At 47.4% G+C, this 106,430-nt stretch overlaps 3 protein-coding genes, 1 non-coding gene and 1 pseudogene across 8 annotated transcripts; 2 read left to right on the top strand and 3 right to left on the bottom strand.

Moving 5' to 3' along the window:
- Positions 1–10,621: 10,621 nt before the first annotated feature.
- Def8 (differentially expressed in FDCP 8 homolog) lies at positions 10,622–33,066 on the top strand. Of its 2 annotated transcripts, none has more exons than XM_045155032.1 (13): positions 10,622–10,681; positions 14,405–14,631; positions 16,966–17,099; positions 18,130–18,227; positions 21,465–21,614; positions 24,631–24,772; positions 25,284–25,448; positions 26,370–26,497; positions 27,881–27,994; positions 30,135–30,215; positions 30,429–30,569; positions 30,716–30,825; positions 31,390–33,066. In XM_045155032.1, the coding sequence occupies exons 3-13, from the start codon at positions 16,976–16,978 to the stop codon at positions 31,490–31,492; spliced, it is 1,356 nt and encodes a 451-aa protein (XP_045010967.1). In that variant the 5' UTR covers positions 10,622–10,681; positions 14,405–14,631; positions 16,966–16,975; the 3' UTR covers positions 31,493–33,066. The 2 variants fall into 2 exon arrangements, with proteins under 2 accessions (XP_045010967.1, XP_045010960.1); XM_045155025.1 differs by having other exon boundaries at positions 14,405–14,610.
- A 7,905-nt stretch (positions 33,067–40,971) lies between these two features.
- On the top strand, positions 40,972–89,128 carry LOC101596156 (AFG3-like protein 1). 2 transcript variants are annotated; one of them, XM_045130162.1, is made up of 17 exons: positions 40,972–41,115; positions 52,564–52,651; positions 53,956–54,024; positions 55,520–55,614; positions 59,325–59,474; positions 62,145–62,213; positions 63,547–63,671; positions 64,824–65,094; positions 70,494–70,631; positions 70,854–71,007; positions 76,217–76,324; positions 77,210–77,335; positions 82,543–82,653; positions 85,657–85,772; positions 86,078–86,278; positions 86,357–86,551; positions 86,697–89,128. In XM_045130162.1, the coding sequence occupies exons 1-17, from the start codon at positions 40,978–40,980 to the stop codon at positions 86,913–86,915; spliced, it is 2,373 nt and encodes a 790-aa protein (XP_044986097.1). In that variant the 5' UTR covers positions 40,972–40,977; the 3' UTR covers positions 86,916–89,128. The 2 variants fall into 2 exon arrangements, with proteins under 2 accessions (XP_044986097.1, XP_044986103.1); XM_045130168.1 differs by lacking the exon at positions 53,956–54,024.
- LOC101614127 lies at positions 67,836–68,221 on the bottom strand (annotated as a pseudogene).
- A 705-nt stretch (positions 89,129–89,833) lies between the features above and the next one.
- Positions 89,834–104,263, bottom strand: Dbndd1 (dysbindin domain containing 1). Of its 3 annotated transcripts, XR_006632725.1 has the most exons (5): positions 104,157–104,263; positions 93,454–93,603; positions 92,994–93,134; positions 90,765–91,341; positions 89,834–90,192 (listed from the first exon to the last, which is right to left on the bottom strand). XR_006632725.1 is itself a non-coding variant. In XM_012950211.2 (4 exons), the coding sequence occupies exons 1-4, from the start codon at positions 104,185–104,187 to the stop codon at positions 91,184–91,186; spliced, it is 480 nt and encodes a 159-aa protein (XP_012805665.2). In that variant the 5' UTR covers positions 104,188–104,263; the 3' UTR covers positions 89,834–91,183. The 3 variants fall into 3 exon arrangements, 2 of the variants coding, with proteins under 2 accessions (XP_012805665.2, XP_044986114.1); XM_012950211.2 differs by having other exon boundaries at positions 89,834–91,341; XM_045130179.1 differs by lacking the exon at positions 104,157–104,263 and adding an exon at positions 103,631–103,772 and having other exon boundaries at positions 89,834–91,341.
- LOC123458214 lies at positions 94,929–95,036 on the bottom strand. Its single transcript, XR_006635511.1, has one exon. It is a non-coding gene; the product is annotated as a U6 spliceosomal RNA (small nuclear RNA).
- Positions 104,264–106,430: the final 2,167 nt, after the last annotated feature.

Consider the following 106,430-nt stretch of genomic DNA (forward strand, 5'->3'; position numbering starts at 1 on the left):
ATAAATAAATAAAATATTTTTAAAAATAGCCGGGCATGCTTTTTTTTTTAATATTTTTTGTTCATTATTTATTTATTTATTTGAGAGCGACAGACACAGAGAGAAAGACAGAGGGAGAGAGAGAGAATGGGCGCGCCAGGGCTTCCAGCCCTTGCAAACGAACTCCAGACACGTGCGCCCCCTTGTGCATCTGGCTAACATGGGACCTGGGGAACCGAGCCTCGAACCGGGGTCCTTAGGCTTCACAGGCAAGCGCTTAACCGCTAAGCCATCTCTCCAGCCCTGGGCATGCTTTTAATGCCAGCACTCAGGAGACAGAGGTAGGAGGCCACCCTGAAACTACATAATGAATTCCAGGTCAGCCTTGGCTAGAGTGAGGCCCTACCTCAAAAACAAAAACAAGCTGGGTGTGGTGGCGCACACCTTTAATCCCAGCACTCTGGAGGCAGATAGACTCTCCAGATGTTATGGTAGCCAAATGCAAAAAGGTGAGGCAAGTGCAAGGTCGAACATGCCCACTAGGTGGCGCAAGCGTCTGGAGTGGAGTGTAATTTCAGTGGATGAGGCACTGGGGGCCAATTTTCTCCCTCTCTCTCTCTCTCTCTCTCTCTCTCTCTCTCTGTCTTGCTTAAAAAAATATTAAAAAAATAAAAGTAAAATCTTCTGGGCTGGAGAGATGGCTTAGCGATTAAGGCATTTGCCTGCAAAGCCAAAGGATCCCGGTTTGCCTCTCCAGGACCCACGTTAGCCATTTGCACAAGGGGCACATGCATCTGGAGTTGGTTTGCAGTGGCTGGAGGCCCTGGCACGCCGTTCTCTCTATCCCTCTCTCTCTTAAATAAATAAATAAATTATTTTAAGTAAAATCTTCCAAAAGGGTAGCTGGGGAATGTAGCTCAGTCTGGTAGGTTGTTTTCCTAGCATATATGAAGCCCTTGGTTTGAGCCCTAGCACAGCATGATGCTGCACGCCTATAATCTCAGCACTTGAGAGATGGAGGCAAGAGAGTCAAAAGTTCAAGGTCATTCTTTGCTACATAGTGAATTCAAGACCAGCCCTGGACTACATAAGACTCTGTCTTAAAAAAACAAGGCCAGGGCCAGGTGTAGTGGCACATGCCTTTAACAGGAGGTGGAAGTGGGAGGATCACCGTGAGTTCAAGACCAACCTGAGAAAACAAAGTGAATTCCAGGACAGCCTGGGCTAGAGCGAAACCCTACCTCAAAAAAAAGGGGGGGGGGTGCAGGGCTGGAGACATGGCTTAGGAGTTAAGGTGTTTGCCTCAAAGCCAAATGACCTGGGTTCAACTCCCAGAACTCACGTAAGCCAGGTGCACAAGGAGGCGCACGTGTCTCAAGTTAAGGTGCAGTGGCTGGAGGCCCTGCCTGTTCTCTCTCTCTCTATCTGCCTCTTTTTCTCTCTGTCTCTCAAGTAAATAAATAAATTAATTTAAAAAAAAAAGCCTAGTTGTGCTGGCACGTGCCTTTAATCCCAGCACTCAGGAGACAGAGGTAGGAGGATCAACTGTGAGTTTGAGGGTTAGGCTGGGACTACAGCGTGAGTTCCAGATCAGCCTGGGCTACAGCGAGAACCTACCTCAAAACAAACCAAAAACAACAACCCAAAAAATAACTTGAGACTCTATAGTCATTGTCCCGAATCTGCAGTCACCAAAGTCACATCACCCCTAGATGAGATCACCCCTGAGCAAGAGCAATCCTCTCATGGGAACTGGATTGTCCCCTCAAGCAGCAATCCTACCTTGACAAACCAGCACTGAGACAATAATCAACAAGACCAGACCATGCATACCTCCACCTCTACCCCAAGTTTCCCTCTAAAGCTCATGTCAGTGCTCTGAAATGGGCCAACATAGCTGTGTGGATTAGTATGTTTTCTGCCTTGAAATCCTTTTCTATTTTTTGAAATTTTTCTTTCTTTTTTTTATTGTGTGTATATATCATTGAGGCATTTTCCCAGCTCTTGTTTGTTTGTTTTTTTTCAAGGTGGGGTCTCACTCTAGCCAAGGCTGACCTGGCTGGAATTTACTGTGTAGTCTCAGTCTGGCTTCGAATTCCCAGCGATCCTGCTACCTCTGCCTCCCCAGTGCTGGGACTAAAGGTGTGCGCCACCATGCCCAGGCCTTGTTTTGAGACAGGGTTTCACATGTTAGGCCAGGCTGGCCTAGGACTTGTGTGACAATCCACCTGACTCAACCTCCTATGGAAAGATTACGGGTGTGAGCCCCCATACCCAGCAGGAAGGAATTTATTTTTATTTTTTTCCCAAATTTTTATTAACAACTTCCATGATTATAAAAAGCATCTCATGGTAATACTCTCCTTTCCCCCTCCCCACTTTCCCCTTTGAAACTCCATTTTCCATCATATCCCCTCCCCTTCTTAATCAGTGTCTCTTTTACTTTAGATGTCATGATCTTTTCCTCCTCTTATGATGATCTTGTGTAGGTAGTGTCAGGTACTGTGAGGTCATGGCTATCCAGGCCATTTTGTGTCTGGAAGAGCACGTTGTAAGCAATCCTACCCTTCCTTTGGCTCTTACATTCTTTCCGCCATCTCTTTCGCATCAGACCCTGAGCCTTGGAAGGTGTGGTAGAGATATTGCAGGACTGAGCATTGCCGTCACTTCTTTCCAGCACCATGATACCTTCTGAATTGTCCCAAGGTCACTGCCATCTGAAGAGAGAAGATTCTCTGCTAAAAGTGAGAGTAGCATTAATATAAGGGTGTGAATATTAAGAGAAGTGCTTACTGGGCAGTTTGATAAGCATAATATATACATTTAGCCAGACAGCAGCAGACGTTACACCCCTAGGGCTCATGATTACCTCTGTTTTAAGTTTTCAGTATCAGGGATGTATTCCCTCCCATGGAGCGGGCCTCCAGTCCAATTAGAGGGCAGTTTGTTTCCACCATGATAGACATGCTACTATTGCACCCGTTGGCTCATTTGGCCTGGCTGGCCAAATATAAGGCTTGCAGTGAGGAAATTATTTTTATTTATTTAAGAAAGAAGAATTAGGTATGATGGGCTTACCAGAGATCCCTGCCACTGCAAATGAACACCAGACAACATGTTCCACTTTGTGCATCTGGTTTAGGTACTGGTAAAATGAACCCATGTTATCAGTCTTTGCAAGCAAGGGCCTTGAACTATTGAGCCATCTCTCCAGCCCCAGAATTCCTTCATTTCTTCCTTCCCTCCTTCCTTTCTTTTTTTTTCTTTTCTTTTTGAGGCAAGCCCAACAGACTGGTCTTTTTTTTTTTTAATTTCTTTTCAAAAAAAAATTTTTTTTTAATGAGAGAGAGAAAGTGAGATAGAGAGAGGGAGAGAGAGAATTGGAGTGCTGGGGCCTTAGCCCTTGCAATCAAATTCCAGACATGTGTGCCACCTTGTGCGCATGTGCAACCTTACAGTCTTGTGTTACCTTGTACGTCTGGATTATGTGGGATCTGAAGAGTTGAACATGGGGCCTTAGGTTTTATAGGCAAATGCCTTAACTACTAAGCCATGTCTCCAGCCCCAGAATTTCTAGAAGAGCCTCAGCCTCGCTCCACCCGAGGCTACTGAAGCTGTGGACGCTTAATAAGGTCCTCAGTAGTGCTACAGCACTCAATAGTTCAATTAAGGAAGCTAAGTAAATAAATAAATAGCGAAAAGCACAAAGGACTTATTTGATGTGGCCACAATGGGAAGAGGAGCAAGGAGGTCATATGATTCCCCAAGTTTTTCTAGGATCCTAATAAGATCCTAAACCTTCCAGGTTTCAGATTTAAAAGTGATGCTGGGGACGGTGGTGGTGGTGCACACCTTTAATCCCAGCACAAGGGAGGCAGAGGTAGGAGGATCACTGTGAGTTCAAAGCCAGCCAGCGACTATATAGTGAATTCCAGGTCAGCCTAGGCTAGAGTGAGATACAACCTCGAAAAACAAAAACAACAAACAAGCAAAGGGATTAAAGGTGTGCATTACTACACAAACCTAGTTAGGGTGTTGTCCCTCCACTGGCCCTCATTAATGTCTGGTTCCAGTGTCTCTCTTGGGAGGTGTCTGAAATTGAAATCTCTTTCCAAAAGCCAAGCTCCCTCTCTGGCTGGCACCAGGGTCCCAGCCTTTTACTTCTCCCAGTATGAGATTCCTAGAGAAACTCCAGTTTCTTGGGGTGCATCATGTCAGTAGTCTGATAGACAAAAGGAGGGATATAAGTGTCTCTAGAATGTACCAGTCCTACCAGGATGGTGACACTGGGGCCAACTGAGCCTTTAGTGACTGATTTTGAGGTTCACTGCTCACTGCCCACCCCTCAGGCCCACACACAACAGTGAGGTTTACACTGCTGGGAATGTGAGGCTGGGCTGGAGCAGGAACCAGGCACCATCCAGCCTCCTCAGCTACCTCCATTCCAAGTCCTTCTCCTGGGTGGAGGGGACCTTACCCAACCTTTTCCTACCAACCCCCTTTTTTAGCTGGTGGCCACAGACTGTTCCCCATGGAAGACCTCCCATATCCCTGTCTTTTATTTATTTTATTTTTATTTTTAAAAAATATTTTGTTCATTTTTATTTATTTATTTCAGAGTGATAGAGAGAGAAAGAAGCAGATAGAGAGCGAGAGAGAGAGAGAATGGGTGCGCCAGAGCTTCCAGCCACTGCAAATGAACTCCAGATGCCTGCGCCTCCTTGTGCATCTGGCTAACATGGGTCCTGGAGAATCGAGCCTCAAACCGGGGTCCTTAGGCTTCACAGGCAAGCACTTAACCGCTAAGCCATCTCTCCAGCCCCCCTATCTTTTATTTTTGAAGAGGGGTCTTAGTCTAGCCCAGGCTGATCTTCATTTATAGTCCAGGGCAGTCCTTGTCTTTAAACAAAACAAAACAAAACAAAACAAAACAAAACAAAACAGAATGAAAGAAAGAAAGAAAGAAAGAAAGAAAGAAAGAAAGAAAGAAAGAAAGAAAGAAGGAAAGAAAGAAAACAAACTACTTGTGGTGGCTTACACCTTTAATCCCAGACTCAGGAGACTGATGAAGAAGGGCCATTTGAGTTCAAAGGCAGCCTGGGCTAAAGTGAGGTCCTGAGAAAGACCCTGCCTCAAAAGACAAAAACAAAACAAATACAAAACCAAACAATAAAAACTTAGGAATATGGGGTAGAGAGCTGGCTCAGCAGTTAAGGCACTTTCCTGAAAATCTAAGGACCCAGGTTTTATTCCTGAGTACCCACATAAAGCCAGATGCAAAAGATGGCACAGAGTTCATTTGCAATGGCTAGAGGACTTGGCATGCCTGTTTTCTCTCTCTTAAATAAATAAACAAATAAAATTTATTTATTTATTTATTTATTTATTTATTTATTTATTTATTTATTTATTTATGTGAGAGCGACAGACACAGAGAGAAAGACAGATAGAGGGAGAGAGAGAGAATGGGTGAGCCAGGCCTTCCAGCCTCTGCAAACGAACTCCAGACACGTGCTCCCCCTGGCTAACGTGGGACCTGGGGAACCGAGCCTCGAACCAGGGTCCTTAGGCTTCACAGGCAAGCGCTTAACCGCTAAACCATCTCTCCAGCCCTAAAATATTTTTTAAAACTTAGGAATATAAAATGGCACAATAACTGTGTAAGAAATTTAACAAAGGGCTGGAGAGGTGGCTTAGTAGTTAAGGCATTTGCCTGCAAAGCCAAAGGTTCCTGGTTTGATTCTCCAGTACCCACGTAAGCCAGATGCACAAGGGGGTACATGTGTCTGGAGTTCGTTTGCAGTGGCTGGATGCCCTGGCATGCCCATTCTCTCTCTCTCTTTTAAATAAATAAATAAAAAATATTTTAAAAAATTAACAAAAAGTAAGTTTCATTGAAGTCAAACACCAGTGTAGGGCTGGATAAATGGCTTAGTGATTAAGGTGCTGGCTGCGAAGCCTAAGAACCCAGGCTTGATTCCCCAGAACCTACATAAACCAGATGCACATGGTGGTGCATGTATCTAAAGTTCATTTGCAGTGCCCATTCTCTCTCTGTCTCTGTCTCTCTCTCATTCTTTCTCCCTCAAGTAAATAAATAAATAAAACTTTTTTTTTTTTTTTTTTGGTTTTTCGATTTTTCGAGGTAGGGTCTCACTCTGGCTCAGGCTGACCTGGAATTTACTATGTAATCTCAGGGTGGCCTCGAACTCTTGGCGATCCTCCTACCTCTGCCTCCCGAGTGCTGGGATTAAAGGCGTGCGCCACCACGCCCGGCTAAATAAAACATTTTAAAACACTTAAAAGATGGGCTGGAGAGATGGCTTAGCAGTTAAGGCACGTGCCTGCAAAGTCTAAGGACTCATGTTCAAGTCTTCAGATCCCATGTAAGCCACACGTACAAGATGACACAAGCGTGCAAGGTCGCACATGCACACATGATGGCACATGCATCTGGAGTTTAATTACAGTGGCTGGATGCCCTGGCACGCCAGTTCTCTCTCCCTATCTCTCTCTCTCTCCATATATATATATATATTGTCTCAAAAAAAGTTAAAAAGAAAAAAACCCAAAAAACACAAGTTTATCACATCACCCATCCATATTTCTGCTGAGCATGTGCCAGGAGAAATGAAAGCATAATTCCACACAGAACCTTGTACACAAACATAGCAGGTATATTTGTAATAGCAAACATTGGCTGGGCGTGGTGGCACACGCCTTTAATCCCAGCACTCGGAGGCAGAGGTAGGAGGATCGCTGTGAGTTCCAGGCCACCCTGAGACTACATAGGAGTTTCAGGTCAGCCTGAGCTACACTGAGACTCTATCTTGAGAAACCAACAAACAAAAGCTCTATTTGTCATAGCAAACATTGGAAATGTTCCAGATGTTCATCAGTAGATGATTGGTACAGCTATCCCAAGAATAAAGCCATAAAGAGAACTAATTCCTGCCACCTGCTACGATACAGACTAGTTTTAAAATAATTATATGAAGTGAAAAAAGATAAACAAAGAACTATATGCTCTACAGATCTATTTCTACAAAATTCTAGAGGCAGAAATAAGGAGGGGCATTCAAACATGGCATGAGGAAACATTTGAAGACAATGGGCAGCTTTCCAATCTTAATAGTAGTTTTCTCAGGTGTGCACATATGTCAGTGTTTATGAAATTGTATACATTATTCATTATATGTCAATTATATCTCAACAAAACTGCTAAGAAAAAAAAAAACTTTCTTATACCACACTCAAAGCCAATGTGTTCATAGTGACATGGCAATTGGGGTAAGGAAATTTAAGTCAACAGTCCCTGCCCCAAAGTTATGTCTTGTTCTGTATATACTTTTTTTAAAGAATATTTATTTATATGCTTATGAGAGAAAGAGAGAGAGATACAGAGAGTGAGAATGGGCAATGAATTCCAGATGCATGTGCTACCTTGTACATCTGACTTACATGGGTCCTGGGGAATTGAACCTGGGTCCTTATGCTTCACAGTCAAGCACCATAACCACTAAGCAATCTCTCTAGCCCTGTGTATACTTTTGTACTGTTATGTTGTACCATGCAGTCTTTTATCCTAATACTGTGGTATTATTATTATTATTATTATTATTATGAGAGAGACAGCAGATGTACAGAAGAGAATTGGTGCTCCAGGGCCTTCCACTCCTACAACAAACTCCGGATGTGTGTGACACCTTGTGTGCATGTGCGACCTTGTGAGTGTGAACCATCATGTGTGTCTGGCTTATGCGGGACCTGGAGAGTTGAACATGGGTCCTTAGGTTTCACAGGCAAGCACCTTAACTGATAAGTCATCTCTCCAGCCCACTGTGGTCCTTTTTTTTTTTTTAAGATTTATTTTTATTTATTTATTTGAGACAGAGAGAGAGAGAGAGAATGGGTGTGCTCTATCACTGCAAACGAACTCCAGACACATGCCCACCATGTGCATCTGGCTTATGTGGGACCTAGAGAATTGAACCTGGGTCCTTAGGCTTCACGGGCATGCACCTTAACCACTAAGCCATCTCTCCAGCCCCACTGTGGTCTTTTTAATTGGATCAAGGCCATGATTTGTATTGCAGCTTCTCACCTGTACTGAAAATCATCCATTTCCATAGCACAGCTGCAGGCATCTGTCTGCTAATTAACCAGGTTTCCTGTCTTCTCTAAAACTTGCTGATCACATACTGAAGGTCTGTGGCACTAGGCCAGAGCTCAGAACTCTACAGTTTAACAATAATGAGAGTAGTTAAGGTATATAAGTTCTGAACCACCAAGGATCAAGTTCTAGGCTTTGGAAGAGATCTCCCTGGGCCCATGCTGGCATGAAAATCAACCTTCATCCTGATTCTCCACTCAGTCTCTGGTGCAGGTTTTGTGAGCCTCTATCTCCTGTAATAATGGCTGGACCACAGCTCTCTCCCCTGGTACCCTCTTACTTCATCTTGGACAGAACTTCCAAGCTCTTTGAATTCCTTGAAACCCCTGCACTCTGGTTTCTCTTCTTCCTCTTTCTCTCCTTCTTTCTTTCTTTCTCTCCTTCTTTCTCTCTCTCTCTCTCTTTCTTTCTTTCTCTCCTTCTCTCTCTCTCTCTCTCTCTCTTTCATTCTTTCTCTCCTTCTGTCTCTCTCTCTCTCTTTCTTTCTTTCTCTCCTTCTTTCTCTCTCTCTCTCTCTTTCTTTCTCTCTCTCTCTCTTTCTTTCTCTCCTTCTTTCTCTCTCTCTCTCTCTTTCTTTCTTTCTCTCTCTCTCTCTCTCTCTCTCTCTTTCTTTCTTTCTCTCCTTCTTTCTCTCTCTCTCTTTCTTTCTCTCCTTCTTTCTCTCTCTCTCTCTCTCTCTTTCTTTCTCTCCTTCTTTCTCTCTCTCTCTCTCTCTCTTTCTTTCTTTCTCTCTCTCTCTCTCTCTCTTTCTTTCTTTCTCTCCTTCTTTCTCTCTCTCTCTTTCTTTCTTTCTTTCTCTCTCTCTCTCTCTCTCTCTCTCTTTCTTTCTCTCTCTCTCTCTTTCTTTCTTTCTTTCTTTCTTTCTTTCTTTCTTTCTTTCTTTCTTTCTCTCTTTCTCTCTTTCTCTCTTTCTCTCTTTCTTTCTTTCTTTAGGCAGTATCTCATGTAGCCCAGGGTGGCCTAGAGCTCTCAAGTAGGAAAAGCTGGCCTTGAGGTTGCAATCCTCCTGCTTCCGCCTCCCAAGGGCTGGGACTCCAGGCCTGTACCAGCACTCCTGGCTTCACACCTTACTGCTCTCAAGCAGCCCTTGGTGTTTCTCTCCTTCTTACTCTTTAGGTCTTGGGTCAAACATCCAGTACCCCTCCCCTAATCTCAGACACTTTATCAGCACGTGTATTCCCTCCTTGGTAGCCGTCACACAGCTGATGGATTTGCCTCTTTTGCTTGCCTGTCTGGCCCTTGGGTGCTGCCACCTTGTCGGTTTTCTCTGTACTGTGTCCTGCATTCAGAGACAGCGTGGCATATAATTGCTTCTTGATAAATACGTTGTTAAATGAATGGAGAAATGGCTGTGACACATAGTAATTAAGAGGTGGGCCTGGGTCCATCCTTATCTCTTCTTGGAGGTGAGGGACAGGTCCCAGTGTTGGTATAGACACTGATTCAGATCAATAAGTGGCTACTAGCCATGGCTATGGAGTGGGCCACCTGCTGAGTGGACCCTCTTCCACTCAAGCTGTCCTCAACTGGGGACTCAGCTGTCCCTTAGCCCATGTAACTAGCACCCTCAGGCCCAGACACCTATCTAGGCTTCGGAACAGTGAAGGAAGGTAACAAGAACGCTCACCTGCAGCTCTTAGCTTTGAGGGTGAGGGACAGGAGGTACAACGTATGAGGAAGGGGCCATCAGACAGCGAGGGGCATGAGGAGGGCAAGGCCGTGAATCCCAGAGATCTCCAACGACAGGTGAGAACGAAGACGCCTGGGGAAGTGTTTGGACGTCACTCGAAGGAGTGTTTCAAGGGAGGCTCAGTGGGCGAGGCTTCCAGAGGAGGCGCTGGTATGTTGTGGGTGAGCGGGGAGGTTGGCCAGGGAGGTGAGGTCTGGGGCAGATTTCTTTCTCTAGGATCGATCTACGTTCTGGGCTCAGGATGGACGTGGGACTCAGTGGGGAGCTGAGATTAGGGAGGCTGCCATAGTTGTGGGGGAAGGAGGCTGGCGCTGGGCACTGATGGTACGTGGTCCGGTCAGAAAAGGCATCAGAGGGGTGTGGTCAGGGACGCACTAAGGTTTGGCCCCCAGGGTGCGAACGGTGTACCCGCCCTCAGAGCGAGGCGGGAGAGGTCGTCTCCGGTGCAAGTTACTGAGCTTGGGATGCCCATGGTGATGCCCATGATGGAGCCTCAGATGTGCCCATGGTGTTGCCCAGGGGACAGCTGGATGTCAGTGCCGGAATTGTGAGGATGGTGGTGAGGGGGGTCACCAACTACTGGGGAGCCATCCGCCCGAACACAAAGATCGCAAAGGTGGGGACGTCGCACAAACCCGACAAGAATAAGGGACCTGGGGGCAGAGCCGGAGCTCCAGGGGCCAGAGGCAGCCGGGCTGCGTTGAAGGTGCCATGAGCCTCCGCGCCGGAGGCGGCAGCAGCGGGCGGCGGGCGGCGGGCTGCGGGCGGGGCTCGGCGTGGCGGCGGCGGGCGGGGTGCCGTGGGGCCGGCCGGCGGGCTGCCAGGTAGCCCCGGGCCAGGTGAGCGGCCTGGGCGCGCGGCGGGAGGGTCGGGCCGGGGCGCGGGCCCCGGGGTGCGGGTGTCCGGGCGCAAGGACCCCGGACCCCCAGCTCCCGGCTGCCGCCTGCTGGCTCTCTGCCGAGCGCCGGGCCTCGGGGAGCGCGGCGGGCCCGCACTGCGCGCGGTACGGGGACTTAGCATCCCCAGGTGGGGAGCCCCTTCTTCCAGGGTGGGCTAGGTGGGGAGCCCAAGGACCCGCTGCATGTCGGAGCCACCGGGTTCGCGTCTATGGAATGGGTGCGGGTGGACGCCGACACCTGTCCCCCCTTCCCCCAGGGAGGACGGGCACGACCCCAGAGTGAATTTGGGAGTGGGGGGGGGGTCCTCTCTGAGCTCGATTCCGTGGGCTGCTCCTCTGACCGGCCTTGCTGCAGGTACGGGCACACAGGATGTACTTTGTCCCCCTTCCAGGGTCAACTCTCAGGCCCTGCGGTGGCAGCTGGACCGGCAGCTGCCCTTTGGTAGCAGAAAACCCCGGGCGGCACGTAGGAGGAGGGCTCGGGGTGTCAGGAATACGCCCTGAGCCTCTGCCCTGGGTCCCTCGGTTCCCCCCGGGACTTTACTCTGATTTTTTTTTCCGTCGGTTGCCTCCCGCTCAAGGGAGGACAATGCAGGGCGACGACCGAGCGGAGGTGTTTTGTCTGTCCTTCCAATCGCCCCTTTCTGAGGCCAAGCTTGGATTCTGGGTGCAGAGCTCTGCTGGGAGGGGACGGGATGTAGATGGGCAGGCCCCGGCTGGTGCTCCCTGAAGATAAGATGTCACCGTCAGCTGACCGGGAGATAGGATTCCCTAACCGGGCTGCAGAAAAATAACTTGGTGGTCAGGTCAAATGGCTCCATGACTTTCTCATTCCTTGCTTTTGGCACTGGTCTATCTATCTTCCTGGCCTCCTTCTACTCATATTCCTTTTATTTTTTTCAAGGTAGGGTCTCACTCTAGCCCAGGCTGACCTGAAATTCACTATGGAGTCTCAGGGTGGCCTCCGACTCACGATGATCCTCCTATCTCTGCCCCCCAAGTGTTGGGATTAAGTCACACACCACTACACTAGGCTTCTTCTGGCCATATTCTAAAACACTGGAAGTTTTCTAGGAAAAGCATCTGGGAATGGCTTCTGTACCCCCCTCACACACACCAGTCCTTTGTGATCTGACTGGTCATGACATGATATCAGTGACTGCTCAGTAGCAACTTGGGTTGTGGGTGTTACCAACCTACACACTTGACCTTCCTGTCCACCTCAGGAGGTATGAGTTCTCCCTGACTTCCAGACCACACAGTTCATCACTGAGAGAACCAGATTTAAGTCAGAGTTACTGGATCTTAAAACCATCAGTAATGATGACAGTAATAAGTTGTAACAGTAATAAGCTGGTATTTATTGGGTGCTTATGATATACTGGCCTAGGCTCTCAGAACTTTTATAACGAATTTAATCTTTATAGTAACTATCTGAGTTATTATAGAAATGAAAGTAGACTGACCACTGACTCTCGAGCATGAACTCTCAGGCAGAAGTTGATTGTTTTTGTTTGTTTGTTTGAGGTAGAGTTGGTCTTGCTCTAGCCCAGGCTGACCTGGAATTAATTATGTAGTCTCAGGGTGGCCTTGAATTCTCAGTGATCCTTGTACCTCTGTCTCCCCAGTACTGGGATTAAGGGTGTATACCACCATGCCAGACTCAGGCATAAATTTGTTTGGTTTTTTATTCTTTTTATTGACAACTTCTATAATTGTAGACAATAACCCACAGTAATTCCCTCCCTCCCCCACTTTCCCCTTTGAAACTCCACTCTCCATAATATCCCCTCTCTCAATCAGTCTCTCTTTTATTTTGACATCATCATCATCATCTCCTCCTATTATGGTGGTCTTGTGTAGGAGGTATCAGGCACTGTGAGGTCATGGATATTCAGGCCCTTTTGTGTCTGGAGGAGCACGTTGTAAGGAGTCCTACCCTTCCTTTGGCTCTTACATTCTTTCCGTCAGGCAGAAGTTTTAACTGAAAGGAAAAGGGTTGAAGAAAAAGGAACAGTACTGATTTTGAGAAGTGCAAGTGCCAACAGAAAAATGCGTTTTATTGGATTCTTGGAGGAAACTGGTGTTTGTTAATTATAATAATATTGTGGGGAAGCCGGGCGTCATGGCGCATACCTTTAATCTCAGCACTCAGGAGGCAGAAGTAGAAAGATTGCTGTGAGTTCAAGGCCACCCTGAGACTATATAGTGAATTCCAGGTCAGCCTGAGCTAGAGTAAGACCCTACCTTAAAATAAATAAATAAATAAATAAATTAATTAATTAAAGGAATATTGTGGGGGTTTTGTTGTTTCAATTTTTTTTTTGCTTATTTTATTTATTTATTTGAGAGTGACAGAGAAAGAGGTAGCTAGAGAGAGAATTGGCATACCAGGGCCTCCAGCCACTGCAAACGAACTCCAGATGCATGTGCCACCTTGTGCATCTGGCTTACATGGGTCCTGGGGAATCCAGCCTTGAACCAGGGTCCTCAGGCTTCACAGGCGAGCACTTAACCGCTAAACCATCTCTCTAGCCTGTTTTTTTTTTTTTTTTTCACTGCCATCTCAGGGTGACCTCGAACTCTCGGCAGTTCTCCTACCTCAGACTCCCAAGTGCTGGGATTAAAGGTGTGCATCACCACCCCCAGCTTGTTTATTTTTTGAAGCAGAGGCTCACTCTACAACCCATGCTGATTTGGAACTCATTCTGTAGTCTAGGCTGGCCTCAAACTCACAGCAGTGATCCTCCTACCTCAGCCTCCCAAATGCTGGGATTATAGGCATAAGCCACCTTGCCTGATTGAGAATATCTTTTTTCTTTTTTTTTTTTTTTTTTTAAGATAGGGTCTCACTCTAGCCCAGGCTAACCTGGAATTCACTATGTAATCTCAGAGTGGCCTCAAACTCAATACAATCCTACCTCTGCCTCATAAAGGCATGTGCCATCATGCTAGTTCTGAGAACATCATTTTAAAAAAAATCTTCCTCATGATTAAGGGGATTTTCTGATATAAGATGCATTTGTTCCTGGAGATCTTCTGGCCAGATCCTATACTTGGTGGAGTTTTCTTTCTATAAAGAGATGAAGAACAGGCACAGCTCACTGATTGCTAACAAGAGGGGAGGAACTGAGTGAGTAATAGACTTTATGGATTAAGAGTGTGATAGAGCTGGACGTGGTGGTGCACGCACTCGGGAGGCAGAGGTAGGAGGATCGCTGTGAGTTCGAGACCAGCCTGAGACTACATAGTGGATTCCAGGTCAGCCTGAGCTAGGGTGAGACCCTACCTCAAAAAACCTTAAAAAAAAAAAAGTGTGAGAGAACATACGTCTCTTGTTACTAGGAAGAGTGGCCCTACTATTGTTTATACATGGTACTGTTATAATCGCCTTTTGAGACATGAGAAATTGGAAGCAGAGAAAGGTTTAGGCATTTATTTACACAAAGTCACTCTGAAGAACTGGCACACAATTGGGCCTGTCCATCTTCCCACCACCACATGACTGGGGTGCTCTGTCAGATCTGTTTGGGCCGTAAGAAACAGAATACTCCCTCCTCACGACTGTGGTGTAAATAGAGGTTTATTTCTGCCTCACTTGGATGATAAAATCAGCTGAGGCCTTGTCACTTGGCCATCCTCATGTATAGCTTCTGTGTCACAGCTCGAGGTGGCTGCTTCAGCTCCAGCCGGTCCACCTGCATTCCAGACCCGGGAGGAAGGAGGGGCTCAAGAACAATTCCTGGAAGTCTAGAGAGATCTGCTCCTGTTCTATTGGTCGCAACACAGTCACATGGCCACACTGAGGTGCAGGGAAGACTGGGAAGTCATGTGACAAGCAAAACATGAGTCCTCACTCAGGATGAAGGGGTGAGTGAACCCTGGAAACAGGTTAGTTTCTCCTGTGCTCTGGCTGCTCTCTAGGACACTTGGGTGCCTATGGCTGTAGGTGGCCTTCTGTGTGACCTACCCAAACACATCAGCCCATAGCACCTGTGGCCCCTCTTGGGGCCTCCCGCTTGGCCCTGCTAGCAACTGCTGGCTCCTGCTGTACTGGAGCTCTGGCCTCCTGCCACCCTCTCTGAACAGAGGTAGAGTCAGCAGGACAGGGCTCACAGTCAGCCGGTGTGCCTGAACCTGGAGGGACCGCTGGTGCAGGTCCACACAGTGTGGACGGGGCAGATCCAGACCCTCGGGTCTTAATTCTTAATTCTTCTTCTTCTTATTATTATTAGTTTGGTTTTTCAAGATAGGGTCTCACTCTGTCCCAGGCTGACCTGGAATTCACTATGTAGTCTCAGGGTGGCCTTCAACTCCTCCTATCTCAAACCTCCCCAATGCTGAGATTAAAGGTGTGCGCCACCACACCTGGCCGTTATTATCATTAAACAACATTACTTATGGATACGTCATGTGTTGGTACCTTCTCTTCCCTCATCCCTGCCCCCTTTCTGCTGGGAACTCTTCTCAGTGGGGTTGCAGGAATTCCCTACGGGGTTGTGGGTTATGCATTGTGGGAGCAGCAGTCAGTTATTGGGGGGACAGGGAATGTCTCTGGGCATGATATCTTAACCTGTGGCTCTTACAATCTTTCCTCCACCTCTTCTGCAAAATTCCCTGAGCCATGGTGGGTGTGTTTTAAGTCTCTGAGGAACCTCTGGATCTCTGCTTTAGTAGGCGTTGAGTGTCCTCAGGGTCTGTCTCCTTCACCCTGGTGCAGATTATCAGGTTCAGCATGGAAGTAGCACCCTTGTTCATCTCCCCACTTCCTCTATAATTTCAGCTAGGGGTTGGCTGAAATGCAAGGGGTAGTTTATCTCCACGGGTCTTGCTACCTTTCTGAGTACCCTCTGGAGCAGGGGATCTGGGAGTTGGGACCCAGGGGCCCCTCAATCAGGAAGCAAGCTCACAGGGTCCAGGCAGTCCCAAGCTAGCAGCAGGGGAGCTGGTACCAGGAAACTGGGCCTTTTTTTAAAAAAAAAATTTTACTTTTTGAGGCAGGATCTCTGGCCTAGGCTGATCTGGAACTCACTAAGTATTCATAGGGTCCTCAAACTCAGTAATCCTCCTACTTCTGTCTCCTGACTGCTGGGATTAGAGGTGCGAAGCCTCTCACCTGGTTTCATTAGTTCTTATTTTTTTCTTTCAGGCAAAGGCGCAAAGGAGGTGTTCTAGGCTGTCTTATTTCTGATAGTAATAAGCATGGAGAACACAAAGTCACTGTGGAGACTTTCAGGCCCCTGCAACACATTCCACTAATGCTTGATTTCCTATTGTAATAGTAAACCTTGTCCAGAGGTTATTTTGCACCCAGAGTCTATGAACTAATGTCACCCTCACAATGATCTACCTCTGGATGAGGGAACGGAGACAGAGGGGAGGCTGGGGAATGTGACTCAACTAGATAAGTGGGGGAGTGGCATTCCAACTGCTTCTGTTCTGGTCAAACACGGTCCTTTTCTTGTAGCCAGGCACCACCATGTTCCTAAAGTGGGTTATTGATCCCTGATTTCTGACAGGTGGGTGGGAAGCTAGGCATTTCCCACCTGAAACATGGGAGTCCAGAGCATGAAGCCACAGGAATGATTCAGGTCATGTGGTTTTGAAGCACTGCTGGAACCCAGGCCTGAGACGCCAGGAAGATCCTAGAACCTGGATGCATTGCTGGAGCTTGGGAAGGGTGCCTGTGTCACCCTGCAGGTAGCAGGGAAAAGACTGGCCTTGGCCCCAGTGTGTTCACCAGTGGGCACTCTAACTGGAGCTATACTTTTGGAGTGTTCTGTTGGGAAGATACACCTTGGGTCAGGAGGCCAGGAAAGAGGACCCAGTTCCAGAATGTGTCTTACAGGAGTCATCTGGTAGCCATGGCCCAGCTGGACTGGGGTCGAGTAGGCCATTTGAGGCCTACCCAGTAGCCCTAGCTCTGGAGCCCTAGAGCACCTGTGCCTAAAAGAGCCTCCCCCCCACCCCCCAATGCAGAGGTGGGATCTTGGAGTCCAGATCTGGCTGGTACCTTTGGATAAACTTGTATCCCTGAGCCAGCTTGCATCCCCGTTTGCTCCTCTTAAAGAACACAGAGGGACAGTGGAGGTGGCTTGGGGAAAAGCCTGTGGGCTGTCTTCTAGACTCTGGGAAGTGAAAGAGGCAGGGCGTCAGGGAAAGGGGATGGGCCACGGTGACCCTGGGGCCCGAGCGCTCACGCCAGCCATGCCTGGGCCCCTGCAGGTGGGATGCTATGGAATATGATGAGAGGCTGGCTCGGTTCCGGCAGGCCCACCTCAACCCCTTCAACAAACAGCTGGCGTCAAGGCAACATGAGCAGAGACCCAGTGAGGAGACCCAGGAAGTTACTTGTGAAGGTGAGCACTGGTGTGGGCAAAAGCTATGTGCATCAGCTGATGCCTCACATCAGCCCCCACCACCCTCTGTCCCTGCTTCCCTTCCTGGAACCCTGGCTTTCCCATGGGACCAGCACTGTGCTAACAGCCTCCCCCCCCCAATAGCATAATCCCTTTCTACCTGCTCCATGGAATGAGCACTCTAGAGAGCAGGGGTCTGAGTGTAAAGAGCCATGGCTGCGGCCCAGGGATCGTCACACAGTAGATACTCCGTGAATACAGAGCAGAAGCAGAACCGAGATCTGGGGGACAGAAGCTCGTGCCTACAGTGTCCCAGGCATAGGTTCCACCCTCGGGAGATTAGTAGGTAGAAAACCTAGGAGTTGCAGATAGGGTAGGTGGAGGGCGCTTGGGGCCTGGGGTTGCTGAGGTGGTCCACATAGTGGTTCATGAATTGTGTGGTGTAGCCAGTCAGTGGGTTTTCTTTAGCCCACCTACTGATACACAAAGCACCTGTCTAGAAATTGAGTGAGTTGTTTCTTTTTCTGTTTTCTTTCTTTTTTTTTTTTTTTGAGGCAGTTTCTCAGTCTAGACCAGCCTCACTCACAGGGATCCTCCTACCTCAGCTTCTCAATGCTGAGATTGAAGGCGTGCACTACCATGCCCGGCTCCATTCATCTTTTTGTTGTTGTTTGTTTTGTTTTTTGAGGTAGGGTTTCACTGTAGTGTAGACTGACCTGGAATTCACTATGTAGTCTCAGGGTGGCCTCGAACTATCTTCGATCCTACTACCTCTGCCTGCCAGTGCTGGGATTAAAGGCGTGCGCCACCACGCCCGGCTCTCCATTCATCTTTTTTATTGGTGTTTTCTTGTTTGCAATAGAAGACAGGCTCCTTTACAAATGTCAGCCAGAAGCACAGAACTGAGCAGGGCCCAACTCTTCCGCGCCCCTCACCCCCCATTCCTGTTTATCTCCAACTCCCCTGTGAGCACCTCAGCTGCCTTCCTCTGCCCTTTCTCTCTGCCACCCTGGGTGCCTTCTTATTCCAGACACTCTGCCTGAGCTGCCCCCTGGAGAGCCTGAGTTCCTCTGTTCTGAGCACGTGATGGATCTTGGCCTGTCTGAGGATCACTTTTCCCGCCCTGTGGTAAAGTTTGGGGTGCTGGAGGGAAGGGGTCTGAACCCTGAGGTTTAATTTCATCGTGTACTTGCATATGGTGGGCCACGTGTTCACACACTGTTTTATGAGCTGGGCTGTAGCTTCCTTGTAACAAGCCACAACCATCAGGTTCAGTAGCCCCAACCTCAGCTAAGTCTCCTAGGCCTCAAATCTGAGACCTACATGTCATCTGAGCCCAGCCTCAAAGAGAGTGTAGAGACAGCCTGGCATTGGGGTAAGGAGCTGGGGCTCATGCGCTCCCTGTAGCCCCAGGTTCTTATGCAGCAAATGGGTGAATTGATTTCCTTTGAGGTTCCTGGGGTCTTGTATAAATGCTATGGGGTAGCACAGTGTTTGCTTTATATTTTGTTCCATAGAAGGCTGTTTTAAAGGGAGAAAGGAGGAACCTCGTAATTAAAAAAAAAAAAAGTTTTAGGGTGTCCAGGCATGGTGGAGCACAGCTTGAATCCCAGCACTTGGGAGACAGAGGTATGTGTAGATCTTGGTGAGTTTGAGGCCATGCTGAGACTATATATAGTGAATTCCAGATCAGCCTGGGCTAGAGCAGGACCCTTCCTCGAAAACTAACAAAACAAACAAACAAAAAAGGAAGCTGGGCTTGTTGGCGCATGCCTTTAATCCCAGCACTTGGGAGGCAGAGGTAGGAGGATTGCCATGAGTTCAAGGCCACCCTGAGACTATATAGTGAATTCTATCTAGGTCAACCTGAGCTAGAGTAAGACGCTACCTTGAAAAAACAAAGGAAAAAAAAAAAAAAGCTTTAGGGAGCCAGGATATTGCACACACCTTTAATTCTAGTAGATTAGGCAGAGGCAGAGGTAGGAGGCTCGCTGTGAGTTCGAGGCCAGCCTGCGACTACATAGTGAACTTCTGGTCAGCCTGGACTAGAGTGAGACCCAAACTAAAAAAAAAAAAAAAAGTTTTAGGGGCTAGGGAAATGACTCATTGGGTAAGTGTTTGCTGCACAAACATGAGGTCCTGATTCACCCTAAGTTCACTTCTCAACACCCATGTATACGGCCAGGTATGGCCTGTGCGTACCTGTAATGCCAGTTGTATAGGAAAGGTAGACCTGAGAATCCCTGGTGTTTGCTGGTCAGCCAGTCTGACTGAAAATGGCAGCTTCGCATTTAGTGAGCAACTTTGACTCAGGGAAACATGGGGGTGAGCCATAGAGGACACCTCATGTTGTCTGGCCTGTACTTTGTGCATTGGGCACGTGCAGCTGCACATACATGTACACACACCTGGGTGGCGCTCACATCTGCACATATACCCGCTCTACATACATACACAGGCCAAAAAAAAAGTGGTGACATAGGGCTGTAATCCCAGTACTTGGGAGGCTTACATAGGAAGATTGCCTCTCAAGTTGCTGGGATACAGGCCTGCCTCATCAGGCCTATTGTTTTTGTATCTTTATTACAACATCTGTAGCACATCCTTTTTGCCACAGAATGAACCCCAAGGAGGAGGGCAAGGTGTCGTCACCTCGTTGCCTGGGTCTTTTAGAACCTAGCCTATGGAAGGAGGAGTGTCTCCTGAGGATGGCACCAGCCTACCTTCCTTGGCTGTAAGGCCTGAGCCCGTCTTCCCCAGTGGGAACAGGTGTCCTGAGTCTGGGGCTTGGCTAGGCTCTGGGTCGGTGTGGGGGCAAGGCACCCAGAAGCGCTGACTCTGAGGCGAGTGTGTCTCTAGGCTACTTTACTGGCATCTGCCTGGGTTTAGCCATTAAGCCAGAAGCCACTTCCTTGTCTGTCTGTCAGTCTTTCTTCCTTCTTTTCTTTTCTTTTCTTTTTTCTTTTCTTTTCTTTTCTTTTCTTTTCTTTTCTTTTCTTTTCTTTTCTTTCTTTCTTTCTTCCTTCTTTCTTTTCTTTTCCTTTCTTTCTTTCTTTCTTTCTTTCTTTCTTTCTTTCTTTCTTTCTTTCTTTCTTCCTTCTTTCTTTTCTTTTCCTTTCTTTCTTTCTTTCTTTCTTTCTTTCTTTCTTTCTTCTTTCTCCTTTTTCTCCTTTCTCTCCGTTTGCTCCATTCTTTCCTTTTTCCTTCTTTTGGGTGTCAGGTTTGAGGCAGGATCTTAATCTAGCCCAAACTGACCTGGAACTCACTCTGTAGCCGGGGCTGATCCTCCTACTTCAAAGCCTCCCCAGCCCTAGGATTAAAGACACGAGCCACCATGCCTGACAGCTTCCTGTTTTTGTGATGGCAAGTGTAATTTACTCCAAGCGGAAGCTCTTTAAAAGTAAAACAGTACAGCTAAGAAAGCAGTTTCTAAAAGAAGGAAGTGTGCGATGCTGGGGGCCTCTGACATGTTGAGCAAACAGTCTACCATTGAGCTACACACCCATGCTTCAGAAATTGATTTTTTTTTTCCAAGACAGTGTCTCACATCATAGACTGGCTTTGAATTCACTCTGTAGCTGAGTTCTTGAATTCTTGACGCTCCTGCTGCACTTTCCTACTGCTGGGGTATCACAGTCAGGTTCTCATTGCTGGTAGAAATCACCCAACCAAGAGCAGCTTGTGGAAAAAAGGTTTATTTTGGCTTACAGGCTCGAGGGGGACGCTCCATGATGGCAGGGAAAACAATGGCATGAGCAGAGGGTGGCCATCACCCCCTGGCCAACCTAAGGCGGACAATAGCAACAGGAGAGTGTGCCAAACACTGGCATGGGGAAACTGGCTATAACACCCATAAGCCCGCCCCCAACAATACACTCCCTCCAGGAGACGTTAATTCCCAAATCTCCATCAGCTGGGAACCTAGCATTCAGAACACCTAAGTTTATGGGGGGACACCTGAATCAAACCACTACATGGGGTTATAAGTATGTGCTACCACAGTTCACTTATGTGGTGCTGAGGATCCAACTCAGGGCTCTGTACATCCTAGGCACTTGGCCTCTGAGCTGCATCCTCACCCCGGGGCTTCCATGCACTGTAGGCAAGCAGTGTGCCACTGAGCCACACCTCCAGCCCAGAAGCTGATGTCTGCAGAGGCCTGGGGGTAGATCAGTACACCTAGGGGCAGGCAGCATGGCTGGATCCCCGTATGTTGCTAGCTCTCCCGGGCCTCGAGCAAGTCCTCGCCTAGGTGAGGGGCTGAGGTCTGCTATGCATCTAACTTCCTGTGAGGACAGGGCTACTACCCTCCATGGGGAGAGCCTGCCAGCTGGCTTTCTGACCGCTGCCCTCCACCCTGGGCAGGGTCTTTTCCTGGCCTCTGATGTTCAGCAGCTGCGCCAGGCGATCGAGGAATGCAAGCAGGTGATCCTGGAGCTGCCCGAGCAGTCGGAGAAGCAAAAGGATGCCGTGGTGAGGCTCATCCACCTTCGGCTGAAGCTGCAGGAGCTTAAGGTGGGTACCGGTGTGGCCCACCTCTGCCCTGCCGTGGAGGGGCCTGCAGCATGGCTGGAACCGTGGGAAGCAGGCAAACAGGGCAGCCTGTGGCCCCTTCCAGAAGGTGGGTCTCCTCTGCACTCTGAGGGGCTGAGGCAGAAAGGGACTCAGAAAGGGAAGGTGAAAGATGGTGCCCTCGTCCTATGTGCAAGCTGCTTAGTTCCCTGTTAGTCCACACTCTCTTGGTTGCAGGGAACAGAAACTCAACCCGAAGCAGCTTAAAGCAAAAAGAAGAAAGCATTTTCTTCATACTGGTTAGAAGATCCTCTATCAATGTCAAGAATTTTGTACTCTTTTGCTCTGCTCTGTGTTGTTTGGGGCTTTCTGTGAGGTGGCAGAGATGACCCCAACAACTGCTGCCTTTCTTTCCACAAGTTTACATTTCTCAGTGGGAGCCGCAAGTCATTCCTGGGTCTGCCTGCTCCACTCCTGACTGGTTGGCCAGACCTGGGTCCCAGGCTCAGGAAATACAGTGGTTGGCCTGTCCTAGATCACGTGATCATGCCTGACACAGTCACAACAGCCTTTGGCTAGTTTTTGTTTGGGTTCTTGGAGATAGGATCCCATTCTAGCCCAGGCTGACCTGGTACTCACTCTGTAGTCCTGCGCTGGCCTCAAACACATAGCAGTCCTCCCTACCTCTGCCTCCCGAGTGCTGGGATTAAAGGCATGTGCCACCATGCCCCGCTGGTTATTGGCTAGTTTTGTGCCACTGAAGATAGTGGGTGGGGTCCCTCCTTGAGCCATAAGACATAGGAGGAGTGATACCTGAAGGTGTCAACAGGAAAAAGTGGAGCCTAACTTCCAAAACCCCAAAAGTCCCAAGTCTTTTTTTTTTTTTTTAACTTTGGCTGCCACTGTGGTCTTTGTACTGACACTGAACCCCTGATGATTTAGCGTGGATGTTCATTAGGAAATAGGTAAGGCTGTGGTAACAAACATGTCCCAAGATACAGGGGGTTAAAGGAAAGAGGTGTGTAATTATCCTCACAAAAGAAATTCCCATAGGTGGTTCAGGGTTCATATGATGGCCAGTAACATTTGAACTTTTTTTTTTTTTAGTTTTTATTTATTTATTTGAGAGCGACAGACAGAGAAAGAGGCAGAGAGAGAGAGAGAATGAGCACGCCACTGCAAACGAACTCCAGATGCATGCACCCCCTTGTGCATCTGGCTAATGTGGGTCCTGGGGAATCGAGCCTCGAACCGGTGTCCTTAGGCTTCACAGGCAAGCGCTTAACCGCTAAACCATCTCTCCAGCCCCATTTGGACCTTTTTATTTTTTTTTAAGATTAAAACAAATTGAGGGCTGCAGAGATGGCTTAGCAATTAAGGTGCTTGCCTGCAAAGGCAAAGGTCCTCGGTTCAAGTCTCCAGTGCCCATGTAAGCCAGATGCACAAGGGGGTGCATGCATCTGGAATTTGTTTGCACTGGCTGAAAGCCCTGGCATGCCCATTCTTTCTCCCACTCTGACTCTCTCAAATAAATAAATAAAAATAAAATATTTTAAAAAATTATATTTGTTTATTTATTTTGTTTTTTTGAGGTAGAATTTCACTCTTGCCCAGGCTGACTTGGAATTTACTATGTAGTCTCGGTGGCCTCTAACTCACAGTGATCCTCCTACTTCAGCCTCCCAAGTGCTGGGATTAAAGGTAGGTGTCCCCAGACCTGGTTCTGATTTATTTATTTGCAAGGAGAGAAAAGGAATATATGGGTGCACCAGTACCTTTAGCCACTGCGAACAAACCCCAGATGCATGCAGCACTATGTGCATCTGGCTATTTGTGGGTACTGGGGAATTGAACTCAGGATCTTAGGCATTGTAGGCAAACGCCTTAAATGCTGAGCTATCTGTCCAGCCCTGAAAAATATTTTTAATGGGCTGGAGAGATAGCTTAGTGGTTAAGGCATTTGCCTGCAAAGCCAGAGGACCCAGGTTCAAATCCCCAGGACCTATGTAAGCCAGATGCACAAGGTGGTGCATGCATCTGGAATTCATTTGCAGCAGCTGGATGTCTTGGTGCACCCATTCTCTTGCTCCCTCACCCTCTCTCTCTCTTTTTTTCTCTCTCAAATAAATAAATAAAAATACTAAAATATTTTTATTGCCAGGTGTGTCACTGTGCATCTTTAATCCCAGCACTTGGCTACCTGGGGACTACAGAGCAAGTTCCAAATTAGCCTGGGCCTACCTTGGAAAATAAGACAAAAAAGTTTATTTATTTAAGAGAGAGGTACCTGGGTATGGTGGTGCACACCTTTAATCCCAGCACTCAGGAGACAGAGGTAGGAGGATTACTGCGTGTTTGAGGTCATCCAGAGACTACATAGTGAATTCCAGGTCAGCCTGGACTAGAGCAAGATTCTACCTTCATAAACCAGAGAGAGAGAGAGAGAGAGAAAGACAGAGACAGAGAAAGAGACAGAGAGAGACAGAAAAAGAGTCAGAGAGAGAAAGAGTCAGAGAGAGAGAGAGAGAGACAGAGAGAGAGAGAATGAGTATGGGCACAGCAGGGCCTCCTGCTAATGCAGGTGAACTCCAGATGCATGTACTACTTTGCACTTTTGGCTTTATGTAGGTACTTGGGAATCAAACCCCGGGTCATTAGGCTTTGCAAGCAAGTGCCTTTGACCATCTTGCCAACCTGAGTCATTATTTTTGTCCCTCACAGAAGTCCAAAGTGGTCTCACACTATATCTTCTTGGCCTATAACCACCCAGCAGGAGGGAAGGGCCGTTCACAGGTTCTTGGATCTATGTCACACCTTGCTGCCAAGGGTTATGAGAAAGGTTATATGCGGTGGGCACTTGTCTATCGACCTGTTGCTAAAGACAGAAGGGAAACATGCACTGGGCTACACCTCGTAATCTCTGTTACAAGTGTTGTCTGCACATATTAAGGAGTTTGAATGAAAGGAAGGAACTATAGCCCAGCTCACTTGTGACTCTTCCATGTCCCTTCCTTTGCAGGATCCCAATGAAGAGGAGCCCAACATCCGGGTCCTCCTGGAGCACCGCTTCTACAAGGAGAAGAGCAAGAGCGTCAAGCAAACCTGTGACAAGTGCAATACCATCATCTGGGGCCTCATCCAGACCTGGTACACCTGCACAGGTGGGCCAAGAGCAGGACCCACACCTGTACACTCAGCTACTGAGATCTGAGACGGGATTTCTGAGAAGGAAGATGGGAGATGGAAGAGAGGAAAGTTGACAACATATGTTTTTAGGGGGGATGGGTTGATTTTGTTTTGTTGAGATGGGTCTCACCCTAGCTAGTCCCAGGCTAACCTGGAGCTCGCTGTGAAGCTCCAAGCTGGCCTCAAATTCACAGCGATCCTCCTACCTCAGCCTCTTGGCTGCTGGGATTAAAAACATGTGCCACCACACCCAACTTCCGTTTAGGCTTGGTGGGGGCAAATGGTTATATGTTAAGTGTGGAGTAAGAGGCAAGGCTTGGGGCACAGGGACATGAGGATCTTTCAGGTGTTTGGAGAAGGTCTTGGGTTGAAGTGGACACTGGCAAGAGCTGATGGAGCCCTGGAGCAGTCAAGCTGAAGATGGTCCTGGGTTACGGGGACTCCTTTGCAGAACTTTTGAGAGGTGTGGCTGTTTCCCCATCACAGGCTGTTATTACCGTTGTCACAGCAAGTGCCTGAACCTCATCTCCAAGCCCTGTGTGAGCTCCAAAGTCAGCCACCAGGCTGAGTATGAGCTGAGCATCTGTCCTGAGACTGGGCTGGACAGCCAGGACTACCGTTGTGCTGAGTGCCGCGCGCCCATCTCTTTGCGTGAGTGAAACATGGGTCCTCTTCTCAGCGGGGAAGAACTGGAGTGGAGCTGTTCCAGGGAGGGCGCTGGAAGGTGTAGGGCAGGGCTGTTCCTGTCCTTGGTCTTTGGGAGGTAACAAGGGGCAGGTTAATTGACATCTCCTTAGTTTTCCCGGTAACAGATTCTGGGTCTCCGTGACTTGCCCAGGTCACTTGAGCATCCACCTCTGAGCTCTGCTGCTGTGTGGCTGTGTGTTATTGCGGCTGCACAGGAAGTCCACATAGACAAAGGCTAGAAAAAGATCATACCAGTCAGTGCTAAGGATGTGACTTAGTGGTAGAATGCTTGCCTAGCATGTATCAGGTCTTGGGCTCCATCCCAAGCCTTCAGAGAGGAAAAAGCACATACACAATGGTCATATGCATTCTGGAAATGGAATTTCTGTTTTAGGTTTTATTTTTATTTATGCATTTATTAGAGACACAGAGAGAGAATGCGTGTGTGAGAATGGGCACGCCAGGGCCTCTAGTCACTGCAGACAAATTCCAGATGCATGTGCCACCACGTGCATCTGGCTTGCGTGGGACCTGGGTCCTTAGGTTTCGCAGGCATGTGCCTTAACCGCCAAGCCATCTCTCCAGTCCCTGGAAATGGAATTTTAACCAATATTAATTTTGGGAGTACCTTCAGCAGTTCTATTGCCACTCCTGTTCTATTTTGCTGAGGAAACAGGTTGTGAGAGAAGCTGTGAGGGCCTGAGGCCTCCTGGCTGAGAAGCGGGTGGGTCGGGTCTAGAGGGTGGGGCTGCTGGCCCAGCTTGCCCTCCTTTGTGTGGTCTTGGGGAGGGAGGATGGGCCACATGGTGCGGTTCCTTGGGCAGCTGAGGCACGCTGAAACACCTAGTAGCCTTCCTGACCTTGTGACAACCTGACCCCCCACAGGAGGTGTGCCCAGTGAGGCTCGGCAGTGTGACTATACCGGCCAGTACTACTGTAGCCACTGCCACTGGAATGACTTGGCTGTCATTCCCGCCCGAGTTGTGCACAACTGGGACTTTGAGCCACGCAAGGTAAGCGCGGTTCCCTTAGTGCCGCTGGGACACACCACCAGACCCAAGGCAGCTGGTGGGAAGAAAGGGTTTATTTCTGCTTATATTCTCGAGGGGAAGTTGCCCCATGTCAGGAAAAGGATGGTACAGCAGAAGGCTGGCCACCATTTCTTGCCACAGTAGCTGGCAAAAAGCAGCAAGAGAGCAATCTGAGGGCTGGAGAGATGGCTTAGTGGTGAGGCACTTGACTACAAAGCCAGAGGACCCAGGTTCGATTCCCCAGGATCCATGTGACCCAGATGCACAAGGTGGTGCATGCATCTGGAGTTCATTTTCAGTGGCTGGAGGCCAGGACATGCCCATTCTCTCTGCCTTTTCCTGATCTCTTAAAAATAAACAAAGAAAGCCGGGCGTGGTGGAGCACGCCTTTAATTCCAGCACTCGGGAGGCAGAGGTAGGGAGTTTGAGGCCACCCTGAGACTACATAGTTAATTCCAGGTTAGTCTGGGCCAGAGTGAAACTCTACTTCGAAAAACAAAACAAAAAAATAAAATAAAATAAAAATAAACAAAGAGCTGGGCTTGGTGGAGCATGCCTTTAATCTCAGCACTCCTGAGGCTGAGGTATCAGGATAGTTGTGAGTTCAAGGCCACCCTGAGACTACATAGTGAATCCCAGGTCAGCCTACGCTAGAGTGAGCCTGTATCTCATAAAATTTAAAATAAATAAATAAAAATAAGAGAGTGGGCTGGAGATGTGGCTTAGCAGTTAAGGCGCTTGCCTCTAGAGCCAAAGGACCTATGTTCAATTCCCCAGATGCACAAGGTGGTGCATGTGTCTGGAATTCATTTGCAGTGGCTTGAAGGCCTTGGCATGCCCATTCTCTTTCTTTCTCTCTCTACCTCTTTCTCTCTCTGTCTAATGAAATAAATAAATAAAATAAGATATTTAAAAATAAGAGAGTGAAGCCAGGCATGGTGGTGCATGCCTTTAATCCCAGCACTGGGGAGGCAGAGGAGGAGGACTGCTGTGAGTTCGAGGCCACCCTGAGAGACTACATAGTGAATTCCAGGTCAGCCTGAGCTAGAGTGAGACCCTACTTTGAAAAACCAAAAATAATAAATAAAATAAGACAGTGATCCGAACTCTGGGGGAATTGGCTGTAATACTCCAAAGCCTGCCCCCAGCATCATATCTACCCCAGCAAGGCTTCACCTCCCAAATTGCCACCAGCTGGGGACCAAGCATTCAGAGCACATTGGTTTACAGGGGACACCTGACTCAAACTGTAATAGTGGGGTTTTGGAGATGAGGACAGTCTGGGAGGGGAGAGTTGATGAGCAAGGAGAAGGTCTTGACCCACAGGCTCTGGTCTGTAAGCTGATCACTCAGCCATTCCCACAGGTGTCTCGCTGTAGCATGCGCTACCTGGCATTGATGGTGTCTCGACCTGTGCTCCGGCTCCGAGAGATCAACCCCTTGCTGTTCAACTATGTGGAGGAGCTGGTGGAGATCCGGGTGAGGCTGGGGCCCAGGTGAAGGGGTGGGGTGGAACTGTCTTGTGGCAGGGTCCAAATTGAGGAGGTGTGCCACCTTCACAGGTCCACTTGACTATCCTTTGAAGTAAAAAGGTTATAGTCATGTCCAGTAGCAATGCTGCTGGGCATAGAGGGAATGTTAGATTCTGTAGTAGCCTAATTAAAATAGTGGAACCTGGGAGTAAGGTGGAGAGGTGGCACAGGGGTTAAAGTTGTTTGCAAAGCCTGCTGGTCCGAGTTTTATTTCCAAGTCTTCATATAAAGTGAGATGCACAAAGCGGTGCACGTGTCTAGAGTTCATTTGTAGCAGCAAGAGGTGCTGGTGTACTCTTTTTCTCCCTTAAATAAGTAAATAAATAAAAATTTATTTTATTTTATTTATTTTTTTTTGGGGGTTTTCGAGGTAGGGTCTCACTCTAGCCCAGGCTGACCTGGAATTCACTATGGAGTCTCAGGGTGGCCTCGAACTCATGGCAATACTCCTACCTCTGCCTCCCGAGTGCTGGGATTAAAGGCGTGCACCACCACGTCCGGCTAAAAATTTATTTTTTAAAACATGGAATGGAGGGCTGGAGAGCTGGCCTGGCGGTTAAGTGCTTGCCTGTGAAGCCTAAGGACTCTGGTTCGAGGCTTAGTTCCCCAGGACCCACATTAGCCAGATGTACAAGTGGGTGCATGCATCTGGAGTTTGTTTGCAGTGGCTGGAAGCCCTGGTGTGCCCATTCTCTCTCTCTCTCTCTCTCTCTCTCCCCCCCTCCCTCCCTCTTTCTCTCTGCTGCTCTCAAATAAGTAAACAAAAATAAACAAAAAAACATGGCATGGAGCCAGGCGTGGTGGCGCACACCTTTAATCCCAGCACTCGGGTGGCAGAGGTGGGTCGCCGTGAGTTCAAGGCCACCCTGAGACTACAGAGTGAATTCCACGTCAGCCTGGGCTTAGAGTGAGACCCTACCTTGAAAAAAAAAAAAGAGGAAAAAAAAAGTGAGTGAGAGAAATTAATATATATGGCTGGAGATGTAGCTCAGTTAGTTACATGCTTGCTTAGCATGTACCGAGCCTTACTTTTAATATCCAGCAGGTATCCATGGAGGTACATACCTATAATCTCAAAATAATATTAATGATAATAACAACAGAATCTCATTAAGCTGGCCTCACACTCACTGTGTAGCCAAGACTAGCCTTGAATCCCTGGCACTCCTGCCTCTACTTCCTAGGCATTAAGTTTACAAGCGTGTGCTGCTGTACTTGACGAATAATATATTCTCTTCAGCCCAATATAGAGAAAAAAGTGTAATATACAGTCAACATTCAAAATCATTGGGATATTTTACATTCTTTTTTTGCTTTTTTTTTTTTTTTTTTTTTCAAGTTAGAGTCTCGTTCTAGCCCAGGCTGACCTGGAATTCACTTTGTAGTCTCAAGCTGGCCTCCAACTCACAACAGTCCTCCTAGCTCTGCCTCCCGAGTGCTGGGGATTAAAGATGGCACCATCACGCCCAGCCTACGTTCTCTTTCTTTTTTGTACCATGACTTTGAATTCCAGTAGGTCCTCTACATTCAACCACTTTCTCTGTTCAAACCAGACACTTTCAACAGCTATATGTGGCTGGGGGCTACTTTTATGCAGGAGAATCAGGGCTGAGGCCAGAAGGTGCGATAGTCCAAGGTGGAGCTAATTATGTCTCTGGCAAAGTGATGGGAAGGGTTTAAATTCCATGTTATGGGGGAGAAGGCTGGATGAATTGCCTAGGGCCAGGATAGGGTTATGGCCCTGTGCTGCCCTGGGGCTGCTGGATAGGTGTGTTGCTTGCCTGTGGAACTAGGCTGAGTGACATGAATGGAGGATCCCCAGAATCATGGCAAATGACCCACACAAGATCCTGTGCAGCCCAGAAGCTGTAATTTGCACTTGAGCTTGGTTAGAGCACCCAGGTCAGGGACATCAGAGGGCTCCTTCACTAGTCCCTACTGCCCTTGATGTTACCTAGGGCATAAAGAAATGCCGCCTGTGAGCATGACCCCTGTGAAGCCAGTTTAGGACCAGCCCCTAAGCCTCGCAGAAGTGGCTTTGGTTCCAGCCCCTTTCTCACGATCCTGCTTGTTTCCCACGCCCACAGAAGCTGCGCCAGGACATCCTGCTCATGAAGCCTTACTTCATCACTTGCAAGGAGGCCATGGAGGCACGACTACTGCTGCAGGTCAGATTGCCAGAGGGCCTGGCACCAGAGAGCCAGGAGGATGGGCTACCTCATGCTTAGACCTTTCCGGATAGCTTGGGTCATCCACACACACACCCTCTGAAACTTGGGGTTTCCATGAGTGCCCTGGGTCGTGACAGTGGGAGCGGCTGTGGGTGGGGTGTAGGGGTCCTTTGCTCTGCACTTGGGGTCACAGGTGCTGGGACTTGACAGCTCCAGGACAGACAGCATTTTGTGGAGAACGATGAGATGTACTCCATCCAGGACCTCTTGGATGTGCACCTGGGTCGCCTCGGCTGTTCACTCACTGAGATCCACACGCTCTTCGCCAAGCACATCAAGCTGGATTGTGAGGTGGGCCTGCCTGTACCCTTTGTGATCGTGACTTGAACCACAGGAGACCCCCCTATCCTGAGGTCAAGGATTGACTAGTGGATCCCTAGCCTGAGCTGGCACTTGCATACCCACCTGCCAATCTCCACACTTTCACTTCCTCACAGCGGTGCCAAGCCAAGGGCTTTGTGTGTGAACTCTGCAAAGAAGGTGATGTGCTATTCCCCTTTGACAGCCACACGTCTGTGTGCACGGACTGCTCAGCTGTCTTCCACAGGTGGGTGTGCCTTGGACCCCACCCTTAAACTAGGTTTTGATGCTCCTCTCTGCCTTTTAAGTGGAGCTCCTCCCCTTGTCTTCAGTGCAGCTGATCTTGTAGAAGCTGGCACTGTTTCCATGAGAAGGAGGGAGACAGACATCTGGCCCTGATTGCCTGTTTGCGGAAGGCTAATGGGAGGGAGCTAGCCTCGAGAGCTTGTGAGGGTCCAGTGGTAGAATTACTTTTTTATTTTAGAGAAGGTGAGAGACACACAGAGAGAGAATTGGTGCACCAGTAGTAGGATTATTTTTTTTTTAGAGAACATGAGAGCAACAGAGAGAGAGAGAATTGGTGTACCAGGGCTTCAGCCATTGAAATCAAACTCCAGATGCTTGTGCCACCTAGTGGGCATGTGTGACCTTGCACTTGCCTCACCTTTGTGCATCTGGCTTGTGTGGGATCTAGAGAGTCAAACATGGGTCCATAGACTTCACAGGCAGGCGCCTCAACCGCTAAGCCATCTCTCCAGCCCCCAGTGGTAGAATTTTACATGCAGAACTCAGCCTGTCTTTCTGACCTTAGGGACTGCTATTACGACAACTCGACCACCTGCCCTAAGTGCGCTCGGCTCAACTTGAGGAAGCAGTCACTCTTCCAGGAACCTGGTCCAGACGTCGATGCCTAGAGCCCTGGGGGAGAGCACCAGGCACTGCATCTGCTCATCTAGCTCCCATTCTCCTGACATTGCCAAAGTCAGGTGGTGTTCATCCTGCCCTGGAGACCCCTGGATACATCCTCTGGGTCTCTTCATCCCTGCTGGGCCAGAAGGAGGTAAACTGTGCCCAGAAGGACCTTCATTCTCCAGGTGCTTGCTGGGACTTGGAGCAGATTCTATAGCTGGCTGTTACCTGGGTGTGCTGCTATGAGGGGTCAAGATTTGGCCTCTGCCCCACTGCAGGACTCCTTGGGCAAGCCTTGGCATGACTCTCCATGGGACTGGAACAGGAACTCTCCCTTGGCACAGACTCAGAGTAGAGGCTTCAGAGGAGTGGCCAGTGGGACTGGTGTATGCCTGTGGCCTAAACTTTCTCTCTGCCACGGATGGGTTGAGTTCTACCTAGAGGCTCCCCTCCCTCCTAGCACCTTGTCTCTTTAGGGGCTTTAGGTTGTGGTGACTGGAGCTGTCCCCAGTGGTGTTTCATAGACCTACCCCTGCCTCCTGAAGGTAGTCTTCATTGTCCTTAGTCTGTCAGTCTTATGTATTTCTGTCCTTTTTGTCTAGTAGGAAGGGAAGAGGGCTTGATATAGCTGCTCCTGCTGTAGTCTTGCCCACCTTCTCCTGGTGCTCTGAGCCAGACAGCTGGGCACCCAGCCCAGGAAGGGAGGCCCAGCCTCCAGGTGTGTAGTAGAGACTTTGCCTATGGGAGAAGTTCTAGGTTAAGCAAGTGGGTAGGCTGCAGTTGGCTTGTATGGCATTTTTAGGACCAAATTTGTCCCTTGAGGTCTGTCCTGCTTAGAGATGGCCAGCCAATGACTTTTGGTCTGGGCTTATTTGCTTGAGGAAGTCCTGTAGCTCACGTAGGAAGACCCAGGCTTGAAAGGAGGTAAAGAACCTGTAAGTCTCGGTTAGCTGTGCTCCATTTTAGTTGTTGCACCTCATAGGTCCTGGGGTTGAGGGTATGTCTGCAGGGGGAGGAGATCTCAGGATATGCTTCCTATCTTTCAGCCTTGGGGAGGAGTCACTTGCAGCTGTCCCTCTTCTCCTTCCTATGTATTGGTCTTATTGACATACAGCCAGTGGTAAAGAGGTATTGCAGCTTAGATATCCCTCACCTTTGACAAAGTCCAGGAAGGGACACCTCAGCCAGTAGGCCAACACAGCTTAGTTCGATGGCCCATTTGAGGAGTAGATGAGCATAATACCACCACCTCCTCCAAACCATTACGTGGCTTTAGGCAAGGCGTTTGCTGCCTTTTATGTCTCAACTTCTCCATCTGGAAAATGGGGAGAGTAGCATTGACCTCAGTGTAGAAGTCCTTAAGGACTGTGAAGTGGGTCAGTAGCAAGTGCCTGTCCTGGTTACTCATTGGGATTTAAGAGGGCGGTTAAAGGCCAAATTCCATTTCCCTATACCCCTAAGTCTGTGCATTTCTCACCATTGTTATCACGTTTCTGTCATGTGGCTGTTGGCTCTTCCTAAATCTTCTGTGTAATCAGCATCCTATTATAGCAGCTATAAATCACATGTCTAAAGAAAATGTTATTAGTCTGGCATTTGTTAGGCAAAGGGTTGGGCCCCTTTTATAGCCCACTGTAAACCTTCTTCCCCACACTTCCATATGCTCCTTCTGGATGGCACAGGCTCTTGTAGAATCATGGGTGAAGCCCTTCTTTAAGTCCACTGCATGGTTAGAAGAGCCTAGCTGGGAGCCCATTCACACAGCCAGCACCTTACAGAAATGTCCCCAGAGAGATCCTCCAGCATGAGACCAGGAAGGCCCAGTGCTATCGTCTCTGTCTCATTAAATATGTGCTGTCTAGACTCGTGTGGTGAATCTGGGACAAACACATTAGCTGATACGCAAGCCAATTCCAAGTTTAGGAAAACCTAGCCTTCTCCATCCCATGGGCTAGAATATGATCTGGTTTGGGGTGTTTTGCATGACACCCTTTCCCTGGGGAGACACAGACACACATGTTCACTCCAGACAGGGCACAAACAACAGAACAAAGGCTAACTGCAGCAAAACCAATTTTAGTGAACCGATGGGTTTAATAGGGTGACTTACAGAAGAGAGTGTGGATTACTTATAGGAACATGGAGACCCCAAAGTAGCCATAACATGGAGCCTAGCATGGATGAAACATCCCCTTAGCTGTTTAGATGGAGTCTCCTATGTCAGGGTTTCCCCCACAGATACTCCTCCTCCGATACTTACAGAGCATGGAGACCCCAAAAGCAACATCCAGAAGTTTCATCCTAGCCAGGCATGGTGGCTCACACCTTTAATCCCAGTACTAGGGAGGCAGAGGTAAGGGGACTGCTGTGAGTTCGATGGCAGCCTGAGACTACATAGTAAATTCCATGTCAGCCTGGTCTACAGCAAGACCCTACCTCAAAAGAACACGCGAAATGGCAAGAACAAAACAGAGGTCTCATTCCATGAGCTGGAGAGATGGCTCAGCGCTGAAGACATTTGCCTGCAAAACTTGTGGACACAGTCCAGAGTCCACAGTATCTATGAATAGCCAGATGCAGAAGATGGCACATGCATTTGGAGTTTGTTTGCAGTGGCTGGAGGCTCTGGCATGCCCATTGCCTCTCTCTGCTTCTTTCTCACAAAGTAAAAACTAATAATATAATAAGCTGGAAAACAAGCCTCACCCCAGCATAGATGACAACCTCCCCATAGCTGCTTAGGTAGCTTGCTGCCCCTTGATCTACTAACCTCTATATACTCTCTCTGCCCTGAGACCTCATGCATACAGCCGGCACAGGGGGTTCCTGAGATCTCAGGTCAGGGATCTGACAACCTTCCCTACACGCTTCCTTCTATGTGGGAATGCCAGGCCAATCTCTCAAGTCTTATGAGTTGGCCCAGCTGCATTTTTGTTTGTTTGTTTTGTTTTGTTTTGTTTTTTTGACCTAGAGTCCTGCTCTAGCCCAGGCTGACCTGGAATTCACTATTATCAGGGTGGCTTCCAACACACAGTGATCCTCCTACCTCTGCCTCCCAAGTGCTGGGATTAAAACACCCATCTCAGTTCATTTAAAAAAAATATTTTCAGGGGCTGGAGAGATGGCTTAACAGTTAAGGCACTTGTCTGCAAAGCCTAAGGACCCAGGTTCAATTCCCTAGTACCCATGTAAGCCAGATGCATAAAGTGGCACATATGTCTAGAGTTCATTTGCAGTGGCTGGTGGCCCTGGCATGCCCGTTTTCTCTCTCTCTCTCAAAATAAATAAAATTTTAGGTTTATTTGCAGCTGGGTGTGATGGTGCACTCCTTTAATCCCAGCACTTGGGAGCAGAGGTAGGATTGCCATGAGTTTAAGGCCACCCTGAGACTATATAGTGAATTCCAAGTCAGCCTGGGGAGACCCTACCTCAAAAAAAAAAAAAAAAAAAAAAAAACAAAGCAAACAAAATAGCCAGGTGTGGTGGCACTCACCTTTTTATCTCAGCACTCAGGAGGCAGAGGTAGGATTGCCGAGAGTTCGAGGCCACTCTGAGACTACATAGTGAATTCCAGGTCAGCCTGGCCAGAGTGAGACCCTGCCTCCAGCCACTGCAAAAGGACTCTAGGCATATGTGCTGCTTTGTACATCTGGCTTCATATGAGTACTAAGAACTCAAACCCGGGCTGTCAGGTTTTGCAAGCAAGTACCTTTAACCAGAGCCATCTCCTCAGCCTTGTTCAGCTGGCAATAGTCCTTTACTGCTTTCAGTCTAGAGGCATTTGCCGTACAGTAGGATGAAGTAACACTTATTCCTTGGGAGAAGCATTTATGATATGTTAGACAGACTAAGGGCTATGCCTGCTGGAGAGATAGTTCAGTGGTTAAAGGAACTTGCTTGCAAAGTCTGCCAGCCCAGGACCCATGTAAAGCCGGATGAGCGTTTGTTAGCAGCAGCAGCTAGACACTGGTGCACCCCAGACACACACATGAAAATAATAAAAACTTTACAAAACAGGAAATTGCCTGATTTCTTCTAGTCTTTATTTAGAAGAGATGGGGTGCCTGGCATGCAGAACATGCTAAGTAATAGGACTTCTGTCTCTTTGGAGGCTTCTCATTGAAAGGATTGCATCATTTACTTAAGCAGTGGCCAGTCATGCAATTATGGCTGATTTAGCAAGAGTTCCAGTCCAGCTCCTGGGAAAGTCATCTATCTTCACAAGCCAGAAACCAAAGTGCCTTTGATGCAGTTTACGGCTATCCCCTTAGATTTGAATAGTAGTTTTGTTTTGAGGTAGTCTCACTCTAGCCCAGGCTAATTTGGAACTCACAATGTAGTATCAGGCTGGTCTCAAACTCACAGCAATCCTCCTACGTGGCCTTTGTTTTTGTTTGGGTGTTGATGCAGTAGACATGTGTGTGCGCTCATGTGGTGCCCTTGTGCTTGCCTGTCATGGAGTGTGCTCCCTTGTGGCTGGAGTGGAATGTCAGGTGTCCATCACTCTCCCACCTGTATGTGTGTGTGTATATATATATAGTGGGCTGGAGAGACGACTTAGCATTTAAGGAACCTGCCTGCAAAGCCCAAGAACCCAAATTTGGTTCCCCAGGACCCACATAAGCCAGATGCACAAGGGGGCACACACATCTAGAGTTGGTTTGCAGTGGCTGGAGGTCCTTGTGTACCCATTCTCTCTCTACCTGGTGATTTCTCTCTCCCCCATTGAACTGCATGAAGAATGACGTCCTCCAGCTTTCTGCCAGCTGGTCTACATGGAGGAGGTTATCAGCTCAGTTCCAGCAGGATTTTTCAGTGGCCTGGCAGCCCAAGTAAGTGGAGTCTTCAGCAATAGGTCTTAAAATGGTGGGGATTCTTTAAGAGATGTTAGGGTCTAGGAGGAGTCTGGAGCAGAGTCACAAGCATGTGGAAGATAGGAAACACACACCCATGTGGAAGGCACAGCATAGTTCATGAGGTTCACTTAAAAGAAGTGGAGGGGCCGGGTGTGGTGGCACACACCTTTAATCCCAGCACTCAGGAGGCAGAGGTAGGAGGCTCACTGTGAGTTCGAGGCCACCCTGAGACTATATAGTGAATTCCAGGTCAGCCTGGGCTAAAGTGAGACCCTACCTCAAAAAAAAAAAAAAAAGTGGAGGTCCAGGAAGAGGCTGGAGCACAGCCACATGAAAGATAGAACCTAAGAACTTATGTAGGAAGATTTAGAACAAAATCACACTTGTGTGGAAAGCCCAGCATCTGCCCTGAGCCTCTCCATGGAAAAAAGTTAGGAGTGGCAATGGTTTGACAATAGGAGAGGGTTCCAAGGGAGTGAGAAATGGGTTGTAAAGGGCTGGAAGGATGGCTTAGTGGTAGGAGTTTGCCTGCAAAAGCCAAAGGACTCAGGTTCGATTCCCCAGGACCCACATAAGCCAGATGCACAAGGGGGCTCACACGTCTGGAATTCGTTAGCAGTGGCTAGAGGCCCTAGCACACCTATTCTCTCTCTTGCTCACTCTCCCTCTTTCTCTCTTTCAAATAAATAAACAGTTTGTTGTTTTTTTTTTTTTTTTTTTTTTTTTTTTTTTGGTTTTATGAGGTAGGGTCTCACTCTGGTCCAGGCTTACCTGGAATTCACTGTGTATTCTCAGGATGGTCTTGAACTCATGGTGATCCTCCTACCTCTGCCTCCCAAGTGCTGGGATTAAAGACGTGTGCCACCATGCCTGGCTATAAATGTAATTTAAAAAAAAAAAATAGAAGAAATGGGTAGTAAAGAGAGTTACACCCATGGTTGCCCCTAGTTTAGAGAAATTACACAGGAAGCAGGCCCAGAGTTTTGAGGAGATACCCACATGGTAGATACTACATGGTAATGGAAATGTAGACTCAGAAACCCCAAGAAAATCATACACGTAATTAAAGTGAGATGTTACCCCAAAGCATAACGCAGAGGCAAGCAGAAAACTACCTAGGCCAAGAACCAGTGCTCTGCTTTCTTCCCCCATCCACCCAGGTTGGGGGAAGCCAGACTTGCATGTATGTAGGCAGAGATCACAGTGTGTGGGGAAACAGCACAGACAAGCCTTTTTTTTTTTTTCTTTCCGAGAGAGGGTTTTGCTGTAGCCCAGGCTGACCTGAAATTCACTATGTAGTCTCAGAGTATCCTTGAACTCATGGTGATCCTCCTACTTCTGCCTCCCAAGTGAGGGGATTAGAGATGTGCGCCATTATGTGTGGCTGCAGACAAGCTTCTGTATATAATTGAAAATGGATTATTTCATTAGATTGATGTAAGTAAGCAGAAGGCTCCATTGGTTTGTAGATTCAAGGGGCAGCCCATCTAGGTAGTAAGCTAGACTATGGACAGCAGGAGGTGCTACATCTGTTGTGGATGAATCTGGATCAGGCAAGAATTCCATTCATGTCCAGCGAGGGTGGCATTTTCTCATTCCCTTTGGGCTTTGTCCCTAACTGACACTGCCTAATAGAAGCTAGTTTTCTTCTCTCTCTCTCTCTCAAATAAAAAATAAATAAATAGGGCTGGATAGATGGCTTAGCTGTTAAGGCATTTGCCCGCAAAGCCAAAGGACCCTGGTTCAATTCCCCAGGACCCATGTTAGCTACATGTACAAGGGGGCACATGCGTCTGGAATTTGTCTGCTATGACACTGAGCCCCTGGCGCGCCCATTCTCTCTCCCTCTTTCTCTGTCAAATAAATAAATATAAATAGATAAAAGGGCTGGAGGAATGGCTTAGTGGTTAAAGTACTTGCCTGCAAAGCCAAAGGACCCAGGTTCAATTCCCCAGGACCCACATAAGTCAGATACGGAAGGTGGCACATGTGTCTGGAGTTTCTTTGCAGTGACTGGAGGCCCATTCTCTTTCTCTCTCTCTTTGTTTCTCTCTCTCTCTCAAATAAAAAAATAAAAATAAGCCAGGTGTGGTGGTGCACACCTTTAATTCCAGCACTCACGAGGCAGAGGTAGAAGGATCGCTGTGAGTTCTAGGGCACCCTGAGAATCCATAGTGAATTCCAGGTCAGCCTGGGCTCGAGTGAGACCCTACCTCGAAAAACCAAAAAATAAAAATAAATAAAAAATAAGAAGGTATCTTTCTCTCGAGTCTCCTTCAGTATTTGCCATAGTAACAAAAATGACTATATTCTTCCTGTTTTTTTTTTCCCCACAAAAGGTAGCATACTTTATATAAGTATTTTTTTTAAAGTTCTTCTAAGGTAATGGATATAAAAGTTGAAGCTACAACTTGGCCCATAGACTGCAATGAGTCATGGAAATATTCTCCTACATTAGAAGCACTCAAGTTTACTACATGACACTGTGTACTGTCTAGGACCAGCAATGTTCTGTTGTTAGATTGTTTTGGGCACAGTAGTATTTTTCAGTGGCAGGGCAAAATGTTGACCCACTCATAAAAGATGCCTCTGGTGGTCCAAGCTTTTTTCTTTGAGCACCAAATCACAGGCAAACTGGGCTTTGAGTCTCTCTTCAAAGACTTGGGGGTTTCCAAGAAAGTGGTACAACAGTAAGGGCTTCAACTTAAAATCCCTACTGTGGTGGTGTGTGGCATATATATATATATATTTTTTTTTTTTTTTTTTTTGAGGTAGGGTCTCACCCTTGCCCAGGCTGACCTGGAATTCACTATGTAGTCTCAGGGTGGCCCCCAACTCATGGTGATCATCCTACCTTTGCCTCCCAAGTGCTGGGATTAAAGACATGTGGCACAACGCCAGGCCACACACCTGGCTTTTAATTTATTTGCAAGTGGAAAGGTGGGGGGAAGGGAGAGGGAGACAACACACACATACAGAGAGAATGGGTGCGGCAGGGCCTCCAGCCTCTACAAATGAACTCCATAATAAACATGCACCACTTGAAGCATTTGGCTTTATGTGGGTACTGGGGAATCAAACTCCAGTCCTTAGGCTTTGCAGGCAAGTGCCTTAACCACCGAGTCATCTTTCCAGTCCTATTTCTGAGTATTTTACATTCATTTTATTTATCTATTTTCAAACACAGAGATAGACCTATTTACAAGCAAAGAGAGCCAGGCTGTCAGGCTTGACAAATGCCTTTAAAGGGCTGAGCCATCTCCCAGACCCAAACATTCCTTAAATCTTACAAACCACCTATTACTTGGACTAATAAACCTTGCCATTTGAGTGATTTCTCCTTGTGCACACTGTGAGTTACCAAACTTTTAAGTCTTATCCCAAACAATGCTAACACTCAAGGAAACATTTTCCTGGCTTGATCTTTGGATCATGTTCTTAATAATCGTTCCATATTTTCAATTAGGCACTTTGATGTCGAGTCAAGCGAGAGGATCTCAAAGGAGTAGCTATTTGGCAACTTGCTTTGATTTTTTTTTTTCTTATTATCTTGAATTATCACTGTAGACACAACATGGCCTAAGGCCTTTGGATTTGACTGTGCTTTTCACCCACCTGGAACCATCTTATCCCTTGTGATGTCGAGGGCAATTGCCTTCCACTTCCTTTTGGCAGTGTTGCATGTTTGGGGCCTTCTCCCACGCAAGTCTGCCTCTTCAATGGAATCAAGTCACAGGCAGCCTCAGAGCTAGCAGAAGGTTGCAATCAGCTGATTACCCCATGCTACTCCGCAGAACTTGTGCCTACGACCTATAGAGACAGAGAAGTCACCACAGGCTTGCCCAGTCCCGCTGTCCAGAAGCAGGCTAGCTCATCCAAACAGGCAGGCTGCCCACGAGCCTCTCTGGTCTCAATTCCTGGCCAGCACAGCTGCAGGCCATGAAAAATGGCGTGGTTTTTGTGTGGTATCTTTCTTTTCTAAAATATTTAAATCTATTTGTTTGAGAGAGACAGAGGGAGAAGGGAAAAGAGAGATAATGCACCATCTTGTGCATCTGTCCTGGGGAATCGAACCTAGGTCCTTTGGCTTTGCAGGTATGGGCCTTAACCGCTAAGAGAGCTGTCCAGCTCTTGTTGTGTGATTTTTAAGCAAGTCCATGGAGAGGAACAATGCACCAAGACGTAGAGCATACAGTGTGTGTGTGTGTTTTCTCCCAAGATACGTCCAAGTAAGTCTAAGTCCGCTGCAGACTGTCGAGGGACGGCTGTACTGGGTGGACACCCGAGGGTGGGGTGAGGTTCGCTCCATGATTTCACTTCTGTGAGCCGCTTCCCACGCAAGACCCTCCCAGACATAGGTGTCAAGGAAGACGCCCAACTCAAAACGTGTCTAAAGGTGCTGGGGTACACGCTTGTGCCTAGGCAGGGTCTGCTGCGGAGCGGGTAACACGCGGCGGTCTCCCGGGCTCGTGCTCAGTACCTTAGGACCTCGCGGGGCCGGGAAGCGGACGCCTCAGGAGAAGGCGGGAGCCGGCGCCGCGGCCTGCTGCGCCTGCGCGCACCCGGGGCGGGGCGCACTGTGACTCGCCCGCTGCGCGTGCGCGCGCTCGGCGGTGCGAGGCCGGGGGTGGGGGATGTCACAGCGGCTGGTGGCGGCTGCTGGCAGTCGAGCGGTGGTCTGGCCGCTTTCCGTGTTGTGGCGATGCGGCGGCGTCCCAGGAAGCGGCCGGACGGCCGGAATCAGCGCGAGGACCCTTGGTGCCACCCGGCAGGTGAGCGGGGAGCCGCTTCCCGCGAGTTAAGGGTGGCGGCTGGACGGGGGGCAGGAGGGGGGAGGTGCGTCGACGCCGCGGTGACGCCATCTGTGCGCGCCGGCGCGGAGCTGAGCGGAGGGGCGGCCACTTCCTGATGGCAGCCGCCGAGTCCTACCGCTGGTGCCCCTGCCTGGTGGACCTTGTGCCGGCCTCGCCACGCCTTGGCCCTGTAGATCCGAGATGCTCGCTGTCTCCCCGACGTAACTCCCGAAACCGGTTACTTTCTTGCTCGGATCTTGCGCCCAGGGTTCTTCTGCTTTACCTGGCAGAGTTGCCCTTCAAGCCAGCTAGGAGAATGGGTGTGAAAGAGTTTTGTAAATGGTGTTTTTAAATTTTTTTCTTTCTTTATTTGTTTGAGAGTGACAGACAGGGAGAAAAGGAGGGAGGGAGGGAGAGAGAGAATGGGTGCGCCAGGGCCTCCAGCCACTGCAGACGAAATCCAGATACACGTGCCACCTTGTACATCTGGCTTATGTGGGTCCTGGGGAATTGAACCGAGCGCCTTTGGCTTTGCAGGCAGGCGCCTTAACTGTAAGCCATCTCTCCAGCCCATAGTCTACTTCCCTATGCTAGGATGGAGTTGTGCACCACCATGCCCAGTTTAAGTGATGCTGCAGATCAAACTTAGGACTTTTTGCATGCTGGGTTAGCACATTGCCAGTTGAGTCATCTCTCCAGGCATCCTCTTTATTAACTCGTGTGAACACATCTACAGTGGTTTGAGTTAGGTGTCCTTCATAATCTCATGTTTTATTTTTATTTTTTTTTGTTTGTTTTTGATTTTTGAGGTAGTCTCACTCTAGCTGAGGCTGACCTGGAATTCATTATGTAGTCGCAGGGTGGACTTGAACTCACTGCCATCCTCCTACCTCTGTCTCCTGAGTGCTGAGATTAAAGGCGTGTGCTACTGTGCCCAGCTTATGTGTTTTAAATTATTTATTTATTTATTTGTGAGAGAGAAAACACATGGGCATGCCAGGGCCTCCTGCCACTGCAAATGAACTGCAGATACATGGGCCACTTTGTGTGTTTGGCTTTACAAGCAAGCATCTTTAACTACTGAACCATCTCTTTAGTCCCAACTCATGTGTTTTGAATGTTCGATTTCCTCAGCTGGTGGCATTTTGGGACTTGGAGCCTTCCTGGAGGAAGTGTGTTGTTGGGGATGGGCTTATGGGTGTTACAGCCAGCTTCCCTTTGCTAGTGTTTGGCACACTCTCTTGCTGCTGTTGTCCACCTGATGTTGGCCAAGTGGTGATGTTTTCCCCTGTCATTGTAGAGCTTCCCCTTGAGTCTGTAAACCAAAATAAACCCTCTCCTCCTATCACCTGCTTTTGGTTGGGTGCTTTGTGCCAACAACAAGAAGAAAGTAACTTTAACACTGTCCTAGTGAACTGGGCACCATGCACTACTTCTCTCATTACAAGTTCCTTTGGTAATAGTTGTCCTTCCCTATGTTCTTCAGTCCCTCATATTGTTTGTTTGTTTATTTATTTGAGGTAGGGTCTTGCTCTAGCCCAGGCTGACCTGGAATTCATTATGTAGTTGTAGTTGAGAATATATATTCTATATGTATATATATATATTTTTTTTTTGAGGTAGGGTTTCACTCTAGCCCAGGCTGACCTGGAATTCATTATGTAGTTGTAGTTGAGAATATATATATATATATATATATATATATATATATATATATATTTTTTTTTTTTTTTTTTTTTTTTTTTTTCAAGGTAGGGTTTCACTCTAACCCAGGCTGACCTGGAATTCACTATGGAGTCTCAGGGTGGCCTCGAACTCACAGCAATCCTCCTACCTCTGCCTCCCAAGTGCTGGGATTAAAGTCATGTGCCACTACACCCATCTTTTTTTTTTTTTTTTTTTTTTTGAGGTAGGTCCTCACTCTAGTCCAGGCTAACCTGGAATTGAATTCACTATGTAGTCTCTGGGTGGCCTTGAACTCACACAATCCTCCTACCTCTGCCTCCTGAGTGCTGGGATTAAAGGGGTGTGCCCCACACCCAGTTTAAATATTTTAAAATTTATTTAACAGAGAGAGAGAAAGAAAGAGGCAGATAGCGATCATGGGCATGCCAGGGCCTCTAGCCACTGCACACGAGCTCCAGATGCATGCACCACCTGTGCATCTGTCTTATGTGGGTTCCTGGGAAATTGAACGTACTGGGTTCTTAAGCATCACAGGCAAGTGCCTTAACCTCTAAGCCATCTCTCCAGCCCTATACTATATTTATTTGCAAGCAGAAAGAGGGGAGGGGACAGGCCAGGGCCTGTAGCCACTGCAAACAAAGTCCAAACACTTGGGCCACTTTTTGTGCATCTACCTTTACGTAGGAACTGGGGAACTGAACCTGGATTATTAGGCTTTGCAGGCAGGTGCCTTAACCACTGGGCTATCTCCCCAGCTCCCAGTCCCTCATATTCTTGCGGTCTTCAGTCAGTGTCCGTAATGGCACACATGAACCATCCATCAGTGATTGATTACCCTTGTATTGCCTCAGGTTATACAGCTTTTGCCTAAGGAGGGACGGGTAGTTATTTAGTTTCTCTACTCCCATGGCACTCAGGCTGATTCCATCTGCCTCCATGTCCCACAGCCTCATGAGCTAGGCTGTGTTACTCCTTTGAAAGTCTCTTCCCAGTTCATGTAGTGAGGATGCAGAGTACTTTTTTTTTTTTCCCCAAGGCAGTGTCTTGCTCTAGCCCAGGCTGACCTGGAATTCACTATGTAGTCTCTGATTGGCCTCGAATTTATAGACTGCAATCCTCCTACCTCTGCCTCCTCAGTGATGGGATTAAAGGTGTGCATCATCATGTCTGGCTCAGAGTACTTATTGCCAGACTTTCCTGTCCATCACAGAGAAGTCCACACAGCTAATGCTACAGCTTCCTTATGATCCCATACTTGGTAGTTTTAGGGATTGTAGTGTATCCTCTAGTCCACCACACACCTTAGAGGGCATCCCTATACTTGCCGGGAGGACCCCATTCATCAAGAGGCATGCCACCCCATATTATGTAGAGGAAGAGGCCACCATAGGATTTCCCCTAAGGATACTCTCCTTTTGTAATGCTTGGCCTCAGTTGCACGTCTTGTTACCCATTGCTCGGAGTTATAGCTGCCACTGACTACAGCAAGGAAGCACACCATCCCATACCACATAGGGAGAGGTAGCCATTTTGGGATTGCTCCTACAGATGTTTCAGTCCAGGAAATCAGTCTCAGTTGTGTGTCTTATCACCCACAGTAGGGGCCATACAGCCCCTCTTCTCCCACTCACCTTTGGTTCTGTCATTCCCTGTTTAGGATTGTGTGATTTTTTTTTTTTTTAATGGGGAGATGTCTACCCACCCCAGATAAGGCACTGATGACAGACCAGAGAGACAGTTCCATCCAAGACTAGCTTGGGGAGACAGTGAGCTTATTGGAGTTACTTACAGGCATACAAGGTTACTTACCAGAGCACAAGTGTGTCAAAAGCAGTGCATCACCACAAAGTCCACTCCAGTGTGAGGACAATAAAAACTGCATCCCTGGGTGTACTGTACAGCCTAGTCTGCTCAGAAGAGTCCTCTCCCAATGCCTCCTCCCTCCTCCAGGAGGGAGTTTCAATTTGGGAAAATACACATTAGTTTTGTTTCTAGCACTGTCAGTTGAGTCACTTGAGACTATGTTGCATTTCAATGTTGAAGAGCCTGTTAGTGGTCATTTTGTCAGTCATATAGTGAGTGTATACAGATGGTAATGCACAGGCTAACTCCTGAATCACTGAACTGCTGTGGATCTTTTTTTTTTTTTTTTTTTTTTTAATGAGAGAGAGGGGGCGGGAGGGAGGGCAGGCAGGCACCCCAGGGCCTCCAGCACTGCAACCAAACTTCAGACGCATGTGCCACCTGTGTGTATGTACGAGCTTATGCATGCATCACCTTGTATGTCTGGCTTGCATGGGATCTGGGGAGTTGAACACGGGTCCTTAGGCTTCACAGGCAAGTGACTTAACCACTAAGCCATCTCTCCAACTTGACCTCTGGCTTTCTGAAGGAAGGAAGTTGGATGGTCTTTGAGTTTGTTGTGTGACTTTTCTGCGACATGAGAATAAACATCTGTTTACCCCAGATAGGACACCAATGACAGTGGCCAAAGAAACAATTCTACCATAGCCTAGCTTGGTGAATAGTGAGTTTGAGTTACTTATAGGAACATGGGAGATTCAAAGGGAGTTCATTTGTGTTACTTTCAGGAGCATAGGCTCCCTACCCAACTTGCAGCCCGCTCCTCTGGAGAGAGTCTCCCCTCATAGCAACTGTCAACTGCTTTCATTTTTCATTTTCTCTCTCTCTCTCTTTTTTTTTTTGAGGTAGGGTCTCTAGCCCAGCCTGACCTGGAACTCACTATATAGTCCCAGGCTGGCCTTGAGCTCACAGCGGTCCTCCTACCTCTGTCTCCTGAGTGCTGGGATTAAAGGCGTTCAACACCCTGCCCGGCGTTGACTGCTTTCATAATATTTGGGTGTCACCTTGTGAATCTTGCCTTTTAAATTTCCTTAGCATTTAAGTCTTGGGAATCTTCATCTTGGAAGAAATGTTTCAGTTTGGAGGAAGCAGCTCAGAATAGAATTCTCAGTTATTTGTCTTTATCTATGAGACACATTTATTTTTAAAATATTTTTATTTTTATTTATTTATTTTGTTTGTCGAGGCTATCACTCTAGCCCAGGCTAACCTGGAATTTACTATGTAGTCACAGAACTCATGGTGACCCACCTACCTCTGCCTCCCAAGTTCTGGGATTAAAAGGTATGAGCCACTATGCCTGGCTTCTTAAAATGTTTTTATTGTTTATTTGCAAGGTGAGAGAGGGAGGGAGGGAATATGAACATGAATCAGAATGGGTATGCCAGCGCCTCCTGCCACTGAAATTGAACTCCAGATACATGCACCATCTTGTGCATCTGGCTTTATGTGCTTACTGGCCAGCCGAACCCAGGGTGTCAGATTTTGCAAGCAAGTACCTTTAATCACTGTGCCATCTCTCCAGCCCCTAGACATGTTTATTGTTGACATTCTGTTAGCCAGGAGAAGATAGTCACTTTGGCTGATCTCCTTTGAGAGCTTTTTGGCTTATGGGATGAGGGGATCATTCAAAGGATGGTAGGCAATAGCACTGTGCTTTCTGTAGTTGAGGGTTTTTTTTTTTTTTTTCCAGGTAAGGTCTCACTCTGGCCCAGGCTGACCTGGAATTAACTAGGTAATTAACTATGTAGTCTCAGGGTGGCCTTGAATTCACAGCAATCCTCCTACCTCTGCCTCCTGAGTGTTGGAATTAAAGGCGTGCACCACCACACCCAGCCACTAGTTGAGATTTTAGCACTCAGCTCTCAAGTCTATGTTGCTGTCTTCCTTGTGTTTGGTTTTACTTTACAAGCTGCCTGTAACATGTTTTTAATTTTTATTTATTTATTTATTTGAGAGAGAGACAGAGACAGAATGGATGCACCAGGGCCTCCAGCCACTGCAAACTCCAAATGCATGTGCTACCTTGTGCATCTGGCTTACGTGGGTCCTGGGTCATCGAACCTGCCTTTGGCTTTGCAGGCAAGTGCCTTAACCGCTAAGCCGTCCCTCCAGCCCAGCACTCATGTGTTTAGAATTTACATGACATAAGAAAGAGTGAAATAAAAAACAGGTACGTGCATGTTAAGTGGCTAAATGAAGTATGAAGGAAACAGGCAAACAAAGGGAGTGAAGGAGAGAAATGCGATGTGGCATGTTTTCAAGTAGGCTAGTCAGATCCTTGTAGGAATAGAGGGGTAGAGGCAGCCTTGCCAGGTAGGCAGCGTAGATATACTGCCTTGGACCGGTACAGTGGTACAGCTATCAGAGTAAAGATTTAGTGATCTGGGCATAGTGGCACATGCTTTTAATCTCAGTACTCAGGAGGCAGAAGAAGTAGGAGGATCATTGAATTTGAGGCCACCTTGAAACTACATAGTGAATTCCAGGTCAGCCTGGGCTAGAGTGAGACCCTACCTTGAAATTTGCCCCCCCCCCAAAAAAAAAGTAAAACAGCACAGCCAGCAAGGGGGAGGGCTTTGTAAGGCCTTTGGGTGCCAAGTTGTGTGTCAGCAAGACACACATAGGGTCACCTGACACATGATCTGATGGGAAGGAGACCTTGATGTTCCAAATCAGGGCTTGGCTTTGTACATGTATTACCCAGTGGAACAAGCTTCTCTGCTGTGATCTACAGACTGATCAGTAACCAGGTTTCACAAAGGGAGGCTTCCCCAGTGAGAGCCTCGTCTGATCTGATGCTCCCAACCAAACCACAGAAGGACTAAATCATGGATCATGATAACAGCATTGGATATTTTAATGTTTGAGTTACTAAGGAGTTGCACTTTATACCTCTGAGGGCTGCGATGCCACTGGTGCCAGCACTGCCACCTTCCTGGAGTGCTCCTGCAGAGTTCTCATCACACACTGCAGTAACCAATTGTCTTTTTTTTTTTTTTAAAGGGGTAGAGATGCTAGAGAGATGGCTTAATGGTTAAGGCAGTTGCCCCAAAGCCAAAGGACCTAGGTTCGATTCCCCAGGACCCACCTAAAGCCAGATGCACAAGGGGGTATATACATCTGGAATTCATTTGCAGTGGCTAGAGGTCCTTATGTGCCCATTCTCTATCTGCCTTTGCCCTTCTCTCTCCCTTTCTCAAGTAATTAAATAAATAAAATATTTTTAAAAAAAATTAGCAGGGATGGTTCAACATACGCAAATCTATAAATGTAATACATTACATAAATGGGTTGAAGGACAAAAATCACATGATCATCTCATTAGATGCAGAGAAAGCATTTGACAAAATCCAACATCCCTTCATGATAAAAGTCCTACAGAGACTGGGAATAGAAGGAACATATCTCAATATAATAAAGGCTATTTATGACAAGCCTACAGCCAACATATTACTAAATGGGGAAAAACTGGAAGCTTTTCCACTAAAATCAGGAACAAGACAAGGGTGTCCACTGTCCCCACTTCTATTTAATATAGTTTTGGAAGTCTTAGCCATAGCAATAAGGCAAGAGACACACATAAAAGGGATACAAATTGGAAAGGAAGAAATCAAGTTATCATTATTTGCAGATGACATGATTCTATACATAAAGGACCCTAAAGACTCTACTTGCAAGCTGTTAGAGCTGATCAAAACCTACAGCAATGTAGCAGGATACAAAATAAATACACAGAAATCAGTAGCCTTTGTATATGCTAACAACAAACACACAGAGGATGAAATCAGAGAATCACTCCCATTCACAATTGCATCAAAAAAAATAAAATACCTTGGAATAAACCTAACCAAGGAAGTAAAGAATCTATACAATGAGAACTTTAAAACACTCAAGCGAGAAATTGCAGAAGACACTAGAAAGTGGAGAAACATCCCTTGTTCCTGGCTTGGAAGAATCAATATCGTGAAAATGGCAATCTTACCAAAAGCAATCTACACATTTAATGCAATCCCTATCAAAATTCCAAAGGCTTTCTTCATGGAAATAGAAAAAACAATCCAAAAATTCATTTGGAATCACAAAAAACCTCGAATATCTAAAATAATACTGAGCAACAAAAAAGAGGCTGGTGGTATCACCATACCTGATTTTAACCTATACTACAGAGCCACAGTAACAAAAACAGCATGGTACTGGCACAAAAACAGACATGTAGATCAGTGGAACAGAATAGAGGACCCAGATGTAAGCCCAAGTAGCTATAGCCACCTGATATTCGATAAAAATGCCAAAAATACTCATTGGAGAAGAGACAGCCTCTTCAGCAAATGGTGTTTTGAAAACTGGATAAATATCTGCAGAAGGATGAAAATAGATTCTTCTCTCTCGCCATGCACAAGAATTAAGTCCAAATGGATTAAAGACCTTAACATCAGACCGGAAACTTTGAAACTGCTAGAGGAAAAAGTAGGGGAAACCCTTCAACATATTGGTCTTGGCAAAGACTTTCTGAATACAACCCCAATTGCTCAGGCAATAAAACCACAGATTAACCACTGGGACCTAATGAAATTACAAAGATTTTGCACCGCAAAGGACACAGTGAAAAAAGCAAAGAGGCAACCTACAGAATGGGAAAAAATCTTCGCCAGCTATATATCTGATAGAGGATTAATATCTAGGATATACAAAGAACTCAAAAAGTTAACTAATAAGGAATCAAACAAGCCAATCAAAAAATGGGCTAAGGAGCTAAATAGAGAGTTCTCAAAGGAAGAAATACGAATGGCATATAAGCACCTAAAAAAATGTTCTACGTCACTAGTCATCAGGGAAATGCAGATTAAAACTACATTGAGATTCCATCTCACTCCTGTCAGATTGGCCACCATCATGAAAACAAATGATCATAAATGTTGGCGGGGATGTGGAAAAAAAGGAACCCTTCTGCACTGCTGGTGGGAATGCAATCTGGTCCAGCCATTGTGGAAAACAGTGTGGAGGTTCCTAAAGCAGCTAGAGATTGATCTACCATATGACCCAGCTATAGCACTCCTAGGCATATATCCAAAGGACTCATCTCATTTCCTTAGAAGTACATGCTCAACCATGTTTATTGCTGCTCAATTTATAATAGCTGGGAAATGGAACCAGCCTAGATGTCCCTCAACAGATGAGTGGATAATGAAGATGTGGTGGTACATTTATACAATGGAGTTCTACTCAGTGGTAAAGAAAAATGAAGTTATGAAATTTGCAGAAAAATGGATGGACCTGGAAAGTATTATACTAAGTCAGGTAACCCAGGCCCAGAAAGCCAAGCGCCACATGTTCTCTCTCATATGGGGATCCTAGCTACAGATGACTGGGCTTCTGCGTGAGAATGAAAATACTTAGTAGCAGAGGCCAGTAAGTTGAAAAGGAGACATAAAGGGTGGAGAAAGGAAGGGAGGAGGATACTTAATAGGTTGATATTGTATATTTGTAATTACAATGTTTGTAATGGGGAGGTAATATGATTGAGAATGGAATTTCAAACGGGAAAGTGTGGGGGTGGGGAGGGAAGGAATTACCATGGGATATATTTTATAATCATGGAAAATGTTAATAAAAATTAAAAAAAAAAATTAGGCTTGCTAGGTGTGGTGGCACACACCTTTAATCCCAGCACTCGGGAGGCAGAGGTAGGAGGATTGCTGTGAGTTCGAGGCCACCTTGAGACTTTATAGTGAATTCCAGGTTAGCCTGGGCTAGAGTGAGACACTACCTTGCAAAACAAAAAACAAATAAATAAAAAAATTAGGCTGGCATGGTAGTGTGCACCTTTAATCTCAGCACTTGGGAGACCAAGGTAGGAGGGTTGCCATGAGTTCGAGGCCACCCTGAGTCTATATAGTGAATTCCAGGTTAGCCTGGGCTAGAGTGAGACACTACCTTGAATCCCCCTCCCAAAATTTGTTTATTTATTTGCAAGCAGAGCTAGCTAGCTAGTTAGCTAAATAGATAGAATGAGAATGAATGGATACGGGTGTGCTAAGGCCTCTAGCTGCTGCAAATGAATTCCAGATGCATGCACCACCTTGTGCATGTGGCTTTGCATGGGTACTGAGGAATTCAACCCAGGTCATTAGGCTTTTCAGGCAAGCTCCATAACTACCAAGCCATCTCCCCTATCACCAGTTGTCTTTAGTACTTATTTATGTGTGTGTGTGTGTGTGTGTGTGTGTGTGTGTGTGTGTGTATGTGTTATATGGTGTATGCATGTGTGTGCATGCATGCAGATGGGTATACCTGTGCAGAGGCCAAAGGTAAATGTCAGGTCTCCTCTTTCGCTCTTCTTTTTGGTCAGACTGATTGACCAACAAGACCCAGTGGTTTTCCTGTCTAGATCCCTCTCAGCAGCACTGGGGTTACAGGCATGCATGTTTATGCCAGGCTCTTTATGTGAGTGGTAGGAATAGAACTCAGGTCCTCATGTTTGTGCAGCAAGTGTTCTTAACCTGCTGAGCTATCTCCCCAGGCCCATATTTATTTATTTTGAGATTCCTGCTGAACTCATCAACCTCTTGCTTCAGCCAGTGCTGGAATCACAGGCGTGTGCCAGTACACCTGCTGGGCTATTTGTTTTACTTCCTGTCATTTTCCCTCTGCACTGAGGCTGATACCACCTCCTTCGTCAGGCTGTGGTAAGGATCTAATGTTGCTACCTGCCACTGCCCTATAATAGTCACCTTCTCATCTTTGTCTAGATTTTCTGCTGACCCACACCATGGACTCTAAATCTCCATCAAGGTAGTAGTGTCATTGTCACGTAGTCTATGTGAGGGGACAATCCCTTTGATGCTGGATGGTCTACTGTAACCAAGAGGTTTGCTGACAAAAGTCCTTTATCTTGCAGCCTTTGTTTTTGTTGGTTTGGTGTCGCTGACACTTTGTCCTGTTCTCACTTGCTGTTTGCCTTTTCCTCTGACTATGACTTCTTTCCTTCCTCCTCTGCCTCCTGAGATGGGCCACCATGCCTGGCTCTTTTTTTTTTTTTTTTTTTTGTTTGGTTGGTTTTTTGAGGTAGGGTTTCACTCTAGCTCAGGCTGACCTGGAATTCACTCTGTAGTCTCAGGGTGGCCTCAACCTCATGGCAATTCTCCTATCTCTGCCTCCCGAGTGCTGGGATTAAAGGTGTGCGCCACCACACCTGGCTTATTATTATTTTTTTTTTATGAGAGTGTGTGTGTGAGAGAGAAAGCAGATAGAAGGAGAGAGGATGGGGGTGCTAGGACCTCCAGCTGCTACAAATGAACTCCAGACACATGCTCCCCCTTACACATTTGCTTTACATGGGTCCTGGGGAATCGAACCTGGGTCTTTAGGCTTTGCAGGCAAGTGCCTTAACCATTAAGCTGTCTTTCTAGCCCCTGGCTCTTATTTTTAATTTAAAAAATTTTCTGTGTGTGTGCGTGTGTGTATAGTCATGCTACAACACGTTTTCTGTGGTGGTCAGAGGACAACCTTTGGGTTGGTCTTCTCTTTCCACTTCATTTGTGTCAGGGTGTCTCATTGTTCACAGCTTCATTTATAGTCTTCTGGGAAATTCTGTCTCTGCCTTCCATCTTACAGCAGGTGCACTAGGAGTACATAATCTGGTCACATCTTCTAGCTGTTTTATGGGGCCTAGGGATCTGAACTCAGGTACTCAGAGTTGCATGCCAAGTGCTTTATCTACTGAGCCATCTCCCCAACCTGTTTGAACCATATTTAAGTAGGTAAATAAGGACATCAAGCTTCTGCTCCATTTTCTATTCTGTTTGTTGCAGCCATCTGTGAGAATGCTGTGTTGTATTTTGGTAGTGGCTCAGCTAATCATCTCTCTTATTTCAGTGCCACCAGGGGCCTCACTTGCAACAACTGGCTATGCAGGGAAGATTGACTTCACTTTCTCAGTGGCTGTGTTCAAGACCACCCAAAGGTACTAGTATTCATTTAGTCTTCACTACCAGTATGAAGTTTACAGAAACCAGTTTAGGTGTCTCCTCTAGTGACTTAAGAAATGAACCCATTCTCCCTTTTCCAATTTCCGTATTGTGCTACATCACAACACCTCCTCAGCCATTGCCACTTTTTTTTCCCAAGGTAGGATTTTGCCCTAGTCCATGTTGACCCGGAATTTACTATCTAGTCTCAGGGTGGCCTTAAACTCACAGCGATCCTCCTACCTCTGCCTCCAGAGTGCTGGGAATAAAGTCATCCACCACCATGCCTGGCTTGCCATTTTGATATGTGAGTGATACTGGTAAAGACAAATTCAGAAGAATATTGCTTTGCAAGGTTTTATTTATTTATTTATTTATTGTTTTTTCAAGGTATGGTCTTGCTGTAGCCCAGCTGACCTGGCATTCACTATGTGGTCTCAGAGTGGTCTCAAACTCATGGCAATCCTCCTACTTCTGCTTCCCGAGTGTTGAGATTAAAGGTGTGAACCACCACACCTGACTACTTATTATTATTATTTTTTGTTTTATGAGGTAGAGTCTTCTTCTAGCCCAAGCTGACCTGTGTAGTCTCAGGTTGGCCTCAAACTTACAGTGATCCTCCTACCTCAGCTTCCTGAGTGCTGGGATTACAGTCATGTGCTACCATGCCTGGCCTCTTTTTGGTTTCTCTATTTTTGTTATTTTTATTTTATTTGAGAGAGAGAGAAAGAGGCAGATAAAGAGAATGGGTGCACCAGAGCCTTCAGCTGCTGCAAATGAACTTCAGATGCATGTACCACCTTGTGCATCTGTCTTACATGGGTCCTGGGGAATCAAACTTGGGTCCTTGAGCTTTATAGGCAATGCTTTAATCCAGGTTGGCCTTGAACTCACAGTGATCCTTCCACCTCTGCCTCCCGAGTACTGAAATTAAAGGCTTGAGCCACCAAATCTGGCTACTTGACAAATTGTTCAAAAGGTGTGGGAATAAACTTGTTTCTGTATAACTGATTGTGAGGACCCACTCTTCATGACTGGAGACTAAAGCAGATGCTGTACAGACCATAGTGATCTTGGAGTGTATTAGTTTACTTTGGAGACCTTTTGTCTCCACAGAGTAGGTGCTTCCAAGTCCTTGACCCAAGACCTAGGGCTACGTGCTGCTTTTGTTGAGTAGGAAAGACAGAAGGGAATGCTGACTCCTTGTTTTCTGTGTACTGGTTTGACTTTCTTGTTGCTTTTATGAGTGTGATTATTTTTTCTCTTAAAAATACTAGAACCTCTCCCTTTTGTCCCTAAGGGTTTGAGAAATTTTTTAAGAAGAGTGGACAAAGCGCAGACTCAGAAAATTCATCAGCTCCAAAACCAGGTACAGGGGCCAGTTGAATAAATTATTAATAATTTTTTTTTTTTGGGGGGGGGTTTTCGAGGTAGGGTCTCACTCTAATCCAGGCTAACCTGGAACTAGCTATGTAGTCTAAGGGTGGCCTTGAACTCACGGTGATCCACCTACCTCTGCCTCCCAAGTGCTGGGATTAAAGGCGTGCGCCACCACGCCCGGCACAATAATTTTTTTTATTTACTTATTTGAGAGAGAGAAGGAGGGAGGGAGGGAGTGAAGGTGGTGGGGGAGAGAGAGAGAGAAAGAAATGGGGATGCCAGGACCTCTAACCACTGCAAATGAACTCCAGACACATGTGCTACCTTGTTTATTTGGCTTTACATGGGTACTGGAGAATTGAACCTGGATCCTTTTGCTTTGCTGGCAAGCACTTTAACTGCTAAGCCATCTCTTCAGTCCCCCCACTTTTATTTAATACAGTAATGAAAGTCTTAGCTATAGCAATAAGACAAGAGACAAATAAAAGGGATACAAATTGGAAAGGAAGATGTAAAGTCACCATTATTCTCAGATGATATGATTCTATACATAAGGGACCCTAGAGATTACCAGCAAACTGTTTGAACTGATAATTTGGACAACGTAGCAGGATACAAAATTAACACACAGAGCCAAGTGTGGTGGCACACACGTTTAATCCCAGTACTCAGGAGGGAGAGGTAGGAGGATCACTGTGAGTTCAAGGCCACCCCGAGACTACATAGTGAAGTCCAGGTCAGCCTGGGCTAGAGCAAGACCCTACCTCAAAAAACAAAAACAAACAAACAAAAAAATTAACACACAGAAATCAGAAATCTTATATTCAACAACAAACATGCCAAGGTTGAAATCAGGGAAAGGTTCTATTCACAATGGCAAATAAATAAATAAATAAATAAATAGCTAGAGAGATGGCATAGCAGTTGCCTTGCAAAAGCCCAAGGACCAGAGTTTGATTCCCCAGTATCCACATAAAGCCATATGCACAGAGTGGTGCATGCTTTTGAAGTTTGCAGTGGCTAGAGGCCCTGGTACACCCATTCTTATTCTCTGTGTGTGTGTGTGTGTGTCTCAGTCTCTGTCTCAAATAGAAACATTTTTAAAAATTGGAGGAGGGGAAGCCAAGTGTGGTGATGCACATATTTAATTCCAACACTTGGTTAGGTAGAGGTAGGAAGATTGTTAGGAATTTGAGGCCAGCCTGGGACTACAAAGTGAGTTTCAGGTGAGCCTGGGCTGGAGTGAGACCCTACCTTGAAAAAAGCTTTAAAAAAAAGAAGCCTGCAAAGTGAAATTTGGAAGGTTTTAGTTGTATCTTAATGTACATTCCTGTAGTATCTCCTAGCCTCCTTTCCTTATTTCCCAAAGACACCAAGGTAAGAGAAATTTGATTGGAAAATGTTTTCTGTTCTTTAAATTCTCTTTAATTCACTTCCTCTGGAAGAATTATATATAAAGTGACATCACATTGGTTTTATCTTAGAAACTGGAGAGACGAAGAATTCTGGGCCTGGAGGAGATGGAGGCAAGAGAGGAGGGAAGCGGGATGATTTCTCCTGGTGGAAACGGATACAGAAGGTTTGTGTGCTGCATTTTAGGACCAGATGCAAACATGCTGTCACTTTTCTAAAAGATACAGTTGCTGAGACTCTCTATTGTCCCTGCTGCAAGGACAAAATTACTTAGGTTGGGTACTTTGTGAACAGCATAAATTTATTGACAAATATGGTAGTTGGAAAGGCCAAGATTGGCCTGGTGTGGTGGCACACACCTTTAATCCCAGCACTCCGGAGGCAGAGGTGGGAGGATTGCCATGAGTTTGTGGCAACCCTGACACTACATAGTGAATTCCAGGTCAGCCTGAGCCAGAGTGAGACCTTACCTAGGAAAAAGAAAAAGAAGAGGAAAAAAAGGCCAAGATCATGGTGCCAGAATGATTAGTGTTTGTGTATGGAGGGTATGATCTCCGCCGTCACAGTGTGTGCGTGTCGTGGTCTCTGCTCTCAGTGTGTGCGTGTCATGGTCTCTGCTCTCACCGTGTGCGTGTGTCGTGGTCTCTGCTCTCACCGTGTGCGTGTGTCGTGGTCTCTGCTCTCACAGTGTGTGCGTGTCGTGGTCTCTGCTCTCACAGTGTGTGCATGTGTCGTGGTCTCTGCTCTCACAGTGTGTGCGTGTCATGGTGTCTGCTCTCACAGTGTGTGCGTGTCATGGTCTCTGCTCTCACAGTGTGCATGTGTCGTGGTCTCTGCTCTCACCGTGTGCGTGTGTCATGGTCTCTGCTCTCACCGTGTGCGTGTGTCGTGGTCTCTGCTCTCACAGTGTGTGCGTGTCATGGTCTCTGCTCTCACCGTGTGCGTGTGTCATGGTCTCTGCTCTCACCGTGTGCGTGTGTCATGGTCTCTGCTCTCACAGTGTGCGTGTGTGTCGTGGTCTCTGCTCTCACAGTGTGTGCGTGTCATGGTGTCTGCTCTCACAGTGTGCATGTGTCGTGGTCTCTGCTCTCACAGTGTGCATGTGTCATGGTGTCTGCTCTCACAGTGTGCATGTGTCGTGGTCTCTGCTCTCAGTGTGTGCGTGTCATGGTCTCTGCTCTCACAGTGTGCGTGTGTCATGGTCTCTGCTCTCACCGTGTGCGTGTGTCATGGTCTCTGCTCTCACCGTGTGCGTGTGTCGTGGTCTCTGCTCTCACAGTGTGTGCGTGTCGTGGTCTCTGCTCTCACCGTGTGCGTGTGTCATGGTCTCTGCTCTCACCGTGTGCGTGTGTCATGGTCTCTGCTCTCACAGTGTGCGTGTGTGTCGTGGTCTCTGCTCTCACAGTGTGTGCGTGTCATGGTGTCTGCTCTCACAGTGTGCATGTGTCGTGGTCTCTGCTCTCACAGTGTGCATGTGTCGTGGTCTCTGCTCTCACAGTGTGCATGTGTCGTGGTCTCTGCTCTCACAGTGTGCATGTGTCATGGTCTCTGCTCTCACAGTGTGTGCGTGTCATGGTCTCTGCTCTCACAGTGTGTGCGTGTCATGGTCTCTGCTCTCACAGTGTGTGCGTGTCATGGTGTCTGCTCTCACAGTGTGCATGTGTCGTGGTCTCTGCTCTCACAGTGTGCATGTGTCGTGGTCTCTGCTCTCACAGTGTGCGTGTGTCGTGGTCTCTGCTCTCACAGTGTGCATGTGTCGTGGTCTCTGCTCTCACCGTGTGCGTGTGTCATGGTCTCTGCTCTCACCGTGTGCGTGTGTCATGGTCACTGCTATCACAGTGTGCGTGTGTGTTGTGGTCTCTGCTCTCACAGTGTGTGCGTGTCATGGTCTCTGCTCTCACCGTGTGCGTGTGTCATGGTCTCTGCTCTCACCGTGTGCGTGTGTCATGGTCTCTGCTCTCACCGTGTGCGTGTGTCGTGGTCTCTGCTATCACAGTGTGCGTGTGTGTTGTGGTCACTGCTCTCACCGTGTGTGTGTCGTGGGCTCTGCTCTCACCATGTCTGTGGAGTGCCTGGTCTCTGCTCTCTAGGTAATTTTCATGTTATTTTGCATGCTTATTTGGCGAGAGGGTACAGTGCTATGTCTTCATGTGGCAGGAAGGGAAAATAATCTCTTCCTCGGCATGCACCTTACCCGCTAAGCTACCTCTCCTGCCCTCCCTCTGGTCTTTTACTATTAGGGCACACATTTGATACATAAAGATGGAGCCTTCGTGACTTTTAATCACTTCCCAAAGAGTCTACATCTTAATGCCATTCCTTTGGGAATTGAATTCCGGCTTAAATTTCAAAGCAAATGCCTTTAACTGCTGATTCATCTCTCCAGCCCTCTTTGCATGAATTTTGGAAGAACATATATATTCATAGCAGTGTCTACTTGTTTCGGGCTGAACTGATGGATTATAGAGACCCAGAAATGAATTCATTAAAATGTATCAAGATTTCTCTTTGAATTATCAGAGACTGAGATCAAAGAGAACCCCTGCATGACAGCTGCACAGGCAGAGATCTTCTTTGGCTTTCTGCTTCTGGGGTATTGGGTGAGCTGTAGGTTTAGTTTTTGCAGGGTTTTTTTTTTTAGAGATTTTTTTTTTTTTTTTTTTTCCAGAGGTAGGGTCTCACTCTAGCCCAGGCTGACCTGGAATTCACTATGGAGTCTCAGGGTGGCCTTGAACTCACAGCAATCCGCCTACCTCTGCCTCCCGAGTGCTGGGATTAAAGGCGTGCACCACCACGCCCGGCTTTTTTTAGAGATTTTTATTTATTTGTTTGAGAGTGACAGAGAGAGAAAGAGGCAGATAGAGACCGAGAGAGAGAACGGGCGCACCAGGGCTTCCAGCTGCTGCAAATGAACTCCAGATGTGTGTGCCCCCTTGTGCATCTGGCTAATGTGGGTCCTGGGGAATCGAGCCTTGAACTGGGGTCCTTAGGCCTCACAGGCAAGTGCTTAACTGCTACACCATCTCTCCAGCCCAGTTTTTGCAGGTTTTTATTCCTAAGAGGAATGTTTCAGCCTCACCATGTATCAGGCCTTGACCGCATAGTTCAGAAAGAGAGGCTTTAAGCCAGGCATGGTGGCGCACGCCTTAATCCCAGCACTTAGGAGGCAGAGGTAGGAGGATTGCCATGAGTTTGAGGCCACCCCGAGACTACCGAGTGAATTCCAGGTTTCCAGGTCAGCCTGGGCTAGAGTGAGACCCTACCTCAAAAAGAGAGACAGAGAAGGGGGAGGGGAAGGCTTTGAAGCTGAACGTGGTTGTGCGTGCCTTTAATTTCAACACATGGGAGGCAAAGGTAGGAGGATTGCTGTGAGCTCAAGGCCACCCTGAGACTACGTAGTAAATTCCAGGTCACCCTGGGCTAGAGTGAGACCCTACCTTGAAAAACCAAAGGGGGGAAAAGTTTTTAAAAAGAGAGTGTTTAGATGACTTCTATTAACATCCAAAGGAAAAAATGGCCATTTTCTTTTTCTTTCTTTCTTTTTTTTTTTTTGAGGTAAGGTCTTACTGTAACCCAGGCTAACCTGGAATTCACTATGTAGTCTCAGGATGGCCTTGAACTCAACAGCAATCCTCCTACCTCTGCCTCCTGAGTGCTGGGATTAAATGCATATACCACCATGCCCAGCTAAAATTGCCATTTTCAGAAAGATATCATAGGCCTGGGGTGTAGTTCCATGGCAGAACACTTGCTTAGCATATACAAGGCCTTGGTTTTAGTCTTCTGACCAAAGGAAAAACAAAATAAGCAAACAAAACCCCAGTTTATTTCTCATTTACCAGGAAAATGAAAATGTTATCTTTTCTTCTTCCATAGGGGGAGTTTCCTTGGGATGACAAGGATTTCCGAAATCTTACCATTTTGGGATCAGGTGTTGCTGTGGGATTTTTCTATTTGTATTTTCGAGATCCCGGAAAAGAAATAACCTGGAAGCACTTTGTGCAGTATTACCTGGCTAGAGGTCTGGTAAGGAAATCACAGTCTGTCTACCCAGCGAAGAGGGTGCTGAGCCTATGGTTTGTGATCTCCTGAAGGAGCTGTGAGCTGTGGGAGGGCCAGGTCAGCCTAGTGTGTGGTGGATGTCGTGGGTGGATGAGCAGCCTGGTTTGGGGCCTGGTCCAGACACAGGAACTTCCTAGGAAACACTGCAGTAGAACACTGACCTGCTTTCTGCTGGACGGAACTTGACATTATGTCTTTTAGCCTCATTTTCTAAGACTTAGCTTGCTTGTCCAGTGATCTTTGAATTTATGTTGTCTTTTTATTTTATTTATTTGAACAAGCTAGAGAGAGAGAGAGAGAGAATGAATGAGAGAGAATGAATGGGTGCATGGGTGTGTCAAGGCCTCCAGCCATTGCAGCAAGCTCCAGATGCATGTACCACCTTGTGCATCTGGCTTACATGGGTACTGGGGAATTGAACCTGCTTCCTTAGGCTTTGCAGGCAGACGCCTTAACTGCTAAGCCATCTCTCCAGCCCTTGAATTTCATTCTCATATCTGATTCAGATCTTTTCTCTCCCCTTACTGTACTGGTCCATGCTGATCAGCCCTGGAAAATGGGGCTAGGCTTACTGCATGTGGTACCAGCAAAGCCCTCTCTCATCCTTCCTAGAATGTGGGTTTTTTTCATCTGGAGGCTGAGACTGGGTGAAGTAATGCTCAAGATTCATTGTAAATTTAAGTAGGAGCAAATTTCCTGCCCCTCAGTTGCCCTCAGAAGAGTGCTAAATGTTGTGCTGCTTAGGTATGAACTCATTTTATAGCATCTGTAGGACACTCCTGTTTCCCACCAAGGTTCATGGCCAAGGGCTTTTTGTCTGACCACAGGACACAAGCCTCTTGAGGTGCATGGCATCTGTCCTTCAGTACTGGGGCAGAGCTGCTGCAATCCTCTCCTGCCCATGGCACTTGAGAGTGTATTGTGATGCGGGTGGGACAGATGTGTTGAGCCCAAGATGCCTTCCTGTGAGTATAGTTAGTTCATGGGCAGATTCCAGAGCTTTCTTGACTTTCCTAAGTGTGTGACATGGTCTACAAAGATGCTACTGTATTGCAGTTAGGCCATTCCTCACTAATGAACATGCTCCTATTAGTCATAGAATCCTAAGGCTTTATTTGATTTCTTAATTTAAATAAATTTTTATTTATTTGAGAAAGTGACAGATGCAGACACAGGGGGAATGGGTATGGGTATGTCAAGACTCCTGCCAGATGCTTGTGTCACTTTGTGCATCTGGCTTTATGTGGGTATTAGGAAATTGAACCCCAGCCATCAGGCTTTGCAAGCAAGTACTTTCATAGCTCAGCAATCTCACCAGCTTTTCATTTAGTTTCTAAGAGAAATTGTGTTGCACTGGTTTAGGATGGATAGCAAAGAGAAGAACAGTGCTGTCATACTTAACAAATGGGTTCCACCCTCAACTTGGGATTTCTTTTCTTCCTTTTAAAATATTTTCATTTATGAGAGAGAGAGAGAGAATGGGCATGGCAGGGCTTCCAATCACTGCAAACTCCAGATGCATGCTCCACCTTGTGCATCTGGCTTACATGGGTCCTGGGGAATCAAACTGAGGTCCTTTGGCTTTGCAGGCAAGTGCCTTAACCACTAAGCCATTTCTCTGCCCATTCTTTCTTTCTTTTTTTTTTTTTTCCCTAGGGATTTTTTTTCCCCTCACTCTAGCTCTGGCTGTCCTTGAACTCACAGCTCACAGTTATCCCTCTATATCTGCTTCCCAAGTCCAAGTGCTGGAATTAAAGGTGTGCACCACTATGTTCATCCTTTTTTTTTTTTTTTTTTTTTTTGATGTAGGGTCTTGCTGTAGTCCAGGGTGATTTGGAATTCATTATGTACTCTCAGGCTGGCCTTGAACTCATAGCGATCCTCCTACTTCTGTCTCCTGAGTGTTGGGATCAAAGTCATGTGCCACCAGGCCCAGCATCTTATTTATTTACAAGGAGAACTCCAGATGCATGTGCCACTTTGTGCACCTGGCTCTACGTGAATACTGCATAATCAAACCTGGGTTGTTAGGCTTTACAGGCAAGCGCCTTAACCATTGAACAATCTCTCTAGTCCTATTGTTGTTTTTGAGACATAGTCTCACTCTGTAGCTTAGGTTAGCCTTGAACTCAAGGCTGTTTTCCTGCCTTCCAAATGCTAGAATTATAGGCATGAGCCACCATGCCCAGGCATCTTCTCCCTAATTCTCAGGGCCACATTTTAGCCTGCTGGCAGCTCATGAACCTCTGGGATTACTTTTATCCTCACTGATAACTTTTTTTTGCACCTATAGCTGGGTGGACAGAACATTTCTGAATTGGATCTTCGTCTAAAATTGTGCTGTGCTGTCAGTGTAAGACTCATTTGTATTCTTTTGGAGTTTTAGGTCAGTCTGGAGTAGGGCCACATGTACCACATTATAGAAACTTATCTTGGATTGGTCTTATTTCTTAAGATGGAAATGATTCAGATTCCAGACTAAACTATCCAAGATAGCAGGAAAACAAAACTTGGCCTGGGCTGCAGGGGATTAAGCTGTCTCTAGGATGCAGGTGAGCCTGTGGCTGTCCTGCCTATGATTGAGAGTCCTGCTTACTGCTTTAGCTGTTCTGACTGCTTTTCTCATTTTCCTAGGTGGATCGGCTAGAAGTTGTAAACAAGCAATTTGTGCGTGTTATTCCTACCCCCGGGACATCTTCAGAGGTGAGGAGTGGGTTTAAGGCCAAGTGTTCTAGATATATGTTTTTAAAGTTTTATTATTTTAAATTTTTATTTACTTATTTACTTGTTTGTGTGTGTGTGTGCGCGCGCGCGCGCGCGCGCAGGTGGGGGGGGATGAATGGGTGTATCATGGCCTCTAGCCACTGCAAACTAACTCCAGACCCATGTACCACCTTGTGCATCTGGCTTATGTGTGTACTGGGAAATGGAACCTTAGACTTTGCAGGCAAGCACCTTAATTGCTAGGCCAGCTGTCCAGCCCTGTTTGTTTATTTTATAAAAAGGTTGCACTCTTAGACCCCCTTACCCCTGCCCCTATTCTGCTGAGTTCTTCTTTGGTGGGGTTATTGGTATTCATTGTGGGAACCAAGAGGCCTCAGTCAGTCTCGGCCGGGGGGGGGGGATTTATTTATTTATTAGAGACAGGGAGGGAGATAGAGAGAGATAGGGAGAGAATGGGCATACCATGGCCTCTAACCACTGCAAATGAACTCCAGACACATGCACCACTATGTGTATCTGGCTTATGTAGGACCTGGAGAATTAAACCTGCATCCCTAGGCCTCACAGAAGCGCCTTAACTGCTACACCATATTTCCAGTCCATATATAAATATACATATGTACATATATAAATACATATGTGTGTGTGTGTATGTATGTGTGTATGTATGTGTGTATATATACACACATACATACACACACACACATACATATATACTTTTGAGGTAGGGTCTCTCGCTAGCCAAGGCTGACCTGGAATTCACTATGTATTCTCAGGATGGCCTCAAACTCACAGTGATCCTCCTACTACATCTGCCTCCCATATGCTGGCATTAAAGGTGTGCCCCACCAAGACTGGCTTCAAACCCTCTCTTTTTTAACTATGTGTAAGGCCTGGTGGGTGCTGGAATTAAGGGTTTACGCCACCACGTCCAGCTCAGGAGTCCTTATTAAAAGAACTGTAATTGTTTTGTCAAGTATAAGAACATTGTGGAAGAGCTTGGCAGTGTGAGAGGCAAGAATAAGAGGTAAAGACAAAGATGAAGAACTTGCAGTTGTTAAAGCATTGTGCACTTCCTCTAGAACTTGCACTGTTGTGTGACCAGAATTGAAGAAGCACCTGTTGTCTCCATAGTTACGTTTGGAGCTCGCCTTAGGGTAGGGTTTAGGTGTGTAGAGGTCAGAGCTAGGGGAAGGAGGTTTAGCTGGACGAGGAGTCAGAACATGAGAACACAGACTGTGGACAGCTATGCATGTAAACGCAAATCTCTGGTACACATGGTATAACCTCAACTTGCTCTTGGCTTCTGCAGAAGTACGTGTGGTTTAACATTGGCAGTGTTGACACCTTTGAGCGGAACTTGGAGTCTGCTCAGTGGGAATTGGGGGTCGAGCCCAGCAACCAAGCTGCAGTAGTCTACACTACTGAGAGTGATGGGTGAGTTCTGGGGATCGGGAAGAGGATGGGAGACTCTAGTCTAGGGTGTCTGATTATGAACACAAACAAAAAGGCATTGTTTAACATATTTTGGAGTGTGCTTCTTTTCAGTATATAGTAGGCATATACTAATATTTACAATGTTAGTAGTAAAAGAATATTTGTTAAATCTGGGTTTTTTTTTGGGGGGGGGTTAGTGCCTTTCTGTAGCCTCAGATTGACCTGGGATTCACTGTGTAGTCTTAGGGTGGCCCTGAACTCACAGCAGTCCTCCTATCTCAGTCTCCCAAGTGCTAGGATTAAAGACATGCACCACCATGTCCAGCTGGTCTGTTTTTTTTTTTTAATTTGATTTGATTTATGAGAAACAGTGAGTATGGGCATTGCCAAAGCCTCTTGCTGCTGCAAATGAACTCTAACACATGTGCCTCCAAATAGGTACTGGGGAATCAAACCTGGGCCAACAGCTTTGCAAGCAAGCTCTTTACCTGCTAAGCCATCTCCCCAGCCTATTTTTACTTTTTCGGTCTTTTGAGGTAGGGTCTTGTTCCAGCCCAGGACGACCCAGAGTTCACTATATAGTCTTAGGGTGGCCTTGAACTCACAGTGATCTTCCTACCTCTCTCTGCCTCCTGAGTGCTAGGATTAAAGGTGTGCACCACCATGCCTTTTATTTTTATTTTGGTTTTGTTTTTTTTTTTTTCTTTTTCAAGGTAGGGTCTCACTCTAGCCCAGGCTGACCTGGAATTCACTATGGAGTCTCAGGGTGGCCTCGAACTCACGGCGATCCTCCTACCTCTGCCTCCCGAGTGCTGGGATTAAAGGCGTGCGCCACCACTCCCGGCCTTTTATTTTTATTTTAAAAAAGGTATTAGGTAGTGCTGAGGCTGGGGTTCCTGAGGGAGGGCCGTGACCAAGGCTTTGCCAGGGCTTCCTGCTTACCGGCTGGAGCTGTAGCCTTTTCCTGGTGGCCGGGGAAATAGAGCACCATTGGCACTGGGCAGGTCATTTCTGCAGGCAGACTTTGGGACATTTTGAAAGAAACTGCCCCTTTTTGCAATGAAAGTCCTAGAGCAGTCTGCTGCTCCTTGACTAGCTGGTTCTTACCTGTCTCTGAGTTAATATGACAAATGTTTTTCTTGGATTTTGTAGCTCTTTCCTCCGGAGCCTGTTGCCCACCTTGCTCCTGGTTGGCATCCTCCTCTATGCTGTGCGAAGGGGCCCAATGGGGGCTGGGCGTGGTGGGCGAGCAGGAGGCCTATTCAGCGTTGGTGAGACGACAGCCAAGATCTTAAAGAACAACATTGGCGTGCGATTTGCAGATGTAGCTGGCTGTGAAGAAGCCAAGTTGGAAATTATGGAGTTTGTGAATTTCTTGAAGAACCCAAAGCAGTATCAGGACTTAGGAGCCAAAATCCCAAAGGTATGGATTGAGGAAGGAGCAGCGCCCTGGGCTGTGAGGCAAAGCTAAAATAACCAGGTGTGGTGGCACACGCCTTTAATCCCAGCACTCAGGAGGCAGAGGTAGGAGGATCACTGTGATTTTGAGATCAGTCTGGTCTACAGAATGAGTGCCAGGTCAGCCTGAGCTAGAGTCAGACGCAACCTCAAAAAAGGGTCGGGAGCATGGTGGCACTGGAGAGATGGCTTAGTGGTTATGGTGTTTGCTTGCCAAGCTTAAGGACCCAGGTTCAATTCCCCAGTGCTCACATAAGCAAGATGCACAAGGTGGCATATGTTTCTGGAGTTTGTTTGCTGTGGTCAGGAGGCCCTAACATGCCTCTTTATCTCATCTGCCTCTTTTTCTCTCTCAAATGAATAAATAAAAAAAATTTTAAAACAGCTAAATGCTGTGGTTCACAGGAGAAAAATACTTGAAAAGTTATTTTTTTCCCCTCTGAATCTGTATTACTCTTGATGAGGGCAGAGAATGGAATAGCATCTGCAGAGCAAACAGTGAAGTCCTCATGCAGTAAGTCCAGCACTTGGGAGACTCCAGCAGGAACACTGTTTTGAATTCTAGGCCACATAGTTCATGGCTAGCCTGAGCTACAGAAAACAGACTACCAGGGTTGGAGAGATGGTTTAGTGGTTAAGGGACTTGTCTGTGAAGCCCAAGGACCCAGGTTTTGGTTTCCCAGTACCTACATAAGCCAGATGCACAAGGTGGCACATGCATCTGGAGTTCTTTTGCAGTGGCTGAAGGTCCTGGTGCACTCATTTTCTCTTTACACCTTCCTCTCTCTCTTTTTGTTTGTTTTCTTGAGGTAGAGTTTCACTATAGCTCAGGCTGACCTGGAATTCACTATGTAGTCACAGGGTGGCCTCAAACTCATGGTGATCCTCCTACCTGTGCTTCCCAAGTTCTAAGATTAAAGGTAGGCTCCACCACACCTGGCTCTCTCTTTCTCTTAAAAATAGATAGGTAGGTAGATAGATATAGAAGGGCTGGAGTGGTGGCTTAGTGATTAAGGCACTTGCCTGGGAAGCCTAAGGACACATGGTCGACTATCCAGATCCCATGTAAGCCAGATGCACAGTGGTGCAAGGTTGCACACGTGTAGAGTTTGAATGCAGTAGCTGGAGGCCCTGGCGTGACCCCTCTCTCGCTCTCTCTTCCCTTTCCTCTTTCTCTGTCAAATAAATAACTAAAAAAATATATATATTTAAAAATTACCCAAAAAAGGGGGGGCTGGAGAGGTGGCTTAGCACTTAAGGCACATGTCTGCGACTCAGGTTTAATTCTGCAGGTCCCACATAAGCCGGATGCACATGGTGGTGCATGCATTTGCAGTGGTCAGAGGCTCTGGTGTGCCCATTCTCACCTTTTCTCTCTCTCCTTGTCTGAAATAAATAAAAATAAATCCTTAAAAATGGAAAACAGACCAACAAACAAACCCATCATAACAAACACATGCAATAACTGACTTTTTCTTTTTTGGTTTTTCGAAGTAGAGTCTCACTCTAGCCCAGGCTGACCCGGAATTCACTATGTAGTCTCAGGGTGGCCTGGAACTCACAACAATCCTCCTACCTCTGCCTCCTGAGTGTTGGGACTAAAAGGTGTACACCACCAAGCCCAGCTGAAAATAATTTTTTGTTTTGTTTTAGTTTTAGTTTTGTTTTTTTTGAGGTAGTGAGTTCTAGCTCAGGCTGACCTGGAATTCACCATGTACTCTCAGACTGGTCTCAAACTCATGATGATCCTCCTACTTCTGCCCCCTGAGTACTGGGATTAAAGGTGTGTGTCACTATGCCTGGCAGCAATCATTTTTTGTTAGTTGAGGCAGGATCTCATGTAACCCAAGCTAGCCTCAAATTCTGTATATGACCAAGGATGACCTTGAACTCTTATCTCCACTTGTTAAGTGTGTGTCACTGTGCCCAGATACAATTCCTTCCTTCCTTTTCTTCAGATACAATTCTTAAAATTCTTTTTGTTGTTTGTTTTTTTTTTGTTTTTTTTCCAACTATGACTTTATTTATATTACTGTGCTTAAGTTACATGGACAAGACAACCAAGCTGTTCTTCCCCGTGTCAGAAAGTTTCCGATCAAGATAATTCTGTGATGATGAGCACCAGCATGGTGACATCTTTGGGTCAAGACTGACAAAGAAGAATGGGCTCTGTTTACAGCTCATCTCCACCAAGGATACGTGGCACACAGGCCAGCACAAGCCAGGTGAACACTGAACCTCCAGCGCTGGGCACAGATCTCTTCTCTGAAGCTAGCAATTAAGTAAAATAACTGGGTTTTAAAAGAAAAGGATTTAAAATGCAGACCAAATAAGTTTGAAAACCATGCTCTTGACATATTCTCCACTCAAAATTTACATAAGATACACTTTTCACTCTTACCAGCCCCAGTTTTGTTCCTCACATAACCCACCATGTAGCTGCAGATAAGACTTCTGACTCAAAATGCAGACAGAGGGAAGAGTAACGGCACCTGCATATTCTCTCTACAAACTGCTGATGAATAGAAAATACAGGGAAAAAAAAACTTAAAAAAAAAAAAGGAAAAACGGTTCCATCTTCGATCCTCACAACCTCTTGTTCTGCAGTTCATGAATCCGATTCTGATGCTAAGGTGGACAGTGTATGCAAGTAGATTTGTTTTTGGTGAAAGAGACCTAGGAAAAGATGGATTTTTCTCTTTTTCTTCAAGAGTTATCAGATGCCACATGCTCCTCGAAGCCCTCTCTCGAACTAGAGCACGCTCCAGGATCATGGGGCCTTCCTTGTAGCGCTGGCTGTCTTCAGTGGCGAGCTCGTAGACCCATCCCAGCTTGCTATTGCAGTTCTTGGAGCTCACACCTCGAACCATGTCGCGGCCAGTGAGCATGACCCGGTCTTGAACTTCACTGTACTGCAGATTTACTACATTGTTAAAAAGAAATGCTCTACCAGTCGCACCAGTGAACCAAGTGGATATAAGCTCTGAACGGTTGGTCAGGATTGTGTCACAGTTGGTGCAAGAAAACAGATGGGTACCACCAATATGGTCAAGGAAAATTCTGCCCATTTTGATAGCTGAGTCCTAAAGACCCCGAACAGCAGCCAGATGGCGACTGTTGCTGCTCCTGCTGCTGCCACATGTTTGTTTGTTTTTTGAGGTAGGGTCTCACTCTAGACCAGGCTGACCTGTAATTCACTATGTACTCTCAGGGTGGCCTCGAAAAATCACAGTGATCCTCCTACCTTTAATTCTTTTCTTTCAATTGACAACTTTTATACTTATAATAAACCATGATAATTCCCTTGCCTCCCCCACTTTCCCCTTCACAACTCCACTCTCCATTATATCCCCTCCCTCTCTCCATTACTGTCTTATTTTGATGTCTTTTCTTCTATTGTGAGGGTATCGTGAAGGTATTGCTAGGCACTGCAAGGTCATGGGTATTGAGGCTAATTTCTGTCGGACAGTTGCATTGTAAAAAAAAATTCTTAAAATTCTGTAGAATCTTAAATCTAAAATTGTGGGCATAGGAGCCAGATGTATGCCTCTGAGATTATTACTTTAACTCGATTGTAAGAGCACATTGCATTATTCTTTTTTTAAAAAATATTTTATTATTTATTTATTTGAGAGAGTGAGACAGAGAATGAGAACAGCCACTGCAAATGAACTCCAGACGCATGTGCCACCTTGTGCATCTGGCTAACGCAGGTACTGGGGATTGAACTGAGGTCCTTAGGATTCACAGGCAAGTGCCTTTAACCAGTAAGCCATCTCCCCAGCCCAGCATTATTCTTAATTTATAGGTTAGCCCTTTCTTTGAGTTTGGTTCCACTGATCAGAAACATCTGTTAAATGTCCTGTGTGAATCACATTATCTACAAGCTTGTTTCTCTAAATTGAAGTAAGAACTAACTTAGAAGTAGTCTGAGGCAGAGGCTTTACATATACATACAAATATACATGATGAATGCATGCAGGCATACATATATGTAGTGTGTATATGTGGTTTTACATGTGCAAAAATGCAGGGGCTTATGTGTGTAGAGGTCAGAGGGCAACTTTGGGTGTGTGTCCTCACCTCCTCCTTGTTTGATACAGTCTCTGGCTCACCACTGTGTTCACCAGGCTAGCTAGTCTGCAGGATTTGGGACACTTCTCCTGTTTTTATTTCTCATCTCACGTCAGGCATGCTTGGATTGTAGACACTCGCTCTGGTGACCAGCTCCATGTGAGTTCTAGGGAGCTGAACTTAGGGACACAAGCTTGAGCAGCACATGCTTTATCTTTTTAGCCCTTTGTGTATTTTTACCACATTTTATTATACCTTCATAGTTTTTTCATATACTCAACTTGATGGCTTTTAAATTTTTTTTTCTTATTTATGTTTTTTTTTTTGAAATAGGATCTTGCTCTAGCCTTTATTTTCTGAGATATAGTCTTAAGGCTGTCCTTAAACTACCTATTAAACTTAGCATGATTTTAAACTTCTGATCATCCTGCCTCGCTTCCCAGATGCTAGGATTACAGACGTGCGCTATTATGCCCTGATTATGTGGTGCTGGGGATTAAAGTCATGGCTCCATGCATGCTAGACAAGCACTGTACCAACTGAGCTATATTCCTAACCCCAACTTCAAGCCATTTGCTTTGAGACAGTCTTACGTAGCCCAGACTGGCCTTGAACTTAGGATCCTCTGCCTCCATCTCTGGAGTACTGAGATTATAATCATGCATGGTCACCTGGTGGTGGGTATATAACTGAAGGCTACACACTAAGCAGGCAGTCTACTCATTAAGTCTCATCACCAGCCCAACAGCATTTTGAAACAATTTGGGGCTTGGGAGATGGTTCAGCACCTGCATAAGCATGAGGACCTGTGTTTGGATGTCCATGAAAGCCAGTTGCAGTAGCTTGCATATTAATCCCTGTGTTGCATGTCTGCGAGGCTGACTGAGCAAGACTCAGTGGCCAGATTCTTATAGGCAAAAGTGTGTCGCTCCGGGGTGGCCATATAAATTGGTACCACCCTTTTGGAGCAGTTTAGTGATAATCATTTAAGGGGGGGGGACCCACATTCTAACCATTTGACTCTGGGACTCCTGGAGCTGTACCTGCAGAACAAATCTGCTGAGTGGGGACATGGGACCTTTATTCTCTGTTTTGCCTGTGTGTGAGCTGTGGGGAATATGCATTACTTAAAAAAAAATAGGTTCTAAAAGTAGTGTATTTGATTCTCATTAGTGGGTTGGTGAAGGCACCTGTGTAAGGAAACAAGTCCTTACTCAGCTCTTATGGAAATTGGGTTTGTTCTCGTGTGTTATCTATCCTTTGAGAGCCAGGTTCCCCTTTTTATTGCAGGGAGCCATGCTCACTGGTCCGCCTGGTACTGGCAAGACCCTTCTTGCAAAAGCAACTGCCGGGGAGGCCAGCGTGCCTTTCATCACTGTGAATGGGTCAGAGTTCCTGGAAATGTTCGTCGGTGTTGGGCCAGCACGGGTAAGTGAATGCGTGACCAGATGCAGAATGTGCCACCATACTTCTTGACCAGGATTGGTCACCTTGTGTAGCTACAGGTTGTGTGTGGGACCCTGCCTGCAAGTCCAGTGTGCATGCCACCTGGGAGATGCTAATATACCCAAAGGAGGGCTAGGGGTGAATGGTTCCTGTAAGTGTGACAGGAATAAGTAACAAAATAGGCTCTGTGGATTCCTTTTCCAGGTTCGTGACATGTTTGCAATGGCCCGAAAAAACGCCCCTTGTATCTTATTCATTGATGAGATTGATGCCATTGGTAGGAAGCGAGGCCGCGGGCACCTGGGAGGCCAGAGTGAGCAGGAGAATACCCTGAATCAGATGCTAGTAGAGATGGATGGTGAGTGGACTCTGCAGCAGGCTGCAGGACTCAGCTTCACAGGACCAGGCTTGGTAGGAAGTCACATGATCTTTTCCAGCCTTTGGTTTCAATAAACATTGCTGGCAGACAATGCTTGATTTTTTTTTTTCTGTCTCTCTCTTTTGATAATGATTTGTTCATAGTCTTCTAGACTTTCTCTCTTATTCTTGGCTTGTTTTTGTTTTCTGGTTTTTGGAGGTAGGGTCTCACTCTAGGCCAAGCTGACCTGGAATTCATTATGTAGCTTTAGGCCGGTCTCAAGCTCCCAGTGATGCTCTTACCTCAGCCTCCCAAGTGCTGGGGATTAAAGGCATGTGCCACCACACTTGGCTGTTGTTGGTTCTTATTTTTTTATTTTCATTTTTTTGTTTTTCGAGGTAGGGTCTCACTATGGCCCAAGCTGACCTGGAATTCACTATGTAGTTTCAGAGTGGCCTCAAGCTCAAGGCAATCCTCCTACCTCTGCCTCCTGAGTGCTGGGATTAAAGGTGTGCGCCACCATGCCTGGCTCTTGTTTTTTATTTTAAAAATATTTTTATTATTTATTTACAGGCAGAGAAGGAGGAAAAGAGAGAGGAGGGAGGAGGAAATGGGCACATTAGGGCCCCTGCCACTACCACCAAATTCCAGATGCATGCACCATTCTGTGTACCTGACCTCATATGCGTACTGGGGAATCAAACCTACACCGTCAGGGCTTGCAAACAAACACCCTTAACTGCTAAGCCATGTCTCCAGCCTGTTTTTTAAAAATATATATCCTATATGATGTCAGACATAGCTTGTTTTGTTATTTATTTTTTATTTTTGTTTTTCAGGTCAAGTCTCACTCTAGCCTAGGTTGACCTGGAATTCACTATACGTTCTCAGGGTGGCCTCGAACTCATGCCGATCCTCCTACCTCTGGTATCATATAAGCCTGGCTTATATTTTTTTCATATAGCTACAAACAGTTTTCAAAAGAATATATGGTAGGCTGGAGAAATGGCTTAGTGGTTCAGGCATTTGCTGGCAAAGCCAAAGGACTCAGGTTCGATTCTCCAGTACCCATATAAAGCGAGATACACGAGGGTGGTATGTGTGTCTGAAGTTCATTTACAGTGGCTAGAGGCCCTGGTGTGCCCATTTTCTCTCCCTCCCTCTCTCTCAAGTAAATTAATTTAATTAAATAAATAAAAAGGAGAGTAGCTGGGTGTGGTGGTGCACATCTTTAATCCTAGCCCTTGGGAGGCAGGAGGTAGGAGGCTTGCCAAGTTTGAGGCCACCCTGAGATTCCAGGTCAGCCTGGGCTAGAGTGAGACCCTACCTCAAAAAAACCACACACAAAAAAAGTATAATAGTGTCAGTTCACTTGTTTCATTATAAGTTTCAGTAAGCAATTTATATCACTTGGGACTTTAAAATTTTATTTATTTATTAGAGAGAGGGAGGGTGAGAGAATGGGCACACCAGGCAGGGTCTCTAGCCACTACAAATGAACTCCAGATGCATGCACCACCATATGCATCTGGCTTACATGGGACCCGGAGAATCAAACCTGTGTCCATAGGCTTTGCAAGCATGTGCCTTAACCGCTAAGCCATCTCTCCAGCCCTGTCAGTTCACTTACTCTAGTATCTGTAGGTCCGTAAAGATCATCCAGGTATATAGAAAAAACTGCTTCTGAAGCTTCTTGTGCTTTTCCTTTAAACTCAATTTTCAGTACATATATGGCTTCAGCCAGGAGTTCAAATTCTCCTAATTCTGTTCTTGAATTACTTTTTTAAAAATTACTTTTAATTTATTAGAGAGACAGAGAGAATGGGTGTTCCAGGCCCTCCAGCCACTGCAGATGAACTCCAGATGCATGCACCACTCTGTGCATCTGGCTTACTTGGGTCCTGGGGAGTTGAACCTGGGTTCTTTGACTTTGCAGGCAAGCACCTTAACCACTAAGCCATCTCTCCAACCCTTTTTCTTTTCTTCTTCTTCTTTTTTTCTTTTCTTTTTGGTTTTTCGAGATAGGGTCTCACTCTGGTCCAGGCTTCTTCTTCTTCTTTTGAAAGAATGGCTATAAATAGATTCTTCAAATTTTCTTTTTATTTTTATTTATTTGAGAGCAACAGACAGAGATAGAGGCAGACCGAGAGAAAGAGAAAGATAGAGAATGGGTGCGCCAGGGTCTCCAGCCACTGCAAAGGAACTCCAGATGCGTGCGCTCCCTTGTGCATCTGGCTAACGTGGGTCCTGGGGAATCGAGCTTCGAACCCAGGTCCTTAGGCTTCACAGGCAAGAGCTTAACTGCTAAGCCACCTCTCCAGTCCACCCCCCCTTTTTTTTTTTATATCATTTTGAATTACAGTTCTGTGGTTCTCAGGCAAGTTTCAGTAGCATTTAAGGTCCTCCAATGAAAGTGAAAGTAATAAAAAGAAAGAAAATGCTCTGAGGGAAATACAGTCAGTAGCCAATGGATGGCCTGCTTTCAAACTTGATTTTTTTTTGTTTGTTCTTTTTTTATTCATTTATTTATTTGAGAGTGACAGACACAGAGAGTAAGACAGATAGAGGGAGAGAGAGAGAGAATGGGCACGCCAGGGCTTCCAGCCTCTGCAAACGAACTCCAGACGCGTGTGCCCCCTTGTGCATCTGGCTAACGTGGGACCTGGGGAACCGAGCCTCGAACCAGGGTCCATAGGCATCACAGGCGAGCGCTTAACCGCTAAGCCATCTCTCCAGCCCATCAAACTTGATATTTTATTTATTTATTTTTAGTATATATTTTATCTATTTATTTATTTATTTGAGGTAGGGTCTCACTTTGGTCCAGACTGACCTGGAATTCACTATGTAGTCTCAGGGTGGCCTTGAACTCACAGCGATCCTCCTACCTCTGCCTCCCGAGTGCTGGGATTAAAGGCGTGTGCCACCATGCCCGGCTTATTTATTTATTTGAGAGAGAAAGAAGCAGAGAGAGAATGAGCGTGCCAGGGCCTCCAGCCATTGCAAACAATTCCAGATGCATGTGCCCCCTTGCGCATCTGGCTTATGTGGGTCCTGGAGAATCGAACTGGGATCCTTTGGCTTTGTAGGCAGATGCCTTAACTGCTAAACCATCTCTCCAGCCCACACTTGACATTTTAATTAAAAATACTCATATAACACTCTACACCTCTGTCTGCTAGCTGAACTTTGTTACTGATGGGCTCTAGACAACAGATAAGGTCTTGCAATGTAGCTAGCCTGGCATAGACCTCTGATTCTTCCAAGTGGTGGGATTAAAGGCATATGACACTACGTCTAGCTTTATGTGGGTACTGAGGAATCAAAACCAGGTTGTAGTCAGGCGTGGAGGCACTTGGTAGGAGGATCACTGTGGGTTCAAGGCCACCCTGCAGCTACCTAGTGAATTCCAGGTCAGCCTGAGCTAGAGTGAGACCTACCTCAAAACAACAACAAAAACCAAGCAGGTCATTAGGCTTTTTAGGCAAGTGCCTTAAGCACCAAACTACCTTTTCAGCTTCTGATTGTTCTGTTTTTGATGAAGGTTGCTCTCAGGCAAACTTAGGGAGAAGTTGAGGTTTGGTCAACCTAGAATTATCTCTCTGTACAATAGCAGGTTGCTGTGCTCCTCTGCCCTCCAGCACGAGGGAAATTAGCTGGGTTGAGGGCACCTGTTTCTCTGGGGCGGCAGGCCAGGTAGATGAACTTGGCTTCTTTGGCTCTGGGCCTTTGTTCTGTTGCTCTCGGTAATTCTAGTGCCTTTGTGGGTACGTGTCCAGCCTTTTTCTGTTTTGTTTTTTGAGGTAGAGTCTCATTCTGGTCAGGCTGACCTGGAATTAACTATGTAGTCTCAGGGTGGCCTTGAACTCACAGTGATCCTCCTACCTCTGCCTCTCAAGTGCTGGGATTAAAGATGTGTGCCACCACGCCTGGTATGTCCAGGCTTTGTATTGGCTTTTGAATTTAGAAAAAATTCTTTTTTTTTTCAAGGTAGGGTCATTCAGGGTGGAATTCAGGGTGGCCTTGAATTCATAGAAATCCTACCTCTGCCTCCTGAGTGCTGGGATTAAAGGTATGCACCACCACACCCAGCAAAGTGTCCATTGGACCTTTGGCAGATTTTATGTTCATTTTGGCTTTAGGGTCATGGTGAAGATCTGGGTGTGGCAGTTTGCCAGAGAGTCACAGAATCAACCTGCAGCCATACTTAGCTATGGTCCAGCACAGTGAAAAGATGAACAGCAAAACCAGCCAAGGGGAAAGGCATAGGGTCTGGGATGACCAGGTGCAACTTCCAAAGTCCCAGAAACAACATGTCATGGCATATTGGAATGGCATTGGCCAGGAGGCTTGTGAGACAATTCAGTTCCCTGGTGTTTTAACTGGAGCTTGTCATTGAAGGCACCCTCTATCTAGTATGTACAATGTACGGAAATTCCAGTGCCCAGAAAACTGGTGTTCTGCATAAATCACATTGTTGGCACAAGTAGTGTGAGCACAGGAAACTGTTGCTAGGGGAGGATAGCTGAGAGCAACCACTCACACAGGCCTTTCAGATCAGCTGAGTCAGCACATCTGTACTAATCAAAGTTGTCTCTAGAATCCTCTGTTGTCCTTAATATCCAAAAGTAAGTCATTTGGGTTATTACTGTGCCCTCTGGAAGGGACTAAGAGACAATAGCAGTGAAAAGAGGGAAATGGGCACCTAACTGCCATCCTCAAGGGCTTCCCTTGGATGTATCCCTCTCTGTGCACTTCCTTTTGTCGTCAAGTTTTGCTCCATGGGTCTTGAAAGCCCACAAGAACTTGAGTTCAAAGGAGCTGGTGAGCTTTGGAGAGATGGCATCAGGCTGGAAGGAACCAAGAGTGGGTTAAGACAAAGAAACTCCATGTATTAGGTTTAGCTGTTACCCTGGTCTCAGGTTGTGGGGTTCCTTATTTGCTGAGAAAGGTTTGGTTTCACATCAGTGGAAATATGCCTGGGCTGAAGCAGAAGGTAGTAAGGAGAGTTTAAAACTAGAGCTCAAGCCTTTGTGTGTAGCCCTTCCTAGGAGGAGACAAGCCTGGGCAGGGCCTCGTGGCCCTTGAGAAGGATGTGTAGTACGATGAAGGGAAGCACAGCCACCATGAGGCTTGACTTGGGGTGGAGAGGGAGGTGCTGGTGCTGTCCTGTGCCTTCCTCAGATTCATCTGCCGCTTTTGTGTCTAGGGTTCAACTCCACTACCAATGTGGTCGTGTTAGCTGGCACCAACCGCCCTGATATCCTTGACCCAGCCCTGATGCGGCCTGGCCGCTTTGACCGCCAGATTTACATTGGTAAGTGCATGCTGTGTAGGTACTTTGTGTTTGGAGTTCGAAGACCATTTGCAGCGCATCTTGAGATTTTGATGCAGAGATCCATCTTCTGATAGTCCAGTTTTTGGGAACAACAGATATGATTGGGCCTGTCTGAATGTCCCTGTGGAGCGTACAAGTAGGAGTGGTGTAGCAGATCTGTGTTCTCCATATTTTCATAGTTCTATAATAATTGGATAGTTTAGATGACAAAACTTTATTCCTCCTCCTTTACTCCCTGGTGGTCAAGCTTTTTTTTTTTTTCCTCCCCCGCCCCCAAGGTAGTGTCTTGCTTTAGCCCAGGCTGACCTGGAATTCACTCAGTAGTCTCAGGGCGGCCTTGAACTCACAGTGATCCTCCTACCTCTGCCTCCTGAGTGCTGGGATTAAAGGCATAAGCCACCACGCCTGGTTGGTCAGGCATTTTTATCTTTTCAACACTCTCCCATCAGAACACATTGATCCTGTGTGGATAGTATTTTGTCTGGGGAATGCTTATTTTACTTGATATTGAGTTGCATGGCTGTGGTAGTGGGTTTAATATTAGTCAAGACTGTTGAAGTTTTTTTTTTGTTTTTTTTTTTTTGTGTGTGTGTGTGTGGTACTGGTGATTAACCCCAGGGCCTTAGGCATGCTAAGCACGCACTCTACCATGGACTTACATCCCCAGCCCAAGAGGGTATTTTACTGTACTGTTGCCTACTACAGGTGCACTTTTGGTTGGTTTGCCATCTTACCCTGGCTGCAGCCAGGAGATGAGGGCTGGGAGCTCTGCTGTTTGTCCTTACAGTTTTGTGAAATGGCTGTAGGGAAGCCTCTTTTGGAGGCCCAGAGAATACAGAGTTTGATGTCTGTTTTCATTATTAGGTCCCCCTGACATCAAAGGCAGATCCTCCATTTTCAAGGTCCACCTGCGTCCACTCAAGCTGGATGAAAGCCTCAGCAAGGATGCCCTGGCAAGGAAGCTGGCAGCTCTCACTCCAGGCTTCACTGGTGAGCATTGCTGGGCTGAGCAGTCACCATAGCTGGGCACACTCAGCTGTCTGAAGCGGCAGGTAGTTGCAGTGCTGCCCGTTTGGTCCTGGCAAGACTTCTGGTCTTTAGTCTGCTGAGACATCACAGAGGCTTCACGGATCTTAGCCTAAAGCCTATTTGTACCCATTTGAGTTTCTGAAATTCTGTTTTAATTTTGTTCAGACTTAAGTCTTTACTGAAGAGACCAAAATAATATCTGAGGAAGATAGCTGAAGGTATGAGTCATGCCACTGTAGTCTAGGCTGGAGCTTCCAGCTGGGGTGGCTCTCTGGCTTTTCTCTCTCCTTTTTACTCAAAACACAATCTCCTGTCTTAGGGTTCTTGTTTCCCTACCAGAGTGGTCTGAACCCCAGGAACAGGTTGGGACCTTTCCAAGAGGCTTTCTGGCCTACTTGCCTCTTCTGAGCATCCCTTCACAATCCACAGTGCCTCATGGTTATGACAGGAAGCTGTTTGTCAGGCTTCTGTTGCCTGCATCATTTGGTGGTGGGGCCTTCCTCATCCTGGCTCCCAGAGTATCCTGTTCAGCACTGGTACAGGCATGAGCACACTGAGTTTGCATTTGTAGCATACTGGTGAAAAGTTCTTGCTAGGCTAGCACATGAAGGGCCTTACTAATGTTCTGTCCAGAATGTGCTTGTTTGTGCCTTATTCTCTCCCCTTGTCAAATTCAGGTGAGGAAGGTGTCCATTTTCCTATCAGTTCAAGAAATTAGAATAAATTACCCAGACTTTGATGTTTCCCTGCTGAGCCTCCATGGGGACTTTTACTGGAGAACCTGCACTATCCTAGATCTCACTCTGGTCCAGCCCTGTGGGAACCTAAAGATGCTTTGTCATTTAAGGGCCTTTCCTCAAGAGAAGTGGCAGATAGCCTCAGAATGAGGAAGAGCTCTGTCCCTATCTTCTGGTACACAGAGGCATGTAGAATTCCTACAGTAAAAGAACTATTGCAAGGCTAGGCGTGGTGGCACAGGCCTTTAATCCCAGCACTTGGGATACAGAGGTAGGTAGATAGCTGTGAGTTCGAGGCCAGCCTGAGACGACATAGTGAGTTCCAGGTCAGCCTGGGCTAGAGTGAGACCCTGCCTTGAAAAAAAAAAAATCTGTCGCAGTGTCTCTCCAAAAGACACAGAAATAGCTATGAATTGTGTCATGCTGCTGGTTCCTGCTGCTGAAGCTGTCCTTTACAGTCTAAAGCAGAAAAAGAAGAGACTAGAAAAAAGGAACAGCCTGAGGAGCTGTGGCATACAGCTCAACACATACCTTGTTGGACTTGTAAGGCAAGTTAGAGAATAAGGGCAGAAAGAATATTTGAAGAAATAGCTCAAAACTTCCCAAACTGGATAAAATATATGAAAGCATATATCTGAGAAACTTGCTGAACTCAAAAATAGGAATTAACTCAGATCCACAGAAAGACACATTATAATTGAAGTGTCAAAAGCCAAAGATAAGAGACTCTTGAAAGCATCAAGAAAGAAGAGACACCTAATGTGCAGGGATCCTCAGTCAGATACCGACAAGCTTTTCATCTCTTCAGAGACTGGAGACCGGAAGGCACTGGTGAGGTGCATGATGTGTGGAGTGAATTGTCAGCTGAGAACTCTGTGCCTGGCAAAAGTGTCCATCAGGAGTAAAGGAAAATGAAAAAAGGATTATTGTTATTTTTTTTTCCAAGGTAGGGTCTCACTCTAGCCTAGACTGACCTGAAACTCACAGTGATCCTTCTATCTCTGCCTCCCAAGTGTTGGGATTAAAGGTATGTGCCACCACACCTGGCAAGGTTGTTCTTTTTCTTTTTCTTTTTTTCTTTAACATTTTATTTATTTATTGTTTATTTCAAAGAGAGAGAAGAAGAGGCAAACACTGTGGCCTGTAGCCACTATAAACGAACTCCAGACATGTGCCACCTTGTACATCTGGCTTATGTGAAACCTGGGGGATCGAACCTGGGTCCTTAGGCTTTGTAGGCAAGTGCTTTAACTGCTAAGCTATCTCTCCAGTCCATGATTTTATTTTATTTGTTTGTTTGTTTGTTTTGGTTTTTCAAGGTAGGGTCTCTAGTCCAGGCTGACCTGGAATTTACTGTGTAGTCTCAGGCTGGCCTTGAACTCACAGGGATCCTCCTATCTCTGCCTCCCAAGTGCTGGGATTAAAGACACCATGCTCTGCTTGTTTTTGTTTTTAATTGTGTGGTGTGTATGTGTGTTCAGATGTGTGTGGGTATGCATGCAAGTGTTGTGTATTTGTGTAAAGACCAGTGGTTGATATTGGGTGTCTTCTCAATGTATGTCTGCCTTATTTATTTAGACAAGTTCTAGCCTGAACCCAGGGCTCTCCAATTAACTAGTCTAGTAGCCAGCTTGCCCTAGGGCGGGTCTTCTGTCTCAGCCTTCTGCACTGGGATTACAGGCAGCCTGCCATTCATTCTCTCTCCCTCTTTCTTGCTCTCAAATAAAATATTGAAAAAAAAACAAACCAATATTATTAAGAGTGAAATGACAACCCACCGAGTAAAGATTATATATCTGACAGATAAAGGTGTAGTATGTAGAATGTGTGTGTATAACTTTTATAGTTTAGAAAAAAGAAATACTCAAAGGGCAGGTGTGGTGATACATCCCTGTAGTGCCAGTACTAGGGAGATTGAGGTAAGAGGATCACAAATTCAGGGCCAGCTTGGGCTACATAGTAAGACTTTGTCTCAAACAAAAGGAGAAGAGGGAAAGGACTTGCATATGTATTTCTACAAAGATTAGCCAACAAGCACAGAGGGAAATGCTCACCATGTTATTAGGGAAATGCAAAGTGGCCACAATGAGAGGGCTGGGGAGATGGCTCAGCTGTTAAAGGCACTTGCTTGCAAAATCTGCCTTCCCCGATTTAATTCCCCAGCACCCATGTAAAGCTAAATGCCAAGTGGAATGTTTCTGGTAAAGAGAAAGGATGTAAAAGGGCATGCCAGGGCCTCCAACCACTGCAGACAAACATGTGTGACTTTGTGCATCCAGCTTTACATGGGTACTGGGGAATCAAATGAAGGTTGCTAGGCTTTGCAAGCAAGAGCCTTAACTGCTGAGCCATCTCTCAAGCAAACAAATTAATTTAGAAAAAAACTTAAAAGAGCACTGAGGGAAATGGCTTCAGTGGTTAAAGGCAGTTGCCCAAGGTTCAGTTCCCCAGTACTCATGTAAAAGCAGATATACAAAGTGGTGCATATGTCCGGAGTTTGCAATGGCAAGAGGCCCTGGTGTGCCCATTCTCATATTCTTTCTCAATCTCCCTCCCTCCCTCCCTCCTCTTCTTTCCCCTTCTCTGCTTGTAAATAAATAAATACTTTTTTTTGTTTGTTTGTTTTTTTGAGGTAGGGTATTCACTATGTAGTCTCATTAAAAAAAAAAAAAAAACTTAGTAGAGGAAGCCGGGCATGTGGTGCATGCCTTTAATCCCAGTATTTGGGAGGCAGAGGTAGGAGGATCACCATGAGTTCGAGGCCACCCTGAGACTACATAGGGAATTACAGGTCAGCCTGAGCTAGAGTGAGACCCTACCTTGAAAAACCAAAAAACAAAACAAAACAAAACAAAAAAACCTTAAAAGAGGGACTTGAGAGATGACTCAGCAGTTGAGGTTTTTGCCTGCAAAGCTTAAGGACCTAGGTTTGACTCCCCAGTACCCACATAAAGTCAGGTGCACAAAGTGACTCAGGTATCTGGAGTTCATTTGCAGTGGCTGAAGTTCTTGGCTTACCCATTCCCTCCCTCCCTGTCTCTCCCTCCCTCCCTCTCTGCAAATAAATAAATTTTAAAAAACTTAAGGGCTGGAGAGATTGTTTAGTGGTTAAGGTGCTTGTCTGCAAAGCCTAAGGACCCATGTTCAACTTTCCAGATCCCATGTAAACCAGATGCCCAAAATTGAGGCAAGCACAAGGTTTCACATGTCCACTAGGTGGTGCAAGTGTCTGGGGTTTGATTTCAATGGCTGAGGCCCTAGCATGCCAATTCTCTTTCTCTCTAAAATAATAATAACTTAAAAGAATTCATATTGGGCATGGTGGTGCATGCCTTTAATCCTTGCACTTGGGGATGCAGAGGTAAGAGGATTGCTGTGAGTTAAGGCCAGCCTGGGCTAGAGTAAGACCCTACCTTGAAATAAAAACAAGAGCTGGAGAGATGGCTTAGCAGTTAAGGCATTTGCCTGCAAAGCCAAAGGATCCATCCAGTTTGATTCTTCAGGACCCATATAAGCCAGATGCACAAGGGGGCTCATGTATCTGGAGTTTGTTTGCAGTGGCTGGATGCCCTGACATGCCCATTCTCTCTCTTCTCTCCGCCTCTTTCTTGCTCTCAAATAAATAAAATATATTTAAAAAAAAATCCATTTAGTAGTCCAAAAGTAAAACAGAGTTAATTGATTCTATAATTTCACCCCTAGGTGTATTCCCAATAGAATTGAAAATGTGTGTTCACACACTTGCATATGCATATACATAGCCTCATTCTTTGTTATTGCCTGAAAGTAGAACCCTTCAGATTTCCAGCAATGTACAAGTAACCAGAAACATGTGTGTATACTATAGAGAACATTTTTAGCTATAAAAAGGAAGTTCTGCTGCACACTATGACATAGATGTGCCGCTCAAGGAAAGAAGCCAGATATACAACAAGCCACATGTTAGGTGAATCCATTTATATTAAATGTGCATGGAGGTAAAAGCAGACTAGCCCTTGGCTGTGGGTGAGCACAGGGTGTCTCCACGATGGTGGAACGTGACCAGTTACAAAGGTGGTGGCAGCACAGCTCGTCAAGTGTACAAGGCAGTGATCTGTGTGCTCCATAGGAATCATTCCTCAATAAAATTGTATAGCCAGAAAATATGGCTGAAATTCATTGGTGATGCAGTTTCCATTTGCCTATGTTTTCTGAAGTTGACCATGGCTTCCACTGAAGATTTTCCATTAAAGAACTAACCTGAAGCTTGGGTGTTGGTTGGAGGCTGAATGAGTTTGAGGCCAGCCTAGAACTACAGAGTGAATTCCAGGTCAGCCTGGGCTAGAGTGAGACTCTGCCTCAAAAATAAAATAAAACTAAAAAAATGAAAAGAACTGACCTGGGTGGAACTCCAGCAGCTAGGAGAACTGACTTCCCTCTTCTCCCGGTCAGGTGCTGATATTTCCAACGTGTGCAATGAAGCAGCCCTGATTGCTGCCCGCCATCTGAACCCTTCTGTCCAGGAGCGGCACTTTGAGAAAGCCATCGAGAGGGTCATTGGAGGTGAGTCCTTAGGCCCTAGGAAGGGACAAGGCGTTTTTTGTCGTATATGCAAACATGATCAGTTGTCCAAACCCGACTTCGGAGCTAGGGCTCTCTTGAAGCTTTCTCTGCTCTCTGAGCTGCATGCATTTGATAGAGAGGATCAAGAGGACCAGACTTGGATGTGGAGGGCAGGGCGAGTCTTCTTTCCTGGAGAGGAGGGGCCTGAGCTAGGGAGAAGGGTGTTTCCTGGGAAATGACTGTACTGCTGCCTGAGCTTCCTGGGTCAGTCCCACTAAACGACTGTCTTTGGCTAGCTGGCCAGGTGGTGGGCGAAGCAAAGCTGCTTGCAGTTTGAGCTAGGCAGGAACTGGAATCAGTATTGGGTTAGGGTCTTGAGCTGAGAGCCAGGAGATGCCACATGCTGTGTTGGCTGATCAGGCTCCATTGAGATGGGGACCAGGTAGGTGACAGTAGCCATCTGATCCATCCCACCAAGAGGTAAAATTTGGCAGGTGAGGGTCCATCCTTGGGCAGGCTTCTTCATTGGCTTCTTTGAAGTGTCATGGTGTGGAGGAGTACACATGGTACACTGTGGAAGGCTGCACTGGGAGCTCATGAGCTGATTATCCATGCAGTGGCTGGTCTGAACCGGTCTGCGTGTGATTTATCAGCTAGTCTTTATCCCGTACCTGCTGTAAACTGCATCATTCAGACTTTGGGACATTCCACTTTGTGCCACTGTGCTTGGGTGTTGCTTCTCATCACACCAGACAGTGGTACGGTACCCCTAACTCACATGCAGCTGCTGATGGGTTGACATGGCCTTTTAAAGTAGTGAATGTGTGAGCTGGGTGGTATGCAGGAGTTAGGGTCAGAGCTTATGCCTTGGCAGCCCTATCAAACCAAACTGCCCTCAATAAGCATGTGAAAAGAGCCAAGTTAATAGTACAGATCAGAGAAAGAACAGTTATTCAATGTGGTCACATTGGGAAAAAGAACGAAGAGGTCCAATGACCTCCCCAGCTGCAGTCCGATTTGGGATCCTGTCACAAGGTATGCTCTCTAAGTAGTTCCAGCCAAGATGTGGTCCTGGCCGTCCCATGGTCTCAGCTTCAGTTTCTGTTGCTAGGTCCTCACATCTTCCCTGAGGCAAGTTCCTCCTCTGGCTGGTACCGGGCCTCTTCTCTCTCCTCGCCTCTCCCCCCTCCCCCCTCTTCTCCTCCCCTCCCCTCCCCTTTCCTCTCCCTTCTCCTCTTTCCTCCCTCCCCTTCCTCCCCTCCCTCCCTCTCTCACTCTCTCTCTCTCCTCCTGTGTGAATGGGTAAGGGGGGTAGGTGCCCCTTCCCCAGGCAGGGTCTCTGCTGCCCTGGAATTCACTGTGGAGTCTCAATGGCCTCAAACTCACAGTGATCCTCCTACCTCTGCCTCACGAGTGCTGGGATGAAAGGTATGCACCACCATGCCCGGCTCACCAGGCCTTTTTCTTTACCCAGCATAAGATGCCTATTTGGGGTCCACTGTTTGAATATTCTTAGAGCCAAGGAAATGGCACAAGTGTATCTTAATATCTTTCTCCCCATGTGGCTCCCTCCTATAATCCCAGCTTTCTAGAGTCTGAAGTTGGAGGATCACTAAGAGTTCAAGGCCAGTGTGACCTACAGAGTGAGTTCCAGGTCAACCTGGAGTAGAATAAGACCCTGCCTCAAAAGAAAAAAAAGGGGGGGGGGCTGGAAAGATGGCTTGGTGGTTAAGCACTTGCTTGTGAAGCCTAAGGACTCTAGTTCGAGGCTCAATTCCCCAGCACTCATGTAAGCCGGATGCACAAGTGCATGCGTCTAGAGTTTGTTTACAGTGGCTGGAGGCCCTGGTGTGCCTATTCTCTCTCTCTCTCTCTCTCTCTCTCTCTCTCGCTCGCTCTCAAATAAATATAAACAAAATTTTTTTTAAAGCAGGGGCTGGAGACATGGCTTAGTGGTTAAGGCATCTGCCAGTGAAGCCTAAGAACTCAGGTTGTAATTCCCCAGAACCCATGTAAGCCAGATGCACAAGGTGGCACATGTGTCTGGAGTTTATTTGTAGTGGCTGGAGGTCCTGGTGCACTCAGTCTCTCTTTCTGCCCCCCTCTCTCTCCAATAAATAAATAAAAATATTTTAAAAAATGTGCTGGGCATGCCTTTAATCCCAGCACTTGGGAGGCAGAGGTAGGAGGATTGCCATGAGTTCTAGGACAGCCTGGGCTAGAGTGAGAACCTTCTTCAAAACAAGCAACCGGCCAGGTATGGTGGTGCACGCCTTTAATCCCAGCACTTGGGAGGCAGAAGTGGGAGGATCACCAGGAGTTTGAGGCCACCCTGAGACTACATAGTTACTTCCAGGTCAGCCTGGACCAGAGAGAGACTCTACCTCAAAAAAAACAAACAAAAAAACCAAAAAACTAACAACAATATATGCATATATATACACACACACACACACACGTGTGTGTGTGTGTGTGTGTATGTATGTATATATATGGTTAAGGAGATGACTCAGCAGTTAGAGATGCTTGCTTGCGAAGCCTTCTGGCCCTGGTTTGATCCCCCAGTATCCATGTAAAAAGTGTTGTGTGCATGTGGAGATTGTTTGCAGTGGCAAGAGGCCCTGAGGGCACATCCATACTTAGATTTTCTTTGTCTCTTGCAAATAAATAAGATAAATATGTGTGTGTGTGTGTGTATATATATATATATATATATATATGGACCAAAAACATCTTTCTTCTTGCTAGGCTGGTTATAGGGTCGGGGCATGGCAGAATAGATGAATGGTGTGCCCTCCAGATCTGGGAGGTGGGTTTCATTGTAGAGCATAGAGCAGCATGGTGCCTCGGGATCAAGTAAGGCCATTTGGTGTGAGGGCAGGGTAGGTTTCTGCTTGGGCCTTGGGAGTGATGTGTGGCAGCCTACTCAAATTGACACATGCTTCTGTAGGGGAGGAATGGTACCCTTCCCCTGCTTCTCATTCTTAACAATGTGGTTTGCAGGCCTGGAGAAAAAGACCCAGGTCTTGCAGCCCAAGGAAAAGACAACTGTGGCCTACCATGAAGCTGGACATGCAGTGGTGGGCTGGTTCTTGGAGCATGCAGATCCTTTGCTAAAGGTTGGTTTCTCAAGCTCAACATGTCTGCCTGTTGGTCTAGGTAGCCTCTGGGCATGGTGGCAGCTCATATGGACACAGCACACAGATGTGGCCACTTTAATTTTCAATGAATATATTGTCAGCCAGACTGTGTGGTCAGCTCCTCCAGTGAGATGATCAGGACACTGAGGCTATTGGGTGGGTGATGCCACTGGACCAGAGTGGGCCCAGGCCCAGAACCATCCTACCTAAGGGTAAATGGCCAGAACAGCATGTGGGAGGGGCAGTGTTTGGGGCTGACAAGGACTCTGACTCTTGTTTTGTAGGTTTCCATCATTCCCAGGGGCAAGGGACTTGGCTATGCTCAATACCTTCCCCGTGAGCAGTACCTGTACACCAGGGAGCAACTCTTTGACCGCATGTGCATGATGCTGGGAGGCAGGGTGGCTGAACAGCTGTTCTTTGGGCAGATCACCACGGGGGCCCAAGATGACCTGAAGAAGGTTACCCAGAGTGCATACGCCCAGGTAAGAAGTGGGTGTCCCAGGGTGTGGCTCTGGAGCTGTATCAGGCATGGCTCATTCTGGGCTTCTCCTCCACTTCAGATTGTGCAGTTCGGAATGAGTGAGAAGCTGGGCCAGGTGTCCTTTGACTTACCCCGACAAGGTGAGGCTCTGGTGGAGAAGCCTTACAGTGAGGCAACTGCCCAGCTCATAGACGAGGAGGTCCGACACCTCATCAGCTCTGCCTATGATCGGACTCTGGAGCTGCTCACACGGTGCCGGGAGCAGGTGGAGAAGGTGAGTGAGGCTCCCTCCACCCAGGGATGGTTCGATCATGGGTCCCAGGTTGGGTGTGGCCAGGTTTGGCTCTTGTCTGGGTCAGGGCCACTAAACATGGCTCTGTCCTGAGCACAGCATCCTGATGGGTGACCATCCTTTGCAGGTGGGCAGGCGGCTCCTGGAGAAAGAAGTGCTGGAGAAGGCTGACATGGTAGAGCTATTGGGCCCTCGGCCTTTTGCAGAAAAATCCACCTATGAGGAATTTGTAGAGGGTACTGGCAGCCTAGAGGAGGACACATCCCTTCCTGAGGGGCTGAAGGACTGGAATCAGGAACGGGAGGAAAGGGGTACTGAGCAGTGCCTGCAGGAGAGCCCTGTGTAGTCTATAGCCTGTGGATGGCCACCTGCACCCACCACTAGCTGGGAGCTGCTCAAAGCATTTGCAGAGCAGCTGCCAGAGTTAACTGGAAAACAAATTAAAACAGGTGACAACTGCAAACAGGCGTTTCAGATAAGAGCACTCAGAGTCTGCAGAGGAGGAAGCCAGGTCTTGGTCCAGCCAGCTGGGGAGATAACTGAGGGGTCAGAGGGGAGCAGAAGTCAGATTCTGGCTCCTTTGAAGCCAAGAAAGGTGTCATCTTCCTGGAGATTCTAGGTATTGTGTTTCACTTTGGGACCATTGGGAGCTGTGTCAGGCTTTCAGCAGATAGAGAATATTAATTTCCTAGTGAGCTTGCTTTATGGATTGTCTCAGAGCCAGTTACTCAAAGGAGTAGCCTGTGCTAGGCAGATAAAGTTTATTGAAGAATAATAATGGAAACTGTAAGCCAATTATGAAGGGAAGCTTAGGTTCTTAAAGTTATGGTGAGAAGCTGATCAGTCCTTAGGAAGGCTTTGGCTGAGGAGCAGCCTCAGGGCCGTCCCTGGCCCCGTGGCAGCAAGGAGGTGAGGAAACTGTTTCTTCAGTAGGACCTGGCATTTGGCTTTGGGGTTTGCCTGCCTCCACCAATCAAGGAGTACCCAATTTAATTCCATTCCCCTCCTTTCCTCAAACTCATTTTGTTGGAATCAGAGGGTAGGTCTAGGCTGAGCCCCATGGCCACATCTTAGCTTTGAGGGAGGGTCTTCAGGGTCCTGATGCCTCCTCTGGCCCAAGTGCCTGTGTATTAACCTTCTGGTATAGGGCAGCTCTTGAGCAAAGGAAGGCCATTGTGAACCCCAAACCTCGGCTGAAAGAGGGACCATTTTCTTGTTGATCCTTGCGAGTGGGGAGCTCTGTATTGTCAGACCTGAAGGCTTGAGGTACTGGAGTTCAGTGAGTGTCCTTGTTCACTGGTGGCCTCGCGGGGAACACAGGTCTCAGGTCTGAGCTAGTAGCTGTGTCAGCCACCCCTAGGCCGCTCCTGGTCCTGAGGAGGCAGCGCCTTGCTCACCTGGGTTTCATGGGTTTCCTTAGTGATGAGCCAGGAGGATGGTGGAACTTGCATTTTATTCCATGCCTGTTTGTCCTTAGTGTTTCTATGGGGTCTGGCCAACAGCCAGACATGCTGGGATTACAGTATACAGTACATTTTCCAAATTATTGTTTGCCTTAGAGCCTCAAAAATAGAAGTTTCAGCAGGGGACAGGCACTTTCAACTTTTGCTGTTTGAAAAATGTACATTATTGAATTTTCTAAATCTCCAGAGCTCAGCCTGTTTTGTGGCCTCTACCAAACTAAGGTTCACTGAGCTACTGGGTACTTTGAGAACTCTGTATTGGGTTTCTTGTGATGAGGTTTGGGGGATGCTCAGAAAAGCCCCATGATGTAACATCTGTGGCACGGCCTCTGGGCTAGCACTGTCATAGGGTTGTGAGGTCACTGTCTTGGGGCCAAGTCACAGTGGGTTGACAGGTGGTTAGTTCTCACAATCACTCCTAGGAGGCTGAATGCCCATTAGTCACAGTCACCTAAGGCCACCACAAACATCTGGGGTCCTCTGAGATGATTGGAGAGTGGGGGTCCTGTGAGTTCCAGTTTCTCAAACATTGATATATCCCATCTAACCATGCCTGGGCTGTCCCTCCCACACACCAGTCAGCATCCTCAGTGCTTGCCTCCACTCAAACTCCCACCGTGTTTGTGACCCAGGTGTGCCCCTTCCCGTGTCCTTTACAGGTTGCTGGCTAGAGAGCTATATTAGGGCTGGTTGGTAGATAGCTATTTGTTTGCTTTAAAAACATGGGGACCTGAGTTTGATCCCAGAACCCGTGTAAAAAGGCTGGGCATGGTAGCATATGCTTGTAATCCCAGTGCTTGGGGGGTAGGGGGTGCAGAGACAGATCCCAGGGATTCTAGGGCCAACCTAATTGATAAGCTCTGGGTCATTTTGAGAATGGGTCTCAAAAAAGAGAAATTAATTCTTTTTTTTTTTCCCTTTGGTTTTTTGAGATAGGGTCTTACTGTAGCCCAGGCTAACTTGGAATTCTCTATGTAGTCTCAGGGTGGTCTTGAACTCACAGCAATCCTCCTATCTCTGCCTCTCAAGTGCTGGGATTAAAGGCATGTGTCACCACGCCTGGCGAGAAAATAATTCTTGAAAAATGCTGCTTAAAGTTGTTTTCTGGCCTTCTGACTGACACACACACACGCACACGCATGGATGGGTTCAGCCTCAGCCTGTTCAGTGCTGGCTCCACAGTACCCCATCCCAAGAAAGAAGAGCAAATGACATCCTGTCTTGCTCCATCTGCCATGGAAATCTCTCAAGTGCAGGTGTTCTGGCAAGAGGTGCCTGTGGGAGGTCTGTGGTCAGAACTAGGAGCAGATAAGGTCTGGCAGGACCACCGCCTGCCCACCTCCCTCCCTCCAAGTGAAGGGAAACAGGAATGTAATGCACACAGTCCTGACTTTGGGAGATCTGGCCACCAACTTCCTGTCATGCAGGCTGGGTCCAGGCAGGGGAAGAGCTGAGAAGTCTGCCACAGCACCTGGGTCTGCAGAAAGGAGGTCACACCTGGCTGGTTTCATATTCACCTCATTTCACAGGTTGATTTAAGTGATGTTTGGGCCTCGCTGTGGCTTTTGGAAGACAGCATGTACTAGGGAATAACTGCTGCTTCAGCTTAGCCTTTGTGGGCTAAGGGATGGGCAGGATTTTCACCCTTAGTGATGTCTTTTGTATTGTGTAGGGACTGGAACTCCAGGGCCTTTGTCTCTAAAACGTAACCCAAGTAAGTAAGTGCAGCCTGGCATAGCACAGAGGTCGACCCTGGTGGCACCCAAGTGTCAGCTAGAAAGAAAGACACTGCGATCAGACCTTCAGATGGTGGTGATACTTTAATCCCATCCTGTAAATGTGCCCCATGGAAGCTGCAGCCAGAGGGTATTCACTGGGTGGGGGGAGATCCCGGTGGGCGGGTGTGGCCAGGGCACATAGCTACCAGTGAGCTTGAAAGACAGCTGCCTGTTCTGTGTCCTTTGGAAACCAGGGATGGTTTTCATTTTAGGAGACGTGGGCAGAAACTGGAGTTGCCTTTTGGGCTGACAGTGCAGACAGGCTGAGGATGCCTTCCACACGTAGCAGAAGCCCAGGCAAGTCCAGTGAGGATATCAAGAGCCTGTCTTCCTTCCCCAGAAATGCTTTTTGTAGTTGGGAAGCAGGGCACAACAGGTTGGCCTAGGAACAAAAAAGCAAGCTTAAAGTTTTATTTCAAAACCAGCCTTGATTCTGTCAGAGCAGTAGCCTGTTCTGTCTTAGAAAACATGGAAAGCAGTACTGGGAATGGTTAAGCTGAGTACCCTAACATCCCACAGCAGAGTGGGTGGCCAGGATGGCTCTGTCTCCCGTGCCTTTTTTTGGTGCTGCTTCTGGAACATATCCACAGGGTAAAAGCCTCTGGTCATTTGTGGCAGGTGGTGCAGCTAGGCAGTGGGATGTGGAGGACAGACAGTACATGTCCTTGCACAGATATGGATGGGGAGAGTGAATTCTGCCCCTCCAAGCAGTCTGGGAAGTGTCACCAAGGTTCTGAGGCAGCCTGGCGGTATTTGGTGTGCTAAGTTAGGAAGGAGATGGGCTAAGCCCTCAGCCCTTGCCTGTCACACGTGGACCAAGAGAAGCAGGCCTGAGGAGGAGACTCTGGGACCAACAGTGCCTGCCTAGGGCAGAGAAAGGGAGCAAAACTTAAGTCATGGTGGAAATTTTGGGGATGGACACTAGAGCATCCCATGAGCCACCACCAAACTCACCTCAAGCTTCTGAGCTCGTTGGCATGGGGAACAACTGAGGTTGGAGTAAGACCCCTGAGGGGTTCCTGGGCAGCTCTCATGGGCTTGGATGCTCTCATCCTGAGCCTATCTGGGAGTCTTATGACAGACAAGAAGTTTAGTCCTACAGACAAGTATCCAGAAGGCTCAGGCCACCATTGTCCACTCCTTGTTTCATCCCTGATCCAGGGCCCAGGAGCCAGCTGAATGTAAGGCTACTGGGCTGTGCTTATGATGGGGTACCCATAGGCCTGTGCTTGGGACCCTGACCTTGACCTGGTGTCAGGAGGTGGTTGGAATCTTAGGGTGGATGGAGTATGTCCCTGTAGCCAGGACTGTAGGATTTTCCAACACAGTGGTCACCTGGCCCAGTCTTTCACCAGCTCTATAACAGAGCCAAGCTAGTCCTCCTTGGGCCCCTCTATGGTGAGGAATGTATCCACAATTGTAGCTTGCCGCTCCGGGTCACCAGGGGGCTGTTTGTCACGGTTTTGTTCAGCCTTCGTTTTTGTCCAGGATGGAGAGCGTAAGCAGCTGGCCCGGGGCAGAGGGTGCAGACCTGGAGGGGACATGAGTGGAATTAAGAATTCAATAAAGTCAGGTGTGGTGGTATATGCCTTTTATAAAAAATACATTTATTTATTTGAGAGAAAGAGGCAGAGAGGGAGAGAATGGGTGCGCTAGGACCTCCAACCATTTCATACGAACTCCAGATGCATGCGCCTCCTTGCGCATCTGGCTTTTGTGGGTCCTGGAGAGTCGAACTGGGATCCTTTGGCTTTGCAGGCAAATGCCTTAACCACTAAGCCATCTCTCCAGCCCTGCCACATGCCTTTAATTCCAGCACTTGGGAGGCTGAGGTAGGAGGATCCCTGTGAGTTTGATGCTAGCCTGAGACTAATTCCAGGTCAGCCTGGGCTACAGCAAGACCCTACCTGGAGAAACCAAAAAAGAAAGGAGGGGAAAAAAAAAAAGCAAAGAGGGAATCTGGAGTGGATGTTGTGTGTCTGCCAGTGTCCTGGGATTCCTCTGGATGGATGCAGCTGCTGCCTTGGGCCCCATGCACATGGCTATGCACACATGCCTATAACATGGTGTCTGCTGTTGCAACAGAGATTCTGATGTGATGTCCCCAGGAATCACTGCAGCCGAAGATGCGCTTTGTCACCATCTACTCTTCCCCCATGTGAACCTGTCCTTGAGTGGTCATGTGGGTGTCATGGGGCCCTGCAGATCTCTGCACATCTGCTTCATCGTGAAATTTAAATACCCACCTCCCACCATTCTACCTGTCCAGCCACAGTAGTCACATGCCAAAACCATTCTGTACACACCAGACTTGGGGGCAAGGCAGAGACAGCTAAGAAGGGCTGCCCCCAGGTTCAGACGGTGGAATTGTCCTGGATGGGACCTGGGATGGTGTGAACCCGTGAGGGTGTTCCCAGGGTCCACCTTTGTGCTGCTGTAGTATCTTAGAGCCTGTAGCTTCTAGGGAAAACAGGCCACTTCCCCAGTCTCCGGGGAGCACTCAAGCAGCTGTCAGTGGGGTATTGCTTTTAATAAAGCTGGTGACTTTGATGAGGTCCTTGGTGTATGTGTGTGTACACACGTGTGTTCATGTGTGCATGTTCTAGCCTGGAGTGGGAGAGGCTGAGGCTGGGCCATACTGTCTGGTGTGGACTTTTAGCCCCTTTGCTCTTCCTGCCATACAGCCTGAAGTGTACAGCTGAAGGCCACATTGATGTCCTTTATTAATGGAGCCAGACTGAAGGATTTATTCTCACTGGGTGGTGAATCCTGTGTTCTGACCACAAGGGTTGGGAGAGACAAAGGCCAACATGTCCTGCTGACACGGTGGTCAAGAGGTGGGTTTGGATCAGGACAATGATATCCCTTCCTTGGAAACTGGAAGGCAAACCAATTAAGTGATCTGAGGGGCCTAAGCCAGGTGAATGTGGCCCACTATGCTTTTCTGCTTGGCTTAGAAGTCATGTTCAGTAAGTTCTACTTTTAAGGAATGGCAGCTTTGGCTTGTTGCTCATTTGAAAAGAATCAAGGAGAGTGGATGCGATGGGAGGGAAGTTGCTTCACATTGGGCAAATAGCAATGCAAAGGGTAAAATGGGAAATTTTCCCCCTAAGTAGGAATCTGATGGTTTCCCAGCTCACCTCCCATGTGCCTCTTCCCCCTCAAGCCAGGAGACAGCCTCACCTGCTGGGGATTCACTGGCAAGATTCTCGTCGTCAGAGTCTGCGAAGACCTCCGCTAGCTCCTGGTCAGACATGTCGGTCAGCTCAGTGAGGTCCAGGAGATCAAAGTGGACCTCCAGAGAGGAGACACTGCTCAGGGGCTCTAGGGATGCAGGAAATACAGTCACAGTAGTCTGATGGGGTTGCTGAGAGCGACAGGAACATCTTCCCATAGGTGAAGTAGCACTTTCTATAAAGCCAGCAAACCCAGAATGCAGATGGGTGGCCCTGCACATTCCAGACTACAGCCTTATCAGGTCCTCCATTTTATAGATGGGACAAATGAGGCTCAGAGAGCCACGGGTTTAAGAGCTCTGCTCAACATGTGTGTTCATGTGCAGTTGTTGCCTTTCATATGCACACCACTTGATTCCCTGAGGTAAACTGGGGTTCCCATAGGCTGCCAGGTTGTCAATACTTACGCCTCCTCTCCGTGACCTGCAGGAACCCTGGTGCTGGTATTGGGATGCCAGCCTCCTCTTCCTCTGCCACAGGTGTATGGCAACTGTCCCCCGTTCCATGGGCTGGGACACCCAGGGTAGCCTGTGGCACCTTGACCTCCTTAACAATCTCTGCAATCAAGACATGGCATCACCTTCAGACTGAGGAGACATGTCCCCTGCCCCCAGGACTGGGTTCTGGTAGAGGATGTGAGGACTTAGCAAACAAGACCTCTGAAGTTTGGGCTATGACCAGAAATCCCCAGGCTGGTCCCATGGCAGGCCCTCAGATGGGGGAGGGAGGCTGCTCTTCCCTTTCCCTGATGGGACCAAGAAGAGGATATCTTCTTTTTTTTTTTTTAAACACTTTTTATTTCTATTTATTTGAGAGCAACAGACAGAGAAAGAGGCAGAGAGTGGCCTCCAGCCACTGCAGACAAATTCCAGATGCATGCGCCCCCTTGTCCATCTGGCTAACGTGGGTCCTGGGGAATTGAGCCTCCAACTGGGGTCCTTAGGCTTCACAGGCAAGCACTTAACTGCTAAGCCATCTCTCCAGCCCAAGGATATCTTCTTACTAGACAGACCACTCTCAGCACTGCAGTGCCAGGCAGTGCCTGTGGAAAGTCTACATCAGGCCTGTCTGCTCAAAGCCCCTGTTACAGTTATTTTTGTTGCTTGGACAAATACCTAACCAGAAGCAGCTTTAAAAAGGGGTTTATTTCAGCCTTATAGAATCCAGGGGAAGTTCCATCACAGTGGAAGAAAGTGGCTCACTTCCATAGGTCCAAAGTAGAGACCCCACCACCAGTCAGCAAACATGAACAGCCAGAGCTCAAAACTAGCTCTGAACACACCTTGGGGCTGGACTTCAAGATCCTCCCCAGCAGGCTGCTGGAGATTTAAAGTGTGAAGCATGACCTTAATCAAAATTCCCTGAGGCTGTGGGGGATACACATTCACATTCAAATCATCACCAGCCAGTACTGTTTGGTCAGCCCTTTACAAATGAAAGGTTACTTTGGGTTCCTGTGACAACTGTCTTACCCTTTCTGCTGGAGTCTGTCTTCGCTCGTAAAAACCCTGGTATTTGAATTCACACACAGTTAGAAAACCAGGAAGGAAGCCACAGCCCCGCTGTCTGACCCTCATTACCAGAGGTCAGAAAATGAAGTGGGGAGGGGGACCAGTGTGGTTAAAGGTGCGTGAAAAGCCTGCTGGCCAGAATTCAATTCCTCACCCACTCTTGTAAAGCCAGATGCAATAAATGGAGCATCTATCTGGTGTTTGTGGCAAGAGGTTCTAGCTCACACAAGTAAATGTATAGTACACAGAAGACAGATGATAAGTTTATTACAGAATAACATGAGGCACTCTCAGAGGTGACAGTGCACATTGGGCAGACAGAACATTTGCTGCACGTGTAAGTAGGCTTTGGATTATTATTTAACGTCTCCAAAAATATGGAACGCATCACGAATTTGTGTGTCATCCTTGCACAAGGGCCATACTGATCTTCTCTGTAAGTGTTCCAATTTTAGTATATGTGCTGCTGAAGCGAGCACTACTTTTTTTAAAAATGAGCTGGAGAAGTGGCTCAGCAGTTAAAGGTGCTTGCTTGCAAAGCCTCAGGGTGTGCTCCAGTAGTCACATAAAGCCAGATACATGAAGTAGTGCATGCATCTAGAATTCACCTGCAATGGCAAGAGGGCCTAGCATGCTTATTTCCCTCCCCTGCTTGCAAATATATTTTGAAAACAAAAAATGAGATAGAAAGCCACAGTCTTGTCATCCATCACCACCAATCCCCTTCACAGTTGGGTGGACTGTTCTTTGAGGAGAGCCCTATGAAAACTTTTAAAAAGTGTAATTGCTTTGGCCATGCATGGTATTGCACACCTTTAATCCCAACACTCCAGCACTTGGGAGGCAGAGGCAGGAGGATAGCTGTGAGTTTGAGGCCTCTTTGTGATTACATAGTTAATTCCAGGTCAGCCTGGACCAGAATGAGACCCTGCCTTGAGAGAAAAGAAAAAAAATACAATTGCTTGCTCCCCCCCCCCACACACACCCTTTTATTTTGTTTTTTTGAGGTAGGATCTCAAGTCTAGCCCAGGCTGACCTAGAATTAACTATGTAATCTCAGGGTGGCCTCAAACTCACAGTGATCCTAGTACCTCTGCCTCCCTCTGAAGTGCTGGGATTAAAGGGGTGCACCACCACACCTGGCTGCTTTTTCTATTTTATATTAAATTTATTTATTTGAGAGAGAGAAAGAAAAAGAGGGAATGAGAATGGGTGCCCCAGGACTCCCAGCCAGTGCAAATGAACTCCAGACGCATGTGCCCCTTGTGCATCTGGTTTACGTGGGTCCTGGGGAAATGAACCGGGGTCCTTTTCTGCAGGCAAGTGTCTTAACTGCTAAGCCATCTTCTCCAGCCCTGCTTTTTCTATTTAACAATTTTTTCTGTCAGAGCAGGAGCCCCCCCAAGAATCTGCTGGGAAGAAGACTGTACCCGTTGCTCCTCTTCCCTGCCCTCCCCCATATTACCTCAGCAGCCTCCCTACACTCTGTGAGATTCCACTAATCACGTATGGTCTCTCACACCTGTGCCTGGAGGCACCATCTCTTCAGAGAATAGAGCACTTGCCTTCCCAACCTTCCACTCATCTCCCTGGTGCACCGAGACCCCTTCCTAGAAACCCCAGCTTCCCTCTGGTCTGGTAGGCCCTTTATGGGAAAGGTCTCTGACCCAAATCAGGATGCACCTGGGCCCTAAAGGCCCCGTGTGGGGACCTGAGGACCAGGACTAGTGTACAAGTCCCCACGAGTTATTTTTGGCAGCCCTGGGTGCTGAATTCTGTGAATCCACTGAGCTGCAGCTGCTGCTGTAAATGAGGATTGCTCTGAGGGGGCCACAGCCCAGGCTCCCGATGTCGACAGCTGCCTGTCTGGTCAGCCTACCCTTCCTGATGAGATGGGTCTGCAGCCTGGATGTCGCCAGGCAGGATATGTATGTCTGGAGAGTTCATAAGTACTGTCTGCCCCTCCCCAGTTGATGCAAAGGCCCTGGCAGGGGTGTGGATTTCCAGTGAGGCACAGCACAGGGGAGAGATGGAGACAAGACCAAGAGAGCAGGTGAGGATGAATGAGGTGAGGCCAAATGGCCCTCCTTTCTTTAGTTTGATTTATCTGCAAGTGTATGGCCATGCTCCTACAAACGAATGGCTTTACGTGGGTGCTGGGGGGATCAAACCCGGACCCACGGGCTTTGCAAGTAAGAGCTTTTAATTGCTGAGCCATTTCCCCAGTCCACAAATGGATCTCAGGACTATAGCTTGTATACTTTGAGCTGGGAGACTGCTGAAGGGTCCTAAACAGTGTCCACCTGCATTTTTTTTTGAAGGTACAGTATCTAGCCCAGGCTAACCTGGGATTATGTACTTTCAGAGTGGCCTTGAACTCATGGTGATCCTGAGTACTGGGATTAAAGGTGTGCGCCACCATGCCTGGCTGCACCTGTATTTTTATGGGAGGCCAGTGAGGACCCAGTCTAAGTACAAGGGAAGAATCTCCCACTTTACATGCTGGGTCCCTTCTCCTTGTGCTGAGATTGGGGTGGGCTGGGCATGTAGGGCCTAAGCCAGGCAGCAAGCTCTATCCTCATCTTGCACTGCAGAGGGGTATTCAGTAGAGATCCTGGGGTCATGTAAGGCCTTAGCCTCTGGGGCAAACTTCTACCCTTCCAGATATAATGGCTCTGTTAGAATGACTATAATAAGTATCTTTTGAGCTGCAGAGATGGCTTAGTGGTTAAGACACTTGCCTGTGAAGCCAAAGGACCCAGGTTTGATTCCTCAGGACACACACAAGCCAGATGCACAAGGTGGTGCATGTAAAATAATTATCTTTTTACATTTAGCAGTCAGTGGTGTCTTAGAGTTAGGCAATGGGATAAAGTAGCCCTTTTTTTCTTTTAGATTGTGCACGGGAATCAAACCCAAGACTGTGCACACAGGCAAGAGCACTAGTCCCCTGAAGTTTTTTTTTTTTAATTTAATTTTTATTTATTTATTTGACAGTGACAGACAGACAAAGAGGGAGAGAGAGAATGGGCGCACCAAGAGAGAAAGAGAGAATGGGCACACCAGGGCCTCCAGCCACTGCAAACAGACTCCAGATAAATGTGCCACCTTGTGCATCTAGCTTATGTGGGTCCTGGGGAATCGAACCTCGGACCAGAGTCCTTAGGCTTCACTAGCAAGCACTTAATTGCTAAGCCATCTCTTCAGCCGTCCCTGAAGTTTTGAAGTCACTATGTATTGACTCTTGATTATTTTCTAAGCCAAAACTATGGGACGTAAAATGAAGAAGAAACAATTTTTACCATTATGAACATGAGTGTAGTGGTGTCTACCTATAATCTCAGCGTTTGGAAAGTGGAGGCAGAGCTAAGTGAGACCCTGTTTCAAAACAACATGAATCTTGAGCCTGGTATAGTGGCTACAGTCTGTCTTCCCAGCAATATGGAGGTGACAGCAGGAAGGACAAGAGTTTGAGGACAGCCTGAACTACACAGCAAGACCCTATCTCAAAAACAAAAACAGCCTGAGGAAGATGGCTACGTGGTTAAAAGTGTTTGCTTGCAAAGCGTGCTGACCCAGTTCAATTTCTGAGCCATGTTTGTTCACAGTGACAAGAGATCCTGGTCCATATGTGTGGGTGCACATACGCATGTACACACAAATTTATAAAGCCTAAAGCAATGATGAATGGAGCCTAGATATGTAGGTAAAACACTTGAATAGTATGCCTGGGGTCCCAGATTCCACCTCTAGTATGACAAACAAAAATCATGAAGCTTTTAGGTGATAGAAATGAGACAAATCAGAATGCCGAAAGAGGAAGCCTAAGACCTCAGGAAGGGGCAAAACTGGTCTTTTGTGTAAAATGGTGCAATCACTGGAAAAGTCTAATGCCTTCTCCAAAATTTAAGCCCAGGAAAGAATGTAAGAGTCAAAGGAAGGGTAAGGTACTACTGCTTACGATGCTGTTTTCCAGACACAGAATGGCCTTGGTATCCATGACCTCTCAGTGTCTGACACGTACCTACACAAGACTTGAATCATGGGAGGAAAAATGACATCAAAATAGAGACTAATTGGTTTTAGGAGTGTGGTGGGTGGGAATCATGGTTTATCGTCTATACTTATAGAAGCTGTACAAGAAAAAAATTTTAAAAAAAGATTGCTGGGCGTGGTAGCACACGTCTTTAATCCCAGCACTCAGGAGGCAGGGGGAGGAGGATTGCTGTGAGTTCGAGGCCACCCTGAGACTATATAGTGAATTCCAGGTTAGCCTGAGCTAGAGTGAGACCCTACCTCAAAAGACCAAAGATTGGGCTGGAGAGATGGCTTAGCGGTTAAGCGCTTGCCTGTGAAGCCTAAGGACCCCGGTTCGAGGCTCGGTTCCCCAGGTCCCACGTGAGCCAGATGCACAAGGGGGCGCACGTGTCTGGAGTTCATTTGCAGAGGCTGGGAGCCCTGGCGCGCCCATTCTCTCTCTCCCCCTCTATCTGTCTTTCTCTCTGTGTCTGTCGCTCTCAAATAATAAATAAATAAAAAATGGACAAAAAAAAATAAAAAAAAAAAGACCAAAGATTAAGCCCAGAATTACCACAGCATCTTCCTCGTAGACCATACTCAAGAGAAAAGAAAATGTGTCCACACAAGTACTTGGACGTGAGTGTTCATAGCAGCATGACTGACAGCAACCCAAAGTGCACACCACTAAGTGGGTGTACTGAACACGGGCTAGCCATGTGATGGGGTGTCACCCAGCAGTATAAAGGAGGGTGAGCAACGACACATGCTACTCATAGATGCACTTTGAAAATACTGCAGTAAGTAAACCTAGTTGCAAAAGGCCACATATTACATGACCCCATCATATGAAATGTCCCCAGAAAATGTGAAGGGATGACGGTGCATACAAGGGAATGGGCACATAATGTTGGGAAGGTGATGAACTCCAGTATTATGTAAGAGTGGAAGTGGCACAACTTTGGGGTAATAAAAACACTGAATTATGCGCTCGCTCTCTTTCTTTCTCTCCCCCACCCCTTGCAAATAATTTTTTTGTTGTTTTTTCAAGGTAGGGTCTTGTAGCTCAGGCTGACCTGAATTCACTATGCAGTTGCAGGCTGGCCCTGAACTCAATGATCCTCCTCCCTCTTTTTCCTCAGCGCTGGGATTAAATGTGTATTCCAGCACCTAATTGTTTTTAAGGGTTGGAGACATGGTTCAGTGGTTAAAGGCACTTGCTTGCCAAGCATGATGGCCTGAGTTCGATTTCTGATTCCCCAGTACCCACATACAGCCAGATGCACAAAGTGGTGCATGCATATGAAAGTTCCTTTGCAGTTGTAAGAGGCCCTAGCATGCCCATTCGTTCTCTCCCCCATTCTGTTTGCAAGTAAATAAAAATTTAAACGCCGGGCGTGGTGGCGCACGCCTTTAATCCCAGCACTCGGTAGGCAAAGGTAGGAGGGTTGCTGTGAGCTCGAGGCCACCCTGAGACTCCATAGTGACTTCCAGGTCAGCCTGGGCTACAGTGAAACCCTACCTCGAAAAACCAAAAATAAATAAATAAATAAAAATTTAAAGGAAAAACACTGAATTGTATGCTTTCAAGAGGGTGTGAGGGCTGGAGAGATGGCTCAGCAGTTAAGTGTGCTTCCTGCACAAGCATGAGGGCCTGAGGGGGCCCAAGGCAGCCCAAGGCCACCCGAGTTCTAATCTCCAGGACACACATAAACAGCTGGTCATGACCATGTGCACCTGTAACCCTAGTCTGATGGACAGCAAGTGCAAAAAACAAACCCACAAGCTTTGGGAGCAGAAGGGCTGGAAAAGCAATGCTGCAGTCACCCACCAGCCACCACAGGTGAGTGAACACCATCACAAGTAAGCCCATGGGGCTCCACATGAGCACAAATGCATGCATACCTCCCCCCCCCCCACACACACACACAGGCCAAAAAAAATGTATGTGAGGCTGGACATGGTGGCGCACACCTTTAATCCTAGCACTCAGGAGGCAGAGGGAAGAGGATCACCATGAGTTTAAGGCCACCCTAAGACTACATAGTGAATTCAAGGGCAGCCTGGACTAGCGCAAGACACTACCTCAAAAAACAACAACAAAAAAGTATGTGAATTACATCTTTAAAAAAAGCATCCTTGCAGGGCGTGGTGGCACACACCTTTAATCCCAGCACTCAGGAGGCAGAGGTAGGAGGATCACCGTGAGTTCAAAGCCACCCTGAGACTGCAGAGTAAATTCCAGGTCATCCTGGACCAGAGTGAGACCCTGCCTCGAAAAACCAAAAAAAAAAAAAAAAAAGCATCCTTGGCTGAAGTTGATGGACAAGCTTTGGGGACAGTGCTGTGCACCAACATTGACTGCATACCCACAATGCAGCAGGCACCATGTTCAGCCTTAAAGAAGGCTGGACTTGCATACAAGCAGTATTGCAGTCAGTTCTGCATGGCTGGAAGAAATCACCTGATCAAGAGCAGCTTGTGGGAAAAAGGGTTTATTTTGGTTTACAGACTCGAGGGGAAGCTCCATGATGGCAAGGGGAAACGATGGCATGAGCAGAGGGTGGACTTCACCCCCTCACCAACATCAGGTGGACAACAACAACAGGAGAGAGGGCCAACCCCTGGCAAGGGGAAACTGGCTATAACACCCATAAGCCCGCCCCCAACAATACACTGCCTCCAAGAGGCGTTAATTCCCACATCTCCATCAGCTGAGAACATGGCATGCAGGACACCCGAATCAAACCACCACAAGCAGCACACACTTTGAGTAGCTCCCTGCATACTGTTACATTCCCGGGGCCTGCACCTAGTCCTTGTATGGCGATAGGTGCAAAATAAGTTTCTCCCTCTTTCCTCTCCCTCCCTCCATCTCTCTGTGAATAAACAAGTGGCCCCTCACAGTTAATAAAATGGCTGTGTGAGAATGACCCAGGTCAGTCCGCATTCTCTCAGCAAGCTCTTACAGGAAGAAGAAACAGATTTTCCCATGGGTAAGACCTGCTTGCTCTTCCCAGGTGGGAAGCAAGAGCCTCTGTGATGGGCAGGCAGGGCAGAACCTGGTGCTGACAGACTGGCTTAGCCACCAGCTGTATGGCCTCAGAAGCCCTGGAGTTACCCTGGCCAGGGCAGAGGCAAATGGGTCCTTCTGAAGCTCCAGGAAAGACCCTACAGTGGCCTGATGTTTGATTCTGGCCCCATGCAGCCTCTCCCTAGGGGCTGCTGCTGCCCTGGCCTGTGGGTGGAGACTGCAGCTAGGGTGCTACCTTTCTTGTCTGTCAGGCTTCCTAAGGGCTACCTTACCACCTAGACTTTGCTGCTGACCTATTTCCAGCACATTCGTGACTCGGAAACTTGGCCCAAATCTCATGTTTCCTGCTGTGCTCCCGGGGCCCGGCCACTTTGCACACCACTGAACAAATGAATTAATGAAATGGATAAATGTAAACAAAATGTCGGGCCTGAAGAAATGGTCACAGAGGCAGGGGTCATCTGGACCTAATTTCCTCACCATCTTTAACTCTGACTCCAAACCCTCAGTGCTGCATTTTGATGTGGCTGGGACCCCCACACACACACCTAGTCTCAGCCCCCTGGGGGCAGGGCCACAGCCTTCTCTCTCTCTGGTACATGTGGCTTTCTAGTGTCCAAAGACACCACGTGGACCCCTCAAGAGGGGCACCTCCACAATCCCACATAAGACACCTCAACTCTCGTCTGTACACTCTGACATTTAGAAATTGTTCATTTAGTTGCAAAGATGGTATTTTAATGACACTTTATAAACATTAACCTTTTGGAAATAATTTCTCCAATAGCTATGGATGAAATAATATTTGTAGAATTGCTTCAAAAAGCTGCTGAAGGAAGGCCGGTGTGGTCTGCATAAGCCAGACTGGCTGTGAGGGCTTAGGAGACGGCATACAGAAATCATCATAATGATCTCTACTTTTGTGTGTACGTCACACCTTCTCCAAAACAAAGTATGAAACTCCGATATGACAGTGATAGTCAACAACATGAGGCCTCATGAAGTCCACCAAGTAGAGATCACCAGCCCAGGATACAGACAAGAAAACAGCATGAAGGTATCAACATCATGACACCTCTCAGTCCCTGCCTACCTCACCTCCCAAGCAGATACAGTAGCTGTACAGAATAGACACCTGGTAAATAATTGTGCCTTGAACGAGCTGGTATCTGACGGGTGCACGATGCAGTCTTAGATTCCCCCACTCCTTTCCCCCTTAAGCATGGGGCCCAAGTCCTTTCTTTTCCCAGAGGAAAGAAAAGCCTCTGCTTGTAATCGTGCCATGTGCTTGCGTTCTCCACCCTGCAGGGGAGAGGGGCTGCCTCCACTGACAGCCAGGCAAACCGAGGCTCAGGGGTCATGGGCAGCTTTCCAATATCTCAGATCACTCTAGGCACTCCCCCCCCCATAAGCCTTTGCTTTCCAAATCTCCCTCTTTCTGGTACCCACAAAGCTACTACAGGGTCCCAGGACCGTCAATATAGTACGAGCTTGGATCTCCTCTCATAAATGACAAAATCAAACCCACTGGCTGGACGTCTGGTGCTTGCAGGAAGAGAATAAGGGCCACCAGACAGGACATTGTTCCCCTTCTCCAGACGCGGTGACAGGTGTCCCCTCTTGGGGACAGCTCCCAGGGGCAGCTCTTGCGCTCCAGAAGAAGCTACCCTGTGTGGCTGGGGGACCAGTGGAATGGCAAATGGCCAGTTCCCTAGACAACTGCTGACTCCCTGGGATGGTACCATCAGGAAATCCAGGAGGTGTTGGGCCTACTGGAGGATTTTTCGGCTAATATACAAATGCTCATGCCGGTGCATCCTTGAAAAGCCTTCAGGAAAGAGATCTGAGGGCAGAGGGGGTGGGGTTTCTGAGAGTTTTCCTCCCATTTATTAGCCATCCTCTGTCTGGGACCAGATTCTAATAGAGACCTACGAGGGTCCCGGAAGCTGAGAGGGTCTGTGAGGGGGATGCAGCCCATGCACATCTCCCTTCCCAGATGGGTGGCCTCCGGGCAGCACGTACCCGCACCCTGCAGCCTCGGGACCCGAGTGCCATCCCACGGCCTCACCGAGATTCCGGCTCAGCCCCGAGCTCTTTGCGGCCTCTGGTCCCTCGTCCCTGGAGTCGCCTCCGGGGCGAACAAAGCCGACGCGCGAACAAACAGGCAGCGTCGTCCCCGGGCATCGTCGCCTCAAAGCCCCCAAACTCCAGCCCCGACACACCCCTCCCCCGCTCCCCTGCTCGGCTGGGTGGGGGGTTCAGGACGGAACTCCGGGCACCCACCACGGAGCGTGCCCGTCCGGGCTTCCCGAGCCCGCAGCGCAGAGGACCAGGGGGCGGAGACGCGGTCCGAGCGCCCCCAGCCCCGCGCGGGCGCGTTTCCGAGGCGCGGCTCCCGCCCCTCCTCCGTTTCCCTCACCCCAGCTTCAGGCCGGGCCAGCGGGCCCTGGAAGCTCCCCGGTGGGTTCTCGGGTACGGCCGGGCACTGGGCCGGGGGTGGGCTGCCGGCTAGCGGCCGCAGAGGTCAGGAGACCGGGTCCGCACTCACCTCCCGGACCAGCGCCCTCCGGAGGCTCCATGCGGCCAGTGGGGTCTGGGAGGGGTGCGGGCGGCGGCTGCAGCACCCTGCCCGAGCGCCCCAACAGCTGCGGCGGCGGCTCGGCCCCGGCTCCCGGCGCAGCGCATCGGGGCAGCAGCCGGGGGGCCGCGGCGGCGGGGAGGAGCCCGCGGGGCGGGGCGGGGCGCGCAGCTGCTCCGGGCGCCGGTCCCCTCCCCATCTCTCCCCCGGCGGGCTGCCGCACAGGTGCGGCCCCGCCCCGCCCCGCGCGCGCCCCCTGCCGGCCCAGACCCGCAGACCCCTCCGCCGGGGACCTCGCCCCCCGCCGACCTGGGGCGGACCCGGCTGCAGCCTCGCCTCGACAGCCCAGGTCTTTGGCGCACTCAGCAGCCAGTTATCCATTAATTCATCTCCCGGCATTTGTGGGGTGCCAACTACGTGCGGCGCTTGGCTGGGCTAGGGATAGAGGTGGCACAAGAAGGGCCAAAGCCGCACCGGTAGCTTCGGCTGGGGAAGCCTGGAACCGCGGATCGTGATGAACGCTGTGAATCCACACTGGAAGTGCCAGGCTGCGGGGAGGGCGACTAAGAAAAAGAGCAGAGAGCCCACAGATAGAATGCCATCTCCGAAGGCTGGCCTCTTGCCTGCATTGCACAAGTATCTCCTCCCAGAGATCCCAGGAAGATGCTGAGCACAAAGACAGCAAGTAACCTCCCCCCAGGTTGCACAGCCAGGGTTAGAAATCACAAGACATCGCCCCAAACCCTTGCTCTGCACTTTTACAGAAACAAAACCAAGAAAGGCAAACTATCAGGAAGCGGGAAGTTTGCTTCCAGTCGAAAAGGCTGAAGAGAAGGCAGCATGAACTGATGGGTAGCTTTCGATGCTGTGGCGAGGAAGGTGGTCATACAGCCTCAGCCAACTAGAGCCACACTCCAAGCCTTAGCTTCCTGTCCAGCTCCAGTGACATCAGGTAGCCTGTGGTCTTTGAGCCTGAAGGTCAGTCTCTGCAGGCTACTCGTTCCCCAGTTTCTTTAGCCTAACAATCAAGCAGCCACCTGCTGTCTAAAGCCCTCTGAAGCCCACCAGGACCATCTGAATCTGGCCTTGATTTCCATTGCTCCCTCCCCAGGGGTGAAGCTGGGCTGTAGGGTTACCGTGGGTGATCACTGACCACTCTGGCAGGTGGAGGCAATGGCAGCACACGGGCCACTCCCAGTCAGGCGGCAAGTTGTGCTTTCCCTGAACTCTGGGAGTTCAAATACCGAGTTTGGGCATGGAGAAATTGCTCAGTGGTTAAGGTACTTGCCTGCAGAGCTTAATAACCCGAGTTCAGTTCCCCAGTACCCACCTAAAGCCAGATGTACAAAGTGACCCACATATCTGGAGTTCATTTGCAGTGACTGGAGGCCCTGGCTTGTTTTTTCAAGGTAGGGTCTCACTCTAGCCCAGGCTGACTTGGAATTCACTGTGTAGTCTCACGGTGGCCTTGAACTCATGGCGATCCTCCTCCCTCTTCCTCCTGAGTGCTGGGATTAAAGGGGTGTGTCACCATGCCCAGCCTATAATTTTTTAAATTTTTATAAAAATACCTTAAAAACATAGCCAGAATCCAGGTGTGTATATGTGTGTGTGTGTGTGTACTTTGGAGCCAGGTATGATGGCCCATGCCTGACATTCCAGCACTTGGAATATGAAGGCAGGAGGAGGATCAGAAGTTTAAGGTCCCCTTCATCTGCATAGCAAGTTCAAAAGTAGCCTGGGCTACATGAAACCTTGGCAGAGAACCTTCCCGAACCTCCACTCACATGAAGACCCTCTGCTTAGATGCTTTCGAGGTCTGTGACTGCACTAGCCAATAGATTGTGGCAGATGTGATGTCATGTAACTTCCAAGACAAGGTCACAAGAAAGGTTAGGCTTTGGGGGAAGAATCAGGCCATCATGTGGTGAGGAAACCAGGCAACACCTAGACTACCTGGGTGCATTCTGGCTGGCCTAACTGTCCTCAGGTGGTTCTAGACTACCTTTGAGTTGTCTGTGAAGATAGTGATGAGGAGGGCCAGTGGGTTGCCCCACTAAGTCATGGTCAAGTTTAGGATTCATGAACAAAACAAGTTAGATCACTGTATTAAGCTACTGCATTTTAGGGTTCTTTGTTATGCAGCCAATCTGTAACAGGAACTGTGTGTGATTCCTGTCTGAGAAGATGAGTACATGACTCAGACAGGCTTTTGTCAAAGGTTTCCCAGGAGATTATTGACAA

The sequence above is a fragment of the Jaculus jaculus genome, chromosome 1 (genome assembly GCF_020740685.1).
Source record: "Jaculus jaculus isolate mJacJac1 chromosome 1, mJacJac1.mat.Y.cur, whole genome shotgun sequence".
NCBI classification, from domain to species: domain Eukaryota; kingdom Metazoa; phylum Chordata; class Mammalia; order Rodentia; family Dipodidae; genus Jaculus; species Jaculus jaculus.

What these genes read in the sequence shown, in the direction of transcription:
- Def8 (XM_045155025.1), top strand. An exon ending in CCAGGAAGTTACTTGTGAAG is followed by an intron (nt 17,100 to 18,129) that starts GTGAGCACTGGT and finishes TTCTTATTCCAG; the next exon opens with ACACTCTGCCTGAGCTGCCC. An exon ending in ATCACTTTTCCCGCCCTGTG is followed by an intron (nt 18,228 to 21,464) that starts GTAAAGTTTGGG and finishes CACCCTGGGCAG; the next exon opens with GGTCTTTTCCTGGCCTCTGA.
- LOC101596156 (XM_045130162.1), top strand. Translation starts at nt 40,978, where the DNA reads ATGTCACAGCGGCTGGTGGCGGCTGCTGGCAGTCGAGCGGTGGTCTGG. An exon ending in ATGCAGATCCTTTGCTAAAG is followed by an intron (nt 85,773 to 86,077) that starts GTTGGTTTCTCA and finishes CTTGTTTTGTAG; the next exon opens with GTTTCCATCATTCCCAGGGG. An exon ending in GCCGGGAGCAGGTGGAGAAG is followed by an intron (nt 86,552 to 86,696) that starts GTGAGTGAGGCT and finishes CATCCTTTGCAG; the next exon opens with GTGGGCAGGCGGCTCCTGGA.
- Dbndd1 (XM_012950211.2), bottom strand. Translation starts at nt 104,187, where the DNA reads ATGGAGCCTCCGGAGGGCGCTGGTCCGGGAG. An exon ending in GGAGGGCGCTGGTCCGGGAG is followed by an intron (nt 93,604 to 104,156) that starts GTGAGTGCGGAC and finishes TCTTGATTGCAG; the next exon opens with AGATTGTTAAGGAGGTCAAG. An exon ending in TGCCAGTGAATCCCCAGCAG is followed by an intron (nt 91,342 to 92,993) that starts GTGAGGCTGTCT and finishes TGTCCCCTCCAG; the next exon opens with GTCTGCACCCTCTGCCCCGG.